Genomic DNA, 144,179 nt, shown 5'->3' on the forward strand with positions numbered 1-144,179 from the left:
CCTGCAGCTGTGGGCTGAGATATAGTCCTCATCATCACTGTCTCCCAGCCTGTGTGTATCAGAAAATTGTTCTTCTATGCCAGACTGGGGCTCTATGTTGTGCAAGTTGGTTACGTGGCAACCAAATTCACAGATGGATTCAACCTGCTCATTCAGCTAAGCCCTCCATGAAGTCACACAGTTGGGGGGAGTTGCATTCAGTCCACCCTCCCAGGCCTCACCATCTGATTTCTTGACATCATAAATGAAGATTCAGTCACTTTCTTGGTGCTGTAGCTTCCTCAGTTTCTCAGCACATTCCCTCTCTTCATGAGACTGGTGAGCAAATTTGTTGACAAAATTCTTCAAAGCCACATCACTGCAGTCAATGAGGTAAGTCATGCACAGGTTGAGGTAGGAGCTGTAGCGCTCCAGGTTATCTCGGGGGTCGATGGCCTCCAGTCCTGGTGGCAGTTCTGGCACCTCTTCAAGTAGGTTATAATCAGCATGTCTGTTACTGAGGAAAGGTGGCAACCATGGCTGCCCAGCAATGGACAGCAAAGGGCCTGGGGAATCCAAGTGCGCTTCAAGGGAGAGGAGAAGGGCCGCTGGCCCTATGGTTGGCTAGAGTCGGAGCTTGGGCAATGCTTCTGCCAAGCATTGTAGAAACAGGAAGCTGTGGAGACCCTCTGGCCCATACTGTTATTATTATTCTATAATCTTTGCCAAGAAAGCTGCTATTTAGGAGGAACAGTGGCACATAGCTGGAATCCCACCCTCTCTGAAGGCCAAAGAAGGAGAATGATAGGTTCAAGGCTGGCCAGGCAACTTAGCAAAATCTTGTCTCAAAATAAAAGGACTGTGAATGTAGCTTAGCAATAGAGCAGCTCCATGTTCAATCCCCAATACCAACAGATGAATAAATAGACAAATAAATAACCATTATTTTTGCTTTAAAACCCAGATCTTTTAGCTAGACTTTCTGCACAATCCTAAGTAAAATAAATGTTTTCCCCCTCTGGGTTTCTATATGACTTTGGATATATCATTACTAAAACCCTTATGTGTGATATTTTCTCCACATCCATCCCATTCCAAATACACTGTCTTGTTATTATCCAGTACATAGTAGAAAACTAATAATTGTTGCCTAAATACCCTGAATTGGCATTGGATTAAGCAGGTAATAATGGCAAACAAGCAGGCAAGAGTTGAGCTAAAATGGGGTCCTGACTTCTCACCCAGGAGCAGCAAAAAAGAAAAGTCACAACTGTGGAGTCCAACTATTACTAGGAGGACAGACAGGAAGGGATGGCTATAGGGGGTACCAAAGAAGCCACAGCATGATGCGGCCAACTAAGGTCCAATTATACTGAGGAACTCGAGCTCAGTCACTGGGTAGATACGTGGCACTAATGGAGTGTTGGGAGCCGAGCTGTGCAAGCTGGAGTTTGATTGCATGTATGGCGTTGAAGTAAGTCCAGCCCAGAAAAAGCAGAGAAACCAAAACAAACTATGTAAACAAGTCGTTCCAGCACTGAGAAGGCTGGGGCCCGGGCTGCCAGGCAAACAGGTTGCTAGGTGGTGGAATTGGAATTGATACTCTTCTTTGGAGGGTATAAACATGCTGCACTGGTTGAGCAGTTCCTTTCCTCCCATCTGGAGAGTAAGGGCTCCACCTGACCCCAGCTTTGTCTTTTCTTTATTTTTCTCATCCTCTCGCCGGTCCTTAACACCAAGACTCTCCCAAGCCACATTGGGTCCTGGCAATGGAGAAGTATCTTTCTCTCCATTCAAGCTCAGTATAGCAGAGTAGGAGTATAGACATTTGGAGTTGTATTTCCTGCTACTCTCCACCACTGTGTGCTAAGGCAATTTGCTAAATCTCCTGAATCATTCATTTCGTCATCTGTAAACTGAAGGTGATAGTGTACCCTATATTATATTTATTGTTCCCATTAAATGAGATAATACCTGTGTGTCATTTAGCATAGTACTTATTACTAGTGAGCACTCAATGTCTGCTATCTTTTCTATGGTATTACTCTGGCCATGACTTTCTTCCATAGGAAGTAGTCTATGCTCTTCAGGGGAACACTACTACGCAATTTATTCTTATCAATTTTAGAAAGTGCCCAGGGACAAGGACTGTATCTTCTACATTCTGAATTCCCTGTGGCACTTAGTTATTCTATATAATCTATGTTTAAGTGCTCATAGTATTAGATAGTTTATGGTAGTAGACACTAATTCTATTTATTAAATGAATTACTAATAAATGAACAGTAAATATAAAGTGTGAAACTCTTTACTAATTCATGTAATGAAAAAAGTTTCCATTTGCAATCTATTATACTACCTGGCCTAGCTTAGTGCTTTGTATTTATTTATTTATTTATTTATTTATTTTATTTAGTCACTTGGATCAAAGTGGTTACGAGATATTCTCTATGTATGTATCTACTTAAGTGATCAGGAAATTCAAGTTAATGATCATCTAGCTAGCAAATCAGAAGAACTAAGCAACCTAAACTGAAATCCTATGATAGGATGATTTGTTGTCATGTCTTCTTTAATTGAAACAGCACTTCAGATATTAACTGTGGTTATAGTAAATTAGTGTGTGAATCACAGGTAAATAGTCAGTTAAGCAATTATAACAAATGGATCAACCTCATTGAGTTTCAATTCCTTGAGAATATTTGAGGTAATTGCCTTTCATTCCTGAGTCTTTTCATTAGAATACTCATGAGTAAAATTTATACCTTTTAAACTAAGGTTGTGACTAAATTATACTTTATTTCAACTTTAGCATCAAATGAAACTGGAAGATTAAATATGTTTGGCACTTTAATTGGAGAGAGAGGGAACCACTGCATCAATGTTCTCTGGCATGGCCACTTGAATTGACTTATCAGCATGTGCTTGAAGAGCACTTACTGAGTCCCTTCTGCAGTCACTTTTGAAGGAATGTTGGCCTCCTCACATTGCATTTCCAATGTCTGAATTCTCTTTAAAGCTATACCAAAAGTGTATCATTGTAAAGGACATTTTCAAGCATTTTTACTTATATAAAATTTTACTTTTTAGACATACAATATTGGAAAGATAAGGCAAATTAATCACTCAGAAAATCTAGAATTTGAGATACACAAGGGGAAAATAGTGCCTGGAAATTAAATTTTTCAGTTAAGAGGTCAGAGCCAAGTCCTGTTCTGACTTCCTCTTCCATCATGCTCAAGGCTGTCTGATAAGGTTTAGGTAAGAGGTAAAAATAAACAGCTATGTAGAAACCATGGGTAATTAGTTCTCATTCATCCAATTAATTTTCTTACAGTTGGCAACGTCACAACTATGCCAAAGACTATGTAACACACATTTTTTTATTTGCTACAATGTATTAAACATCATTAGGTATTAGTTTCCCACAACAATATTATAAAACATGCATTATTATCTCTGTTTTCTAGCTGGGAAACCTCAGCTAGGTTCAGAGAGGTCAAGTAACATGCCTTGCACCGCTCGGATATTAAGAAATACAGGCAGGGCCCAGGGGTTTAGCTCAGCAGCCCAAGTGCCTGCCTGACAAGTGTGAGGTTGTGAGTTCAATCTCTGGTTCCAAAAAAAAAGAAATACAGGCAGTATGGACTCAGGGGAGCTTGATTCTATGCCACTTTGCCTCCTTACTATTAAGACAACAAAAAAACTCATAAAATTTTGCTTGGAATCAGGAATACATTCAAGTTTTATGGAGCCTAGATTTATATAATTTGAGGCAAAGAACTTCTTTAAGAAAGTGAATGCCAAAAATCTTAGTTTGCAGATTTTATAAAAGTAATATGAGCACCTGAAAACATTGTGACAGCCCTCCCCTGGCCATTTGGATCAAGATGGAGCAGAAAACACTTAAGCTTATGTCATAGAAAATCCATTAATGTCCTATAAAATCACTTCTGCTGTGGAATCAACTTTTCAAGGTACCTTTGCCTAGTTGAGAAAGGGACAGAAGATGCTTTTGCAACAGAACAATTCACTTTGATGGCATCAGACACCTCTTCCTTCCCCAAAATATTGTAGTAGGAAACTTGCTGGTAATGAGAGTGTATTGGCCAAGGACTTCACACTTACAGAAGAATGGAGGTGAGAATGTGTCTTTTTCTATCTCAAATTCAAATGAATCAAAATTGTTTGACAGATATAGAAGGTATAGGCCAGATTAGAAAACAGAAAAAAAGCAACAAGATCCCTGGGACATTATTTTTCAGAAAAATGAGAAAAGATTAAGTGATCAGTAGGGAAAAGTGAACCATGAATCTGCATCCATTATTGGATCTGTCCCTAACACAGCCATGCCAACAGTAGGCTCAGGCGCCAGGATAGTACCCGTATGAATAGTTAGAGGTAAAAAGTGGCCATCTGATTATCAAAGAGCACACACATCTGCTCTACCCAGTGAAGCATGACTGTGGCCCTGGGCAGGCAAATACAATATCCCTGGTGTCAGTAATTAGAGCAGGTATCCCAGCTTGAGCCATAGAGAGCTTTTTCGACTTGCTGTAGTCAACAGTAATCCTGAGGTTCAGCTTTAGCAACAGTAAGAATCATCACTAGCAATGGGAAATGGCCCTGGCAGGGCAATCTTCAGACCACTCAGGTTTCAAACGACAGGACAGCACATGTTCACCAACACTGCACCAGCAGCACATTGTAGAATTGCAGCATTAAAGCAGCACTGTGGAATCCTCTAGCATCAAGGGGGCACAAGTTTTGAGTTAGCTAAGAAAAAAAAATAGCTAGAAGGGCAGACATCTGGATGTGGATCAGCACTCACAGGGCCCCTTGGACATGCTCAAGGAGGAAAAAAAGACTTTGGACTTTCTGCTGTCCAGGCTAAATTGGATAGTAAGAGGAAGTATATCTGGCCAGGGTTATATGAGGACATGATTTTCCAGGTCACTCTGAATACGTTGCCTCTGCTGGATCCTTTTATCCCTTGAGGTCTGATTCAGTAATCTGCTTTATCTGTTTCCTTTTCCATAGAAAACCTCATCCTGCATCTTCAAAAACACATTGGACATTTTTACATATATATATCAAACTCAATCTGCCTAAAATCTACCTCAACAAAAAATCTTACAAACTAATAAGAAAAAAAATCCAAATAGGCAACTCATAAAGAAAAATAACTCCACAAATGGCCAATAAACTTGCAAAAAGATGCTCAGTCTCAAGAAATTTATTTATTTATTTATTTTTGGTACCAGGAAAGTCTCAAGAATTTTAAAGAGAAAAATGAAAAATCGATAATAGGTGGTAGAGAGACAGATCTTTTTCAAAGGGGAAGGTGATCAAGAGATGGAGGAAGGGGAAAGAGAGGGAAGGGAAAGGGATATAAAAAGGAATTAAAATGTGTTCTGTATCTGTACCAATTTCCCACAAGAAATGTAAACATTGTGTATTACAAACATAGAGTAAGTCCCCAAATTACAAAAGAGTTCTGTTTCATGGCAACTATTCATAAATAGATTTGTTCATAATCAGATAAAGTGAGTCTTATACAGTAACCTGTGAAAGTTCAAAACTCAAACATTCTTAGATTGTGGACTAACTGTACTAATAAAAAAGTAGTAAATCTACTGTAGTTTAACTAAAAAAAAAGTAAAGACTTTTAAAATAACACTGAAAAGTTACTTTTGCTTGTCATTAATAAAAATTTCCAAAACTCAGGTTTCCACTCTCATAATCCAGATTTAAAGCTATCATAAAATGCAATCACAATGTCTCCAAGCTTATTATCAGCTTAAGTCTTCAGATGCTTTTTAAAAAGTATTAAAGTAGTTCAAATAATGAACTGTCATATCTCATAAACACAAAAATATCCATAATCTCATAGTTTTTTAAACAACTTAATGAAGTGTAATATGCATACAATGAATTATCATACTTTAAATTTAAAATTTGACATTTTGACCATAACCACAATCAAGAAAATGAACCATATGCACTATCTAAAATGCTCCCTTATGCTTTTTAATTTTTCCCCCTCACTTCTCTTTGTCCCTATGCCTTGACCCAAGAAATCAGATTTGCTTTCTGTCACTACAGATTAGTTTTCATTGTGTAGAATTTTTATAAATTCTACTCACCATAATGATTTTGATCTTCACCCATTTGCTACAAGTTCATTACTTTTTATAGTTGCATAGTATATGTTCATTATTCAGTATCTGAAATGGTTGGAATCAGGACTATGTCAAAATTTGGGGTTTTCTTCAGCTTTTGGAATAGTTGCACATACAGAATAAAGTGTTTTAGACTCAAGCTTAAATATGAAATTGATTCATTTCATATGAAGGCAATTTCACATAACATTTTTTAAAGTTTTGTGCATGGAGCAAAGGTTCATGGTATGCAACTTGTGGTATCACGTCAGTGTTCAAAAAGTTTTAGATTTTGAAGCAGTTTAGATTTCAGATTTTCAGACTAAAGCTGCTTAACTTACATTCCATTGTATGTATATCACTTTTTAAATCCCTTCACCTGTTCATCAACATATAGTAGTTTTACCCTATTATAAATACAACTGTTTTTCTGATTTATGTATGAGTCTTTGTAAAGATACATGCTTTCCTCTCTTTTGAGGAAATATCAAGGAGTAGAATAGTTGATTCTTTAAGAAACTACCAAAGTGTTGTCCAAAGTGAGTGTATATTTTACACTTATACTGGTAGTACAGTAGAGTTCCAGTTCTTCCATATGTTCACCAACACCTGACATGGTCAGTTTCTTAAAGAGTAGACATGTTTTGTCCAGGCATGGTAATGCACACTCATAAACACAGCACTCTGGGAAGCCGACGTCATACAGTTATGAGTTTGAGCCCAGCCTGGCCAATTAAGCAGCTTAGTAAGACTATAACTCTCAAAATAAAACAGTAAAGAACAAATAAAGCTGTATCTTAGTCCAAAGGCCTAGGGTTCAATCTCCCATACCAGAAAGGAAAAAAAAGTTCTACTCTTATTTTAGATATTAAATGGTATCTTACTATGGTTTTAGTTTGTATTTCCTTAATGACTAATAATACTAAACATCTTTTCATGTGCCTTTTTACTATCTCTGTATACCCTTTGGAGAAGTGTACCCCACTTCTTTGGCCCACTTCCTCCCTACCAGAATGGTTGATTCATTTTCTTCTTAGTGAGTTGAGGTAGATTCTACGGACTTTCTGTTTATTTTGGAATCATACTTTTCTATTTTTTATGTATAGTATTTTTGGTTGGAAGCTATATATTTTAAATAGTATACCAACTCTAGGATAGTAGCCCCCTCCCCAAAGTTTGTTTTGGTTGTTGTCTAGTAACTCTCCTTGCCTATTCTGTACAGTCTGATTCTTTGCCATATCTGATCACAGAAGTCTCTGCTCAGGTTGTTGGGCGCAGGCGCTCAACATACCATACCCCACCCGGGACTAAGGACCACGCCAGCTTCCGCAATGCGCTACGTCCCTCTTTAAATTAGCCAACCCGTGCGCACCCCGCGCTCTACTCCGTACTCTATGGCAACTCCTGATTGGCCACAGCTGGATATAGTAGCCAGAGCCTGCATCCCATTCCCGCCCTGCTTCCTTGTGGCAGCCTGTGATTGGTCACGGCCAAATATATAAACCAGAGCCCGCGTAAATAAACTAGCAGTTAACTGTCGTCCACAAGAGCATCTCCTGTCTCCTGTTTCATTGGGGCTGCGCCGGTCATCAGGTAACGGACTGATTATCAGCTAATATTTGTACACTGGTTTCTTTAAATGTTTTAAACCAATTCTCCCATTCTGTAAATGGGTTTTATTGGTTATACCTTCCATGCTTCGGACAGGCAGTTTTACCACTCTGACTTGCTGCTTTTAGAGACCCAAACATCAGCCACACCTTCTTAAGTTTTTTCCTGAGCATGGATATTGCCTTAGAGATTTGTGGAAATACTGTAGTTTTCAAAGCCCTCTAGGAATATCTCATTACATAGTGTGATGGTTAATTTTAGGTAGCAAGCTGATTGGGTTAAGGAACATCGAGAGACCTGGCAAAACATTGCTTCTGGATAGGGAGGGCTTTTCTAGCAGAGATAAGCATTTGAGTCAGTAGACTGAATAAAAAAAGACTCACCCTCATCAATCTTGGTAGACATAATCCATTCTGTTTAGAACCTAGATCAACCAAAAAGATGGAAGAAGAGATAACTCAGTCTCTTCTGGAGCTGGAACATCTACCATTTCCTAGTTTTGGGTATTAGAACTCCAGATTCTTAGGCCTTTCGATTCTGAGGCTTAAACAAGTAGCCCCTACCCACCCCCATTTCTCAGGCCTTCCACCTTAGACTAAGAGTTACAGGATCAGCTCCTCTGGTTCTTAGGTCCTAGGTCTCAAACTGATGTATACCACCAATTTCACTGTTTCCCCAGCTCATGGATTTTAATATCAGGGCATACCTCACTCTCTATTGTATGAACCAATTTCTATAATGAATCTCTTTTTTTAAAAATTTTTATTTAAAGAAAGACTAAACAAAACAGAAAATGGGTAAAAATAGTACATATGTTCAGAGAAAAAATAAAGCAGTAAGAAATCACTAGTTGATGTTTATGTACTGTCGTTTTACAAATAGTTATTCAAGATACAAAAGTGGAACATATAAAATGGGAATTCAAACAGTGAGACTTCAAATAGTTCTGTTCAATTATCCAACAAAAACTTAGTAATACAGTTACCAATTCTATACACTTAAACATACATGCAGTTATCCATATCTTCATTTATGTTGAGATTAAACAAACTAAAGCAGGCTAAAATCATCCTGAACAAATAATAATAGTACCGCTGGATTTCACATCATAACACTCCAGGATCAGTACTGAGTACTGTAGTTTGTTTTGTTTTGTTTTGCTTAAAGAAAGACTAAACAAAACAGAAAATGGGTAGAAATAATATATACTTTCAAAGAAAAAATAAACAGTAAGCAAACACTAGTTGATGATTACAGATTGTCCTCTTACAAATAGTTATTCAAGATACTAAAGTGAAGGGGCTGGGGATTTAGCTCAGCAGCATAAGCGCCTGCCTTGCAAGCAGGTGGTAATGAGTTCAATGCCTGGTACTGATAAAAAAACCGAAAAAGACAAAAAAAAAAAAAAAAGATACTAAAGTGGACCATATAAAGTGGGGATTCAAACAGTGAGACTGCAACCAGTTCTGTTCAACTATCCAAAAAAAACTTAGATTACAAAAAAAAACCTTAGATTATGGTTATCAATCCTATACATTGAAACATACATGCAGTTATCCATATCTTCAATTATGCTGAGACTGAACAAACCCAAGTAGGCTAATATCACTCTGAACAAAGAATAACACTATTGCTGGGTTTCATATTATAACACTCCAGAATCAGCACTGGGTACTTTAGTATCTCTTTTTCTTCAAAGTATTTGTTCATTTCATCATGTGTCATAAGATCAGTTCTCATAAACTGTTTATAGGATCTACACATGCATGAGCCTTAACATGTATTTCTATCCTTTCTATATTAGAGGGAGAAATAAAACAAAACAAAATATATCCCTATAAACACATGAAACAAAAAAGACATATAAGACCATTGTATAAGGAGTTCTGCCATAGTTCCTGTGCTGTCTTGTTATCTTCAATAGAACTGGTTCTATCATCAGACATAGTAAATTGAATATATCAGTACATACCAGTATTAATAAAAACACAACTTTGTATATATTATAAAACTTCAAAAACAGGACTTCTGGGAGTAGGACTTCTGGGAGAACATGGCAGACAGATAACCGCAGCCACAGAGGCTCTCTGAGATTGCCAGCTTAGAATCCAGGAATGATACGGTGTGAGGAGTCCTAAGAAAGGGGAGATATACCCTGCTGATCCAAGAATGAACTAAGCTGAGAGAAACGAATTGGAAATGCAATCCCGGTGCTATAACAGGAACAGATAAAAATCTCAGTGCAGAAGCTGGAACCTGTACCTCTGGAAGCTGCGATTTGAACTTCCCGCTGCCGCTGCTGTGTCTGAATCAGCACAGCAGGGAGAGAGATGTGCAAAAGCTCTGAGAGCAGGAATCCGCAAACTGAACCAAATTGAGAGTGGGACTGGCAGGGAGCCCTGTATTGACCTGCAGTGAGTGAGAGAAACAGGGACCCTTTCATAGACTAGGAGACTCCAACAGAGGACATTCTGGGACCGGGAAGACTAGCCAGAACAGTACCCTGCAGTGACTTTATCGCATATTCCCCTCTCAAACAGGATTGGTGGGGAGGGCTTGGCCTGGGTGACTAAGATCCAGTAGGCTAGCCCAAACCAGGTCCCAGCGCCTGGCAGGGCACCCTAGCAGTGAAGCCTTCAATAGGTTGAGCTGGAAGGGTGGGCCCCGCAGAGGCTACCCAGGTCTGTGTCTCCCTAGTACACTGCAGTGGGCAGGAACACCTAGCCGGTGGATTCAAACAAACTGCCACAGACAAAGAGAAAAAAAACTGGGCCTCCTATATACACTTGTATGGAAGGAACAAAAAGTACGAGAAGAGGAAGCAACAAGAAAGTGTCCTCAGCCCACAATCCTAAGAACACTGATCCAGGAAAGGTAAATACAAAGGAGAATGAGGAGAGAAAACATGCAATATCAGACACGGCACGAATAGACATAAAGCAATATCTCTGGAGCCTCATGGACGAGTTCAAAAGTGAAGGATTTAATGAAATAAAGCAAGATATAAGTAGAATAGTTAGAGAAATGCTAAACACCGCCCAAGAAAAAACAGATGGTGGAATGGAAGAACACACAAAAAAAGGGAGAATTGTTTGATGGAAAAAATAGAGAAAACATAGAATATGTGAAGCAGGTTCAAAGAGATTACCAGGAAACTAAAAACTCTATTGAAAGCTGGCATAACAGCTTGAAAGAAACTAAGGATAGATTATCTGAACTGGAGGACAGATTTATAATGTGGGAGCATGAAATGAAAAACTTCTTAAAAATAACAAGGAAACAAACAGCAATAATACAAAGGCTAGAAGATGATAAGAGGATCTATAACTTAAGAATTAAGAACGTAAAAGAAGAAGTAGGGACACAAACAAATGAACTACAAAAGCTATTCACAGAAATAATCCAAGAGAATTTCCCTAATTTAGCAGAAGGTAAAGATACTCAGATATATGAGGCATACAGGACCCCAGCCACCTACAACCCAAACAGAGCTACACCCAGGCATATAATAATCAAAATTCCAGAAATCCAATATAAGAACAGAATATTAAAAGCCGTCAGAGACAAGAAACAGATCACTTACAAGGGAACACCCATCAGAATTACAGCAGACTTCTCGGCACAAACCATCAAATCACGAAGAGCGTGGGGAGAAATAATTCAAGCTTTGAAAGATAATAACCTCCAGCTAAGATTGATATATCCTGCACAATTGTCTCTAGAAATTGATGGAAAAACAAGGTGCTTCCAGGATAAAGAGGAACTAGGGGAATTTGCAACAACCAATTCAACTCTACAGAGAATACTGCAGGATATTCTAAAAAAGAAAAATACCAAGATTCCAGAAATAGTGGCAAAGAGGCAACAATGAATGGAGCAGAAAGCAAAATGAAGAAGACAAACTGATAACTAACAACAGAAAAAGAGCACAACAGAAATGAGGAAGAGAAGGTTGGATGGTATGAACAGCCATTTTGGAGAAAACAAGACATCATAATAGGTAGTGCTGATTAAATATCATCTTCTTTTGAAGTCCCATCAAGCTTTTGTTCTTCTGTCTCCATAGGTCTTAACAGGTTGTATCTTACTGGATTTTATTATATGTGATAATATAAACAAAAACTTTTATAGACAAGGAGATTATACAGAAACCATTGTTCATTTTCTGTTAGTTGATTCTAAATACCCTGTATTACTGTCATTCTCTTGAATGGTTTTACATTGTCTTGATATGTTTGATGCTACAGTATATGAAGTTATACTCAAAGATTTCAAGGAAAGAGACACTGTGATAACTACTTTTATGTTGGGATTATCTTGTGGTGAAACACTATTTTTGCTTAAATGGTTATGTTTTGACCTGCACTGTTTTGTTGTTATGGCCTCTTTTATCTCAATCTCCTTTTTTTATTATTTACTTTTTCATTTTTATCCTTTTCATTAAGGGAAAAATAAATAAAAAATAGCAGGATAAATTATAGTAAGCCACTTTGATTTCCTGTTAACTTGATTTGAAACCCTATATTGCTCTCATCATCTTGTTTTTTGGTTTTTTTTGTGTGTGTGTGTGGGTTTTTTTTTTTTTTTTGTCTTTTCCTTTTTTTATCAGTACCAGGGATTGAACTCACGACTGCCTGCTTGCAAGGCAAGTGCTTATGCCGCTGAGCTAAACCCTAGCCCCTACCATCTTGTTTTCACTGATTTTCCTCTATTCTGTTTTGCTTGATAGTACCAAGTTCAAAAGTATAGGCAACAACTGTGAAGACAATAAGATTCATTATGATGTCCATTCTGGTTCACTATTATCTTCTTTTGAAGTCCTCTAATGTCTCCAGTGTTTTGGTTTTACTGGTTTTGTTCTTTACTGTTTTGTTCAATTTTATTATAACTGATGATATAGGCAATTCTTTTTAAGATAGCAAGAGGCATTATGGTAACCATTGTTGATCACCTTGTATTTTGTTTTTACATTATGTATTATGTCCATCCTTTATTTGACTGACTCTGTTCTGTTATGTCACATTTGGTTTTACTCTCTTCAAAAAAAGTAATAAGAACTGTGGGAGTAATAAAACCCAAAATGTGTAATTGTCATTGTACAAAAGAGAGGAAAAGAAAGTGCTCTAAAGGACATAACTGCATGTATAGTTAAGTGTATAAGATAGATAACCATATTACTGAGTTTTGTTGGATCATTGAACAGAACTGTTTACAGTCTCACTGTTTGAATGTCCACTTTATATGCTTTAATATTGTAACTTGAACAAGTATTTCTAAGATGCCAATATGTAATCTATTAACTAGTGATTTCCTATTGTTTGTTATTTCTGAAATTCTGTATAACTTGTGCCCTTTTTCTGTTTTTTTCTTTTTCTCCTTAAATAAAAATTTTAAGAAACAGGCAGTAATCAAACCAGAATGTGTATCATAGTGGGTCTTGTCATCTTCAGTGTAGTTGCCTATACTCTCAGACTTGATACCATCAATCATATCCATTTTGAATAAAATCTGTCAATACCAAACAGCAATCAAACAGACCAGGTTTAACTAAGATCAGTCATGATATACAGTATAAGTCATACAGGGCTGCAGATTAAGTGTATAAGAAATTAAAGATGATTACTGTGCTATATCCTGATGTTTTGGGAATAGCTATCTGTGCCCTCAAATCTAATGCAAGTAGACAAACTGGGATAGAATAAAACCTTTCTAAGCAAAGTGGTGCAAGTAACGTGGGTTTTAAATCCTGATACACTATTAACGGTATCTTCTGCCATCTTTTTTAAGACTCTCCTTCCCCTTTCACTTCCCCAGGGTACACTGTGCATTTTTGGGTCTCAACAAGACCCTTGGTTTTAAATTGGGGGGCAGGCAACCTGCTATTTACCTAAGTGGTTCTGAACCTTCTCTCTCTTGGGCTTGATCTCTAATTGTATTCCTTTACCTATTAAAGCTTGTATTTCCAACCTATCCCCAAATACTGGTCTAGTTGCCCCTATTCTTCTCAGGTTCTCTGTCACATAGAGCATTGTTTTCTCATATTTGATTTTCAGTCCATGTACTCTTTTTCATGTTAATTATATTTCCTATAAATAGCATCTTAGTGGACCCTGCCTCTTGATCTACTCCAAGTGTGGTTCTTTTTTTTTAATTTAGTGTATTAAGGCCATCTATATTAAAGATCATAACCAACCTTCTCTGCCTCATTTCTGTTATGCTCTTTTTTTTGCCATCAGTTGTCTGCTTATCTTCTTCATTCTGTTTCCTACTCCACTCACTGAGGCCTCTCTGCCACTGTTTCTGGAATCCTAGTACTTTTATCTCTCTCTAGAATGCCCTGCAGTATTCTCTGTAGAGTTGGATTGGTGGTTGCAAATTTCCCAAGTTTCTCTTTGTCTTGGAAGCATCTTGTTTCTCCATTAATTTCTAGAGACAGTTTAGCAGGGTGTATCAATCTGGGTTTGAGGTTATTTTCTTTCAGGGCTTGGAATATTTCACTCCAGGCTCTTCTTGACTTGATGGTTTGTGTCAAGAAGTCTGCCGTTATTCTGATGGGCCTTCCTTTATAGGTAATCTATTTCTTGTCTCTAACAGCTTTTAATATTCTGTTCTTATGTTGAATTTCTGGGATCTTGATTATTATATGTCTGGGTGTAGCTCTGCTTTGGTTGTAGTTGGCTGGAGTTCTATATGCCTCATATTTCAGAATATCATTTCCTTTTCGTATGAGTGGGAAGTTTTCCTTAATTATTTCTGTGAATAGCCTTTGTAGTTCCTTTGTTTGTACCCCTGCTTCTTCATTCACATTCTTTATTCTCAAGTTATAGATCCTCTTGTCATCTTCTAGCCTCTGTATTTTACTGCTTGTTTCCTTAAAAAAAGTTTTCCCTTTCATAATCCCACATTGCAAAATTTTCTCCAGTTTGGATAATCTATCCTTAGTTTCTTTCAAGCAGATTTACCATCTTTCCATAGAGTTTTTAATTTCCTGGTAATCTCTTTGAATCTGCTTCATGTATTCTTTATTTTCTTTATATTCTTCATCAAATGGTTCTCTCCTTTGAGTTCCGCCCTTCTTCCATCTGTGTCTGCTTGAGGGATGCTTAGCATCTCTTTTATTAATCTTCTTATATCTTGCTTTACTTGCCTAAATATTTCCCTTTTGAACTCATCCATGAGGTCCTGAAGATATCTCTTTATGTCCACTGGTGCTGTCTGATATTGCATGTTTGCTGTTCTCATTCTCCTTTGTATTTACCTGTCCTGGCTCAATGTTCTCAGGGTTGGGACCTGGGGACTTTTTGTTGCTGCTTCCTTTTCCCATCTTTTTTGTTTCTTCCAAGAGGCCCCAGCTTCTTTCTTTGTTGGTTACAATTCTTCTGAAGCATGCTGGCTGGGTGACCCTTCCCACTGCAGTTGTGCTAGTGAGTTGCAAACAGAGGCAGCATATGTTGGCCCCTCCCCTCCAGGTCAGTCAAACTTCTGAGGCTTCACTATGTCAGTGTGGGCCACTGCCATAGGGAATTGATTTCGGATAAACTTTTGGGTCTCAACCAGATCGCATGACCCAGGCCTAGCTCACTCCATCAATCCCGTTTGGGAAGGGAACAACTGACTGAAGTCACTGCTGCCCCTTGTACTTGCCAGTCCTGCCCAGTCCCAGAATGTCATCCACCGGAGTCCCCCTTTCTGTGGAATGGCTCCGTTCCCATCACTCACTACAGGTTGATGCAGGTTCCCCACCAGCTCAGCTCTCCATTTGGCTGGCTGACTCCCGACCTCAATGTGACTGCGCCTCCTGTGAGTCAAAGCGGCGGGATCTCTAATGGCTTGGCAAGTCACCCACTGCGGTGGGAGCACTAAACCTTTAGCTGTTCCAATAATAGCACTGGGACTGTATGTTTGATTGGTTCTTCTCACCTTAATTTCTTCTTGGGTTGAGAGAATTCATCTCCCTCTGTTCAGGGCTCCCCACACTGTATTATGTTGAATTCTAAGTTGACTATCTCAGGGAGTCTCTGTAGCCACCATCTTCAAAGGAGCTTCACAATAAACTTCTTTCATGTGTATGTGACTAGTCTACTGATTCTTTTGTCTAGAAAACGCTGACTCATATGATTGTTCATGTTAAGTGTTTAGAGCAGCCTTTTGCTAGCCACAACTGGTATAACTGCTTCAACAAATGCCACTTATGGTTGCTGTCAAATGCCTTGCTGGATCATGCTACTTGCACAAAGTTCTGAGTAAAGTCAAATAAAGACATGTATTGAGAATGGAGCTTTTCCACAAACTGTCTGATAGGTCAAGTACTCAATATTCTTGAGGAATAGAGGCTTTGATGGAAGCATTCTCTTCACCTATTCTGCCTCCTCTGTTCTCACAGCTACCAATCTTGTGAAGCAATTGACTTTCCACCAATCTGGCAACAGGAAGACAGGATTAGAGAAAGTTAAAATAGCACAAATCCCATTGTTCTTGAGATTCAGCCATTTTTCTTAAATAAATAGCACCAGATTGTTGCAAGTCTTTGGTCAATTTCTAGCCTTTTAAGAAAAGTTGATGATGGCAATCTCCCAGTGTCCTTGTGCTTTTATAGGGGAATGGACTTTCAGAAGTCCTTACTCTAACATTCTGCAACTTGAAGTCACAGTTATATAATTTATATGTTGTCTTATAAACTATATGCATGACATATAGAGGCCAGCTTCTGGCTTAGCCAACCAAACTTGTTTCAAACTTCTGTTACTTACATACTTCTAATGCTGGGCACTGTAAGATATATTGTGATAAGATTTCTGGTCTTGCATCTTTGCATTACATGTCAAGGTTGGGGCAGTTGTCCCTGATTTGCTCGTTTTTACCTGAACAATTAAACTTACTGGTTGACGCATATTTCTGTCCCACCTCATGCCTATTTCGCGAGTTCTCAGTTTTCCCCACTTTAGAACCACCTCATCTCATGATTTTACTCTATAAAAATCCCTAGAAACAACAGAGTCCCTCGCAATCCACTCGGGATCTCTTCTGTCTCTCCCTCAGACAGAAGCTTTCTCTTAATGAATATTTCTGCTCTTAACTTTTATTGTTCCCAGAATTTATTCTTCGATTTTAGAGAACACCAACTCATACTGGACATATTAGTAGGTCAGGAGTTTCATTCCCCTACATCAATATTGCTACATGCCAACCACCAACATCCATCTCTCCAGGATCCTGAAATACCCTGATGATCTTTATTGTGGCTTATTAATGGCCTTCTTTGATTGAGGTGTTTAATCTGGATCCAATAAGCTGAGGCTTGTAAAGTCCCACAGAATGAGTACAGCTTTAGGGATTCAGACTCTGAGTGGGTAGAGGTGTGAATAATTTATGGAAAATTAAAATAAGCTGAGCCATAGGCAACAGACTACAATAAAATCAAGTTCAAGAAATAACAAATCTTCTCCAAACATTTGATATACAAACATATTTGAGTATTTTCTCCAAAAAATGAAATTTACATATTTCTCAAAGTTGTTGCAGATTCTCCACCATTTGTACAAATGCAGTCAGACATATTAATGGAACAAATCAAGCAAAGCAGAATTATTATTCACAGACTAGAAGTAAAAATAAACAGAAACCTAGGAACCATGGCAAACTACTTCTCCAAGGCTCAGTAAAACTGTTCACGGTTGATAGGAGTTATGCCCCACATCCCTGAGATGAGAGACGCTGAACACATTCTGCTTTAGTTTTGTACCCTGGGCATCACTGGGATAATAGGGGAGTGAAACTCTCAACCTACTATATGTCTAGTATGAGTTCGTCTTCTCTAGAGTCAAAGAATGAATTTTAGGAACAACAGAGGGTAACAGCAGAATACATTTATTGAGAGAAAAAAAGCTTCTGAGAGAAGGCTCTGTGTTTTCTAGGGACTTTTTTAGAGTAAAGCTAAGAGGTGAGATGGGTCCAAATTGGGAAAACATGGGAACTCGCAAGGTGGGCACAAAGTGGGACAGAACTATGGTCAGCCAATAAGATTAATTGCTCAAGTAAAATTGATTAAATCAGGAACAAATGGGGAAGCAAGTCATGTAGAAGCAGGCATGCTTAAGAGCAGTGACTGTTCCAGTAGGGGGTAGGTATGGTTTCCTCAAGTTGATCCATACTTGTTTAGAGTATCAGTCCTTTATGTTTATACTTTGGGTATGGTTGCATTTATTTTGCCTTTTGTCTTGAGATCTGGCCCACAGCAGGAAGTGTCCGTCTCCTTCAAGGTTGCAAGGTTCTGATCTTCTGTACTGGCTCCTTTGAGGGCCCAGTCCTGTCTGACTGCCTATATTTCTAACTCAGCTGCCTGTAACAATGAGATCACTGAGATCAAGCACTGTAGTACTCTTGTCTTCAGAGGAATAAGGACACAATTCTGATTGTTCTGAACACTAATTCCCTTACTCTGAGGATGTCTAAGAACTACAAGTAGGAATGTATGGGAGAGGGGCAGTTGGGTCAGCCAAAATTATTAGAGATCTGTTCTCCTGCAGGTGTATTCCCACAGAACTAATTCTGGGGGAGAAGTGAGAATTGGTTTAAAAGACTAGTATTCCAGGGAATACATTTTGGCAAATTCTGAATTAAATAATTATTATCTCGGCAAACTAAATAGAATGTTTTATGCCAGCATTTTTGTAATCCTATGTTAGTTGCATGTGGTAGGTTCTATTTTTATAGTTAAGGAGACTGAGAATAAAGAAAGCTGAACAATCTGCCAAAAGTTGAAATGCTTGATTTTCCATACAGGCAGGTCTCATGCCTAACCTTTGTGCTACATAATGTCCATGGTCTCTTTGAGATCTGAATCCTATGGTCTTTCCATCAATTTTGATGTTTCATATCCTGCGATATGTGAAAGGATTGTTCCAAAATCCATTTCTAAGTATCCTGTTCCCTGTTCTTTTTCTTTTTGCCTTGCTACAGAATAACACTCTATCATCTACTTTTCTGCTTTTGAGTCACGAATTCTTAAGTGTCTCCCAAGATACTAGAATTAGAAGATAGGTTTTTATTTATTTTCAGTTGTTTTTTCTTTGGTGTGATGGGTCATTTACTAAAGTAAATGAATTTTTTTCCTCATTCCTAGTTTGATTAGAATTAAATTATTTCAGGTAGATGTGGTGGGGCATACCTGTAACCCCAGCCATTGGAAGGTTGAGGCAAAAAGATCCCAAGTTTGAGACCAGCATGAACAACTTAGTGACACCTTGTCTCAAAATAACACACACACATACACACATGCACACAAGGGGTGGGCATGTATCTCATGGTAGAATGTTCCTGGGTTCAATCCCCATGTAAGAAACAATAATTACTATTGTAAGGGCCCACTGTAAATCCTGGAGTTATTAACTAGCTAAAACTGAAGCACATGTGAAAATCTCTAGGCCGAAAGAAAAAAATGGTACCCAGAAACATAAGTATGTCATTCTTTCATAAAAATGGAGGCTTATTAGCTGCTTGCTCTTTCATTTGAGTTATACTGTATTGTCTTCATCAAGAAAGTATAATGCTTCAATAATTAAATATCTTACATAATTTACATGTCAAATTGTTCCTTTTATATGTAGGTAGCAAATTAAGAGGCTATGTAGAACGTTTTCAAAATAAAAAAAAAAGATTTCAAATAGTCCTGAATATTACTACACCAAAAAACTATTAATACTGACATTATGTATTAGTATTTAATATAGTATTAATATACATAATATGGCATATATTATATATAATATACAGAATATATATTACATCATATATTACATATAATAATATAGCTTCAAGAGCATTTTTATGAGTGCTAGGATTGAGTTTGGTTGCCCCATAGGACACTTGGAAAGATTAAACATTTCTGCAGTTGACATCTGATCTCCGTTTAAAACGGAGTAAACCATTCTAATAAGCAGGCGTTGCATACCAACGAGACACCAATGGGACTGTATATTTTTACTTTTCTAGTACCAAATAAATAAACCTTGTGTACTGTGTAATGAGTCTTCTTTTATCATTTAATATTCACTGGCGCCACAACACTCCAGGTTCTGATATTGCAGGGAGGAAAACCACCGTGTACTCGCAGTAGTTACACTGAGAGATATTTTAGTGTTTCCCCCGCCCCATCATCCAAAACAGAGAATCACGTAACCGATACCCGGGAAATCAGCCATTGGCTAAAAGACAAGCACGTGCAACTTCCACCCAACTCCGAGGTTACACTAGGTCAGCTCCCAGTACCTACTAAAACCTGGGAGCGCTCGCGACACCCGCAGAGGCCGCACTACGTACGCAGCAACAGGCTGAGCGGCGCCCGACTGTGACGCAAGAGACCACGCCCTCCCCGGTAGGCTCCGCCCCCTCGAGCGGAGGACTCGGGCTTTTTTGCCCCTCAGGCTGTGCTGCGGTTCCCTTCGAGCCCGCCTGATCTCCTTTCAGAGCTTCTGAGGGACCTCCCGGCTCTGTGCCCCATCTTGGTGGAGTCAGTTCTCCCGGCCGCAGGCCCTCTCGGAAGCTGGACGCTGCGTGCCACAGCCGCAGTCCTGACTGTGGTGTTGGGTCAGCAGAGACCCAGCGAACCCGGAGAGTGCGACGCCTCACCCGGCGCGGCGAGCCCGGGGCTTAAGCCGAGCCGAGGGAGGATGGCAGCCTCCGGGGTAGAGAAGAGCAGTAAGAAGAAGACCGAGAAGAAACTTGCAGCTCGAGAAGAAGCTAAATTGTTGGCTGGGTTCATGGGCGTCATGAACAACATGCGGAAACAGGTACGGCCTTTGCGGGCGGCGGGCAGGGGGCGGGGGCCGGGACCCAGGCGGCGCGCGGCTAGCACGACCCTCCTTCTGCTGCGGCCTCGCCCGCCTCGCCGTGCTGCAGTCTGCTTATCTATTCGCCCACGGTCACGTTCGAGTAATCACAGTGCCTCCTTGTCCGCGGATGATGTGGTTTCCGAGACAGACTCTGGGGGACTCCTCGTGCTGGCCCGTCCGTGTCGGGTGTTGGTTGTGTAACAGCTCTGCCCTAGTTATCCCTTTGTGAGGCCAGGAGCCTTCCATCGGCCAGGCGTTTTAAGGTGTCTTGAGATCATTGGTACGGCCCCATCCCAAGCCCCCGAAGAGAGAATGTTGCTGGCCTGAAATCCGCTGGTCGTAAATAAGCCACCAGCTTCGCGTTATCCAGGTAGAACTAGTTGAAGACAAGCCTTCTTCTATTCTAATTTAAAGAAGAAACAGTCGTCGATAAATACCATTGCCGTCTCCTGTTAAGAAGATTTCTTTGTTCTGTCTTTGATGTGTGGTGGGTTAGGAAAGTCTGCAGCACGTCAGTGAAAGGTGGGTTATGAGAAGAACGGGTTTTAACGCTGGAGATGGCAGATGGGTTTTATTTATTTTTAAAATTCCGTAACATTGAATGTATCAATAAACAGAAAAGGCGCTTGAGGCCAGGAGTGTAGCTCAGCAGCACATCGCCTACCTGGCAAACGCAAGGTTCCTTTGATTCCCGGTTCCAAAAAAAAAAAATCTCTCTGAACTTTATGATTCCGTGAGCTCTACTTAGTAGAATATGTATATAATAGGAGATGATGTAAGTGTTTCTGTTTTGGTGCCTGGCCCTGGTTTCACAAGAGGACAGAGAATGTATGCAAAACCTAGGTTTTGCCTATTTAGTGGTTCTGCTTAGGAATATACAAAACAGTAAAGGAATTAAAAATTTTTTTTATGAAATTTCGTGAAGCAAATGCTGATAGCGGGGATCTTGTCTTTGATCACCGGTTCCTCGCTTGGTGCACCACGACAGTAGGTTCTATGGGAATGTCTTCATATCTATTCCGGCCTTGGCACTTAAACAGCTGTAAATTACTAAATTATTTTATGTAGCTTAATTTTTTGTGTTTATTTTCAGATTCATATTCTTTCTTGTAACTTTTTGTACTTGTCAGTATCAATGATTCAAATTGCTGGTGATTTAACTAGTGTCTGCCTCTAATGGTGGTTAATAGTTCACCAATACTCAACCTTTTTGAGGTCTCATCATGTCAGTCTCCCATTGGCCTACTATTTTCTTCTTGGACTAAAACGTTGTAAAGCATTACCTCATTCTTTAAATGGATAGGATGCAGCTGGTTTACAGCATCAGATGTTTACTTGAGGAGGGAATTGTCTGAAACTGTATGTTTAGCTCCCTGCCTTTAAAAATTGATTCACATATGTACATTTTTTAGACTTAGTAACATTAATGCAATTACTAAACTATAGTTATTTTAAAACCAAGATTGCGTTACTGAGAAGGGGGGAAGTGGTTTTTGGTGACCTTAATCTGTCTGATTTTGCTTTTATTGCTGGCTTTGAATATGATTTAAATTTTTCTCCAGTAGCACTTTTATCAACTTCTGGAATTCTGCATCTTTCTCACAGTTTCATCTGCAAATGACTTATATTGTTTATGCTTTATTGTTCTGTTTAACATCATAACAAAGGAAAGACATCACCAAGAATGGCAGGGGCAGTAGTAGATGGCAATTGGCAAAAACAGAAGCTGGTCTGAGCCAGAGGAGAAATGTTTACTTGAGGACCAATTTTATGTGTTGTTTTTAATAAATCTTCTGCCTTATGACTTGACAGGGGGGTTCTTTTGAAACATGGTTTCACTATGCATATCAAGCCAAGTCTGGAACTTACTTTGTCCCCTAGGCTGGCCTCACTCAGCAATCCTCCTGCCTCAGCCTCGCCAGTGCTGGGATTACAGGCATTCACCACCACACCCAGTGCTATTTTATGACTATTTTTGCTTCCCCTTATGACTTCATTGCATTGGGGATCACTGTACTCAATGCCTGGATGTCTTGGACTGTCCACATACACTCAGATATTCCTTCAAAATTTGAGAATACTTTGAAATTAGCACCCCTCAGTTCCAGTCTCTGCCCTACTACTGATTTGTTTTGTGATTTCAGATAGCATAATTTAGGTGAATTCATCTCTCCTAGTTGTCTTAGTCCATTTTAGGTTGCTATAATAAAATAGCCAAGGCAGAGCAATTTATAAAGAAAAAAGGTTTATTAGTCTTATTCTGGAAGTTCAAGAGTGAGACTGGCATCTGTTTAGCCTCTGATGAGGACCACATGCTGCTCCATGAAAACTAGAAGGGAATAAAGGGTGCGGAAGAGAACCTTGCTTGTGAGAGAGAGCAAGTAAAAGACTGAGGGAGATGCTGGACTCATTTTATTATAATAAGGTAGGCAGCTTAACTAAACCTCTCTTGTGAAAACTATACTAATCATTCATGAAGGTGGAGTCCCTATAACCTAACTACTTCTCTTTAATTAAAAATAAAAATAATAGGGCTGGGGATTTAGCTCAGCGGCATAAGCACCTGCCTTGGAAGCAGGCAGTCGTGAGTTCGATCCCTGGTACCGGTAAAAAGGAAAAAGACAAAAAAAAATAAATAAATAAAAAAATAAAAATAAAAATAATAGCACAAATTTTTAAAATAAGATTGTAGGAGAGTAACAATGGTTAGTACATTGTGTATTGTTATTTTCAAAATATTTGCTCCTATCGCAAGCATGAAAAATTGATCAAACAGTATAGGCACACATCTTTCTTTTCAGTGAATTAATATCACCCGATTACCTCTTGAACCAAATTTAATTGCCCATGTATGTAACTTGTTGTGGGAACAAACTAACCATGGAAGAAGTGTGGTGAACAGTTCTGTACAGAGGCAAGAAGTAGGTTTCCAGAGCCACTCACGTTAGCTTTTTTGTTTTTGTTTGTTTGTTTAAGGTTAGGGTTTTGACTCAACCTTACACTTGCCACTGATCCCCAGATCCTATATCCCCAGATCCTGACTTTAGCTTTTTGTTTTGATTGTTTGTTTTTGGTTTGTTGTTTGTTTGTTTGAGATAGAGTCTCATTTTGAGGCTGGCCTCAAACTCACAGTAATCTTCCTCCCTCATCCTCCCAAGTGCCAGGATTACAAACGTGCATCACATTGAGCCATCTTTAGGTCTTGTGGAGCTTTTCCCCTACATCCTTTTTGTCACTTCTAGCCTTTTGGAGGCAGGAGGAGGGAGACTGTTACAAAAGTTTACTTAGTAAAAGGTTTACTATGAAATGTAAATGATTGATTTTTATAGCTTAGTGAAACAGGCTTTTAGAAGAAGGGCACCTGGATTTCTTTACTGAATATCCATTATATAGACTTATTCCAAGGCTTCTATCATGATACTATTTCCACATTCTGTATTACCACCATCCCCATGTTGTTCTGTTGCCCCAAGATGCTGTCTCCATACTTCCCTCTATCACTAGGTTCGTAAAGGGATGAAATCGTAATATTCTTTGGATACGTACACGACCATTTCATTCCAATAACTTTGTTCATGCAGTTTTTCATTTTAGGAGAGTGAGCTTTGCTCATTATGCCTGAGTACCACTATAGTTCACAGTATCTTCACATTAAAAGAGTTAAGGTGTGATTAGAATTTTCTTTTGGCTTTTATTTTTGAGTTTTTTGTTTTTTGAGAGTGGATCTCACTGTGTAGTTCAAGTTGGCCTACAACTTCACTTTGTAGTCCAGGTTGGCCTTGAACTGGAAGTGATCCTCCTGCCTGAGCCTCCCACGTGCTGCAATTACAGTGTGTGCCCTCGTACCAGGCAAGATTTAATTAGAATTTAACTGTTGTGTTAAAGCCCATATTGAGAGTTATAAAAGAACTGCAAAGGTGATTGATGATTAGGTAGACTGTGCAGTCATATGGGCTTATTTGTTAGCTAAAATTATTTTGCTTCTGTATACTTAGCCTCCAGGACTGTACACTATAACGTCTTTTGGGTTTCTTGTGATAATCCAAACCTCCAAAGTTAAACTCTCAGTACCAGTAACCCTTCACTTGTGTACCAGTTACTCTGCAAAGTGTTTACATCCTTTGTGTTGTTTAATTCCCGTGACTCCCATTGGCAACTCCCATCACTCAGACCTCCCTAATTCTTTCTTTAAGTATATGTTTTCAGTTGTTACATTCAACATATCTTTATTTATTTATTTGGTACCTGGGACCGAACTCACAGCGGTTGTGTTTGCCACCCAGTCTTGAAGCCAGTCAACTTTGAACTGGAACCTCTCTAAACTGTGAACTAAGTAAACCTTTCCTCCTCTAACTTTGGGTTTTGGGTATTTTGTCTCAGCAAGAAAAAAGTAAGCCAGTTGGTAAATTCGCTGCCTTTCTTTGCTGTTTACTTACTGCCCTGTATCTGTTTGGCTTTCTAACGCATCATTCCTTCAGATGAATACTTGAGAATTCCCTGTGTACTAGGCATTTTGCAAGATTCCAGAAAAGCAATACTAAGCGAAACCTAATAGTGTCTATTCTTATGTAGTTTATAGTCCAAGAGATTGAGACATTAGTCAGGTGATTATAAAACTAAATGTAAAAGTGCAGATTGGTTGGGATTAAGGTACAATGAAGGATGGATGGTTTGGATGATTTGACCATAAGGAAAGTTCCACTGAGGAACTGGTAATTGAGAGCTGACATAAGAGTAGATCGGCTAGGTAAAATGAAGAGGGAAAGGTTTCTCATGTAGAGGGAACAGTATATGCAGAGACCTGCTTTATTATATAAAGACAGTACAATATTAAAGGCCAGTATAACTGGCATAGAACTTAATATGGGGGAAGATGGTACAAGATAAAAAATTGGTAACATAGCAGGTACTTACCCAATGTATTGTTTTGTAAGTCAAGCCTAAGGAGTTTTCCATTATTCTAAATGCTGTATGTATGTGGGGGTGGTTGTAGTACAGGTTTGTGAGAACATTAAATTGAGGACACATAATTTATCGTATTGTTTTATAATAGTCATCTAAAGAGTTAAATACAAAAAAAGTGCAAACAAACAACACCAAACCAAAAACAAAACAAAAAAAAATAAAGTTCAGCGAAGTTCAGCTGAAGACTTAGAGCCCATGACAACTCATCCCAGGAGTCCAACTGGAGGCCTACAGCCCAGGACAGTGACTTATACAAGTCTTATTTCGTGGATATGTGTAGGGAAAGCACCAAGGTCAGCAGTGGAAGCTAGCAAATGTGTGCCAGTAGGATGAAGAATCTGTGCTAGTAGGCTGAGGGATCTGCAGTGGAGTCAGGAAGTGACGCTCAAAGTAAGAACCAGAGCTCCCCTGAAAAGTACCACAGCCATCCTCAGCAACGTGGTCCCAAGTTCCTCCAACGATGAGAACAGCTGATTTCATTTCAGGAAGCCAACCAGCAGGAGAAGCATCTCATTGGGGATTGAGTAGCACACATCTTCCTCTCTGGAGCCAGGAAGCAATGCTCTAAGTAAGGCCCAGAGCTCCCCCCAAAGTGAACTACAGCCATTCTTAGGAACAACAAGGTCCCAAGCTCCTCGGACAACAAGAATAGCCAAGTTCATATCAAGAAAGAAGCTCAGCAGGCTCCTCCAGTAGAACCCATGACAACAGGAAAACCAACAGCACCAAACCACAATATCGTAGAACCAGCAACACCAATCCTCAGGTGGGCTATCCATTCTCAGCACCACACTGGTTCAGTTCAGCTGGCATTACAAGTTCACAGGGGTGGATGATGTTTGTTTTGTTTTGAAAAAGATGGTTTTTCTACTCTAGTGAGTAAATGAGCGCTCTGGGTGGTTGCTGACAGACCAGTAGGCAGTTGTGTGGTGGTCCAGTGAAAGATGATAGTCCTTTGTACTGAAGTGTGATGGCAGCAACCACAGTATCAGTGAACAAATGATATATAATTTATACAAAAGTGGCAAATCTTTTGAATAGGAGATTAAATTATTTGAGGATGAAGTTTTCCACTTATAAAAGAAGTTCAAAAAACTGATGTAAAAAGCTTTTCCCTAGAAGGAGAATTATACATAAGAATTATGTATGATATTAAGGGCAGAGGTAAAAATGCTGACGAAATTGGAAGAGGAGAACTTATTTTTTTATCTTCACTTCATCCAAAAGAAAGCAAATGGGGCTAGGCGTGGTGGTGCATGCATGTAATCCCACCATTTCGGAGCAACACCATGAACTAAAGGCCAACCTGGACTACATAGTGACTTTAAGCCAGTTTGCGCTACAAAGCAAGACCCTATCTCAGAAAACAAATGAGATACCATGAGCTCATACCTCCCCTTCTCCCTCCCCTTCTGCCCACTGAGAGAGAGTAAATCTAAGTCAGAATTGGACATTGCTGTTTTTATTAATGATAAAGTTACTCTGATGAGACTCACATTTTCTTAAGGTCTCCCTCTGCTAAGCAGGACAGTTAAGGTATGTTGTGTGGTGGACTACATCAGCTAGGTTTGGGGCCTAACCCTCTCATTCTCTCTCTCCTCTGTAGGATACATGAATATGTGCATTCCAGAACTTAGATAATGAGGACATGCAGGTAGTGATTAAAAGAGCTACCACCCACATTGCCTTTTCAAGCAAGGAATTTCTCAAGTTCTCACTTTCCAACTTAGTTTCACTAAAGAAGCTGTGCACACAAGGGATCACAAAGTTTTTGCTCTTGAGTCAGTGCAGTACTGTGTCATTTGACTGTAGATCCTTATATAAACATTCTGGGTTGAGAATCTTAAGAGGGCTGAATGGAGGAATTGAGACACCAAAGTTTAACCAAAACCTCCAAAACAAATTACATGGACCAGGTAGCTGTGTTTTATTTCAAGTTTGCCTCATCTTTCGGGTCTTCTATTTTCTTAGTAGCATAAGGAATGCTTTGTTCTATCTTAAATATTTAATGCAGGTGCTCTCCTCTACCAGTAGCTTTGATTTTGTATTTCCTTCACAAAACAAGTGTAGTTAAATTACTTACGTTTTATGCAAGAAAGTTTTGAAATGGGTAGTTGGTGCCGTAACTTTGAAATTACGTTAATGCCATGCCTTGAGAAAGTTTCCATTTCTCATCTCAGAAGGTTTAGCGTCATCCAAGCTCCTATGACATTCTGCACTAAACCAAATGACAGCTTAAAATTCCATACAAATAAAAAAAATTCCGTATTAATATCACAAAGCCTCCCCAGATTTTACCATTTGAGCCTTAGCATTAATCATTAATTTTCCTTGTCTATATTCATTCTCATTTATTTTCTCTCATTCTCGTTCTCTGTTAAAAGCAAAGTAGGGAGGTGAATCTGTCTCATGGAAAGAGGAGCAAGAGATGGAGGGAGGGAGGAGAAAGAGATAAAGAAAAATCATTGTGATACGTTGTTTACTACTACCAAATCCCCAAAATGAAATAAACAGTATGTACTGCAAAAATGTGCTAGTAAAAAACGGCTGGGGGTGGGAGGGAAGTAATCGAATTCCAAATGCGTGCCTTTTCTGGTTTCTTAAACTCCCAGACAGCACTTAAGTGCTTGAGTACAGTCGGGGCAGCTCTTCCAGGGCCCCTGACTGAGCACTCTCTCATTGGAATGGATTTAGTTAGTGTGACAAATCTAAAGCCAGATGTCTCCAATTTCAAGGGGGTTTGTGCCACAGGTTTTCAGTATGTCAAAGGATCCCTAAGTCTTACAATTATCACAGCCTCATTGCCACCGCCACAAGTTGAAAAGGTATAAACAAATTTCCCACCTCTATACTGCACTGCTGTCAGATAGTTACACAGTTTGGCTCACCTCATTGTTCCTAGCCAAAAACAGAACAAAAACTTCTGTTTCTAGGGAAAATGCTTTTCAAAGAAAACATGGGGAAGGAAATTTTATCTTTTGACAAGTTACTAATCTGTATCGCCTATCTATAGTCTTCAGTGTCAGACTAAACTCAGCAGGAAGGATTCAAGCAAGAGACTAATGGAGCACTTTTAACAAGCTTTAGAAGAGAATTTTATCTCTGTGCAGTGATGCTTTTCTAGCATATGACACATTCTTTTTCTTGGGCAAAATGTTAGCAATTTTTTGTGGTGGTAGACTCAGCTACTGAAATACCTAGCATTTTCTTTCTTTCCCTGTTGTCCCTCTTGCACATTTAAAGCTTAATTTCTTTTTTGAACCCTGTGTTCTTAGCAACTGAGTGCTGAATGAGTGAGCTCTGGCTAGTGACAAAACCTTCCCTCCCATTTGAGAGAAGAGTGTTCTGCCTTTGTAGTAAGCAGTTTTGCCGCTCCTGATTGTCCTCTACCTTTGTGTATCCTTATGATCCTATCTTATAGTGAAACTTCTGCATGCGTCCTGCCTCTTACAGTCTTCTCTCTTTTCATCTCCCTTTGCCTCAGCTGGAGAAAAACCCATAGCAATTTCCTTCAAGGCCTGTGATTCCAGAGGGGCCAGTGTGCCCTGCACAGTGTACTCCTCAAAACCTTGCCTTTCTTCAGCATTTTGAGTTTCCAGGCCTTGCAAACTCGGTGGCAGCAGACACATTCCGTTACCTAATTGTGCTCAAATGGGTTATGTCTCTAGTGTCTCCTTTTCTCCTTTCAGGCCACCCCAGCTGACTTGTTAACTTGCTTAAGTTGGATCTTTTTCTTTCTACATCATACAAAGTTTGACATTGCTTAAATAAGAATACCTTCCAGGTTCTGAGATAATTATTTTATTATACTCCAGAATTCTTTTTCTCAGTTCTTCTTTGGTCTGTATTACTGTCCTTGAGTAAACAAAAAAAAATAGTTTGTCTTTCCTTAGTTTTATCATTTAAAGGGCCGATAAACTAAAGTGAGTTTTCTTTTCTTTTCAACAAGATTTGACCTGACTTTTCTTACATTTTCCCTGGAAATCTCCCCTTTCCTTCAGTTTAATTTGGTTGTCTGGGTGAGTTGGTTGGTTTTTTCATTTTCCAGCATAGTCACTCAGATTTGTTTTAAGTCTAATCTGGTTTTCTTTGCTTTTCTAAACAGAAATGATTTCTAGAGAAACATTTTATTTTTCTACATTAAGGCTTTATTGAGGCTTTTCTAGTAATCCAAAAAGGTGATTTACCCCATATAGTAAGGACTCCATTTCGCTTTATCTTTTCAGTGATTTAAATCCCATCATCCATTTTGTGGTTGACTCTGCAGTTTGCCCAAGGGTGTGTAGCCAGCACCAACATGAAATCACATTGGAGGGACTGAGTATAGAACCTTGTGGACAAGCCACAGAAGTCCAAAGGTTAGTCATTCCTCAGTTCCCTCTTGAGATATGATGCAGAATCAAATTTGGGGCTATGGAATGTGCACCTCCTTAATGACAGCATATATCATTAAATGCTGGAATCCCATGTGTTTTCATATGGACCTAGTAGCTGCCTTCGGCAGTCCAGCCCAGCAAGTTGATAAAGAGTAAAAGATTACTGCATCAGTAGATGCCTAAAATGCCCAGCTATTTTGAGGTGAGCCTTTCCTAGAACTAAAAATCTCTTCCTGAAAAGCCTCCAAAGAATGCAAGCACCAAAGTTTCTGTCTTCCTCTATGATCCATTGGGGTGCCTGTGTGAATGGATTTTAGAGGCTCTTCTCCATTTCTGATTCTGAACAAAGAAGAAGCAATCACAGGACACAGATAAGTTAATGATGAAGACAGGCTGGAAGACTACACAGCTTTTACCTGAGCATAAAATTGGGCTTCCTGTTTTTTGTTCCTTAAACTAAACTTTTCCACCTAGACGTGTTTGGTGATCTCTTGCTCATCCTTTTGTCACTGTCCGACATGCAAAGAAAAGGACCAGACCTCCTTGCTAGTGGTTACCTTCCCAGAGGTGGAAGGAGTCCTTTAGGAATGAAGAATCGAATGTTGTCCCTAAATGATTACCTTGATATCATTTTCCAATTATCTGATCCCCTACATTTTAAAAAATTAATGACATTTTAGAGCAAGTTTAGATTTATAGAAAAATTGAACAGAAAGTTTTGTTTTCATTTACTACCTCACTTTGCCCAGTTGTCATTTTTATCCTCCATTATTATACATTTGTTAAAACTGACAAACCTATATTATTACGTAATTTTAACTAAAGTCCACAGTTTATATTAGGTTTATATTTATGTTCTCTATACATGTTGTGAATTTTGACACTTGTTTGATAAATAACCATGATTACGGTATAGTACAAAATAATTCACTGCCCTAAATATTCTGTATTCAACCTTCTCACCACCTTTTTGAAATGATATCCTTATTATTGATTGATGAAAATTCCTTACATTTCTTAGGGTTTTTGTTGTTGTTGGTTTGTTTTCTCTTTTGGCTCAGCCAGTCTCACTGTGTAGTTCAGGCTGGCCTTGAACTTGTAGGAATCCTCCTGCCTCAACCTCCCAAGTGCTGGGATTGATTGTAGGAATGCACCATCATACCCAGCTCTTTCTTGATAGTCATTTTGTTGCAGTTATAATTTGGAATTTTTTTTCTTGTCTTTATGACTTACCAGTCAAGATAGGTTAGTAAGTTGCCTTTTAGTATTTATCTTGTATTTCACCATGTTATTGGCTTTTCATATTCTATACTGATGAATTGATTTGTATTGATTATCTCACTAATTTATTTGGCTAAAATTTTTAGAACAAAGTTGAATGATTCTAGTGATAATGATATGCATATGTTGTTTCATTAGGAAATGAATTTTTAATTTTAATTATGCACCCTTTTGACATTTGTTGAAATTTTTCTACAGAAAGGTTTTTTCTTTTAACGTTTTGATTATAGTTACAGTAGCAGAATCATTGTTGAACTCTCCTTGTATTCCTGGAATAATATTTGATTAAAATAGCCTTCTCAGTTCCATTAGCAAATATTTGGCAAGTTCATAAAGGAAAAAAAAACTTAAAATATGATAGCAACCAGCTGGCAGCTAAAGTAAAAAGATAACAATGAAGCATAATAAGTAGCCTAAAGCAATGTGGTGTAAGATGAACATGTAATCTCAGCACTTGGGAGGCTGAAGCAGAAGGATTGCCACGAGTTCAAGGCCAGCCTCAACTGCACAGTGAAACCTTGTCTCAAAAAAAAAATTATCAGATAAATATGAAGGAATAAACTAAACTCTACTAAAATTTAGTAACTAAATCACTGCCTTAGTCTGTTTGCTGCTATTGAAACAGAATACAAAGACTGGGTAGTTTATAAATAGTAGAAATTTACTTGGTTCATGGTTCTGCAGGCAGGAAGCACAGATCTTTTGTATTGTATTGTCTAAGGGTAGAAGGCAGAAAGGTAGGAGGCATGTATGCAAGATAGGCAATTTAGCCAAACTCATTCTTGTTCTCAGGAACCCACTTTTACAGTAACTAACTCCTTCAATAACAGTATTATATTTGCTGGGACAGAATACCTGACATATGCAGCATAAAGGAGTGGTTTATTTCTGGCTCGCGATTTCAGAAGTCTCAGTTCATAGTTAGCTGGCTCCGGGTCAGGAACGTGGCAGAAGATGTGGTGGGTGAAAGTTTCTCAACCTGCAGCATCTGGGAAACAGACCGGAGTACAAGACGGAGAGGAGAGGGCCAGGGAACAGATACAGTCCCCTAGGTCATGTCCGTGACACCCAGACATACTTAATAGTGTGCTTTACCAGTCTCTTAGGTACCTCTCAAGCCAGTCAAGTTAAAAATCACAATTACTCATCACAAGTCCACCCTTTGTTAACTTGACACCCATGTACCTATCCTTAAACCCCACTTAATGTCCAAATAGAGATAATAAAAAGGTAATAATTCTACCTAACATGATGTAACTTTCCTGCGTACAAACAAAAGCACTGATTCTTTCTATAAAGTTTCAAAAGTCCAAAACCTAAGTCCCTTCTGACTCTTCAGGCAAACTTTTAGCTGTGGGCCTGTGTAACATGAAAAAACAAGTTACGTGTTTCCAGAATACAGTGGCACAGGGTAAGCATTTATATTCCAAAAGGAAGACTAGAAGGATAGAAACAAATCAGACCAAAGCAAGACTGAAACTCAGCAGTGCAGTTACTCAGCCCTCTACTCCATATCTGGCATCTGAGGCACATAGTGGCAAGATGTGAGCTCCAGGGGACAGAGTATTCCTGAACGCATGGCATTTGGCAGCAGAGAACAGAGAAAGAGCTAGAGAAAAAGAGGCCAGAGATCAGACACAATCTCCAAAGAGTACCTGACACATCCAAACATTTAGAAGTGTGCTTTACTAATCTCTTAGATATCGCTCAGGCTAATCAAGTTGGCAGCCAAAGAGTAGCCATCACAAGCAATGAATGCACTCATGAATCGAATCATGTTGTGAAGGTCCCACCTCTTAATGCCATCACAGTAGCAATTAAATTTCAACAGATTTGGAGCAGACATTCAAACCACAGCGCTCATGCAAAATCTGTGAGACTAAAGACTCAAAAAGTTGAAAATTAAAGAAATGCAGATATATAGCAAATATAGAGAGACATGAAAAAAAGAACTGCAAGTTAATTTTGCTTAAGTTTAACCAGTAAACATGTATTACTCAAAGCTTAGGGTATTTTTTTAAGTTTGTCACTCTTCAGCTCACTTTGAACTTTTGCCTGTCATATTCTCCAACTTATCTGAGTGTCTTGTCTTTTCTCACTGTCCAGATATACTTCTTAGCTCATTAGTAGCAGGAGGGAGCCACTTTTCAACTCATCTCTTGTTGAAAGTTATTAGTCAAAGTTGGGATTGGAAATCCCATTTATTCCAGCTATTCCACTTCTAGGCATATTCCCAGAAGAACTGAAAGCATCATACCATAGGGATATATGTGCACCTATGTTTATAGCAGCACAATTTGTAATCGCCAGATCTTGGAAACAACCCAAGTGTCCATCAACTGAGGAATGGATAAAAAAGTTGTGGTATTTCTATACAATGGAGTATTATTCAGCTATAAAGAAGGATCGCATTGAGATATTTATCAATAAATGGGCGCAGCTTGAGACCATACTCATAAGTGAAATAAATCAATCTCGCATGTATGAATACCGAATAGTTTCCCTAATGTAAGTAATGATTCAAATATATAAAAATATGTGATAATCATGATTCCCCATTATGTGGCCTTGAAGCCTTATAAAATTTTCACTTATTAATTAGAAAGACTTTATTCTGGGCTTCTTGATATGGAAATATTTGAAGCTATAGTATATGAAGTTTTATCCAAATATTTTAAGGAAAAAGACAGACACTATGGTAACTACTATTCTTTAAAAAAATTATTTAGCTATTATGTTTATTTTAATTAAGGGAAAAATTAAATACATTAGGATATATAATAGTAACTCTTTTCGATCTCCTATTAACTTGTTTTGAAGTCCTGTAATACTCCCACGATCTTGTTTTGACTGATTAGACTCTGTTCCATTCTGTGCGATAGTAGCAAGTCTAAGGGTATAGGCAACTAATTTGAAGGCAATAAGATTCACAAAGATGCCCATTCTGGTTTGACTATTGTCTCCTTTGGAAGTCCTGTAATGTTCACAATGCCTAAGTTTTATTGGTCTTGTTCTCCACTGTTTTGTCCAACTTTATAATATCTAATGAGATAGACAATTCCTTTTAAGGAAACAAGAGACAACGTTGATAACCATTGTTAAGAACCTTGTACTCTGTTCTACATCATGTGCTATGTCTATCCTTGGTTTTGACTTACAGCTTTGTTTTGCCATATTTGACTTTATTCTCTCCCCCCCCCAAAAAAAGTAATAAGAACTAAGGAGCAATAAAATCCAAAATGTGTAAATTTTGTTGTAAAAAAGAGAGGGAGGAAAAAAAAAAACAGCTCTAACGGATATAACAGCAAGTGTGTTTAGGGGTGTTAAATAGCTGACTATATTAATGTTTTTGGATCATTGAACACAGCTGTTTGCAGTCTCTCTGTTTGAATGTCTACTTTGTATTCTTTGATACTGTGATTTGAGCAACTATTTCCAAGATGATAATATGTAATCTATTAACAGGTGATTTCTTACTGTTATGTTTTTTTTTTGTAGTTCTGTATTATGTGTAACCTTATACTGCTTTGTTTTGTTTTGTGTTTTTCTCTTTTTCCTCTTAAATAAAAAAAAAAAAGAAAGTTATTAGTCAGTTCTAGTACATATAGACAAATAAATTACCATTTGGACACAAATTGCCCCCCCACTTCACCTCCATATATAGCTGCAGATTAATATTACACCAAAAGTAAGTTGATATGTGAAAATTATTTCTCCACATTCTCGAATGTGTTGTAAGTTCATTTAACTTATAAACCATTAATTTCTAGGTGTTTTGGAAATCTTTTTGTTCTGTTTAGATTGAACCCCTTGTTTTCTGTAAGTTGCCATCCATAGATGTAGATTCCTCCCCTATAAGAACTCTATGATGTGGTATGATCTGATTTGCTGCTTTTTTTTTTTTTTTTTTTTAACCAGGAATCAAACAGATGACCTCGTACTTGCCAGGCAGTTGTTTATGCCACTGAGCTAGATCCCCAGCGGCCCCTGATTTGCTTGTTACTCTTACCCATTTTCCCTTTTCAGCTCCTGCAGCTGCCCTTCTACTCTCCTGAGTCCAAGTCTTTTTTAGACAACTTGATGATAATAACGAAATAGTTAGCTTTGTTTTGCTGCTTTATATTTTTTGGTGTGCTATATCACAAAATAATCTGAGTCGCTACTCTGTAGCCTTTCACAAATTTAAAGAAATAAAAGGTTAAAAATTCAACATACTCTAGAGGTTTTACTAGCAAAGTGTGCATATAATTTTTAGCCCTAACCCAGTGATGGTGAACCTTCAAATAAACTGTAAAAGTGATATTTTGTGCATCTTTTAGCTTGCTATTTGGCACCTACTTCCTATCTTACTCTAAGCATTGCCCTCTTAATTGGATTTTGCTCACCAATTAAACAAGTAACAACTATTTAAGTAAAATATTTAAGTGTTTTAGTGAAATACTTAAAATTTGTAAAAGCCATGTCCTGTGAGCCACTAAGCCATTATTCACATGTGTAACAAATAGGTTTTTGTTTGCTTTTTGCTCTTAAGTATGTGGATACCTTCATATTCTCAATACCTAGAAATACATTGTGGGGACCAGTTTCTGCCTGTTTAACCTATACATTGTTACTTTAGCTCCATTAAGAAATTGAAATTTTGATTTTTGAAAAGAGCATTTACTTTTCCTTGAAAATGACCTGTAAAAGTTACAGTAAATCTTAATTTTTAAATAGTTTATTTTCTCCAACATCTTAATTGTTTGTTCTAGCTCTGCCTTCTTCAGCAGCCTACAGTGACATCATTTTGGCTGCGGTCAGAAATCAAAAGTTAAAACTGGCTGTTACCCAGTTTCTATCAGAAGTGTGTTTGAGAGAAGAGTTATTTAAGGAAAGATTGCTGAGGGGACATTTGGTTCATGTACTCTGTATCTGCACTGTTTTATTTCAAGTTAGAGCTATAAAGACCAGTTTCTTTGGAGGTACAATTTGTGCTCTGGATTTTATCAAGGATAGATAATTGGGGAAAATCATGTAAAAATAGATTGCTGTGTTTGAAAAATGTCAAGGCATTGCTATTATGTCACTTACTGTCTCTCAGAAAAACTAACCATGAGAAATATCTTGGGATTTGTGTCAGAAAAGAAAAAAAAACCTGGCTTCCTTGAAGGATTAATAAATGTCTTCTTTCCTGATTGTGAAGAATTACTTTTCCTCTTCAACATTGGGAAGCTCAGTGTCAAATTTTGATGCTATTTGATAGCAGCTCTGTAAGTCCTTTCCGAATATGTCTTATCTAAACATATTCTAGATTTAAGTTGGCAATAGCAATAAGGCATTTGGTAAACACCTGTCTATACATTGCTAAGCTATGGCTAGTAAGCCCCTTATAATTTTATTTATTTTTCTTTTCATTAGAAAACACTGTGTGATGTCATCCTCATGGTCCAGGAGAGAAAAATACCCGCTCATCGAGTTGTCCTTGCTGCAGCCAGTCATTTTTTTAACTTAATGTTCACAAGTAAGTATCTTAAAGTAAAACCTGCCATTATTTTTCTCTGTGAGAACTAAATGAGATATAATATGTCATTTTTCCTAGTCTCTAAAGCACTGTAGAACTTAAGGGTATAGAACACTAACTGGTGAGAGGAAAAAATATCCTTCCATTAGCATTAAGGGCCTGGTGCTTTTGGTTATGAAAATACAGCTTCTACTTGAATATTCATGGTGTTTTTCTTCTTAACCTCAGATGCAAAGGCAGAGGAGAAGATATATTTCAGGACATTTAGCAGGTTATACTAAAAGAAGGTGAAGAATAAAATATAGCTGTTGTCATGGAAAGAACTTTATATTTGGAGTTGAGAACTGAGTCCCAAGTCCTGGTTCTTCTACTTAGTACAGTTTTATGATCTTAATCAAACTAAATAATGCATCTGCTTCCAGTTTTCCTTTTGGTGTTCTGGATCTCCACCAGGATATTTAGGAGGAATGAGAGCCTGGCAGGCAATAGATAACTGCATGATTATCATTGTTCCCATAGGTTTACTCCAGTCATTTTACTCCTAACAACTTAAGAATGCTGCTAAACTATGTTAAGAGTTGGGGAAAACTAAATCTTGACTCCATATTTAACATGCCCTGGAATAGTCTGGTTCCTCAGTTAAACTTGGGATGCCACTGATGCCATTACTGTTTCTCTTCATTTTAGCTAACATGCTTGAATCAAAGTCCTTTGAAGTAGAACTCAAAGATGCTGAACCTGATATTATTGAACAACTTGTGGAATTTGCTTATACTGCTAGGTAAGTTTAGAACAATCATTTCTATTTTAGAAGAGTGGGCTATGATAACAAAGTATTGTAACAAATTGTTATGCTCCAGAGTCTTCAGAACAGAAAACTATACGGATAGAATTGGAGAGTCCTGTACTATGTGAGAGTACCGTTCTACAGTAATTTTTTTAAATAAAACTTTGGGGACATTAACGTTCATTTTAACTTATTTGCAGAATATCTGTGAATAGCAACAACGTTCAGTCTTTGTTAGATGCAGCAAACCAGTATCAGATTGAACCTGTGAAGAAAATGTGTGTTGATTTTTTGAAAGAACAAGTTGATGCTTCTAATTGTCTTGGTAAGAAATACCAGATTTCTCTTTCTCTTTTTAATATCCTCAGTTTTGTTTTTTGTTTTTTGTTTTTTTTTTAAAGCATGGGATTAAGTATCGTTGCTTAATCTTAGTGACATTGTACACTAGAACATTTTCTAGGAATAACATTTAAAAGGAGCTTAAAAAGATATATATTTGTCTGGGCAGTACCAAACCCAGTAAATACTGTATCACCATTTTTCAAATTCCCTTTTAAGTGAGTTTTTATGTATCAAGGGCAAGAAAAACAGATTTCATTTATTGGTAGTATGGTATATGATAAATATCAATATGTATTTTTATTCAAGTACTCATGATATGCTAAAGTCTATTACTGATTTATAAATTGAGGTTGTGAATATACCTGCCTAAGGTTATATAGTACTTCTAGTACATTAAGGAGGAGGGATTGAAATTCACATAATCAAATTATTGAATGTTATACTACTATGCTGCTGTTCCACATTGTCAAATGTGCTGTTTTGTACTGGAAAACATGAAACTCCTTGCTTATAAATTAAGATGGTAATTAAAATGATATAGCTCTTAATTTTGAAGCTATTAATAAAATAATGTTTCATTTGATGGTGGGAGAAGCAAGTAATATATCAGAATTTTCTGGAGTGTAATATTCTTTCCACGGTGACATGATCTTCATTGACAATGAATGAACATTGAGATCTTTGTAATTACATTTTCCTGTCCTTACAAGGCTTAAAGAAAAGGGAAGAAGCTTGGAACACTAGGAAAGCAAGTAGCAAAGGAAAGTAGAATCTAGGAAATAAGAAAGGCATGGGAATATAGTCAAAACTAATTTTTTTTTAACACAAGAGCAAGTTGAGGAACACTGATGACACACAGGCACAGGCTGGGTGAGAGCTCCTGGAGATACCTGAGAACTTTGCAAGCCTCCTGTGTCTCCGCTTTGCATGCACTACTTTGTCCTGTGCGCACTCTCAACTTTAGAGCACAAAGGATAGAAACTTGGAAGGAAAAGGAAAAGGAAGGAAAGGATTTCAGAGAAGAATTAGACAACCAAAAGAATAAAAATGAGACGTTTTAGTATTCAGAAATGGAATTAGACTAGATGGAGCAAAAAGGGGAACGTGTATGCACGTGAACATACTGATAGAATTTTTTAAAGGTAGCCATGGATCTACTAAGTGTCTTAGTGTCATATGTCTTAACCACTTTCTTGTTGCTAGCACACAATACCCAACACCCACAACCTACAAGAAGAGAAGTGTATTTTGTCTCACAGCTTTAGAAGTTTCAGTCTATGTTAAACATGTTTAAATTCAGAGAATAGTGTGGGGGATGTCCTGGGTGGAGGACAGCCCATCATATTCTGGCAGCAGTGAAACAGAACAAGGGCAGGAGCCTGAGAGGGGAGATCCTTCCCCATCACATTCCCAGTGACTATGTCCCCAGCCAGGTCCTGCCTCGTAACAGCACGTCAGCTGTAATGGCCCCATCGTCTGGTCCTCTTTCAGAAGTCTCTTCTGTGAGCACATGAGGCTCTTGAGGGCCAGTCCCTTTTCTCACCTAGGTAACAGAGACAATCTGGGAAGAGACGCCATCTCTCTGGGCTGTAGTCTGGGGTTTCATTGGTCAATAAGCTTTTTATTTTAGATATTTAATTTTCCCTTTGTAAATATTCTCTCACAATGCATATAAAGGAAGCAGTTATTTTAAAGAAAGTTTTGAAAAGTATATAAAGTTTTGAGTTAGGTATATTTTCCTAACTCCCTAGGACTCTAAATTTCATAATGAACTGATAGATTTGCAAAGAAAAGTGGATAAAAAACAGGAAGTAGATGTGATGGGATAAAGTAGTGTATCCCTGGGATGAATTTCTGCTATGCCCATTTTAGTCTTTGGACTTCTGAGAACATTTTGGTGTTTTGTCCCTGGATACGTCCTGTCATCATTGTTTACACTTGGCAAGGGAGATGGTAGCTCAGCAACCAGGAAAGGAGTATGATCCTGTGGCTTAGCTTAGGATAAAGATTGCAGCTCAGGCAGTTGAGCCAAGTGCAGCATGTCAGTAACTCCGTAGAGCTGCTTCTACCTGCTTCCTGTGTAGCCCCAGTCATGGTTACTACTAGCCAGTTGGAAAACTCTTGTCTTTAATTTTCACCACCTTTCAGTTTTCCCCAAAATTCCCAACAATCTGACTTCCACAACTGCTAATGGAACGCATAGAAGCAAATTGAATTAAGCAAAAAGACTAATACAAGATTCAAGGAAATCCAGTAGTTGGGGAAACCACACACACAAAAGCCAAAATGAATTGGCTTCCTTGGGCTAATGTAAGAAATGGCCTGCTGAGTGAGGGTTTAGCTGAGTGGCGAAAGCACCTGCTTGGCAAGCACAAGGTCATGAGTTCGATGCCCAATACCAAAAAAATAAAAGAAGAAAAGAAGAAATGGCCTGCTTTATTGATAGAGAACTTAAAAATAGAAAATGATGTATCTATGATTTTCACTTTTTTACATTTAATCAAATGGAGAAATAGTACATTTCTATTATAGTAGTTTCTATTATAATAGTTCTAAAATTCAAATGAAAGATCCAACAGAGGAAAATTCCTCAAAATACAAAGCAAAAATGAAAAAAAAAAAAGCCATTTAGTGAAATAATAAAAGATAAGAGAAGCAGATACAGGCATCCTGAAGTGAAGTCAGACTTTTAGAAAGAACAGCTGAAGGAAAAGCAGGAATCAAAGATTAACAGAAGAAAACTTATTTAGGCTTAAAAAAAATGTTAGCTTCCAGACTTCATTATGAGTCTGCTAAGTAAACTAAGATTTTCTTCCCTTAAAAATCTTTGTATAGCCTGTTTTTTTAGATAAATAAAATGTTCTCATCCCCCCCACCACAAAAAAACCTCAGTGATATTTTTAATCTCCAGCTATTAAAAATTTATAGTTGGGGTAATAAAAGTCTTTTGGAATTAGATGGTGATGATGACAGCAAAGTATTGTGAATGTGCTAAATGTTATGAGTGGTAACTTGTGTGTTACATATATTTTAGCACAATAAAAAATCAAAATATTAGACTATAACAAAAAGGTCATAAATTATTTTCATCTCTTTACATATACCCCTTTTCAATGTGACTTTAGTTTCTCCCATCAAGAGAGAAACTAGAGACTGGGGTAGAGCACTTTCCTTGCATCTGCGAGGCATAGGTTCAGTGCCTAGCACTGGGAAAGGGGAAAAAAAAAAAGAGTTGGAGTCTGTTATTCCCACCTTGTACTAGGGGTGTGGCTGTGTAATTTGTTTTTTTGCCTGTGGGGCATTAGCAAATTTAATCTGAGCACCAGATTGAAAAAGGATTTTGGCCTTTTTCATTCTTCTTAGGAACCCTTCTACAGTAATGAAAGAAGATTAGAGACCATTTGGGACAGCTGACATGCAAGAGATCAACCAGATAGTTGAACAAGCCAGTCTAGACCATGCAGCTCCAGTCAGACAACCAGCTGAAAACAGAGATTACCCAAACTAGCCCAGATCAGAAGAACCACTATTTGACACATAGTTGCAAAAAATAATACATTTTTTAATCAGCAGAACATAATAGCACAAGGTTTGTAAATAATAGGGAAGAAGAAAATAATTATTTTCTAAAGCAGCCTTCATTTGGGATATTGTAAGGAAACATTGTATAATCACCTGTTTCCCTTTTAAGAAAAATATTGGAGGAAATATTAAAGCCAAGTAAGGTAAAGAGCTCAAGATTAAGATGCACTGATCAGATTTTCCCAAGATAAAGCAAATTAAATTGACCTTACTGGTTTAAACAGAAAGGAAGTATATTTAAAGCCTAATGGATAACTCCATAGAATTGCCCTGAAATCTCAGAAATCAGACTTAAAAACAATATAAATACTTGAATCACATTTCACAGAATGTTTTAGGCAGTGGCCAGAGAACTCAAATTGTTGTACAAATCCCTTGGAATGTTTATAAATATTGATCACCAGCAACAGAAAATGTGGAGGAACTAAAAAAGAAGAGACACAGACCCAACCTCCTATTTACAGTGCACAAAATTTAAAATTAACCACATAAAGATACTCACTTCCTCTTACCCTTTTTTAGCACTTGAAAATTTAGCCAAAGAACTATTTTTAGAAAAGTACAAAAAAGGATGTTGAAAATACAGGCTAGTGGAAAAATATACTACACAATAAATAAGTTTTGGAATGTAACCAAAACATTTATTAAAAGTACATTTATAGTCTTAAAATGTTTTTCAAATAAATGCATTTATTTTTATTGTTTCGTGATTAAGGATTCTGCTCAAAGAGGTGGGGGGAATAAACACTTAATGATTAATTTTTAAATTAAAATTTTTATTTGTACTTTTTTTTGTTTTGGTTTGCTTTGTTTTTTTTGGTACCAGGAATCAAATTTACAACTTTGCGCTTACTAAGCAGGCTCTGTGCCGCTGAGCTAGATCTGTGGCCCTATTTGTACATGTTTGTAAAAATATTCTTCAAAGCATAAAATGAAGAAAAAGTAAAACTAATAGATTCTAGACGTGGTCAAAAGATAAAAGCTAATTATTTTAAAGAGCATTATAAAATAGCCACATACTTAATCTGCCAAGAAAAATCAAAAAACATCAAACATGGCAACTAAAGATAGGAAAGGAAAGGATAATACCTGAAATTGTCTTCAAAAGTAGGCAAACTGACACCAGTTACCTTAAAGAATTGGAAATGTAAAAGATGTGTTCCCAAATAATGCTCTAGGCTTGATGATATTACAGATTAATTCTGCAAAGCTTCCAAGGAATAGATTGTTTATCTTACTGTACATAAATTGTTGTAACTCAGTAGAGAACATAGAAAACTTCCCATACCTTTCATTCAGCTAGGGTAGGATTACAGTAATACCAGCATTGAAAAAAGAATTTGTGTGTATGCATGTACAGACACAATAAAATTTCAGATAATTTGATTTGGAAGCATTTAAATATTTGTAAAATGCTTTTTACAAATCAAATTAAATTCCATAGTGAATTGTTTTTTAAAAAAGAATCCTTTCCTCTGTGATGCTGGAGTAATAGGAGATTGTGTGTGTGGCAAGGACTGTAAGGGCACTCTGCTTTCTCCTAACTTTTGCTGTGAAACTGTTACTGTGGATGAATGGTTTCCAGGTTCTTGTGGGCAACAAACAAAGAACTCTGTGTTACACACAACAGTATGGGACAAGCAGCAAAGTTTAATAAAGTTTAAAGGGCAGAGAGTGAGTAAGCTCCTGCCTGCAGAGCAGAAAAACAGCTTGTCTAAAGGAAAGTGGCCCAGACAAGAAGGATTCTAGGTGCTAAGTGTGCCACCTGTATAGACTGAATGTCTCCTGGTCTGGAATTTTAGGAATTTCCAAAGTGGAGCCCAAGGGTCTTTGTTCTCCTTTCTGCCTCCCTTAGGACAAAGGTTAGAGGGGATTGGCTCTGGAGCTTTGCCCAGATTCAGGCCAGTGGTCCCAAAGCCCCAATTTAACTGTCTATATTATTCCTTCCAGAGAAACCTGGACCTCAGAATCCTTTAAGGTTTGCAGAGAACAGAATGTCTGTCTTCTATAACTACTTCTGGCTGAGATGGGGTGCTGGCCCTACCTATAAGGAGACCAAGGAACTCTTGCCATGCTTAATCTTAGGGGTAAAGGATTTATACTCTGCTTCCAAGGATTTACTGATAAGCTGTAGATGTGGAGGCAGGTTTTGGTCCTTAGTTTAGCAAGTTATTGGTGGTTTAACAGCTATTCAACAACAACAACAAAAGTTGGACTAAGCAATTAAATTATATGTAGTTCAAATAGTAAGACTATGAGAAACGTTAAATAAAAGGCCTATTCTAGGAAGTAACCAGGATGCCCAGTTCTAGATTTTTGGCCAGGATACAGATGACTCAGATCATTCCTGGCAGATCTTAGAAATATGATTGCTTAGCTTTTGTGTTGTATCTCTCACTATTTAAGGCTGATTGACAGGAGAGTTAAATTCTTCTTGTGGAAACAAACATTCCTCCTTTATAGCAGCTAAGAGAGCTAGTCCTCTACAGTGTTGTGTAGCCACCACTGCTAATGAATCTAGATTTTGGAGGATGGCAGTAGTCTGGTCGAGTTCACTGGGGCTACTGGTAATAAACATTTGAGAGCTTTCAGTGATACAAAGCCAACTGGGGCATATGTACCATAGATTTACTTACATCACTGATGGACTATCAGATTGTTAGATAACTGTTGGTAATAGGAGAGGGCTATGGTTAGATTCAAGGTTTTGTGTAAGTAACAACTGCCCATTATCTCTTCTAGAGGCAGTTTTTGAGCTAAGAGGATCCCAAGAAAAACAAAAGAGGTCATTTTATAACTTGAGGCAAAGACCTCAAGTGTGAGTGGTGGCAAGAAAGTAGCAAAACTAGCTATATAACACATGTAGGGAGAGGGATCCTAATTTGAATATGAATACTTTGCCCTTTTACTTAGATGGATCAAAACAATTTACTTATCTGTATCAGCACATTGTTTAGTGTTTCTGAAAAGAACCTGGGGGTCACCTACTGTTTCAAGGGTCCTCAAGGTTTTGTGTGGTCTTCTGGTGCCTCAGCTTGTGTTCTACTTTGAAGAGGTGAATGTATCAAGTACTGAAGGATCCCTAGGAATAGAAAAAGAAGGCATCTTTGAGATCAAGAACAGAGAACCAATTATTACTGTCTTCTGGGACCTGTGCAAAGAATATTCATGAATCTGCTACTAAGGGGTAACTAGGTACCACTGCCTCTTTGATGATTCTGAGATCTTGTACTAAGTGACAGTCTCCCGATGACTTGACTGTCAGTAAGATGGTTGAATTGTATAGGGAATAACATGGAATTAGCAATCCTATAGTCAAAAATTTGTCAATAATGGGTTTACCTCTTGTCTGGCTTCTCTTTTAAGCTAATTCCACCTTCTATGAGGATATAGATCAGGACCCTTCAGCTGATTGTGGCCTTGACAGATCTTCCCAGGATGCCATCATGCTGTATATGAGGATGCTGTATATGAGGAGCTCCTGGCAGAGGAATATGGCAGAGTAGATCTAGGTTGGCCAGATCCCTGGCAACTAGGACATAGATTGCCAGAAGTTTAAATGACAGAGTGGCCCTAAGTAGAAACAGTACATCTCTTCCAGTGACAGGGTTGGGGCACTTTGCTATTATTAGGAAGGCAGTTTAGAAAAAGAAATTTCCCAACCAGCCCTTCAGAGTGGATAAAGCAAGCTGACCATTTAACTCCTTCAAGGCCTACAACAACTGAGGAACAGGATGATAACTCATCCAAATCGAGATTAGAATTAAGACGCCCCAGTATTGCAAAGAAAGGTAATTTGTTTGCCTACTACATCCAGTTACCCAAGCTCCTTGCAAGATGATGGGAATGTCCTTGTGCAGGGGCTAACCAGGCTGACTTCAGCATTGTCAGTCACTGTCCAGGCACTTTTTCCTGGCCACCATGGTACCTCCTCTGATGCCAAGGGTCTTCATCTTTGTTCAGACATGTCCAGCAAAGACTTAGTGGCTTTCTGGGGCGCTCTTTTGCTCAGTGCTCTGATCACTTACACTTGAAGCACTCAAGCTTTCATGTATCACTCTTTGGATTAGTATTTCAGTTCCTCATGGTGCTATGTGCTCATGAGCTTTACCCATTAGGGGTAGCATGCTTTTTTTTTTACCTTACTGAACTCCCATTTGTCCTCTTACTTCATCAGGTTCATTAAAAAGACTATGTAATCTGGATTAACCAATTGACTTATCCCAGTTTATAGGCTCTGTTGGAGTTGCTGGACTTTCCTTCTAATATCTGGAGCTAACTGGCTAATAAATACTGTTCCAGGGTAATTTGGCCCTCTCTAAACTCCACATTTAAATTATTGTGTTTATGGTGTGCTTCTTGAAGCTAGTGCTAGCAAGCAGCTGGATTTTCATCAGAGCCCTGACTGGCAATCTTGAGCTTATGATTCACAGGCTTGGGCATGCCCTGGTACATAGCTACTAAGATGAACTGGAGGTACAACTTTCATTTGATTTCTCCTCCCCTAGTGTTATAATCTCACCCGGGCCCTTTTTGGGACCCAGATAATGTATCACTTGGCTGCTTGCCACCAAGCATAGCTGCAGAGACCTCATCAGTAGCATATCTTGCAGCTCTTACAATCTTTCTATTATGCAGGATGAACTGGACATGTTTCCAGAACAGATCAGAAGCTATTGTTAGGGTATGGAGTCTTTCAGCAGACTTTTGGGGTCCTCAAAAGATGGCCAGTTTCTCTTTGCATTGTCAAATATCCATGATTGAAAAAGGGACTTGAACTTGGACGGTACACCTGCCACTTCCCAAAGGAGTAGAATGGTAGCAAGCTTAGATGTTGAGTTCTCTCACTCTGGACTTTTATGGTAGGCAGATCCAGACCTAGTAAGAGGTGGGTTCAGAAGGTCATCTTTATCTGCTGGGGGCACTGACTATGCATGGTGGTATGGAGGTAGCCTGAAAGGATAGTGATAGGGTTGCTGACAAGAGGAAGTCCTCATCAGCATCAGCTTTCAAGGAAAGATTAATTCTGTGGGAAAGATGAAGCTTTTGGTAGAGGCCCATGAAGGCTTGGCCACAGGTACCTCTGACCATGTTCTCCGTCTCTTCTAGGGAGTCAGGTGGAATGGATGAGATCTACCCCATTATATATTCATGGGCAAGATGAATAGGAATTTGGTCAGGGGAACCTTATAAGTCATTTCCTGATTTTGCAAACTAGTTCAGCCCCAGGACATGCTGATAAAGACAGACTCCTTGATATTAGGTCGTGAGTACCTTATACAACATCTCCTGGGTCAATCCCCACATGGAAGCCTTACAGGGCATCCTCTGAGTCAGTCTCTGACCTGTTCAGCCACAGAGTGACCTCTGGAAAAGTTGAACTCCTTGGGATTCATTTACTAGACATCTCTAGCCTCTAGTTTGGGCAGTAACACCACTTTCTTTGGACTTTTCAGGCTTCTTCTTTGGCTACAACTATCTCCCAGACAGGGAGCCCATATCTGGAATTCTCCAATTATAAAATCACTTGATGTCAGAGTATATCTAAGGGAGAGTATTAAGCACTTCCCCGCTGCAAAACCTCCATGAAACCCTGATAAACTTTTTGCACAGGCAACTCTTGAGGACCCTGGCTGACAGAGATGAGTGCCTTGGGCAACCATTCTTTAACCACAACCCATTATATGGGAAAACAAAACAGGTGGAGCTTGCTTACTTGCAGAAAGGCTGAGGAGAGTCTAGAGGGTAAGGAATTGGTAGGTGGCAGTCTTAAGAACTGGTGATAGGTCATGTCCTTTCAGAAAAAGAATCAAGCTTGGAAGGCTATCCAAACTGCTATTTGTCTAAGAGGTGGGATTTTGATTCCACTTCTGCCAGTAACCCAGGCAAGACATAGCTTTAAAATTTGAGATTCTGAGGCCGGGCATGGTGACACACCCCTGTAATCTTAGCACTCAGGAGGCTGAGGCAGGAGGACAGCCTGAAATGCATAATGAAGCTCTGTCTCAAGGAGACCAAAAAATAAATTAATAAATAATAGTAATAACTCTAAAACTTGAGATTCTGTGTAGTGCCCTCACCCCTCCATAGTCCTTGCCTTTGTGTCCATCTCCCTCCATTTTTGCTAGCTCATGCCACAGAAAGGCACAAGTTCCGTAGAAAATTAAAGCTTCACAACGGCATCATATAGCCACAGGTTATACATAATTTTAGACAGAAAAATAAACTTGAAGCCAAAGTTATCCTAATAATGGAACTAAGTAGGATGGAGGGAGGAAGAGAGCTAGTATCAAAGTAACAACCCCAGAGGCCCCAGAAGTAGCCTCAGGCAGGGATTGAGAAGCAGCCCTAGGAGCCTGGAAGATTGTAGATAGCTGAGAAAGGCTGAAGCAGCACTCTGCCTACAGACCTGTGAGACTCTTACTGGCTGTGAAAAGTTGGAGGCCTCATGCTTCCCCTGTCCCCAACATATGGGGTGGGTGCACTGGCCTCTTCTACTGTCCAGTTCTCTGCCCCTCCCTGATAACTAGTGTTGGAAAAAAATTAGGATTTGAGACAAGGAGAAAAAATAGCCTTTTGGCTGAGTTTGCTAGAGTCAAAGTCTGCCTGGTACCATGCCTCTCTTTTACTTCCTGACTGGTTCGCTAAGATGTTACCATAGGTAATGGGTTTCTGGACAGGTTTCATATTCTGTGTCCAATAATGAAGAACTATGTGGTATGGGGAAAAGCAACAAAGTTTAATAAAGTTTAAAGGGCAGAGTTAACACTCAGGCAGTTCTCATGTTGATGGAAAGGAAAAAGGTCCAGAAAATGATCCAGATAAAAAGGAAAAAAGTGCTATAGACATTGAATGCGTGATTGGTCTAGCACTCAGGCATCCAAGCATAAAATTTTAGGAAAATACAAGGCAGGCCCAGGGGTCTTTGTTACTCTTTATTTCTTCCTCCCTTAGGACAAAGGTTGAAGGGGCTTGACTCTGGGGCTTTGCCCAGGTGCAGGTGAGTGGAAGGGATATAGTCCTATATTCCCAATCATACTATCTATATTAAACTGAAAACCACTCTCAAAACATAAAGCCCATTAGTTAAAATAATATTTTGTTTACTCAAAAATCCCATGTTTCAATGTAAGAAATTTTGTAATTTGCTAAGAAGCTGTAGGGAAAACAAATACTCCAAAGACATAGCGACAGATGCTGAAGGCATTTTTAAGACTTTATTACCTGTTTTGGTTTTTTTCCCCCCTAATGATACTGGGGATTGAATTCAGGCCTTCACGCTGAGCTACATATGCAGCCCTTTGTTTATCTTTTGAAAATGAGTCTCAGTAAGTTGCCCATTTGGCCTTGATCTTGTGTTCCTTCTACCCCAACCCCCAGAGTGCTGGAATTGGCAGCCATACATTATGATACTTGGCTCGTTATCTATTGTTGATGATTTTTTTAAAATAATACAAATTTGAAACATAAAAAAATCACCTTATTCTTAGAAAAATGGCCTGCTACAAGGTCACATACAAAAGTAGTGTTTTTATGTAGAAGAAGGGTTGCTACTGTTTTTCTGTAAAAAGCTAGATGTAAATATTTAGGCTTTGGAGGCCTTATATGATCCTTGTCTTACCTTACCCATCCTCTTTTTTCCTCTTCCTTTGTTCCATTTTCCCTTGCTGGTTTTTTATTTCATTTTTGTTTTTAATAACTGTCGATGTCCGCTCCCGGCCGGCAGGAAGGACACACGACAAAGTCTGGCAGTGGACAACCTTTTCTTTTATTTTCCTTCTCCGTACAGCCTGCCCTGGGATCGCTCCCAGCCGAAGCCTCCTCTGGTCCGCTCCCCGCGGCTCCTTCCGGGCTTCGCTCCGAAGCCTCTACCGGTCCGCTCTCCGCGGCTCCTTCTGGGCTTCTACTTCCGGGCTTCTTCTTCCCCCCCAGGGGTGGCACCAGTATATATACGGATACAGTGTCCAATCATGTTAAAGTAAGCAAGGCAAGCTGATTGGCTAACATCATCAGTTGCCAGGCAGACTATATTGTTGAGCGGGTTGCTTATGCGGTAAGCAGGAAACTAACGTGCTCGATGGGAGGGGTAATCTACCTCAGGCTTTACTCTTTACTACAGGCCTCACGTCCGCCAAGTGAGGCGACCGGGCTCGGGGCTGCGGCTCCCAACATCTCCCCCTTTTTTATTTTTTATGAATGTGCGCATCGTAGCCCTTTCTGGACTGGGTGCAGAGGCTTATGCCCTATGCGTAGGCCCACCGTAGGTCCTTGGCTTAGACCCTGGTCGGCCGTCCCATGGTCTGCCAAGGCCCTGAGGCCCTCGTCCTTTTTCTAGGGCCAGGCACAAACTGGACGGAACCTGGATGCACACAAGCTTGCACTCATTTCCTCTCCGTAAAGAAATCCCCTCGGAGAGAAATTTAGACCTGGGCAGCATCTAACAGTCCAGCGGCTTACGTGCAGAATGGGGTAGGGCCTGGCTTAGGTTGAGTCGCACCGGGGGAGTACGCTCTTACCCGTCATTGACTCTCCTACCCAGCTATGTCATAATTTTTTAGAGGAGGAGTGTGGGAAGCTCACCACCCCTAGACTCGGTCGTAGGCTAGGCGAGCGAGCCATGCATATGCCTGAGGATCTTCTTGTCCATTTTGGGCTACCGCTATTTCTATTCATCTTGTTGGTTGGTCTGTGATGGATCTCCGGTAGGGCAGGTCTGATCTTCAGTCGAGGGCTTTGTCGCCCGTGTCAGTCTCTCCGGTACCCACAGTGGTTCTTGTCCCGATTCCTGTGGAAAAACACAAACCGCGCCTCGGTTCCAGCTGACCACTGGATCCGGGCCCATCTATTGTCCTGTCAGGACATCTTTCCACTTCACCCACTCTTTATGGTTGGGGGAAGGGTTGCAGTGCTCCACGGCTGGGGAGCAATTATCATTATTTAAATTTAAAAAATTGTGTGTGAATAGTGCCATGGATAATCGTGCCTTTGGGGCCAGGCCTTGGCCTACTCCCCCTTTTTGTTTTTGTAAAATTTCTTTGAGGCTTCTATGAGCCCTCTCAATGATTCCTTGACCTTGGGGATTGTATGGGATACCATGTTTTAATTGAACCTCCATCATTTTGCAGAACTCATTGAAGGCTTTGCCTATATAGGCTGGTCCATTATCAGTTTTTAATATTTTTGGTTTGCCCCATGCGGCCCAAGCCGCCAGGCAATGATTGATCACATTAGACACTTTTTCACCTGTTTCTGCTGTTGCAAATATGACGTGAGAACAGGTGTCTGTGGAAACATGAACATATTTAAGAGTCCCAAACTCCTGTATATGTGTGATGTCCATCTGCCAAACATCACCAGGGATCAAACCTCGAGGGTTTACTCCCATCGGTATGGCAGGTTTGTATGTGGCACAGGAGTCACATAGTCGCACGATATCTCGTGCATCTGCTCTGGAAACATGGAAATGGTTTGCTAGTGTCCTGGCATTGACATGAAACTTATCATGGAAGGCACGGGCTCGCTCGATTGGTGTTAGTAAGGTAAAAATCCATAACGGGCGAGTGGCAGTATCAGCAGCCGCATTCCCCTGTGCCATGGGCCCCGGCAGGGATGTATGTGCTCTTATGTGGGTGGTGAAGACCTTATGGTGTCTGTTCTGAAGCAATGTCTGGATAGACAGGAACAGCCCAGCCACTGTGGAAGTGGATCTAATTAAACCGGCAGTCTCAAGCACTTGCATAGCATTGACCACATACCTAGAATCGGAGACAATATTAATGGCTTCTGAGAACCGTTCAAGAATCATTTTAACGATCTGCAGTTCTACCACCTGAGGCTGATCAGGTTCAAATTGTATGGTAACCGGGGGCTTGCCTAGGATCACATAGGCGCCTATCCCCATCTTGGAGCCATCTGTGTATATTGTAGTTGCTGGGACTAATGGCTCAGAGGCAGTAACCTTTGGAAAAATTATAGGGTGCTGAGTGACAAATGACAAGATAGGGTCTTTAGGGTATTGATTGTTTATATCCCCATGGAAAACACATCTCAGAATGGCCCATGTATCTATGCAGGCAGCCAGGGTCTTGATCTGGCTGGCGGTATAGGGTACTCGGATGGCTTGTGGTCCTGAGCCAAAATGTTGGACAGCTCTATCATGCGCTTCAAGGGCCAATGAAGCGACTGCCTCCGGGTAATGCTCTATGACTTTTGCAGGTGAGACCTTAGGGTGTATCCACAGTAATGGTCCTTTCTGCCAAATCACCGCTGTGGGCTGTAGACTAGTCTGTAGCAAACAGACATCAAAGGGTCGCCCTGGTTCAATTTTGTGTAAGGTAGCCCCACCTAAGGCTTTTTTTACTCTCTGTAAGGCAGCTCTTGCCTCAGGAGTGAGCCTCCTGTGGGAGGCTATATCTGGGTCTCCCTTCAGAAGGTCGAACAGGGGTTTGAGATCTGAATTTGGTATATGTAAATATGGCCTAATCCAATTAATGTCTCCCAATAGTTTTTGCATGTCATTTAGGGTCCTAACGCCATCCGTCCTAATGGTGACCTTCTGTATAAGTCTGGAGGCGACACTGAGGTCCACACCTGCTGACCCAGGGGTGGCCCTTGTTGAAGGCTGCCATCCTGAGCTGTCCTGTCTCTGGGGCGGGGGCCCGCCTGTGAAGGGGGCCCCCTCTGGCCGTTTTTTGGCCCTCTAACATCTCGTCCACAAATATGGTTGCCCTGAGCATTAAAGACCGACCTACACTCCTCAGCTTTGTGTGATCCCCTCTTGCATCGCCCACAAACATATGGTTCTTCATTCCTAGGGCGAGGCCTAGCATCTGCATTGTTTGGGCAATGACGTTTAATGTGTCCTGGCTCCCCGCAGGCAAAACACCCTTTAGCCTTACATTCCCCTTCTAACCCGCGAGGTCCCCTCTGCTGTACAGCCGCGGCCAGGAGAGCAGCCACTCCCGAGTTGGAGAGCGGCCCCCCTATCTCTCTACATATCCTAATCCAGGCGTTGAGGTCCTTGTTCTTATGAGGAGCTATCGCTGCCTTGCACTCCTTTGTACATTGCTCAAAAATCAGCTGCCTTACCAGCGGTCGAGCCACTCCCGGATCAGAAAATATCTTATCGGCAGCATCTTGCATTCGGGCCACAAAGTCAACAAATGGCTCTGTGGTACCCTGAATTACTGGGAAAGAACCCTGCGACTCCTTATCGAGCGACTTAGGCTCCTGACAGCTGGTCTCTTTGGCCTCCTTGCCATTCAACTTTCCCTCGTCCTCGGAGTCAGACGACTCCGAGGCTAGAGCCCCGTCCTTCTCCTTAGCATCTTTGTTCCCCTTGACGGGCCCCTCTCGGGAGCTCCCTGACTGGGCCTGCTCAAATACCCTGCGTACTTTTGTAAGCTCTTGAGAGCTTTCTCCACAACCACCCTCGCTCTTAATGTTACTACCTAGCATGTTTCCCATTTTTTAATATGTTACTCACCGCGTGAGGCCCAAGGAATCCGCCACTTACGCGTGAGCCTGAGGGGAGTCTAAAAGCCCTGTAGGTGCGCGCCACCCAGAGCCCAGGCTTATCCCCAACTCACCTGTCTCGCAGCTCTGTACTGGAGCGTTGTCCGCTGTCACGTCTCGGGGGTGATCAGTCCCCGTGCGGACCTCCAAATGTCGATGTCCGCTCCCGGCCGGCAGGAAGGACACACGACAAAGTCTGGCAGTGGACAACCTTTTCTTTTATTTTTCTTCTCCGTACAGCCTGCCCTGGGATCGCTCCCAGCCGAAGCCTCCTCTGGTCCGCTCCCCGCGGCTCCTTCCGGGCTTCGCTCCGAAGCCTCTACCGGTCCGCTCTCCGCGGCTCCTTCTGGGCTTCTACTTCCGGGCTTCTTCTTCCCCCCCAGGGGTGGCACCAGTATATATACGGATACAGTGTCCAATCATGTTAAAGTAAGCAAGGCAAGCTGATTGGCTAACATCATCAGTTGCCAGGCAGACTATATTGTTGAGCGGGTTGCTTACGCGGTAAGCAGGAAACTAACGTGCTCGATGGGAGGGGTAATCTACCTCAGGCTTTACTCTTTACTACAGGCCTCACGTCCGCCAAGTGAGGCGACCGGGCTCGGGGCTGCGGCTCCCAACAAATAACCATTTAAAAATAGTTGAAAAAAGCCTTTTCTTCTGACCCTAGGAATACTGAAGGCTGAAATTTTGGCCCATGGATAGAGCTTTGCAGACTCTTGATGTGGAACATAAATAGCCAATTATGAGCAAAACTTCCTCCCAAACATGAAGTAAAAGAACTAGGAAAAGGATTTAGACAAGGTCTCACTAAGTCACCTAGGCTAGTTTCAAACTTGTGATCTTCCTGCTTCAGCCTCACAAAGTGCTGGGATTTCAGACGTGCACCACTATACTTTCACATGTCATGTTCTTAAACAGAGCTTCTCTGCATTGCAGAAGTCAACTGTTCCCAGTGTCATCCAAAAGTTCTGTGCAATCCTAATTAAAATTACTTCAGAATTTTAAAAGCTAATGCTTATTTCAGAATTTATTTGCAAGAGAAAATCTTAAACAGTACTCAGGAGTAGTTTAAAAAACACTGTAGGAGGCCTGTCCTACACAGTAGTAAAACTAGCCAAACTTAAGTCCAGTATTGGCATGAGAACAGATAAATTGTTGGAACAGAAAAGGACTCTCAGATTTACAAAATACAAATTTTCTGAAGTCATGCTTTATCTTTAATGTATATTTGGTTTTTCTAAAAGCAATTTTGTGTTTTTTCTTTTTCTGTGTTTAGGTATAAGTGTGCTTGCAGAGTGTCTGGATTGTCCTGAATTGAAAGCAACAGCAGATGACTTTATTCATCAGCATTTTACTGAAGTTTACAAAACCGATGAATTTCTACAACTTGATGTCAAGCGAGTAACACATCTTCTTAACCAGGACACATTGACTGTGAGAGCAGAGGATCAGGTAACTAAATTTCTCTCTCTCATTTTTTTTTTTTAAGTAAACATTTCTTTATTAATTCCTTATACCTGTTGTTTGGCTACATGGGAAGAAAAAGAATCATATTTAATGATAATGATATTATAATTGTCTTTATAGTTAGTACTATTTCAAAGGCAATTTTCAAGGAAAAAATAAGTGTGCTTATAAGGGTCAGCTGTTTGAGAGATGTGCTGCTTTGTAGAGATAAAACTGTTGGGTGCCATGTTAAGCATAACGATACCTCCCCAAAAGATGTCCACATCCTACTTCCCAAAACCTGTGTTAGCATATGTAGTACGGAGGACTTTGAGAGTGTGAGTAAGGATCTTGGGATGAGGAGATTATTCCTATGAGTCTAGTGTAATCACGGAGTCCTAAAATGTGGAAAACTGAAGCATCCTGAGAGTTAATCAGCTGCTGCTGGCTTTGAAGGTAAAGGGAGACCACAAATCAAGGAACTCAACAGCTGCAAAATGCTGCAAAAGAAAAGTCATTTGTCCTACAACTATAGCACTTCCAGGCAACTTTGCTGACACTTTGGTTTTAGCAAACTCATTTGATATTCTAACCTCCATAGTTATCAGACAAATAGCCACAAGTATAAGCTGACTGCAGGCATTTGTGAACTGGTAGAGGAACCACTTCGATATATAGACTCAGTTCTTATTTTTGAGCTCCACATCCCACTCTGTATTATAAACTCTTCAAGTTTGTGGTAATTTGTTATAGCAGCGATAGAAAAATAGTATACTAACCGGAGAATCCTGTGCTTTGAGTTGCTTTTGTTGTAAAAATAAAAGGTTTGTCCTAAGTCAGTGATAGCAAACCTTTTAGAGCTTTCAGTGGTACAACAGCTCCCTGGGGCAGGCATGCCATAGGTTCCCCCCATCCCTTAGGCTATGTTCTTTTGCCCGATCTTGACTCAGTATCAGAGTGCAAACTGACAGGTTATACTGGGTGATCTAAGTCAAAATAAAAACCTCAGTTCTATACATCATACTTGGTGACATGTGCCAAAATTCCCAGCTACCCGAGAGACTGACGTGGAGCCAATCACTTGAACCTGGGAATTTCATGAACAGCATGGGCCATGTAACAAGACCCTATATCAAATCCTAAAATTCAGTTCTGTGATCAAAATTAACTGACTCATAAAAGAGAAGAAAATTAACTTTAGACTGGAGAAGCCTGTCAAACACTACCTATAGTATCTCAAGTCAAGGTTAACATCATCAATGATAGTATTGATTGCATGCACACTCGCACTGAAATGGCACTTCACCTTAGGGTCATCCTCCCAAAAACACCATAGCACTAGTCTAATGAGTAAAACAGCAGACATCTGACCAGAACTAAAAACGGTCAAGGTCGTCAAAAACAAGGTAAGTCTGAGAAACTGTCACAGCCTAGAAAAGCCTAAAGATGATTTAGTAAGTAATTGTAATGAGATATCCTTAATGGAATTGTGAGAAAGAAATTCAAAAAAATATGGACTTTAGTTAACAATATTGGTTCATTAGTTCTAAAAATTGTATTACACGGATGTAACCTGTATCCAGAATATATGAGAACTCTTTGCACTATCTTTGCAACTTTTCGGTAAATCTCAAACTATTCTAAAATGAAATCCTATCTTTTAAAAAGACCATTTTCCATAGAAATTTAACTCATTAAAAAATCAAAATTTAGGCCTTACTAAGCACCTCAAAATTAAATTTAGCTAGTTCAAACATGTATGGTGGATATGTGTATATCAAGAAATAAATTTGTTTTCAGGGTGTTAAAATTAATGATTTATAAAGTAAATTATGTTGATGAATTTGGACTTGTTCAGTGCAAATAAATGAATTGTAGAATATTATTTGGGAAGCCATAGATTCTATAATCTGTTAAATTTACAAATTTTATATCTTAAAGCTTTTAGAAAATCTGTCAGCATCACAATATAGGAAGATAAGGCTGAAGTAAAAGCATGAATGACCTTCATATCTCCTAAAGTGGGCGGCTTCTTGGAAAACCTGTTTTAAATAAACATATATTGAAACTATCATTAATCAGTAGAATTTTTTCAGTAGTGTATGTACTTCCAAAACAGAAGCTATATTTTGTTTTAAAACTCTTAAATTTAACATTTTCCCCATCATTATACTATGCAGTAGTACTTACTTCTTGAAAACATGTCACCTACTTGACCCACTGGAGCAGTTTGTAAGTTGCTCCAAGTATAGGCAGCCTGTTTCAGGCTGAAAGCTGTATCTGGTAAAATATGGGAATAAGTGGTTGTCTCTGTATGAGACTTTTTTTTCCCCTTCAATGTGAGAATAAACATAGGTAATTGGAATGTTTCTGCCATCTAAGAACTTTACTATGCTGTTTTTCCCCCTTAGGTTTATGATGCTGCAGTCAGGTGGTTGAAATACGATGAACCTAATCGCCAGCCATTTATGGTTGATATCCTTGCTAAAGTCAGGTTTCCACTTATATCAAAGAATTTCTTAAGTAAAACGGTACAAGCTGAACCACTTATTCAAGACAATCCTGAATGCCTTAAGATGGTGATAAGTAAGTTGCCTTAATATGCATATATAACCTGATCGTGTAGCCAGTTCTCATGGGTTTAAAACCCATTAAAATGGGTGAGACTCAGCCAGGAAGAATTTGCCCCTTCAGATAGTTAATCCCTAAGGCTTCTCAGTCCCCAGCAGGAGTCTTAGCCCTTTTTTTTTTAATAGGATTTTATGTGGTACAAGGTGAAAATCACTTAGGCTTTTTCTACTTTTGTATATAATATTTTTCATACACTTTGTTCTAGTGTTTCTTTTTTTATTTTAGTTAACAAATAGTATACCGTCATCATATTTTCTTTCTTAAACAGCTTTTCTCTTTTTGCCAGGATCTCATTATTATTCTGTTTTTTCATTTGCCTTAATTTTCTTGACTTAACAGGCAAAGTCTCAAGCCCTCAACACCTTTGTAAAATGCCACTTAGTAAATTGTCTGGGCAGTTAAGCAGCTTGCTTTTATTTCCTGGAAACATCCAGGTTAGAGCCTTTCCTCTGCTTATTCCAATACGGACTGTTTATTCTCTAGGCGTGAGGCTCAGTTCTTGTCCCACAGTTTCCCTTCACATATCCTAGAAATCGTTTCACTCCTGAATCCCAAGTTTTTTCCTTTTGATAATTCTATTTGATGGAATATGTCTTCTAAAAGTTTCCTGATAAAAAGTATATGATTGGCAAACATTTGGAGACTATTATAAGTTTATTTCATTGTAAAACATTGAAAAAGAGTTAAACCTGATGTAAAATTATGTTGAAAATCACTTTCATTTAGCATTTCCATGCATTGCTTCATAATCTTCAGGCTTCTAGTAGTGCTTATGAGCAGTCTAGCATCAATCTGATCTTTTTATCTTTTTTTATTTTTTGTAATTAATGTTTTTTCTTTAATCCCATATTTACTTAAGAAAGTTTGTAATAAATGCGTTTTTTGTCGTGTTAGAGCATTCTCAGCCACATATTTCTTAGTTCTTTATTACTGATACTGCAATTCTTTAATCATTAATTTTGTGTGTGTGTGTGTGTGTGTGTGTTCTGTTTCCATCTTTGTTTCATAGTCCTATTAGAGATAGCCTTGATTTTCTTTTTAACCTTTTTATTTCAGCTGTTTTAAATTTCTTTGTGTTTCTACTTATTCTCTAATTTCTTCATAGCTCTTTATTTTGCTATACCTGGGACTGAACCTACGACCTATTGTATGCTAGACAATGCTAGACAAGCGCTCTGCCACTGAGATGCATCACTATCCCACTTTTTTGGGGCTCTAGGAGGGCTTTTTTATTTTTAGAAAGATCTCAGTCTACCCCAAGCTGGCCTTGAACTCACTATCTTCCTACTTCAGCCTCCAAAGTGCTGGGATTATTGGCTTACATCACCAAGCCAGTAATACTTATTCTCTAATTTCTCATTAATGACTGTAATATCTTAGCATTAAAGTAATCTTTATATTGCCTTTGAAGTTTTCTTATGTTTTCTGTGTTACCTTCAAATTTCTTCTCCTAATTTTATTGTTTGAAGTTTTTCTTACATGTTTGGTTTTATCTGTTAGGCATGCAAGAGTAAAGTTACTACAGAACTGACAGAGCAGGCATCTCAGTTCTTGATCTTAACTGCCTTTTAACTGGGAACCCCAGTACATCTATCTATAGATATTTTCTTCAAGAATTATAAACTGGGTGCAGGTTTTGGGAGCTGGATTAGATTTTTTCATTTTGTTTTGCCTTTTTTTTTTTTTTTTCACTTAACCCGTTTTCAGTTTCACTCTCCTTGTTGTTCCCTGAGTCTGGAACGTGTGATGTAAAGGCTATTCCTTCTTTCCCCTCACAGGGTGAGATGTGGAGGGTACTCAGTGGCAAGGAAGGAGACCCAGCAGTTCAGCTGTTGATTATGCAGAATCTCAGTATTGTATTGTTTTCATCTCCACCCACCCTCTTCTGGAGAAATGTTATCTTTATGATTTTTTCCAGGTTTCTTTTTAATGGTGTCACCTTATACAACCATTTAGGTATTCTCTATTTACTAGCTGTCAGCATTGTATTTTGGGGTAACAGCTTCTTAGTGTTTTCAAGAGTAGTTTGTGTTTCTTCTGTCCTTGGTATTTAGAATAGCTTTTAAGATAAGGAATTTTAAGAAGGTGTTAAAATGGCAAGTCCAGTCTCATGTTTTTATATCAAGTCTGAACTGGTCTTTTTCCTTTATGGTGTCTGGTTTTAGTGATGTGGTTGGATAGATCTGTCCTATGCCCAAGATTTTTTGTGTGTGTGCTAATTACCTAAATTTTCTTCTTACACATTTATGAGTTTCTTCTTTTTTCCCCACCATAAGCCTTATACCTTACTGAAATTTATTTGATGTGAAATAATTTTTCTTTTCTAAATGTTGGGTAGGATGGTCCATTGCCATTATTGAATAAATTACATTTTCCCATTGAGGTAAAATGTGATAAATATCCACATATCTATGTATCTATCTCCACTTACCCATCTGTCTATATATACACATACATGCGAACAGTTTCTCTTTAATCTAGTACCATTCTTTATTATTGTAGTTTATTTAAATTGTATATCTGAAGGATTTGTAATTTCTTACATTTTCTGCATTCTTAAATTTATTTTAAATACTTTTGTTGTTGGTATTGTGATTGTCTTTTTCCTTTTATCTTTTAGCCTCATTATTCTTGGTGTTTTTATTTTCCTACTCATGTTCTCAGTGCTTTCATTGATTATTGTTTCTGTTTTTGTGGTTCTGAGGATCTAATACAGAGTATTTCACAAACTAGACAAGCACCCTGCTGCCGAACAGCAACCCAGGCTCTTTCATTTCTTTAAACACTTTAAACATAGGTATTTTATGTTCTGTATTGACGAATCAGTATTTGAAGTCTCTAAAGAACATAGCTTTTTGTGGGTTCTATTGATTTATTCCCAATGGCTTAATTCCTTGTATGTTTTTTAATTTTGAATCATATACTCGAATTTGATTGATCTCAATCACCAGGAATATTCGGAGGCTTGGACTATATTTCTACACATCTCTATTTGAAAGCAGAATAGCATTTGTTCTTGCCAAATACCCCAGGGTAAAACAATTGAGGACTACTTCGAATTTTTCTTGTCTATGGTTTTCTAGACTTGCAGGTAGGATAAGTGCAAACCTCAAACTTGCATGAAGGCAAGGCTCTCATCATAAATTCTACCTCCATCTGGAGCTAAGGTTGAACAGCCAAGTTACTGTTTTTTTCTTCACCATAAAGCAGATATTTTTCTCTTAGCTCATCTTTCACTAAAAGTGTAACTACCAACCCAAGCAGCCCAGCTTTAGGCAGAGATCCCATTTCCAACTCCTTATCTTGAGCAGATCCAAGATCTTTTTGTGCCTTCACAGGACAGAAAAAATAATATCTAGATTTCTAGGATTACTTACAGCCTTCAGGAGGGCTCCAGGATCTCTTAATGCTTACTTACATTCTGATGTTTGGTTTCCTCCTCGTTTTTGGCCTGTAATCTCTTGGCATCTTAACCGTGTCCTCAAAAGGATGCTTGTCTTATTCTTTTCAACATTTATAGTTGTTTCATACCAAGAAGGTATTTTCTGAAAGTCTGATCTGTATTCTTAGAAGTGTAAGCTGAGATTGTTCTTAAACAGGCATGAAATAAGTAATTTTCTAGTATAATGAGTATGATGCACTAAGTTAAATATACTTATGCTAATTCTCACAGTCTCCTGAATTTCCATTCATTGTTCAGTCATCCATAAATGGGGCAGCATGATAGATTTCAGTGTACATACAATAAGTAAGAAAAGCTCTCGGAAGAAGTTGGAATGTGCATTGAACTCTTTATTTTGCCTTCTCATTATAGTATAATAGGATTCTAGTACAAAGTTAAGAAAATACAACATATACAATATACAAATATACATAATATATAAAAGAGTAATGAGCAGGCTCATTCCTGCCTAAAATATCCTCAAGAACAGTAATAAACTTGAGGTTATTAGGTTATTTATCCCTTGATTTGAAAGTCTAATCCATTAGACTCCTCTCACAGCCCCTACTTAATAGTTTCTCTTTTTACACAAAAAATAGGCAAGCTAACCGAATGTTGCCAAATTAGAAAAATATTGATATATCCTTATAATGAAATAATTCTATAGTTAAGTAAGACATTTTACAATATTCAACAATATGGAAGATTTTCGTAAGTTGCAAAACAGTACATGACATATTTTTGTTAAAATGAAAAAATGTTTTAAAGACTAAGAGTGTTTGAACCTTGTTAAGGTTGCTGGGGGGAAAAAGACAATGTGAGTAAACATCCTTGATATTTAAAAAAAGAAAAAAATACACACGTCGACTTAGACCAAAGCCTGGTGTCTTAAAAACCAAGGTGTAGTTAATGTTAAGCAGTGCACAGGTGGCTATTCACCCTTTTAACCTTGCAGAGGTTGTACGTCAGGTATTTTTGCTTAATATATGAGTTTATATCAGATCTCCTGTGACCTCTGAAGAACTAAATGCAAGGAAATGAAAGAAGTCAGCACCAAGAAAATGCCTTTACATTAGACTGTCCATGTTTTGGATTCATACATGCTAATATCAGACTTTGCATTTTCACCTCATTTGCATACTGTGCATTATTTTTTTAATCTTTACAGCTTTCCTGGGTAGAAAAAAGTACACTGTTTTATTTACAGGAGCTTTTTTTTTCCTTTTTAATGAGGAAAATGACTTGTTCTATATCTCTTTGATAAAGTACAGACCAACCCGGGGCCTGGGCCTGGGTAACTGGGCAAAAGCCTCGAGCCTTCTTTTTTCAGCTCTTCAGTTACCTTCTTACCATCAGACTTAGGTTCCTTTTCAGAGAGGAAGCAGAACAAAAGATAACAGAAAAATAGAATAAAAGAACTCAAAATAATTTATATCTAAAAGAAAAGAAGTTACAAAATCAGGCACATTTAAAGCCTCCACAATGAGCCAGGCCAAATTCTTGCCCAGAATGTACACATAATGCTTGATGCTGGAAGGAATAACTCTCAGAGGAATAATTCTAAGGAACATGAACTCTGAGTAAGGTACCAGTGTGTCCCTAGTCCACTCCTAAAAGGGAAACAAAAACCTTTTACTAAAGGAATGCAGCTTATGCTTCCTTTGGGGTCAGCACAGTTGCCCCTATTCAACTACTTTCACCCAGAGGCCTGGTGACTTGGGACAGTTTCCTTGCATCTCTCCCCTTCACTCCTGTCTCTTGTTGGGAGTGTTTTGTTTATCGACCACACAGGCTACCTTCAGTGCGGTAGCTGTCAAGCCCCAGAGTTTCACATTCCGAAGGTGTGGGCTAGCGTCCAAGTCTTGGGGAGTTCCAGATCTCTCCAGGTGATGCCAGTGCTGCTGGCCATGGGGCCACACTGAGAAACATCCATAGGCTAAATCTAGCTATGGGTAAAAGTTTTTCATGTCTGTGATGGATTATAAAACAAAAACAAAATGAACAAATAAGTAAAAACAAAATTTTAAATTCAGAATATTTCACCAAAACCAAATGTGCCCTGAAAAGCTTATTTACTGCCCTTTACCAAAACACTTTGCCAGCCTAACCTAGAATATGGAGCCCTAACTTCGATCCTCCTGAGATTCCAGCTATTCTTATGCCTGAAGTGCTTTTTTTCCCTTAAACTCTGCAAGGAAAGGAAACGCTGAATATTGATGATTTTCCTTCCTTCACAACCTTTTTCATACTATTCCCCTCCTCCCTCAAGACCTAATGCAGCCTCATGTACAAAAAGTGACTTGCATGTATTAAGAATTTTTATTTTTAAATTAATAATAGTGTACATTATACTGTTTATACACAATTCAAAAGATGTAAATCAGTACGTAGCAAAAAGCAAATCTTTCTGATACCCCTCTTCTCTGCCCCCTTGTTCTTTTATGCTGGCGGTACTGTTATCCTTTGTATCCTTCTTGAGACTATGTATACACATGGCATAAAATGAGTAATGAAATACTGTAAAATTGTGCAGTTTAACGCAAATGATACTACATACTGTGTATTCTACATTTTGGTTGTGAGTTTTGTTTTGCTTATTTCTTTTACACTATTTCCTGGGGGATCATTTTATGAGTACTTACTTTTTCCATGACAGTCATATGTAATATTCTCTCGTGTAGCTAAAGAGTATCATAATGTTTTAACCACTTTCCTAACAGTGAATATTAGGTTGACAGACTCCTAGCAGAGGAAATTTCTAGGTTCAAGGTGTGTACATTTGTAATTTTGGTAAATCTCATGTTGCTCCCAAATGGTTGTACCTATCCAAACCCGCACCAACAGTGCAGGAATGTGCCACACACCCTCGTACCCTGTATTCAAGACAGTTTTTGATTTTGGCCAATCTGATCAGTGAAAAAAGTATGGTTTTAATTTGTGATTTTCTTAAATTGAGTAGTCAATCATGTTTTCATATGTTAGAAGTTCTTTTATAGTTCTTTTTCTGTGAACTGTATTCAGGTATTTTATAAAATTTTCTTTTTAGTTGATGGTTTTAATTTTAATAAAATGTCTATACTTTTAATTTGTATTTTCCTAATTTGTTACTGCCTTCATTTTTTTTTTTTTTTTGGTGGTACCATAGATCCAAATCCCTAGCTCTGTGCCATAATTTAAATTTTTAAAAAGTAAATTAGGGAGCTGGGGGTTTAGCTCAGCGACGTAAGCGCCTGCCTTACAAGCCGGCAGTCGTGAGTTCAATCCCTGGTACCGATAAAAACGAAAAAGACCAAAAAAAAAAAAAAAGTAAATTAGAATTTTATATAGTTGTCTGAATATTTTTTTCTTGGCTCTTTTTGGGGGGTCATTTACAGGCTTTCCCAGTGTAAGCCTGTTTTACATGAACTATCCTGTTTTTAGCATTTTTGTGTTTTATTGTCTATTCCAATTTGTATTGACTTTAAATTTAAAATAAAATTTGATGTCAAGATAAATTTTTTCCAGTAGGTAGTTGTGTAACATTGATAGACAATCCATTTTTCCCACACTGGCTTAAAATAATACCTTAAACAGTTTTTTTACTAAGTGGCTTTTTGCCAAATCAAGAAAGTGCTCCCAAAAAAAAGATACGTTCTCAATTCTCATTGCATTTGAAAGTCACCTAAGACCGTGCTTCTCGAAGTTTTAGGTACATCTTATTTTGGGATTTAGTTAAGTTTACAAACTTACTGATTCAATGGGTATAGAATAGGATCTCGGTCTAACATTGCTAATAAACTCTCAAGCAACTGAAGTTGCTGCTCTTTGAAATACATTTTAAATGGCAAGTATTTAAGAAGCTCTTTAAAATACTGTGCTGGGTCAGGCATGGGGTCACACTCCTGTAATCCTAGTATTCAGGAGCTGTGGCAGGTGGGTCTTGCAAGTTCAAGATCAGCGTGGGCTACAAAATGAGCCCAAGGCCAGCCTGAACTGCATAGTGAGACCCTGTCTCAAAAGATTTTTTTTTTTTTAAAAAGGTACTGTACTAGGCTGAGGATGTGGCTTAGTGGTAGAGCTCTTGCCTTGCATGTGCAAGGCCCTGGGTTTGGTCCCCAGCTCCATAAAAAAGAAGAGAAAAGAAAAAAAAATTGAAATTTGCCAGGCAAGGTGCCACATCCATATAATCCCAGCACTCAAGAGACTGTGGGAGATGGATTGCTGCAAGTTTGAGGCTAGCCTGGGCTACAAAGTGAGTTCAGCCTGAACTGTATACTGAAACCTTGTCTTAAAAAGATTAAAAATATAAAATACTATACAAATGCCTGGGCCTCACCACTGGGTGCTTTAATTGTTCTGTGGTAGGGCCCAGGCATAGTTGCAGAGGTTTCCCAAGTGATTCTAATGTGCAGTTAAGATTAATAACCGCTGGGAGAAACAGGTGTGGTAACATACACTTGTAATCCCAGCACTTAGGAGGCTCAGGCAGGAGGAGCACCACGAGTTCAAGGTCAGACTGTACTACATAGTGAGCTCAAGACCAGCCTGAACTACATAGTGAGACCCTGTCTCAAAAAAAGCAAGTTTGGGGGGGACTCATTGGGTTAGGTGATCTAGATTTCACTAATGATGAATTTTGGTAGCTATTGCTTGAGGAACCAGGTGATTCACTGTGTGTAATAAGTGGGTGGGACAGTCTTTAAAAAAAGATGGTACTTGTTATACATAATGAATAGGTTAGGAGTCAAGTACTTAAACATTTCTTCTGCGTCTTTCCCCTTGCTTTTCTCAAACACTTTGAGATTATGAAACAGAGATACAGAAATAAATGCACTGTTTTGTCTGGGGATTACTTTTTCAAAAAGTTACATTGGTGCCTATGGTTCTTGAAGAGTTCCTATGTATTTTCATGTAGGTGGAATGAGGTACCATCTACTGTCTCCAGAGGACCGAGAAGAACTTGTAGATGGCACAAGGCCTCGAAGAAAGAAGCATGATTATCGCATTGCTCTATTTGGAGGTTCCCAGCCACAGTCTTGTAGATATTTTAACCCAAAGGTAAGTGATTTTTACTCTTGTTATATTTTTGAGCACAGCACTACCTGCCCCAACGAGTAAGAACTCAAACCTTTAGAAATGTTAGTTAATGCTATTCTTTCATATACTTCATGAGATACATAGTTGCCATCTTTATTTTACTGATGAGGATTAAGACTTGAATTTCAAATGTTCCTGTAATTTCTCTGGAATGCTGTCCATGAACAGCTAACAAAGAAAGCAGGAAACTAGTTCTATTATGTCTCTGATAGCAAGTCAAACTCTGCTTTCATTTTTAGTGAAATCTGGTAAGCAAGATGTGTTTTCTATCTTCAGTAGTTACATTTTAATATACAATATACATAATCATTCTAGAAAATTTAAGAAAACCAGAAATCATAAAAAAGATACAATTTTATCTTTAATCCCACCATGTAGAAACAATCACCAATTTCTAGTGTTCTTTGCAATATATACTATGCCAGTTGGGACAGTAGAGACTGAACCCATAGATTTAGGAACACAATTTTTTTTTTTTAAAAGATCACTACTTATAGCCTTAAAAGAACCCACTCACATTTCTGCTTTTTTTCTTAGCCCTGTGTATTTTGGTTGGAGGAAATGATAACTGTATTTTTTGATACTACATGTATTGCTGGGGCAGAGTAAATAATCACAATCCTAAAAATTAACATACAAGATTTGCAAGATGGTAGCCATAACTCACGCTGAAGCCAAGCATACAGTGGTCTCTTTCATCATTTTGTAAGCCCACTTTTTATTGATAGTAGATATTTGATAAGGTTAAGGTATGTTATTGACCTAAGAATACTTGCATCTTTCTATGAGATATGCATTGTTGGAGGTATTTTATATAGTAATATAGTGGTGATATACAAGGCATTTATAAAAAGATACATGGTGAGGTCAGGGGTACAGAGACAAAAGACGTATCTGAATCCATATTATCAATTCCAGTGAAGGCAAAGCATTGTCTTTCCAACAACAGAAGCATCCAAATGTAGTTAGCCTGTTGGTAGATAACTAACTAGTTCCCTCAATGTGTGATAAATCAAGGATTCAGGATTAGTGAGTATTGCTGTCAACATCTGTTCTAGCCAGTATACTCTGTTAATTTCTATAGCTACTGACTTAGCTTTTGTTAGTGCTACTAGTGATCAGTATTCTTCCTAATAAGGCTGTTGAACAAGCATTGGATTGACTGGAGAGGGAGGACTCAGATATAGTTCTTATATTCAAGATTTTTCTGTACTTGACACTGATAAAAATTCATGTAGGACACAAATGTATTTCATGAGGCCCACTTATACTGCCCTTTCTCAGGTCTCCTTGTCAGCATTCTTAGCTATTTCCAGTCTGTACTCATCTGAGTAAACCATTAGTAATGCCCCCAAATTGACAAAAACTGACTTGAGGCTTTTTTTCCTTAAAAGTAGAATAGACCAAAAAAACAAACTGCTTATAAATCTGCCAAAACAAAATACTTTCCTTCTGTATTGTCCTTTAGGAAGATTCCTAGAAATGCTGTAACACATTAGCAGTTCATTATTGACTAGTCTTGCATAAAAATGGAGCAAGCTCAGGTCTCTCAAATTTGTTGACTGAGATACAGGGTTTACCTCCATCAAGGCATAGTTCTGATTGAAGGAGAAGACTGTAAATCCGGTGAAGGGCTACTAGGTAAAAGTTGTGATTCACCGATTTGGGTATTTTAGGCTGCAACTACTCAGTTCTGGTGCCATAGAAAGAAAGCAGCCACAAACGGTACACAAATAAATAGGTATGACTGCATTCCAGTTACCATTTGTGAAAACAAATGATCAGCTGGGTTTGGCCTTCAGGTCATAGTTTGCCAACCTCTACACCCATAAACAAATGCTCGACACTGTACCCTGGACTAGTTTCTTTTCTGTCTCTACTAAACAGACAGGATCTTTCCCATGTTCTGGTCTGCAGAACTAATCAGCATTATGAACATCAACGAGAGACCACCCTGTCTCTTATCTTTGGGAAGCTGAGCTGGTCAGGGTCTCAGCAGCTTATAGTGTGAAGCTTGAGATTCAATAGATCCTTGAGATCAGACCATGACATTTTCTCTGCCAGCTGTCAAGAAGTTCCCTCTAATGGTCTTCAGATTGTAGACAGTAACAGAGAAACACGAACTAATGTGCTTAAAAGGTTGACACATCTACATACCTGTTTCACACCAACTAGCAGTAAGCTTGTTGAAATGTAAGTGACTGAGTTTTTCAGAATCATTGCAAGTCAAGAACAGAAAAATTATAAACATTTTTTCTCCAACAAAAACTGAAATTATAATAGCTTAAATTACAATTCTGCAAACCACAGCTTTTGGTTGTCTATAATAGCCTAACTGTGGCATTGATTTTTGGCAGTGAAAAAGCAGTGAAACCAAACTTTGGTAGAAGATGTCTTATTTTAAAGTAAAGTAGATGGCTTTCTGTGCACGGATGGACCACAAGAATTTTTATTTTAGGTAGGAGGCAGGGAATATTATTTGTAGAGTAAGGCAAATGAAGGAAGACAGCACTTTGTTGTAGTCTATAGTTCTAATACTTTCCCTGGTTTTCTTTTTTTATTGAACAGTTGAGAAGATATGCACAACCGTGGAAATGAGACTGTAACTTCAGATTCTTATTTGATGTCTTACTTTGCTCTTACACATGACCTATTATTAACTGCTCCTTTGTACAATCAACCACAAATTTTTGGACTTAACAGTGGAGAAATTAAAATAATTGAAGAATTAACAACTGATAAAAATATACACATTCTATTAAATGCATTCCCCAAAGCTAACACTGTTAGAATCTTGTTACAGTATTTATTAAATGTTTTTTATCAGAGGCATGCCAGCTCCTTTCTCCTATAAAAATTTATCTCGAAAAACTTCTGCCATTTAGTAGTATTTGTATATAACATTTCAGTAAAGGTTAGTCCTTGGCACAAACCTGTAATCTCAACATTGAGAAGCTGGCGGATTACAAGTTGAAGCCCATTCTGGACAGTTTAGCAATTTAGTGAGATCCTGCTTGAAAATTAAAAGTGAAATAAAGACTGGGAACATAATTCAGTATAAAGACCCTAGATTCAATCCCCAGTTCCCTCAATCCTGTATTAAAATAGGGAAACTAATTTAATCATAAATTATTATTTATCTAATGTTACTTCAAGTGAGCATTATTACTCAGGTAGACTGTTTAGTAAGTACTGTATATGAGTTAATTTACTTTAAAACTTTTGAACTTAGTATGTTCAGAAATATTCAGATGTATTTTATTCTCCTTAAGTTGGACCCATTTGTGTAGATCCTTTACTAGTCAAAAGTGGTAATCACTTTCAGTGAATTAATCTCCTTCAAAGAGAAAGGTTTAATTAGTAGAACTTTACTGAGCTATCCAGAATAAAGACTCTGTCCTTATAAGGTACTAATTTGTATTTGTTGATAACTAAAAATGATAGCAAAAAAATCTTTTTTCTGAATATTGATAGAAAAAGTAGACTTGGATTACTATATTGGTTTGAAGTGCTGTTTTTCTTGTTGTCTTTTGTAAGGCCTACCACTTCTACTTTTTCCCATCTTGTACTTGCATTTAGTGCTTAGTGATTACTTGGAAGAACTATCTGTATTCAGTCTGGCTATCTCTGTTAGTATTGGTTTCTTTGTAGCGTGGTAATATCATATGATATTTTTGTTTAAATAAAAGTTGACTTAACTGACCAGTTTTTATTTGGACTCTGGCTAGTGAAATGATGGGCTGAGGGCTTAGAACTTCATAAGAATCTTGAGTTGCTACTTTCTTATGGTGAAGACAAGGGGAGACTGTGCCCTAAAGAAAAAGAGACTCTGCGTATTCGCTGGCAAAAATGAACAAGGAGTGAAACCAGCAGGATGGGGATCAGTCTGTAAATTACCAAAACAAAAAAACACATGGTGCCATCTTTCCTGGAACCATCAGGATCGTGTTTTCCCCAGTGCATTTTCTTACCCAGAACTGTGAAATAGATTCATTACTGAGGTCAGGGCTCCTTACTAGTACTTAAGTTCCTGAGGATATATGATCCCATAGAGCATTGTACAGCATTTCACAGGAAATTTTATCTTTTGGGGTTATAGAACTGTAAGTATAATTGGATCCTAAAATTTTCAAAGAATTAGAAATGATTTTCAACTCAGGACACACTTTCTTGTTGGAAACATTTAATGCTCTGTCTCACAGTATTATAGCCATCTTTGCTCTTAAACAGGTCCTTACTAAAGAGGTGACAGCCCTACTGTAAGATCAGGATAGAAATCAGCAGTTGTATTTTTAAAGTTATGATTTTAAAAGATCATGCCTGAGACTGGAGATTTAGCTCAGTGGCTTAAGCACCTGCCTGGCAAGCGTGAGGTCAAGAGTTTGATCCCTGGTATTATTAAAAAAAAAAAAAGATCATGCCTAGTCGATAGTGGTGGTGCACACCTGTAATCCCAGCACTCAGAGGCTAATGCAGGAGGATGGCTGCTAATTAGACACCAATCTGGGCTACATAGTGAGCTCAAGGCCAGCCTAAACTACAGAGTGAGACCTTGTCTCAAAATAGACAAAAAAAAAAGATCATGCTAGCCTAGCATGATGTTGCAGACCTGCAAACCTAGCACTCTGGGAGGCTGAGGCAGGAGGATCACTTCAAGTTTGAAGTTAGCCTGGGGTACATAGTGAATTCAAGCCCGGCCTAAACTGTAAGAAAGAACCTGTCTCAAAAAAAAATTCAAGTCCAGCCTAGGCATCTTAGTGACTTAGCCAGACCTGGTCTAAAAATAAAATATAAACAATGAAAAAGGGCTGAGGATGTAGCTCAATGCAAAGACCTTAATCCATTGTACCAAGGAGGGAAAATTCGTGTCCATAAAAGTGTAACCTTAAGGGAATGTAGTATTCTATGTATTTTTTTAAGATGAGACTGGTATGAATATCATTGTTATATAGTGGTTCTAAAATGCTCTTTACAATCAGTGAAAAAAGCACTGATAATATTTAAGGGAAAAACATACTGATGTTTTGAACCTTTTATGTATTATAGGAACTTCAAAAATATTGGAAATAATATTAAAGATTAAATGGAGTTCTTCCCTTCCTAAAAAAAAAAGAACTTTTTTGGGGTAATACCAAATGATACACTTAACACCAAAAACAAAAGGAACATCATATGAGTGAATAGGTACTTATTTTTGTTGGAGAGCCATAAGAGACACATAAACTTCTCTCTTTCAGATGGCAATAATTGACTTTCTGGGTGAGTTTTTGGAGCCAGCTTCTAACTGTACCTCATACAGATATTCAAAACAGTCTCTGGCGTCTGGTGACTCTTAATTCTTGAAGTTTTTCAGTCTTCTCTGGGTACGTTAGTGTCCATCTTGCAAGAATTTAACTTGACAGTATCCTTCTCTTTAATTTACTGTCCTTCTGTGTATACTAGAGTTTTCATAAACTGTAATTGAGATTATGGATGGCTTCTGGTAAAATAGGGGAAACCTATCAAAAGGAAAGAAGTCTTAAACTTCCAGAAAAGGAAGACAAGACTCTCAGTCCACTTAATTCTTGATTCATCAGTATCTGCATGTATATGTGTGTGTACGTATATGGGTGATATAGTGACACTTAAAAAGACCCTTCTACTCAGATCTTTTCTAGGCTTTCTAGTTTTCCTATTTTCGTATCTTCTCAGCACCTAAGCATAGAAACTTATGTGAAATGCTTGATGAAACTTAACTGATCTAACTTCTATTTTGGGGATAACAATTTTATGCTCCCTGCCCCTATACATCTCCCCAAGAGTGACTCGTACTATCTGTCCCTCTTGTTGCTATACAAACTTCATGTTACTCTAGCTTATTCTGTACCTAGAAATGCAGAGAATGGAAAATAACCCTGATCTGCAGACTTCAGATTAGAACTGGTTCCTTCGGTAGGGTAAGCCCCAGCCTTTATACTCACTTAACTGACAAGCCTAACTTCATACTGATTTTTCCCCTAATTTCCTTGTTACCTCAACTACCCATACTATCTACTAAGTCATGTAACTAACAATCAAAAAGTATAAACATCAAATCTCCTTCTTAGTCCTCTATTTAGGGTGACAGGTAGATTGGGGGAATTAAGTAGACTTCCCAAAAGGTCTAGCAGTACACATACTTACAGAAAGACTCACAAAGATAAACTCTCTCTTCATGCATACTACAGCCACAGCCAGGTATGTTCAAACACAGCTGTATTTTTTTCTTAAACATTTGTATTAGTATGTTTGCAATTCATAGTAAAGAATGCATCCTGGGGATGGCGTATCTGATCTTGGCCCTTTTTTACTTCCCCTGCCCCTTCCATCTTCCTCACCTGCATCTTCAGATCTCCTTCCTATTCTTTCAAAGAACTGACTCTTTGATTTGTTATCTTTTATGTTTTTAACTCTACAATTATTTTTTGTATTTTTTTAAACTCAATCTCATTAATTCCATTCTAGTCTTCATAATTGCTTTTCTTTGGACTACTCTTGTTTTGCTGGGACCGTAGAGTGTATCGCCAGGTTATTTATTTGAATTGCTAAATTCTTTTAATGCATTTATTCACTTCTTTTTTTGTCTTTTTGTCTTTTTCATTTTTATTGGTACCAGGGACCGAACTCACGACTGCCTGCTTGCAAGGCAGGCGCTTATGCCGCTGAGCTAACTCCCTGGTCCCTAATTTATTCACTCCTTTTAGAACTGTTTTAATTGTGTCCTATAGGTTTTGGCATGGCATACTTCCACTGTCATTTGATTCTAGCAACTTTTATTTTTCCTTGATTTCTTCTATGATCTATAGATTTTTCATAATGTACTGTTCAATCTCCTTGTGTTTGTGTAATTTCTGTGATTTCTTTCATTGCTGATTTCAAGATTCATTTCACTCCTACTAAGTAATATTCAGGAGATTATCTCGTTCTTTGTATTTAAGCATGCTTTATGGGATAAGGTATAGTCTATTTTAGGAAAAAAAAAAAAAAACCATACACCGCTTAGAAAAATGTGTATTCTGTTGTTTGGGGAAATACTGTGTAGATATCTGTTAAGTTCACAAATTTGCATGTTATCCTTGCACAGAAGGCAATTCCGTTTAACTCTATTTCCTTAATTTTTTGCCTTGTTGGCCTAAAAGTAGAGTGCTGAAATCTCCTACTGTGATTGTATTGGTGTATATGTATCCTTTTAAATCCTACGTTTTATGAAGTTGAGTGCACCAACATTCAGTGCATACTTAGAATTCTTATCTCTTTCTGTTGAATTGTTCCCTTTACCAGTATGGCTTATCTTTTTTTTTTTTTTTTTTTTGGTACTGGGAATCAAACTCAGGACTTGTGCTTGCCCAGCGGGTACTTGTGCCCCTGAACTATATGCCTGGCCTTGTCTTTGTCTCTTCTGGTCAGTTTTGGCTGGAAATCTGCTGGACCTGAAAATAAGAAAGCTATTCCTGCTTGTTTGGGGGCTCTAGTTAAATGGAATAATGTTCTTCATCCTTTCATATTCAGCCTATGCACTTCTCTTTGGATCTAGTGTGTCTCTATAGGCAGTACATGGTTACATTTTTGTTTTTTATCCAATCTGCCAGTATGTGTCTTTGGCTTGAAGAATACTGAGAGTTACTACTATGAGATATATTGGATTCTACCATTGTATTGTGTTTCAAGTGTTGATTCCTTTTTTCGCTTTTAGTGACTCTCCCAGTTAGATTTATTCTTTCCTTTGGACTCTTTAGTACTGATGGCCACCCTACCTCTACCTAGGATTCCCTTACATATTTTCTGCAGTGCTGGTTTAGTGGTCATGTATTTCTTCAGAAGTTCTTTATTGTGGAGAGTAATCACTTCTTAATCAACTTTGACTATTAATTTTGCATGATATTAAAATCTGAGTTGACAGTTATTTTCTTTCTTTTTTTTTTTTTCCTTTTGATACTTAGGGATCAAACTCCCAACCTTGCACTTGCCCAGCAAGTACTTGTGCTGCTGAGCTATATCCACTGCCCGTATTTCCTTTTAATGCTTAGAAAACTTTAAGTTCTCCTGACATTTAAGGCTTGTGCCAAGAAAAACTACTACAATTCTGATAGGCTTGCTTTTCTCTCACAGCTTTTAGTTTTCTCTTTATTTGTTGAATTTTTGAAATTTTGATTTTAATCTGTCATGGATATGTTCTTTTCTGGCCATGGCTATTTGAGGTTCTATATGCCTCATTAGAATTCTCTTCCTAAATTTGGAAAGTTTTCTGCTATGATTTCAGTGAACAGAATTTTTATACTTTTTGAATTATCTTTTAATTTTTCCCTTATTCGTATAATTTTGAGGTTGTTTTTTTGAGTCATTGATTAATTGTTGGATCTAGCTTGCTTAGTACCTTGTTTTTAGGTATCATTAAATTATGATCTATGACACTCACCCATCTTCAGTTCCTAACATTGTCTTCATATTTATTAAATCTGTTACCCATGCTTTCCTTTGAATTTTTCATTTCCTTTATCTCTGATTGCTTTCTTTTCATATTTCTAATTATTTTACAAAGTGATCATTCATTGTTTTATATTGCTTACTCAATTATTGTTTGTTTCTTTAAGTTTGTCAGACATTTTATTGGTAAAATCCTTTATCTGTTTAAATTCTCTGAGCTTGTTAAACAGTCTGCATTTGCTTATATGTTCCTCCTCCTCTTTTTTTGTTTTTGTGTTTGTTTTTGGTACCAGAAATTGAACTCAGGACCTTGGCCTTGCCAAGCAGGCACGTAGGCTGCTGAACTATATCCCTGGCCCGTTTGTACTTTTATCACTTCAGACATTTTGACTGTTTGGCTTTGAGTTCTTTGCTTACAGATTCCTCTGCTGCAGGGTCCATGAGATAAGCTATTGGGGACTCGAGGGTTTTAGAGGCAATTCTGTTGCCTCGATTTCTCATGTTTGTATTGTTTTGTGTTGCTAGTTAAAGATCAGTGTAGGGAAACTCACTAGTGTGGAGGTGTCTTTATTTTGATTCTATCTCCCTATCATGTGTTGTTGAGTTTATGTTTTAGATTACCGTTTATGTCCCTCTTCATCCAATTCAGCATACTTCAGTCTTCTCTGAGGGCTTGATCCCCAACACCAATCTGAGAGAAGAAAACAAACCCCAGTAGTGTTGGTGGCACAAACATAAACCAGATAATGGCATATGATAAAACTCAATTAAAAGAAACAGCTATGCCACCTTTAATAATAAAAATGAAATCAGCAATAACAGAAACACAAATCATAGGAACCAGTAATAGCTACTGCTATACCATCCTTAACAATAGAAGAGATAATACAGACAGGAAAAATACTGGCATACAGTAAATATCTTCTAAATGCAAGAATCATACCACTATTAACAATAGAGTTCAGCAATAATAGCATAAACTCAATAGCTAAAAATGAAACTCAGTAAGTATAATAACAATTTTGAATAAAGTAAGAAACAGAAGTGAAAGCAGTAAAGTTTGACAAAAGCAAGATGAGAGAAAGGTAAAATTAAAATCCTATTTAAGAATAAAAGTTAATTAGATAGGGGCTGGGGATTTAGCTCAGTGGCATAAGCACCTGCCTTGCAAGCAGGCGGTCGTGAGTTCGATCCCCGGTACCGATAAAAATGAAAAAGACAAAAAAAAAAAAAAAAGAAAAAAAAGTTAATTAGATAAAAGTAATAACAAAACAAAAAGGAAAAAAACAAAGGGCAAAAGTAGGAGGGGAAAGTCAGAAAACAAAAGAGAAATGAGTCCAAAATACTCATGCTTTTGTGTGGGTGAGGGATTTTTTTCCACGACATGTGGTATGGCAGTCTTGGAGACGGTTAGGGCATAGTGATTAGCCACCAGGGCCCATTTCACTATAATACGCACTTTTTGCTGAATGAATTCTGAGTCCTGCTTTTCACCTTTCTTGGAGTTGCCAGTCATTGATGTGGTGTCTGATTCAGGGCTGTATTCACCCCTGGGGCTCTTAGTTTGTGTCCTCCTGTGTGCTCCTGCTCACTGCTGTCTCTGACTAGCTTTACGGCCTGTGGACTCCTGAGGTGACCTCCCGTTACTCCTCTCTGTCCATACACACATCTCAGCAGGATTTAGTCACTGTCCAGTACAAGGCATATGTTGGCGTATGATCTGATTAGTTGGCAAATGGGAAAAGCAAGCAGATCACTGTACTCTGTTGGAGGTAGGCAGCAAAAGCCAAATTATCCACTGGACTTTATGTCAACACCTTCAAACCCAGCGCCGTCTGCAACTACATAAACAGCCTGGCTTCTCATCAGAGGATGGGGCTACCTGCTGCTTAAACTGCTCAGGGGATCTCTGACTGTCTTTAATAGCCATCTCCCACCCAGTTACTTATAGAGTGACCCCAGAAACCCTAAAGTATAGTTGTTCTATGACTTATGATTCCCATAGTAACTCAATCTTAAACAATAAATCCCTTCCCCAACTGACCCCTGATTATATCAGCCCAAGAATGGCAGAAGCTGCAGGGAGTTTCTTCTCCAATTCTAGCCTGCAGGCAGGAGTAACTTGAGGAACAAAAATTCCATTCTATACTTGCAGCTTACAGTATTGTGCATTTTTCTTGGGGCCAGCACTGCCAGGCCAGGCTGCTGTTTTTCCCTGGGGCTGCTGACTGGCCCTGAGCATGCCTTTGTTAGTGGAGAGGACTCCCGTTCCATGGGAGCCAGGGTTAGCGTTCTAGGCTGCTTCCTTTCCTCTGCATTGCCTTCAGTTTCTCCAGTTTCTCTGTGGTTTCCAGTTTTCCTGGCAGTTCTTCTTGATTCCCAGAGTTCTGTTTCTTTGTTTTCTTTTTTACTTCCCAAAGGTGTGTCCCAGGTGTCTCCATTCCAGGTGCTGGGGAGATGTTTGCTGGCAGCCTTTACTCCACCATGTTTACTCTCCCACACAAGTGTGCTTAAATAATGCTAAATATAAAGCATTACACTTCAGCTGACAGGAAATACATTTTGCATTCTTGGTAGAAATGCTTGCAAAGAACATTTCACTTATCTGCCTAGAAGGTGAATTGCATTAAGTCCCCAACTTACAAATGAGTTTTATTCAGGAAAAATATTCCTAAATCAAATTTCTTAGTAGTAATCCAACAGAGTGAGTCTTACACAGTATACCTGGAAGGGTTCACAGCTCGAATGTTTGTAAGTCAGGAGCTTACTGTGTTAGGCACAAAATTATATGTAATTAATAGTTATCAAGCTTAATGTTTGATATATACTACAATAGCCATGATTATGAAAACTGTCATTAAATATTTTAAAAATTGAAGGCCTGGACCAGGGATTTAGCTCAGCGGCATAAGCACCTGCCCGCCAAGTTCGAGATCGTAAATTCAATTCCCAGTAACCCCACCACCACCACCAAAAAAATGAAGGCCTGGCAACTGTAGTTCCAGCACACAGGAAGCTGAAGTAGGAAGATCTGTCGAGCTCAAGAGTTTAAGATCAGTCTGGGACCAGTTTGGGGCCTTAACTAATTCTAGAGACATTGGAACCCAACTTGATCTCTTTTCCTCTTCCTCTCTCGCACTCACAGGCTAGTCCTTTTTTCCCTGGTACTAATAGTTCCAAGAAAGCAATTTATTTTAGCTCTTAGGTTTAGCGTATAACTGAGCCATGTGTAAAAGGTACATATGAAAAGATATTTATCCCTACTCTAAGCTTTGAGAAGTACTAGGAAGTTAAAACTGTTCTTTTATCAAACTCTGTAGAATTATTTCATTCTTTGAAACCCTCATCCTGATGTCTAAATATTTAAGCATTTGGATTAAAAAAATACACATACATTTGTTTCTCTTTTTTTAGTCCCAGTTCCTACATAAGCAGTTAATTTAATTTGAAGATCAGTAGATCTTGAAAATCTTTCACAAGTATGTGTAACCAATTTTTTCTTGCTAAGATTAAGAAAGAACATGGAAAGATACGGAAAATGCCAGGCATAGTGGCACTTGCCTATAATCCTAGCTAGCTAGGAATAGGAAGATTAAAAGTAGGAATCCTAGCTAGGATAGGAAGATTGAGAGTTTGAGACCATCCTGTGCAATTTAGCAAGATTCTGTCTAAAAATAAAAAGGACTGCAACTGTAACTCAGTAGTAGAGCAATTGCCTAGCTTGGGCAAACCACTGGATTGAATCCCCAATACCTGAGAGAAAAAAAAAGTTTCTACATAGCTTTCTACTAAAAATTATCCAATAATTTAGGTGTAAGAATGACAGGATTTGAAATGCATTCAGTTAATTTAGTTTATTAATGAAGTTGAGTTTTGTTGTTTTGTTTTGTTTTGTTTTGTTTTGTTTTTGAGATATAGCCTTACTATGTCATGTGGGCTATGTAGACCGGGCTAGCCTTGAACTCACAGTGATTCTTCTGTTTCAGCATTTACCACTGCATCCAGCTAAATTGTATTTCTCTGCCAAGTAAATTTGACCAGATAGTAATTATAAGTGGATTTGTAGACTATGTAAGAGAATAATTTAGTTTACCTTTGAGGGATTATTCCCTGTAGAATAAGGCCATTATTTCTCTCATTCTGTGGTATACTGTTTCCCTAAGAATAAGTGAAAATATTTTCCCCTTGTTTTACAGTGTCCATTGAGTAAAACTGAACCTTAGGGAAAATGTTGTGTTCATCTTATAATTGTGTTTGCCTGACAATACATATGCATCCTAGGAGGCGTAAATCCTAGTTTGAGATTTTTGTTGTTCTGTTTGGTTTTAGTAGTTTTTGGTTTGTTTTGACCTGAGTCAGGATGTTTATCTTCACAAAAGGTCCCTACATAGGAGCCCTTGTTTCTGAACAAACCATCCCCCATGTTCTTACGATACATTAATCAAATCCAACAAATACCTGATACCCTGGATAGTCACATGATACAGGTCAGTCAGATTTATCTAGAGGGAATCCAGTGTTAAAATTGCACATAGTCCTTTGCTCAGTGAGATTAAGAGTTGTTTGGATGCTGGAGATTTAGCTCAGCAGCATAAGCGCCTGCCTGGTAAGCAGGCAGTCGTGAGTTCGATCCCTGGTACCAATAAAAAGGAAAAAGACAAAAAAAAAAAAAAAAAAAAAAAGAGTTGTTTGGAATCCTGTCTGATCTTGATTAATTTTAGCTATTTTTAGAAAATGGCAGAAACCCTAGCTTCCTTTCTCAGAAAGCCAGCAGTCTGTATCTTTAGGTCTTTTCCACATACATATATGTGAAAATTGAGCAAAAGCACCCTGAATTGCTGTCAAATGTAAGAAACAGTGATGCTGTAAACAGCTCTTATTGTAAAGTACTGGTAGAGTCTTCTAATCACTAGAGAGAGAATACCCTGACTACTTAGAACTCCTTACTCAGCTACTTCAGTTTTAAGAATCTGGTTGACTACACTAGACCAAGTAAATATTTATAGAAAAGTAGAATCTCTAACAAGCTCACAAAATACCTTCTGCCTCTAGGTATCAGTAAGTTAATGGCAGTTTGGACTTCATAATATCCATTTTTTTATATTAGTCTATACATCTGGCAGGAAAGAGATGGAGATACATTTGAAAAAGTAAGCTTTAAGAAATGACTTTAGAGTTAGATTTTTAACATACACGCACATATTTTTTGATCATTGCATATTGGTTATATAGATTAATGTGTTCCATTTGGGCAGATGTACACGTACACATAATATATATTATTCCCTCAACCCCTTTATCCATCTTCTTTCCCAGTTTCATATGTTTTGAGGGAGTTTGAATAAGTATAAATTATTTTGATCATGTTCACAACCCGTATGTAGAGTTTTATTATTTACCTTCAATAATGGAATACAAAACAGCATAATAATAGTATAGCCAAATATATTTATTTCAAAGCTGGGAAGGACCCCAAGCAACCATGTACCTTTCTCTTGCTCTGTACCCCAACTAAACAACATTCTGAAGAAATCACAGATTACATTGGCTCATAGTCTCAAGCCGAACATTAGTATATGAATTTCAGCAACTTAAAACGTTTTTGTATCTTGTATTTCCTCAACAATATCTATGGTTTGTCTTTTTCACTTACATCATTCCATTAATGGAAGCTTCCTGCCTTTTCCTGTTTCAGGATTATAGCTGGACAGACATCCGCTGTCCATTTGAAAAGCGAAGAGATGCAGCATGTGTGTTTTGGGACAATGTAGTATACATTTTGGGTGGCTCCCAGCTGTTCCCCATAAAACGAATGGACTGCTACAACGTAGTGAAGGACAGCTGGTACTCCAAGCTGGGCCCTCCAACACCTCGAGACAGCCTTGCTGCCTGTGCTGCGGAAGGCAAAATTTATACATCTGGAGGCTCAGAAGTAGGTAAGGACTTCTTGATATTTTTTGTTTAAGAGGAGTTACTTAAATCTAAATATTTTAGCTTTTGTATTTTTTTTAAAAATTGGTATTCACATACTTTTTGGTATTTTAAATACATGTTTGTCACATTTTAGAACCCATTTCCTTGAAGGCTTACTTTAATCCTTTAAATCAAGAATTTGCAAGGATGCCAGCTTCCTAATATTCTTAATTGCCCTTTTTTTAATTGCAATAAAGCATTAGTTGACAGTATCTGATATTTCAAGATTTTGACCTAATGTGAGTATGTGTACAAAAACTTTTCTCATTAATGGCTTTTTAGTATTTAGTAATCTTTTTCTAAATGATTAATTTTTCTAAATGAATATTCTAGGTCTAGACTAGACACATAATAGCTTTTATATGCTTTCATCTTTTCAAGTAATTTCTTTAGCTAAATAATGGGCTTATAAAGAAAACTAGGAAGACCAAGGAAATTTAAGGTATGGAATTTAAATTTTAAGGGTTTTTTTTCCTTGCTATTTTGATATTAATCCAGAAAATTTTTAACTTGTGGTCAGTATATTTACCTGTTTTAAATTTTACCCCCCACCACCACCACATGTCAAATGTATACCGGAAAAGCTGTGATTTCTTAACTGTTACTTAAAATGCTCTCTTTAAAAGCGTTATTCATGTAATGTCATCATACAGCATGTTTCAAAAACAGTCCTAACAATGAGAGAAAGTAACTGTTAGGTAACGTCATTTCTTCAGCATTTACTCTACTAAGTCAAGTTTTTGCTTAGTGGATTTTTTTCCTTTTAATCTACAGAATCCACCAAAAAAATAAATAAATAAAAGAAAAACTTGTGTAAATATTTTAATACTAAATTTATTGAGACATCATGAAAATAATACAAGTTACGTTTGACCTGTATAGTTACAAGAGGTGTTATAAGTGGTGGCCATAGCTTCCAGACATTTATTAGTACAACAGACTACTTAAGTGTGTATACATTTTTTTAGCAGTCTGTATATACTGTGTGTTTTCTAGTGTCTGTCCATCACCCTTAATGTTTAACAAGCTAAGATTGTTTAACAAACTATTGCTGGGCATGGCCATTTTTCTTTCTATGTGTTATTCTCTGATCTTTACTTTTCATAGAACTTAGTTGTAATAAAGAAATACAAAGGGAGCTGTGTTGTAATTATTTCTGTATCATCTGGCATTACCCCTAAAACAGTGGGAGATAAGAAATAGGTTAAGGTCTCACTGTTTTCTTAGGAAAGAAAAAAAAAAAACACTTAATAGTATTATCTCCAGAATTCTTTGTCAAGTTCTTATAATATACAAAAGTTTCAAAACATGATGAGTGTGTATTTTTCCTTTAAAATGTACAATCAGGGTTAGGGATTTAGCTCAGTGGCGTAAGTGCCTGCCTGGCAAGTTTAAGGTCGTGAGTTCTATCACCAGTACAAAAAATGAAATACATAAAATAAAATAAAATGTACAATCAGTATATACCTTACATTTGATACTTTGAAAGTATACTCAGGAATGGACTAGCATGACTTCAGGGCTTACGCATACAATCTCTGAGAGTAATCAAGAAGTACAATATAATTTAGTTAATGATGCAGGATATAATGATAGAATAGTAAATAAACCTTAAGAGTATGATCAGGTACGTTTTATGAAATTTCATAGTTTATGAAATTGAAAATTTATTTTAAGGTGAATTTACCATCTGTAAGTAGCTATGTTTCCCATCCTATATAAATATTTAAAAGTTAAGATAAATCTCAACATAATGTACTAGCCTTGAAGACTTATGTAATGTTCCTTATTTCCTTTAGAAATAAACCAGTTTTCTTCTGACATTTAATTACCAATAAATAAATCTTTCCAATAGATCCATTTTTTATGTTCTTCTGGGTCTGTCAAGCAGGGTTATTAGCTTTTTCTTGACCTATTCCTACATTTTTGTTGTGTTGAATATAAAAATGATTCAACAAGCCTAAATTTTCACTTTCATTATATATGTCTACCCTGCAGTCCTTTTCTTCCCATACCACACAAACACAGTTAAAACACAGCAATACCCTTCTGTTTTTCAGGAAACTCAGCTCTGTATTTATTTGAGTGCTATGACACAAGAACAGAAAGCTGGCACACGAAGCCCAGCATGCTGACACAGCGCTGCAGCCACGGAATGGTGGAAGCCAATGGCCTGATCTATGTTTGTGGTGGGAGCTTAGGGAACAATGTTTCTGGGAGAGTGCTTAATTCCTGTGAAGTTTATGATCCTGCCACAGAAACGTACGTATCAATTTAAAACCTATTTCACAGTAATTCTGTAAGCTGAGTTGAAGATATGAAAAGGCTGAGGAAACCCATTAGAAGAATTCAGTTCTTACATTAAGACTGTACAAACAAACAGTGTTGCCCAAGCCTTGAATGCCTTGACCCTTCTCTTGCACCTAAGAAATGACTTGACCCATGGAAGGCCTTCTTTCTGGTCCTTTGTGTAAACACCCATGAAAGAGATATATCTGATTAATTCATCAAACTCATAAATACTTTGGTTTGAGAGGTTAGGAAATACAAGGGAGAAGGACATTATAATCAGTTACAAATTTACCCTTAAGTGGAAATATTATGTACTGACTATGGTACTAATAAGCCATATTGCCAGATACATCTTTTTGGTTCATACTTCCTAAAGAAAATATTTGAATTAATGTGTATTAAATTATTCCTAAATGAGAAGCAAATAACTACTTTTAAAAGACAAAATGCTAAGGAATAAAATAGTTCATTTTTCTAACCTGTAGTTTATAATGAGGGGATCCATTGAATGTAACCAAAGGAGTTTTACTATTCAATGAATAATGGAAATGACAGTAAATACAGTGACATTAAACACTGTTAGAAAATAAATAAATACAGTTTATTGACGTACCCAAGGGCTTTGATAATAAAGATCACTTGTTCATTTGGTTGGATTGCCCATTGTTGTTGTTTATCAGAACAAACTGTTGAGTAAATATGTTCCAGGTAGATGTTATACCAGAGTTGCACCAAAACTTGTGCTTCATATTTTATATGTAAAAACTATTGCCATACTACCAAGCATAGATATCTTCCATTCTGTTGCTTTTTTAATTAAGAAGTTAATTATATATAACATGATTAATCATATACTTTAATCTATTTGTGCTTCCTGCTTTTAAATAAAGATTTGAGGAAGCATAATCAATAACCTTTTTCCCTCAAATTAAAGTACAATTGCAGTTTTTTTTCTCATTTTTTGCTCAACATGTTACTAATACAAGGAATAGAAGGGAAAGCAACTTGCCTGGAAATTTATCATTTGTGTTAAGAATAGTGATCTGATAAGATCAAATACACTGCTTTCCAGTGGTTTACAAAGTACAGGTTGTACTCGCCAGAGTGGAAGTGCTTACTGTTTTCCCTCCATTATGAACTTATACCTTCCTATAAACCTAATGCTCAAAACATGTTACAGCACACTAGTTGGAAATTTGTAATCTGATTCATACTACTGCCTAATTGTTTTTCCATTTCATTTTTTTTCATTTCATTTTTATCGGTACCAGGGATCGAACTCATGACCGCCTGCTTGCAAGGCAGGTGTTTACACCACTGAGCTAAATCCCCAGCCCCCCCCCCAATTTCTAAAAAACCTTTTAAAATGGAATCCAGAGGCATATAAACTCTGTACTTCTAAATTTTGAGATCTTTATTTGGGCAATATCAGTATAAATCACTGTGCTCTCATTCATAGGGAAAAAGTAGAAAGAAATTCTGTAACCTCATTATTTTTTAAAAGTAAGTGCATACCAGGGTGAGGATATAGCTCAGTGGCAGAGCAGTAGGAATAGAAGAGCTCTCAGTTCATTACCCAGCACCACAAAAATTAAAGTGAACAGACAAAAGATTAGACGGATTTTCAGTTTGAGGAATATGTAAAAATTATAAGGTTTAGCATTTCTTTTGTTTGTATTGAGCTTTCATGTGAAATCTGAAATCTTTGTTTTCTTCATTGCCCTTCAATTTTTATTTTGTGTATATAATTAGCCAAGTCTCAAAATAGTGTTGTACACTACAATTTTCTTTCTAAAATATTTAAATCACATCTAAGTTTTTTTATAAGAACTTTTTTTTCAATTTTGTCATTTCTCTTAAGTGTTTTGTAACTAGAATATGTTTAATTGAAAGCCATTGAAATTAACCTAGGGCAACAGTATGATACAGTGTGAGCAGTCAAAATTTTAAGAAAACCTTCTAAACACTAAACTTCAAGTGGAAGAACAGGGGTGGTGCACAGTATTCTCCATATGAGTTATAGAAGGAAGAGGATATTTGCAGCTTCTGTACTGTTAGGAGATTTAGATATACACAAAACATGTTCTCATTTTGTATCATTGACCCATTTGGAGAAGAAGGCAATGGATAAATTAAGTTTCTCCAACACATGAATAACAGCTGACTCTGTAAAGCTCACTGTGTGGCAGGCAGTGGAAACCTCGTATTCACTGACTTTCCCACTTCTATCTATATGGTGGTCATTTCACCTGGACAATCAGAAGTTGTGCTGCCCACCTTACAAGGTGCTTCAGAAATGAGAGTGGTGGCTGTGGAGCCATTTAAAAGAGTTGTTAAGATTTCAGATTGAATCATTGTGCCCTAGGTATGTTTTATAAGATCATATGTATGAAAAGGAAAATTGTTTTGAAGAGATAAATTACTGTCTTACAAAGTTATAGCAAAGTTCCCTTTTGTTGTCGTTGCTTGGAGTCTTTTGGTATATGTTGTGAGAGCACAAAACTCAGGCACTAGGACATTTTCATAATGACTGATACCAGTCAGGGAAGTACTCAGAAGGAGAATTGAAAAAATAGCCAAACACAGTTGTTTGTGTTATTTATGTGTATAGTGATACTACCTATGAAATTAGTAACCTTCAACAAATCCACTGTATTTTTAATCTCAGTTTCATTACTGATGATTGTGGGCAATGCAACAGGATGTTATTGAACTGGACAAACTTAATAGAACTTTTAAAATCAAAGCTGGTGAAAGTTCTAAGTATTGCTTTAAAGATGGAAATGCTGACTGCCTAAGGCCCATTATAACTTTGTGTTGTACCTACATATACATAAATATATGTTAAAAGCCACATAAGGTCAAGCCTGGAGAGACACACCTATAATTTTCGCACTCTGGGAGGCTGAGATAAAAAGATTGCAAGTTAGGCCAAGCATGGTGGCACATGCCTGTAATCCTAGAACTGGAGAGGCAGAGGCAGGAGGATCGTCACAAGTTCAAGACTAGCCTGGGGTATAAAGTGAGCTCACGGACAGCCTGAACTGCATAGCAACCCCCTGTCTAAAAAAGATTGCAAGATTGAGCGTAGTGTGGGCAACTTGTCTCTGTCTCAAAGTTACAAATAAGACAAAGTGGGAATGCAGGGCAAAGGCCCTGGGTTACATTTGTTTTAAAAAGTGACAGAATTAGTGCTTTAGTTGGGCGTGGTGACGCACACTTGTAATCTCCGCACTTGGCTGAGGCAGGAGAATCACTGCAAGTTTGAGGCCAGCCTTATAAGTTCAAGGCCAACCTGAACTGCCTCCTGAAACCTGTCTCAAAAAAAAAAAAAAATCAGTGTTTTATGTTCTGTTATGTATCTTCTCTTTCTTTTGTTGCCATTTTAAAAATTACTACAAACTGTAGGAAATGGATGCCTTTGAAAGGTGTGTTAATAATCTCCAGATAGGCTCTATTTCTCATATTCTATCAGAATTCAAAAAAATAAAATCCCAGTTTATCCCATTTATAAAAAAACTGCCCCATAAGCCAGGCATGGTGGCTCACGCCTGTAATCCCAACATCGAGAGGCTGAGGCAGGAAGATCATTGCAAGTTCAAGACCAGCCTGGGCTACAAAGTAAGCTCAAAGCCAACCTGAACTGCATAGGGAGACCCTGCCTCAGAAAGACCAAAAAAAAAAAAAAAAAAACACTGCCCATAATCACTGTCAAATATTTTGTGTATACATATATTTATATACATAGAAGCAAATTAGCATTTATTTATATTAGAATTACAGACCTCTCATTAGAATAAGTCACTTCCTATAAATAAGCACATTAAACTCTTCCTTCCTTCCTTTCTTTCTTTTTTTTTCAGATGGACTGAGCTCTGTCCAATGATTGAGGCCCGGAAGAATCATGGGCTGGTATTTGTAAAAGACAAGATATTTGCTGTGGGTGGTCAGAATGGTTTAGGTATATTTTGTTAATTCACTGTTCAATTTTCCTATGATATTCCTCATCTTAAATTACTGAAGTGTTTCTTAAAAATCTAACAGGCTGGGAATATAGCTCAGTGGAATAAGTACCTGCCTGGCAAGCGTGAGGTCATGAGTTCCATCCCCAGTACCAAAAAAAAAATCTAAGTATACAGCCATTATCACTTACATCATTATGTCTAATTTTGTAGTTTCCAGAAACAGTGAAACTTTGCAACCCTTTAAAACAACTGGAGATATAGCTCAGTAGTAGAGCACTTGCCTAGAGTGCATGAGGCCCTGGGTTAGATCTCTAATACTGTAACAGTGAAAACAAAAAAATTTTAGAAACTTCAAACAGAAGCTTTAGACCTTATATCTGGGTTCTAAATAAATTTTCCTAAACATTGCGTGAAAAAAAATCAATAGTTGTTATGAAATTTGACTTTCCCGTTTTCTTAATGATAGCCTGAAGAATCTTACCTAATTATACTGAATGATGGGCAGCCTAAACTAAATCCTGGGGTAGTCATGGCTTCATTTTAGTCTATATGTTCAAGTTTTAAGGATAATAAAGAAGTAACTTCTTTCCTATCTATCCTCATCCATTGCCATTTTCCATAAATGACTAAGAGAAGGAAAAAGACATTTGAATAGTTATCATCAAAGTTAGTCTGAGAAAAAAATCAGTAGTTTACTTTTTAGATTTCTCCAAGATGGATAGAACATTTTCAGTTTTATAGAAACCCTATCAATGTGCTTTAAAATTTTTAGATTAAGTTTCTATTGTGTTAAAGTGAAAAGAATTTAAGAAGTAGATATTGAGGGCATTTATTATAAAATTCTTGTAAACTTTGGGTATGAAAATTTTATTTTGAAAGTAAAATGTTGAAAAATCTACAAAAATGCTTAGACAGTCTTAGAACTGTTCATATAGTTTTTCACATTATTCATGTTGTTTTATTCTTTTGAAGGTGGTCTGGACAATGTGGAATATTATGATATTAAATTAAATGAATGGAAGATGGTGTCACCAATGCCATGGAAGGGTGTGACTGTGAAGTGTGCAGCTGTTGGCTCTGTCGTTTATGTCTTGGCTGGTTTTCAAGGTGTAGGCCGATTAGGACACATCCTCGAATATAATACTGAAACAGACAAATGGGTGGCCAATTCCAAAGTCCGGGCTTTCCCAGTCACAAGTTGTTTGATTTGTGTTGTTGATACTTGTGGAGCAAATGAAGAGACCCTGGAAACATGAAAAATGAATGGACTTCAAGATTCATCAAGACTCAAAAATATGGTCACCAGAGCTTTGTTCTGAGTTTAGTTTGCAAAGTTGTGGTTGTTTTGATGAATGAAATTTTAAGTGAGTGAAGTAAGAACCCTATCAAATAACCTTTCTCCTCTCCCGCCTACTGGAGATTGAATGCAGGGTTGTTCTACCACTGATGTACGTCTCCAGCTCTTTTATCTTGAGAAGCAGTTCCTCTGCATTGCCCAGACTGCCCTCCAACTTGGAATCCTCCTTCCTCAGCCTCATAAGTAGATGGGGTATAGTTGTGCACCACCACACCTGGCTAAATTATATGAATTTCCTTAACTCTTCAACCATCTTTTAGCTGTCCACATAATCAGAAACATATCTACCAAGAAAATTTGAGAAATTATAACCATTTGTTGGGAATATTAATTTCTTGAATGAATTTTACATTTGTAATTAATTATGGCAGAGTGGGGGATGCTTATCACTGAAGCAACCTCATCATTGCTCTAGATTCTATTTTCATATATCATGTAAGTACTGTGTAGCTGTCTCTGTTCTTGTTTGGTCCACAACTAAGAAACATGATTGTATAAATTCTAAGTCAAGATAGGCAGCTCTGATGGAGCACTTTTCTGTCACATAGTTTTACTTGACTTAATTCATTTCACTTACTGCCAAATATATTCCATTTCAAAGAAAGTGTAACAGTAAGCAGGGTGTACATGTACTTCCCTGCAAAACTGCATAAACAGATTGTGAGATTCAACAATGTGTTCAACTCCTCATAAAATATATTCAATTCAACTCAGTGTATTTCATCTTTTTAACATAAGATGTTAATCTTTGTGCCTATCATTATTTTGTTTTTACCCAATGTTTTACAAAGTATTCTACATCTTCAGACACACTGTTAAATAAAATTGTCATAAGAGTGATTAGCAGAAGATAAACTGTTTAAAACAGACTTCTAGATCATTAGAAAAACAGTGACAGCTTTATCACAGTATCATTGTTGATGCTGAACTTATGATTAAAAAGATACATGATTTCTTTTTCCATAGGGGAACACATCAAGATATTTAATTCAGTTGTTTGTAACAGTTTTGTAATAATTTAAGTGTATGTCCTCACCTATTCATTGCTTGTATGTGGTCTGTGATTTGGCAACTCAACTACAATTTCTTGCGCAGTCATGTTTTACACTTGCATTATGTATGAAATGAGCCATGTGAAACTGTCATAATTGTTTTTATCGGATAATAAATATTTTTTTCTTAAAATAACTGCTCAGTTTTATTCTTCATTTTCTTTTTTTAATCGGTACCAGGGATCAAACTCATGACCACACACTTGTAAGGCAGGCACTTATGCCGCTGAGCTAAATCCCCGGCCCTTGTTTTTCATTCTCAATGTATTTGGTAGCTGTTTTTTTGAAACACTGTACCTATTTTAATTTTGTTTCCTTTATATAGAAGTTACAGTTAAAATCTAAGAACATTTAAATTAAAAAGCATTCTAAATTTAAGAGAAGGCCTAATGCCACAACTTCTCAAACTCTTTAATGAAATTGAAAGGGAAGTAAAGTTCTCAAATTCATTTCTGGAATCAAGCATTACCTTGATATCAAAATCAAAGAAGGAGCTAACCAAAAAAGAGAACTACAGGCCAATCTCACTAGTGAACACAGATGTAGAAGTACTGAATAAGATACAAGCAAATAGTGCAGTGCATCATCAAGGACATACACCCGTGACTAAGTAGGATTCATCTCAGAGGTGCAGGGATGGTTCAACAAATGCAAATCAAATATCTTAACAGAGCCAAGGACAAGTACCATATGATCATCTCAATAGATGTAGGAAAAGCTTATTACAAAGTCCAGCACCCATTCATGATAAAAGCCCTAGAGAAAGTTAGGGTAGTCTTTATCTCAATCTGATATAAGCCATCTATGATAAACCAACAGCCAACATCATACTAAATGGACAAAAACAGAAAGCTTTTCTCTGAAATCAGAAAGACAAGGATGTCCATCGTCTCCACTCTTACTTAACATAGACCTGGAAACTTCAGCCAGAGCAATTAGACAAGAGAAAGAGGAATAGGAAAGGAAGAAGTTAAATTATTATTTGTAGGTGACATGATACTTTACATAGAAGACCCCCAAAAACACCATCAAAAAACTTCTAGATTTAATAACCAAATTTAGTAACAGCTGGATAGAAAGTCATCAAAAAGCAATAGCATTCTTGTATACAAGTAACTCAGAGAAATCAGGGAAACAAACCCTTTCACAATGGCATCCAAAAAATGAAATACCTAGGAATCTAATGAAGTGAAAGACCTTTACACTGGAAACTATATTACTCTGAGAAAAGGAGATTGAAGATAGCAGAAAATGGAAAAATAGCCTTTGTTCTTGGTAGGAAAAACTAATATAGTGAAAAGGGCCATATTTCAAAATTATTATATAGATTTAATGCAATCCCAATCAAAATTCCAACAACGTATCTCACAGAATCAGAGAAAATGACCCTAAAACTCATTTTCTAAAATTTATTTGGCACCAGAAGAGACTTAGAATAGAAAAACAATGCTGGGCAATAAAGGCAAGGCAGGGAGCATCACAAGCCCTGACTTGAAATAATCGTACAGAGTTACTATGATAAAAAAAAAAACAGCATAATGCTGGCAAAAAAAAAAATATGGACCTATGGATAAATGGAACAGATTAGAAGATGCAGTCACAACTCCAAACACGTAGCTACCTTATCTTTGACGAAGGAGCCAAACAATTTTGGAAGAAAGACAACTTCTTTAATAAATGATGCTGCAAAAAGTGGCTTTCCATATGCTGAAGATTAAAACTAGACCCGTATCTTTCACAAAGCACTAAACTAAAATAAAAATGGATCCAAGATCTAAATACTGAAACACTAAATCTCCTGGAAGATAAAGTTGGTAGAACCCTTGAAAAATGGTGTAGGCAAAGACTTTACAAACAAAAACATTGCACAGAAACTATCACAAAGAATCAACAACTGGAATCTCATTAAAAAAAGATTTTGCACAGCCAAAGAAACAACAGAGTTAAGAGACAAACCACGGTATGGGAAAAAATTTTTGTCAGTTCCTTAGACAAAAGACTAATAACTAGAATATATAAGGAACTCAAATCAGACCCCCTAAAATTTAATGACCCAATCCAAAATAAAGGCATCTGAGATGAATAGACACTTCTTTGCCAGTAGAAATGGCAAATAAGTATACAAACTAATGTTCAGCATCACTGGTCACTTAGATGAAAAAACAATGGTGAGATTTCCAGAAAGAATGGCTATCATCAAGAAATCAATAACAAATGCTGGTGTGGCTCAAAACAACAGCACAGTTCAGAAGGCCAGAGGTCCAGTACGGCTATATTAAAGCGTCAGTAGTAGAATCAGCTTCTGCTTAAGACAGAAACCACTTGTCCCTTGCCCCTAGCTTCTGGTGTGGCTGCTAGCAGATCTTTGGCATTCCTTAGCTTCTCACTGCATCCTTTCAGCCTCTGCTTCCATCTCCATCTGGCCTTCTGTCTTCTTGTGATATTTTAATAACAGTCATTGGTTTTAATGCCCCCCAATTCAATAAGACTTTACTTGAACCACTTCTATCTCTAGATTTCACTATTCTCAACATTTTTATACAGGGTTTTGAATTTTGTACTTTTTAAAAATGTGACTAAATTTGTCGAGGGTAAAATAACCACTTAATCATATTAAAATATGATTATATTAATAATTTAGCATAATTGCCCATGTAGAATATATGGCATCCAAGATACTTTAAATATACTAGCTATTCTCTAGGCTACGTCAACTAACTTGAACATGTATAAACTGGTTTAGTGTAGGTTACAATGAAATTTTTCCCCTAGTAATCTGTATCATAATTCTGCCCTAAAACTATTCACAATTATCATTCCCTAGATAATTGGTACATTTTCACTCATTTTTTTGGTAAAATATTCCTTTTCTGTAAAATGTTGTACTTTCCTTTTTACAGAAAATTTGGTGTGTTAATGTTAAATCTTTTGCAGTGACACTGTTTTTTCAGACAAGGTCTCTCTGTTTAATCAGGCTGTCCTTGAACTCATGGTAGTCTTCCTGCCTCAGCCCCTGAGTGTTGGGATTACAGGCATACACTACCATGCCCTACAATGACAATTTTAATGGCACAATTCAGTTTATACTTTTTTTTTTTGTACCAGGCATCAATTTATACTTTTTTTTTTGTACCATGACCTCGTGCTTGTCAGGCAGGTGCTTGTGCTGCTGAGCTAAATCCTTGACCCCAGTATATAATTTAGATAACCACAATTTGAACATGAAAGCTTAGCATTTTGAAAAAAAAGTGTTGTTATGAAAAACCATGATTAATGACAGTCACAGGCTTTGGCTTGGCTTTCAAAAACTTTACATGTCTCATTAAAAATGTTACAATGAACTATTTAGATGTGGCAATATTATTAACAGAATCAAAAGTACCATTTAATAAAATAACAATCTATATTCTCTTACATATGAATAGCCCCCAAAATTTGGGTTTTGCTACATATGTGATGGTAAAAGGACATTCATGTAGGAAATTTTGTTTTTTAAGATTGATACTATTAACACATGCCTAACGTTTAAGAAAATCTAATCTCCAAACTAATTCTTACCACACCTCGGTAAGTTGGTAATATAAAAAAACATTTTACAGGTTGTATCATTCAACACTTGATAAAGTGCCCATTAAAGTGCTTATTTGAAATACTTTCCTTTCTCTTGACAGATGCCTCAAAAGATTTTTTAGAACTTCACTTCCATTTTCTAATTTTCCTCCTCTTCAAGATAATTCAAACTGATTCAGGACAAGTCAAAATGAGAACTAGCATGTGCTAGGATATTGTCTAAATTGTTATCTCTACCAACTGGAAAGTTATTTGCTTTCTAGAACTTTATGCCTTCTCTCATAATCAAGATGTAAAATGAGATTTAAGATCGTTTATTAAAGAGTTATAAGAGATACTCATACTATGGTTAATTTCTAAGAACACTTTCTATTTTATTCTTTTACATAGCACCAGAACAGTGTTTTATATTATACTCTGTGGTTATTTTGTTTTCTTTAACATTTTTATACTCTTGGTATGTCTGTTTCCTCTAACTTGTTTTTCTCTGCTGCAGGTACCAAGGTAAAGAAGATACTTAGATTTTGGTATCTGTCCTCAAATACGTTTCCCTCTGCATTTACATTTTCTTTTGGAAAATATGTTAAGGTTATAGATTTATTAGAGTAAAAACATTGCCATTAATCCCCCCTAAAGTCCTCCCGCTTCTCTCGAACATATTCCATTGTTCTTTCCACTTTTTGATGTGTTTCATGAATGTTTTTTGTAGCTGTCTTGATGTCCTTGATTGAAAACATTCCCAGCAATTTGTGTCTAATAAAAATATATGGTGTGTCCTCATTTATCTTATTCAGTGGAGCTTGTTCTGTCCTATGCATTTATGTTTAAAATGTGATAAATTTTGTGTACAGGATGAGTTTATAATAATTAGTAAACATGTAGGGCTGGAGTTGTAGCTCAGTGATGAGTATGTACTAAGCATGCACAAGCCCCAGATTCGATCCTAGCACAAAAACGAAAAAAATCAGTGTTATGGCTTGTATTTAGGTATCCCCTCAAAGCCTCATGCAGTCATAAATGGGACTTTTCAAAGGTAGCTAAATCTAGAGTGTGTGATGCTGTGATTAAGTGTATGATGATGAGATTAAGGGTATGGGATTACTAAATTTGTCCACTAATTGGTTTGGCATAGCTCCGGATGTGGATAATGGGAAGGCCCACCCTGAATATGAGTGCCACCTGCCATTAGGGTTTACAGACTGGATAGAATATAAAGGACAGAAGGAGGGTTGCAGTGGTCACTTCCTGCTTCACTACTTTGTGGCTTGCTGCCTTGCTGCTTTTTGCCTTCTTTCTGCCATGAACTATTTCTCCTCTGCCATGCCTCCCTGTGTTGGAGGCAGGCAACTATGAACTGAAACCTCTACCAACTGTGAGCTACAATAATCTTTAATTTTGGGTGTTGGGTATTTTGTCTCAACAATGAGAAAAGTTACTAAGACAGTGAACATAATATGAATTAATGGCTATTTTTGTTAGGATCCATAAGAGATTCATATATATATATACAGAAGGTCACCTTCATAGATGTTTTTTGAGCTAAGTTCTAATCATACCTTATACAGATATTCAGACAATCCAACCTCGTACATCTGGTAGATCTTAAGTTTTGAGACATTTCAGCCTTCTCTGGATACTTCAATGTCCACCTTGCAGAAATTTAATTTGACCTTTTCCCTCTAAGTAATTTACTATCTTCCATGTACATTCAATCTTCATAAACTGTAGTTAAGATTATGGATACCCCATAGTATAATTTTTAAATGGTGTTTTTGTTTTGTCCTTTTCAGATGATTTTCAAGAGAAAAATGAGGCAGAATTTTTTTTACTTTGTCATCTTCAAACTTGAAGTTTCCTTTCTACAATCCCAGTCTCCTGATTTCCACATATGACACTCACCAAACTGATCATTTCCAAATTCTGCAAGCCACAGTCTTAAGCATGTGTTATCTCACACAGTGCCCTACCTAGAAAATCCCAATGCTGGCTTTGTCTACCTCCTCAGTCACCAAGCTCCATACTAGCCCTCACATAAACTTCAGTCACCACTGAGATTATTTGAGGTTTTTAATCCCAACAAAGTCCTTACACATAATGGCATTTGTAAATGAGATAAGAAATTCGTGGCTACAGAAAAATTGGCTAATACAATGAGATAATAAACATATTAAAGATAATAGGAACCGAATTCCACACTATCAAGGGAGTTACAAATATAGGAGAAAGATAAATCCCATTGTGTTGGATCAAAATTAGTATATATTTCCTAGCAATGTCCATGAAAGGGCCTGGGAGTAAAGACACAATAACAAGAAACACGTGAGACTCAGATCTTATTACCTTATCACCAAAAGGAACCAGCTTCTTAATGAAATGGCTGAATCCATGACTAAAGCTAGGAAAGGGTAAAATGAGACTAGGAATGGTTTTGGTCAGAAAGTAAAGAAATGAAGACTAATAATATTTTAACAGCATTTTGTCTTTTTTAAAAAGAGCAGGGCTCCAAGAGGCCAAATGAAGGAAGTAAGCATCGAAATAAATAATAGCATTGGATTATAACCCAATTGGGGATCATGAGTCCATATCAATAGGGATATATACAAGTGAATGAACTAAAAGTATGATGAATCAGATTTTTATATACACTGACAGTACCTCCCCACAAAATTTGTAATAAGACATACAAAGAGGATGTCTTACTTTTCTTTCATTGCTAAGACAAAACATCCAACACCAAAAGTTAAGAGAGGAAAGGTTTATTTAGTTCGGTTTGTAGAAGCTGCAGTCCATAATCAGCTGGCTTTAAGGCAGAGTGGCACATGGTACAGAGGAACAGCAAAAGCAACAAGAGAGAGAGAGAGAGAGGAGAGAGAGAGAGAGAGGAAAAAGAGGTCTTTCTGTCCCCTATAGTCTTATATACTGTATGCAGGCTACCCACCCTAGAGCAGATGTAGCATTCACATCCTTAATCCCAGCATTGGATATGAATCAATCACAAACTCTAGAAGCCTGTCTTTGTAACACATGAGGCTTTGGGGGGGACATCTAGACACAAATCATAACACAAGAAAATAATTTTATGTTGGGCTTTTTTCAAACACCAATTGAGTGATCAAAGTGAACATCAGAGGAAATTGAACAAATTTAAATTGTGCATAACCTGATAGATCCATTGTGAAGACACAGCATCATTTTTGTGATGATTGTTCCATAGGAATAAGTCAAAGCATAAGAGAACATGAAACAGCTTCACTGAGAAACTTCTACAACTGTTCTCTAATCTTTAATAGTGTTAAGGTCATGAAAATCAAGAGAGAATGAAGTGTTCCAGAGTGAAAGAGACTAAAAAAAAAGTTTAAACAATGATTCTGAACTGCATCCTTTTATGTAAAAGGACAATATTGGTATATATGAAGTTTAAGGATTAGATAATAGTAATAGATTAATATCAATGTCCTAAATTTGATTTTGTCATGGTTAAGTAGGAGAATATATCTTGTTTATATCAAATGTACAATACAAGAGGTGTACAAATGTACAATACAAGAGGCCTGACAAAACCAGGCATGGTGGCACACAACTATAATCCCAGAAGTTAGGAGGCTGAGGCAGGGGGATTGCCATGAGTTTGAGGCCAGCCTGGGCTACAAAGTGAGCTCAAGTCCAGCCTGAACTGCTAGTCAGACTCTGACTCAAAAAGACCAAAATAAATAAAGATATGACTAATACTGTGAATGTATAATTTTTTAAAAATTATTACAGTAAAAGATACATTGCCATTAAGCCCCCTCAAAATACTCCCCTACTTTAAACACACATATCCCATCATTCTTGCCACTTTCTGAAAGCAGTATCTAGGTAATGCATTAATTCTGTAACACAGTCTCAAAGGGTTGCCAGGTGAGGGGGAAAGTTGTGACAAAATTAATTCCACTGATTTTTTTAAAGTACTTTTAAAAGTCTTCATAATTGGGTTTATTGCTTCTATAGAACCCACTGTCTTCAAAATCTAAATTACTTCAGTGATGGCTCAGCTCTAGTCCAATCATCCTAAAACCACCAGAAACAAACATGTGATTCAGCAGTCAGATTTATTCATTACAACCAAGGAAACAGTACATCAGAAACATGTGGTGCTGTACTGTACAAAATAAAAGGCAGTTGTAGGATTTGGGGACAAAGTGGAGATCAGATGAAACTTTGATAGGCTTAAAGCAAAGCAAATGTGTATAAAGGCATCGACATCAGATCTAGACTGAAAGACACATGGTCTTGTTCCCTGGAAACGGCAAAGTTAAGAATATCTGGAATGTTGTTTTAGAAACACTTGACCTGAAGCTGGGCACCAGGGTAAACATTGAGGCTGCTTTTCTGTGTTGTCAGCTCAAGGCAAAAATGAGATGCGTTATTCTGATTCAATTTCTAATAGTACCATTTATGTGGACTTTAAAAGATAAATTTCCCAGCAGCTAGCAAGGCAGTACCCACTCAGGAGTTATGATGATCTTTCTTAGTCACATGTCCTGAATGGAAACGTTTTCAATTCATGTCACAACTGGCTTTCTCCAACTCATTTTATGCTGATGAATGGCTGATCAGTTTCACCCGATTAGCAAGCGTTTTTCTTTCTCTGAAAAAAATGAAGCAGTCTTTCAAATCATAGCCAATCCTCCCTCCAGGGCCTTGCTTAAGTTCTACATTTGTTTCCTCTCAGGACCGCAAGCGTTTCTGAAATGCAAGGCCTTGGACCCAGGTCGAACGCGCCTCCCTTTTTTCAGGTACTCTTTCAAGCATACCGCTTTCACAGGCCACACCCTCGCGTCGAGAGACTTTCTCTTCTTCAATACTATTGGGTAAAATCCACCCAAAGGGCGGGACAAAGAGGGAAAGTTTTCCGGCGCACGATGATAGCGTCACCAGAGCCGGCGGGTACCTTCCGTTGCTTGGGGCTTCGCTCCTAGCTGGGGCTCCTCACTATCTGGCCTGAAGACTCCTCCGTCGGCCACAAAGTGGTCGAGCCATCGCAATGGCTATTTGTCAGTTCTTCCTTCAAGGTCGTTGCCGCTTTGGAGACCGCTGCTGGAATGAACATCCAGGTGCTAGGGGTACTGGCGGGGGACGACAGCAACAGTCCTCAGGTGACGCGCCATCCCGGTCCTCCGCCATCGCTGGGAAAGGCTTGGCTTGGGGACTTGACCAACAGGGACCAGGCGTCCGGCATGGGTCTTGAAGCCGAGCTCATGCAGGGCGAGTGGGTCCCCGCTTCACCCACTACTTGCTCTTGTCGGAACTTTTCACCCGAGAATTGGGCAGGTTGGGGTCTGTTGAGCAGATGAGGACTGGGATTTTGTCCTAGGTGCTAGTGCCAAACTGTAAGTCAGAAGGAAAAAAAAAAATATATATATATATATATATATATATATATATGAACTTCCTTATTAATGAGTAGCAGTGCTTGCAAGAATTCTGTGGGGCGACCGAGAGAACTTGATTTTCCACCTTTCTGTGCACTTACTTTTTTTTTTGTTTTGTTTTGCTTTTTATTTACCGTTGTGAATCAGATTTTAAGAGATGATGATGATGATGATGATGATGATTTGTGGTGAGACAAGCCACTTGGGTCAGAGTCGTACTCTTCGTTTTGGAGAAATTGCAAAATTCTTTGAAAATCTGGTGAAAGCTATGAAGCCATATTGTTAGGCAGAACGTTAGTGATTACCACTCAAGACAAGTGCCTGCGGGCTACTTGAGAAACAAGACCTGATTTTCCTTTTTGCTTCACTTTCATCATCATTAGCTGTAGATAAAATCCACACAAGCTTGTAATTTCAACCTTTGGCTCAAGGGAATGTAACATCCTCTGAGGATGTTGATAAGGTGCAGTTTCCATAAAAGTGTTTGGTGTGAGGAGTGTGAGGAGTTGGAAAAACCTCAGTCTCAAACCAAATACAGACATCCACTTAAAACTAATCAGGGACCTACTCTTTTCTCAAGTGAGTAAACACAGCCTGTTTTATTTGTAAAAGACCAGTGACCTCGGGAAAGAAAGAATGTTTTAAAGACCCCAGTAAATCATATAAATGTAACTGCAATTGTATTTTTGGTGTTTGCCCATCTTAATCCTTGAAGATGTCTTCATTCTTTCACTTTGTGGAAATCTACCATTTTGCAGTAACCTGTCTATACTCTGTATGACAGCCTGCATGTCTTTTGTCTGAAACCTTTTGTCAAACGCACAACAATTAAGCTGTTACTAGGTTCTTGCAGTGTTAGGACCTTGCCCTGTTCGGACCCAGCTTCCCAGTAACATCTCTGATGCTTCATCTTTGTTTGCTGATTTCATCAAGTGCTAAATGACATCTCCCATTGCCTCTATTTTTGGATTAAGATCATGAGCTTTTCTTTGTCTTGTGTTTATGCTATGCTGCAGTGTTCACAGACTTGGAATTGTTCCAAAATATTTGAGACTTTTTGCTTCAGATAAAGTATCCTTATTTGCAATGTAATGAGTATTTCATGCCTGTATGTTTGTGAAGCGTGTTTTCCCCTAGGTTTTGGCATTCTGTTTAGAGTCTCTGTTGTCTCTTCCTCCACTTCAGGAGTAACACCGCTTTTAGTCAGAAGATCCCATACTGTTAATAGCTCTGCTTACTTTACTGAATATGCAATCCTGTTTTGAGAGTTGTTTTCTGTATAGAATATCAGTTAAGTCTGGTTAATATGCTAATGGATTCTAAGACAGCTATAATATTTTGGTATGTGTTAGGTGGTATATTTCAGTGTATATACTTTGGAAAATGAGTGTTGGGCCACCTTCCATACAGATATTGGCAGAATACAAACTAAAATGTCATCTAATGAGAGGTATTCTATGTCAGCCATTAGTTATAAAAACATGGAGGGCCATGTTTTTATACTCCATGACTACTCATTAGACCTCTTTTGTAAAAAGACAGGAAAGTGTTTGAAGATATTTTCTCTGCAGGCTTTCTTTGGTTTATATTGCCAGTGCAAGTTAGATTCAGATGTAATGGCATTCATGAATAAAATGGAACCTCCTCATTTGGGTGACTTTGTGTCTCTTGAGCTACCTGCTGACTGGGCAGATAATCAAATAACCCAAATGTTCAGAATTCAGGCAAAAAGGCATCTCTACTCCTTCTTACTCAAGGTTCTCAGCAGATGTTAACTGCCTCACTGGCACGTGTTTGTCGTTTCAGGAGCTATTGGGTGAATTTTAGAGCTCCCAGCCTTTCTCTTTTAAGGACCTAAAAACAAATCAAAACGGACTTAGGTAGTTTTTCAGATGATCCTGAGAAATATATATATATAAGCCTTATGACATCTACATAGTCTTAGAAGGATGTCAGTGTTATTTTGGGACAGCCTCTTACAAATTAAAAGCCTGGAGTAACTTCAAGATGTTATGCTGAAGATGTACATATTCAAGATCAATGACAGCAAACCTTTTATAGACAAAAGTGCGCAGTCTGCAACCCAAAACTCAGTTGTTACAAAGTGCCAACACTGCAATTAAACCTGAAGTTTTAGTTTAGGGAAAAAAAATATATTAACATCTTTTATCCTTAAAACACATGTGCCATAGATACACCACCATTGCTCTAGGCTATAGATTTTGTATAGAACCTGAAACAGTGCCTGTAGACCTTCCCAAGTGGGATTATAATGACCCTGATGACTTGGAACTGCAGACATTTTGTAAATTGCATTCTAGAAATCTTAAAGGCCAATAAAGTCAAACCTGTAAATCACCAAGCTGGCCCAAATGAAAACCCAGCTACATTTCTTGAATGATTTAAGAAGGCTATGTAAAAGCATACTATAAGTGACACTCCTGTGATGGCCAAGTCCTCTGTAAGACACATGTCTTACCCAGCAACTCCAAATATTAGGAGAACTGGGAACTGAAATTTCCACTGATGACCTACTAAATGCTGCTCACTCTGATTTTTATATTCATGATATAGAGGAGAAACAAAGGAACAGGGGAGTTAGGACTTAACAAGACCAATAGGAGAAAAAGATGCAGGGCTTCTCACCTCATCACAGGGCAACCAAATGCTACCTGCTGGTTTCTTCCCTGAAGAAATCAAAATAACTCATAAGTGTCATACCGCTGATAGATGAACCACTGAGAGAGAAACTGCCCTAATGCTGTACATCTTCCAAAGTCACCTTGCCCTAAATGTGGCAAACAGGGCACTAGAGAGCCTGCTGCCCCAAGAATCGAAGGACCCTGATCCAGAACCCTAGCTATTGTCTCTGGAATAAAGAGACTAAAGACTCCAGTTAGCCCCCAGCCCAATCATTATCATCAATGGAATGCAGTCTCAGGTAACGTTGGATGTTGCAGGTTAGACAAAAGCACTGTCTTCAACGGTCCTCACATTTTGTTCTTTCCTCCTGTTCCACACTGCTGGCTTCTGATTTTTGTCTCATAGGCACCAGTGGGCCTCTGGTGACCAAACAATTTATTTCTCCTCTGGAATAAATTATGAATAATTTTTTCTCTATCTGTGGCTTCTTAGCGATGCCTGAGTGTCTACTCACTTTATTTGGCTGAAACATATTAACAAAGATGGGGCCTCAAATTATCTTTGACTCACTTAGCAGCACCACAGTTATGGCAATGATTGGCTCTCCCAGCAATGCTGATAATGATTTATCCTTATTGACCTTCCTGTTAATCCTAAGTATGGACCACCAACATGCCTAGGAATCTTATAACTGCTGCCCCAGTAATAACTAAGCTAAAAGGTCCTCATGCCTCCCCACACTGTAAATAGTATTTCTTCAACTTGAAGTGCAACAGGGTACAACCTTTATAAGTAAATTCCTTCACCATGGACTTTTAGTGCTTTGTCCTTGTAATACTCCAGGTTTTGGCATCAAGAAGCTCGATAATACAAGATCCTTGTGCTGTAAGTGAGGCAATTATTCCTATACATCCAGTTATTACCCTGATGTGTCTTGGCAATCCCTGGGCTACATTATCTAACTGCTTTGAGAAGCATTCTGCCAGAATTTGAAAGGACCCTAATGTCCTTAAGTAAGGATCCCTAAAACCACACCCTGCTTCTCACATATAACCTGAAAAGTCTGTTAGATTGTGGCAGTCCAAAAGCATGTATTTTAAGGAACAAGGTCAAATTCCTTCAAATACCAGTGATTTTCAGTCTTCTTTCTTTCTTAAAGATGCTTTGTTTTGCATCCTTGTGACCCCTGAGTCGCAATTCCTTGTTGCCTTGAGTAGATTGATGGTCTGGGTTAGAACAAACAGTTTACCTGGACTGCCCTTGCCCAAGAATTCAGGGACAGTCTCCATATTTTTGAACAAGCTTTGACTAGAGATTTAGATGATTTAATCTTAACAAATGGGACTATTTACAATATGTGGATGATTTTATCTTCTCTAACAGAGGCTCAAGATTGCTTGGTTCACACTTAAAATTTCCTGCTTGATAGAGGATATCAAAATCTAAAGTCTCAAGGTCTAAGGCTCAATTTCTGGTCCAAAAGGTCCACTACCTACGATTTGTTTTGACCTCAATGTACAAAGTTCTTTTGGGCCGGGGTTTTAGCTCAGTGGTGTAAGTGCCTGCTTGGCAAATACAAGGTCATGAATTTGATCCCTGGTACCATCAAATAAATAAATAAAGTTATTTCAGCAGAGTATATGCAGGCCATCAAAGCCTTCCAACTTTGTACTTTCCTAGGTTTGACTGTGGGATTCCTGAATATAGCCAATTGACTAAACCCTTGTATGAGTTTCTAGAAGGAAATAATGACCGTACTGTCCTGGGAATAAGAATAACAACACATTTATGATAAACTAAAACCCTTGCTCCTTAAAACTCATGTTTTGGTACTGCTACAGCCTAACAGACTTTTCAGGTTGTATGTAACTGAGAAGTAGAGTGTGCTTTTAGGGATCCTTACCCAGGGCTGAATCCTTAGGACCTATTCAAATCCTGGCAGAATATTTTTCAAAGCAGTTTGATACAGTAGCCCAGGGGTTGCCAAGATATATCAGAGTAATATCTGTTTCTGTTCTTTTGGTAAAGAAATCCCTTGGGATTGCCCCTGTATGTCTACAGTCCTCATCAAGTGACTTCCCTGTTAGAGTTTAAAAGACCTTATTGGCTCACAGTCTCTCATCTTTTAGGTTGTCAGGCTCTACTACTTGGTAATCCTAAAGTTGTTCCTCCATAGGCATTCTGCACTCAGTCCTACTACTTCACCTCCTACTTCTGAGCTCAATCCATCTGACCAGGAAGGAAGTAATTCTGAGAGTTATCCATGATTGTTTTGATATTGTTAATCTGCCTTATACTAACTGATCAGGCTACAAAACCAACCTCTTGATAACTCAGGTGTAATCTGATGTACAGAGGGCAGATCATATATAAGAAATGGCAGAAGACAAGCTGGCTGTGCAATTGTTTCACTTACAGATCTTATTGAGGATGGGGTCCTGCCTCCAGGGATAGCAGCATGGCTGACTGAATTAATTGCTTTGACTTGTGCCTTACAGCTAAATAAAAACAAATGAATCACAATATGTAGTTTCCAAATATTCCAGTGCTACATGCTTATGCTGCTATTTGGAAAGAAAGGAATACCTTAATACAAAAGCAGTCCTGTATAAAATATGAACCGTATTCTTACTAGAAGCTGTCCACTTGCCTTTTGAAACAGCTGCAGCCCATTGTAAGGGCCATCTGTTAGGAACTCAAAAGGAGGCATTAGGAAACCAAAGAGCAGATGTACCTGCTAGAAATCTCCTGGATCTCTATTACATCTAATCTCCCACGCTAGGACCTCCTGCCTACACTCGAAGAGGTCACTGTACTCAGAAGTGGAATAGATGTATCAAATCAGGAAATCACTGCCTCCCTCAGTTGGTGCAAAGGAAAACTATTAAGGAATTAATCATTCCTGTCTTTTAAACTGAGACCAACTATACCAGATGTGCAAACAGGTCCTTCGTGGCAAAGGGCTTGATAAGACTATTGAACAAGTCTCTGAAGCCTGTGCTTTATACACTCTTAATAATTCACAAGAATGTAAGCCTCTCTTCCTTAGTAGCTGCAGCTTAAAGACTGAGACATCACCCAGGTGAGAACTGATGGATTGATTTGACCCAGTTACCTCCTAGCTAAGGGTTTTTAATATCCACTAGTTTATACTGATACCTTTTCCAACTAAGCCTAAAAGGGCTACAGAAATGTCTGACATCTCCAAGAGTATCCCTAGATTTTGACTTCTGTGTCCCTTCAAAATGACAAGGGCCCCTTCTAACTTCCCAGGTGACACAGCTAGTGCCTAAGGCCCTGGGAATTACGTATTATCCATTTGTCTTAGAGGCCTCAATCCTCAGGCAAGGCAAGATGGGCTAAATAAACATTAAAATTTGTCATAAAGAAGTTATGTCAATAACCCCACATTTATGGAAAGTAATTCTGTCAATAGCACATATAAGAACCAACATAGCCCCTAATGCCATCATAGCCTTGGACCGTTTGAAGTGCTATATGGTCAACCTTTCTTATGTACTGACCTCCTACTAAATGTAGAGATTTAATCTTTTGGCCACTACATCTCTGCTAAATGCAGAGTCTGTCAAAAAATGTATACACACTTCAGAAAAATTTGTATAAATATTTTAATACTAAATTTTTGAGACATCATGAAATTAATACAAGTTGCCTTTGGCCTCCACAATTAAAAGAGGTGCTCAAACTGGTGGCCACTAGCTTCCACACATTTATTAGTATGGCAAACCGCTGCTTGGGTCACCCTGGTGATTGAGATTATGGTACATGTATTTTCAATTTCTTCTCTGTGGGCCAGTAGCGTAGTAGGTTTTCTGTAATATATGACATCATCTAGGGTTCCCTGTATGAAGGTAACACCATCTACTGAAAAATCATCTACTATTTTTCTTTTCCTAAAGTGTATATACAGTTTTTTAAAAACTGTGTTTTCCAGCATGCAGTACAAGAATTTGGATTACAGCTGTTGCCACAACTGTCTCAAAAGCCAACCTGGAACATTAGTTCTCATTAAAATATATAAGGAGAGTCCAAAAGGTCAATAATGTCTTTACATATATGTGCATATATGTATAGATGTATTTTTAAAATTTTTGTTCGAACATAGTTAAAGTACATAATGATTATATTCATTATAGGAAGTTGGGTACATGTTGTACTCTACCATAAAGGAGAAATCTGAGATATTTATAGGAAAGTGAATGCATGTGTTTTTGTTTGTTTGTGTTTTGGTGGGGTATCAGAAATGGAATTTAGGACCTGCTTGCCAAGCAGATGTTGCACCACTGAGCTAAATCCCAGCCCCAAACAGATGCATCGTGAGATTTTTAATGTTAAGTGAAGTAAATCAGACATCCTAAATAACAGTTTCCCTTACATGAGTAACTCAAAGTGTAAATAATTTAAAGGTCAGATTAGAAGATAACAGGAAGTAAAGAGATAGCTCTTTTGCAAATGGAAACAGGACCAAGGAATGGAGGGAGAGTGGATGGAGGGGTGGGAAAGTGAAATAAATGAAGGTGTGTTATGTATAGGACGCAGCTTCCCAATGATTTTCTTTATCCATTCATCTGTTGGTCCAGTATTTGCTGTTATGAATTATGCTTTATGTTATGCTTTATGCTACTATAAACATGGGGATGCGTGTATTACTGTAATATGATATCCGTTTTTTTGTACCGGGGATTGAACTCATGACCTTGTGCTTGCCAGGCAGGCGCTTACGTGGTTGAGCTAAATCCCCAGTCTGTAATATGATATCTTTAACTCTTTTAAGAAGATATACAGGAAGGGAATAGCTGGGTCAAATGGAATTTCTATGTTTAGTTTTTTGAGGAATTGTCATACTGATTTCCATAGTGGTTGTACTAGTTTACATTCTGATCTGTATAGGAAGGTTCCTTTTCCCCAACATCCTCACCAGTATTTATTCTTTTTTTTTTTTTTTTTTTTTTTTTTTTTTTTTTTTTTTTTTTTTTGAGACAGGGTCTCATTATGTAGTCCAGGCGGGCCTTGAGCTCATAGCAGTCCTTCTGCCTCTGCCTCCCAAGTGCCGGGATCCAGCATGCACCACCACACCTGGTTTATTTGATTTCTTTATGACAGACATTCTTTCTGGAATAAGATTGGAATTGCATTGTTTTAATTTGCATTCTTCTAAAGCCCAAAGATATTAAACATTTTTTATATACTTATTGGCCATTTGTACTTCTGAGAAGTATCTGTTTCAATTCCCCATTTTTCACAGGGTCTTTGGTTTTGGGGTGGTCCAATTTTTTTTTTTTTTAGAGCAGAATATGTTTACTGAGAGAAAGAAAGCTTTTATCTCAAAGACAGAAGGGGTTTGAGCAGGTTGTCCAGGTGGTCTAATTTTTTGAGATCTTTAATTATTATAGATAATAGCAGGTAAAAAAATTCCCGTTGTTGTCGATTATCTCTTCAGTCTGTTGATTGTTTGGCTCCCCTGATATGAACTTGACTGTTATCATTGGAGGAGCTCAGGACTTTGTTGCTGAGAATGACGGTGGTTCACTTTGGTGGAGCTTTAGTCCCTACTTTGAGCATCGCTTCCTGACTCCGGAGGGGAAGATGTGTGCTGTTTAATTTCCAGGAGGTTTGTCACACTGGCTTCCTGATATATCCTTAGCTGTTCTCATCAGAGGAGCTTGGAATCTCATTGTCACTGAGGATGACTGTGGTACTTTTCTGGGGAGCTCTTGTTCTTACTTTGAGCATTGCTTACTGGCACAGATCCTTCACCCTGCTGGCACAGACTTTCTAGCTTCCCCCACTGACCTTTGGGCCTTCCCAGCACATACCCATGGGGTAGACTTGCATAGGTCATTGTTGTAGCCTCTAGGTTTTCAGCTGAACTCGTGCAAGTTTTTGCCATGGGGAGCCTGGCCCTCAGCTGGACTTTCCAGGTCTTTAGTTTTGTAGACAGATTTCCTATACTTTCTTTGTATTTGAGTCCTTTGTATTTGACTCCTTGGATGACCATTATAATTATTGCTATAAATTATGTATCCAGTATGTAATTGTTCTCCTTGCAACCCCTAACTACAACAGCTGAATATGCCTGGAATGGTTTCTGCATCCTCTATTCTGTTCTACCTACCCATGTATCTGTTTTTGTCCCAGTGCCAAACTGTTTTTGTCCCTGTAGCTTTGTAATATAACCTGAAATCTAGAATTGTGTTGTCTCCTGTTTTGATCTCATTGCTCAAGATTGCTTTTGCTATTCTGGGTCTCCTGTGGTTCCCTTCTAGTTCCATATAAATTTTAGGATTGTTTTCTCTAATTCTTTGAGAAATGCTGTTGATATTTTTAATTAGAATTGCTTTAAATCTGTACATCAGTTTTGGGAATATGGCCATTTTGACAATATTTGTTCCACATATCTGGGAACAGAGCATATCTTTTCATTTTCAGATGGCTTCTTTGATCTCCTTTTTCAGAATGCTGTGCAGTTTTCATTATAGAAGTCTTTCACTTCCTATATTAGGTTAATTCCTGTACATTGTATTTAATTAACCTCGAAGCTATTGTAAATGGTACTGTTTTCCTAATTTTTTTTCTTGGTGTTTTGTTACTGGTATACAGGAACACTGTTAATTTTTGTGTGTTGATTTTTAATTTCTACTACACTACTAAGTTTGATTATTCTAGGAGTCTTTCAGTGGGATTTTTTTGGGTCTTCTATGTAAACAATTCTGTCATCTGCTAATAAGAATGCTGTGACTTCCTCCCTCCCTCCTCTACATATCCCTTTTGTTAGTTTGTTTTCTCTTTGACTGTTTCCAACACTATATTGAACAGCAGTGGTGTTAGTGGGCATCCCTGACCATAAAAGCGCTTTCAGGTTTTTTACTGATATGGTGTTGGCAATAGGTTTGTGTTAAACAGCTTTTGTAAGATTAAGGTCCTTCTATATTCACTTTCTTCAGGTTTTTTTAAAATCAGGAATAGATATTGGATTTTGTCGTCTTTTTGTGTTTATGGAGATAAACATGATTTTAGTCTTTGTTTTATTCTTTCAAAGAAATAGTTCTTCGATTCCTTCTTTGTATTTTTCATTAATTTCATTAATTTCTGCTCTGATCTTTAATTTCCTTGTTTGTGCTAAGCTTAGGATTTGTATTGTTCTTGTTTACGTAGAACATAATGATATATCAAGTTATTTATTTAGACTTTTTTCTGATGTGAGCATTTCACAGTGATAAACTTCAGTCTTTGGATTATTTTCATTATAAACCATAGTTTCTGGTATGTAATTTTGGCATTACTGTTTAATTGTAGGAACTAATTTCTTTCTCGATTTCTTCTGTGACCCATTGATTAAGAGTATATTGTTTAATTTCCATGTGTTGCATAATTTCTGTGAGTTTTTTTGCCATTGATTTCAAGTTTCATTGCCCAAAGATCTGAAAAATATGCCTGGAATAATTTTGATTCTTTTATACATAAGCATGCTTTATCAACCTCTATATGGCCTAATTTCAAGAAAGTTATGTGTCTTACTGAGAAGAACACATTCTGTTGTGTGGAATACATCTAGAGTCCATTTGTTCAAAGGTGTGGCTCAACTCAGTTCGTTTTTGGTTTTTTAGTTTGTTTTTGACTTGTTGATCTACTTGTGATAATGTGATATTGAAGTCCCCCTTTATAATTGTGTTGATATTTACCTGATTTTTATGTTAATTAGTGTTTGTTTATGAAGTTGCATGTGCAAGTGTTCAGTACATACATAATTATTCTTTACCTCTTCAGTTGTTCCTTTAACCAATATATACTAACAGTGTTTACCTCTTTTGATCAATCTTGGCTTGAAGTTTACTTTATTTGAAAATAAAATAGCTATTCCTATTTATTTTCTGGATCTTGTTACATGGAATATTGTTTTCCATCCTTTATTAGTCTGTGTGTTTCTTTTTTGTTTTGTCTTTTTCCTTTTTATCGGTACCAGGGATCGAACTCAGGACTGCCTGCTTGCAAGGCAGGTGCTTATGCCGCTGAGCTAAATCCCCAGCCCCCCATCTTTTTTGGATTAAATGTGTTTCTTATATATAGCTCTGGGTTTTGTTTTTTGATTGAGTCTGTCACTCTGTGTCTTTTCATTGAGAACTGAGACCATTTCACATTCCGAGTTATTACTGAATGATACTTATTCCTGTGATTACATCATTTTCTTATTGCTGACCACACACACACCCCAACTGCTCACACTACTGATGTATTCATTCCACTAGACTTTTTAGCATTGTTTGGTATTGTTGGTTTCTCTCTTTAGAATATCCTTGAGAATTTCTTGGAGTGCTAGTTTGGTGGTCATGAATCTTAAGGGTGCCCTTGTCTTGGAAAAAACTTATTTCTCTGTCAATTTTGAAAGATAGTTTTAGTCTGGGTTGGATGTCATTTTCTTTTAGGGCTTGAAACAGTTTACCCCTGCCCTTGAAGGTTTGCGTTGAGAGGTTTGCTGTGATTCCAATGACTACTTTTATAAATAAATTGTTGCTTTCTTTTTCTAACACCTTTTAAGAGTCTATTCTTGTGTAGGACTTCTGAGATTTTGATTATGATGTATCATGGAGAAATTCCTTTCTGATTATTTTGGGGTTCTGTATGACTTGCTTAGCTGTATGTTAAATCCTTTCTCCTATGTTGAACATTTTCTGCTATGATTTCTGAAAGTTTTTATGCCCTTATGCCATCCTTCGCTCTTTTACTAAGTTCAGTTAATCTTAGGTTAGTCTTCTTCGCATCATATAACAGCTGTTGGATCCATTTTCCACAATCTCTTGCTGTTTTCAGTGTATCTCTAGTATGTGGGCACCTGCATCAGCCCTGTCTTCTAAGTTCTGACACTGTGAGCTCACTTCTGCCCATACTTTCAGTATAATTTTTTTAACTCCTAGATTTCTGTTTGGTTCCTTTTCATGGACTCTACTATATTAAACTGATCATTCGTGTTTTGTATTATTTTATTAAGTCCATTATCTGTTTAATTGTATCTTTGAGCTCACTGAGCACCTTTGTGATCTGCAGGGAGTTTGTTGTTGGTTGGTTGGCTGATTGGTTGTTCTGTTTTCTCTCCTCTTTTATCATTTTGTACAATTCAGGTGTTTGGCTTTTGATTTCCTCCTAATCAGTGTCCCATGTACTTGCTTTGTAAGAGTTTTAAATTTTTGCAGGCATTTTGTTGCCTTTTCATATTTCTTTTTATTTTGCTTTTTTTCTTAAGGGTTGACCATCAATAAAATTGGAAAGTCTTTGTGCTAGCATGGAGATCTCTTTAGTTAATGCCTACTTCCAGTGGTGCACTCTGGGCCTGGCTAAATGTAAGCCTTTGTCTCTCCCAAGAGTTGACCATCTCCATTAATTTGAGGATGGGAAGGTGCACTTAAAACTGGCCCAGGACACAGTTTACCAGAAACCAACTGCAATAATGTTGATGACCTAAAGACAAACCAGATTGTGGCATTCAGTAAAAACCAGTTAATAGCAGGAACTATGCCACCATTGGCAATAGCAAAAAAATCCGCAATAGTAATGGAGTCAAAGATAAACTAGATATGTATATACCATAAGAACCAATAAAAGCTACCTCTGTTATACCACCCTTAACAATAGAAAAGAGATCTTCAGTAATCATATAGATGAAGTAATCATAGGTGCAAATATTGACATGCAGTAGGTATCCACTAAACATAACTATACCACCATTAATAATAATAATAGAAAAGAATTCAACAGTAATAGCACATAACTAAATAAAGGTTAATAGAGCTTAGTAGTAATAGTAATGATAATGGAGGTGGCAAGGAAGGGGGAAAGTAAAGAAGTAAAACTTGAAAAATAAAGTAAATTTTAAAAGGAGAGAAATGTGAGATAAATAATCCAGTTAATGAGTTTATAAAAATAGAATTAAATAAAAGTAACAGAAAAAAAAATAAGAAAAAGAAATTTTAAAACATTAGGAAAAAAAACCCCAAATCCCAAAATACCAATGAAAAAAAAGAGATACAAGTCCAAAAATTCCCTCTGTGTATTTAAATAAGTGGTTTCTTTCTAGAGTCTGCGGTAATGGAATGTACCATCATATTGGGATGAGAGGATCATGAGCCACTACTAAATCCTATTTTGTTTTCACACTCATTTTTGTGTGTGAATCCTGAGTCCTGCCTTGCCTTTCCTCTGGGTGTAGTTAGTCTGGGTGATGCTACCTGCCTTTCCTCTGGGTATAGTTAAAGTCTGGGTGATGCTATCTGCCTTTCCTCTGGGTGTAGTTAGTGTGGGTGATGCTATCTGCCTTTCCTCTGGGTGTAGTTAGTTTGGGTGATGCTATCTGCCTAGGGCTTTATTTGCACCAGCTACTCCCAATTAGGGCTTCCTTTGAGTTCTTAAGTCACTTCATTTTCCACCTAGCTTTCTGGCCCTAACCCTTGCTTCAGGGGCCCTTCTGCCTACACACCCCAGTATGTGGCAGCCATTCACATTGAAACTTATCCCTGCTCACATCAGCACATAAAGAAAGCAAACAGACCACTGAACTCTAAATTGGATATAGGCAGTGATGCAGGGTGATTGAGGTGTCCACTGGACTTAATACCAGCACTTTCAGATCCAGCTTTCTCCAAAGCCACACAACCATCCTGGCTTCACACCATAGAGGACAAGATCCCTGCATCCTTCCAGGTGTGAGCGTAAACTTCTCAGAGAGTCTGTGCCTCGCCCATGTCTTCTCTCCATCTCTTGTGGCCATCTCCCACCCAGTGACTGGTAGGGTGACCTCAGAAACCCCGAAGTGTGGTTGTTTTGTGGCTTCTGATTCCCAGGGTAGCTCAGTCTTATCCAAAGTGGTTTCTTGTTAATTACTCAAGTGTGGTGGGCATTACAATATATTTCTTCTGCAATTCTAGACTGCTATGTGGAAGGAGTTATGTTCAGCATAAAGCCCCACAGTGTTTTTACAATTCTCAGTAGCCATGAGCTTTGGCTTACCTTTGTTTGTGGAAACAGCTTTCCCTCCTTTAGGAGCCAAGGTTCATGTTCTAGACTGTTTCCTTCCTTTCTCTGCATCATGTTCAGTTTCTGTGTAGTTTCTAGTTTTCTTGTCAGCTTTTACTTTTAATTCCTAGAGATCTGCTTCTTTTTTCTTACTAAATTGTTTTCCAGGTTTTTCAGGTCCAGGTCCCAGTTGGGATGCATTTTGCTGCTCGTCTTTACAATACCATTTTTGTTCTCCATAAGGTCAGCAATTAATTTCTCTGTAGAAGGATACTTTTGTGGCACTTTTCTCTTCTTGAACAGCTATCAAGGTATCAGGAATTGCGGATCCAGTTCACCATTCCCAAGTGAAACCTTGGGAGGGACAAGCCCCTTCTGAGACCACATCATCCTGGAAAAGCCAAACTCTGGGAGATTTGAAATTTCGATTCACAAGAATTTCAGTTAAGTAAATACTACACCATCCTACTTACCTTCCAGCTGAGGGTTGCATGTTCTTTGACTATTCTTCTGTTCATCAGAATCTTTATTATAACTATACTTCTGTTCATCTGTGCTTCCAGGGATATGGGCTCAACTTGTGATGTCTGTAACACATTTCCTATATAGCTCTATGAGGAATTCATTTGCTGTTCCCCTTCTTTAATTGTTTTATCTTTTGTTTCTGAGGGACTTAGTGGAAAAGGTTCATAAACACTGTGTGATTTTTATTTTTCTGATCTTTTATTTGGACCATGTATAATAAATAATCTCCTAAACTTCATTTCTTCCTGTTTCTGTCTCTACTTCCAGATGATCCTGTGTCCTCTTGGGCCAGCTTTAGGACTCCTTGACTGGCACTCTAGGCCGGAAAGTCAGCAGGCATGGCGACCCTAACTCCCTCTCCTCAGTACTGTCTCTCAGCAAGTAGCCAGAATGAAATAATTTTAGGGTCCCACCTTTAGAGGAGGGAAGTGTTAGGCAGAAAGTCATGAGCAGGCCTGGAGACAGTCAGCTGGGGACTACTTTAATACCAAAGAGGAGATTTTTTTTTTTCCTTCACCATTTTAATCATTAACTATAGATAAAATCCACACAAGCTCATTGTTTCAAACTTTAGCTCAAGAGAATATAACATCCTTTAGCATGCTGATAAGATCTAGGATATATATAAAGTCTAGACCATGGGTTAGGGGTTAGAAAAACTTCAAAGTCTCAAAACAAACCAAACTGAAACATTTACCTAAGAACTAAACAGGGATCTACTTCACTGTGAAATAGCTAAACACAACCCATTCTATTTGTAAAAGAACACTGACCTCAGAGGAAGACAGAAATGTTTCTTGAAAGACCCAGTTAATCATATAAATTTAACATTCAGTGCAACTGCCAAGTTTTGGTTCCTACACCATCATGCTTGAAACTAAATTCTCTCTCTGGCTCTCTGGAAATCTGTTTTGCAATGAGCTCTCCTTTACTTTAGATGATAGCCTGTATATGTCTGAATCTTTTATCAAATACACAAAGAATCAAGATGTGTTACCTGTTGCTTACACTGTCTAGACCTCACTGTGTTGATGCATTCCGGGTAATAATGTTGCAGGAAAATACACATGTTCTTAAAATTGGTGGAACTTTGAGAGGATATGGTGCCCAGTTGAGAATTCTGTGGGTTGTGGTGGAAGGGTATCTAGGGGCCACAGATCTCAACGTCCATGAATCTAGGACATTGCCAAAGCATTTGTCTTCAAGAAAAGAACAAGTCAGACATAAAAGGAATGGCAAGACACAAGGATTTAAAGATCAGGTGGATAATTAGGTTTTATTTTCTTAGGCTTCTGGGATTCTGTCCCTTTCCTTTATCTCTTTGAGGACTATTCATCTGACCCTTGAACTGCATGGTGGTCTCATACCTAAACTTGTAGAAGATGGACCCTTTGTGCAGCTCCAATTGCTGAAGCAAAATATTCCAAACCAAAAATTAGGACTCAGCCAGGTGTGGTGGCACACAACTGTAATCCCAGCACTTGGAAGGCTGAGGCAAGAAGATCACTGTAAGTTCAAGGCCAGCCTGGACTACATAGCAAGACCCTGACTTAAAAAAAAAAAAAAAAAAAAAATTAGGGACTCAGAGCATGACACCTACAAATATGTTTCCAGGGACAACAAAACAAAATATTTGACCTTTTTGGTTTTTTTTTTTTTTTTTTGGTACTGGGGATCAAACTCACGACTATGCACTTGCAAAGCAGGTGCTTATGCCACTGAGCTAAATCCCCAGCCCTTATTTGATAATTTTGAACACAATATTTGACAGTCCTTAGAAAGTTGCTCAAATGTCATTATTAGAAGTTAAATATCAAATGGATATTTTGATATATGGATGAAAAGATTGTAAATAAAACTTCATAGATGAAAAGTGTTAGCTCCCAGAAATGAATGCTTCTAGAATTACAAAGTCAAAAAATATGAAGGCCAAATGCAACATACCGAAGGAGAAAGTGAGTTTCTACAGTTGTAAGATACCCCAAGGATTTGGAACTTTAGAAAAATAAGACCCATTGACTCCTATTTCAGGGTTCTGGTCCAGCAGTCTTCTCCTTTTGCTCTTTAGATTATCAAATAGTTTAAAGTTGGTGATAAACTTTCATAACTGAGCATATCTCAGAAACAAGATAAATTACCTTTGATCTTAGTCTCAACTAAGAAATGAAAAGTTTGAAGATAATACAGAGACAGAAGTGTCCTTTTGGCTCATTTTGATATTTTTGAAGTACTAGAAATGTACTCAGACCTCATGTGCTTTGTTCACATATCAATCATCTCTGTAATCTGTCCATGAAAAATAACATGTGAATGTTATCAGAGGGAAGACTACAGCAAATAGACTTAAACATCTACTCAAGGACTGAAGGCAGAATTTAATCTTTTACTTATTATTTAATTCATTGTCCTTTTTTTCTTTAGTATTTACTGCTATACAAGGGCTTGTTTGTGGAAAAAAGAATAACATCTTTTTATCCTAAAAATTTATAATTATTTAAAAGTATTCTCTATCCATTCTACTATCAAGCAGTTGTTTTGTTAGTAAACTTAGGTCAGCCATACTAATATTTTTATTTTCCCATGGATTAATGGTCCTCAAAATCTACCTAAACAAAAATGCAATTAGATATTATGTGATTTGTTGATGCTGTCTCTAAGGATTTAAAGTAGAAATAAAAAGATTGTCATTTAAAGTGAGTAGAAATGTGCTTTGTTAAGCCTTGAATATAATTTCTAGACTTAACAATATAATTAATTTCAAGATTTAAAGGAAATTATCAGTAAAATTGTTCTTTTACTTTATTATTTTAGGTAGTAATAGGGGTGAAGGAAATGCATCCAGCCAGAAATACTCCAGCATCATCCAGCCATCCAGTTTCTCCAAATCCACACCATGGGGAGGCAGTAGAGATCAAGAAAAGCCATCTTTCACTTCTTTTGATTCTAAAGCCTCAACTACCAGGAATACAGGTTTTGGATTATCTCAGAACCCATTTGCTTCATCCAGCTCTGAAGATCAGAAAGATGAAAAGAAGCTTCTGTAAGGAAAATCACTACCCATTTGCTTTTTTTCCAACAGCACCTATAGTATTTCTTAAAAAATAAGTAATTATTAAAAACTCAGAGTAAGTAAAACCAAAAATCTCAGATCCAACTACTGTTTTGTTATATATCATTCTAGACTTTATTTCACTTAAAAATGTATCTTTCCAATATTAGTAACATGCCTTCTCAAGCCCCCCCCTTACTATAGATTATACTGTGTTTTTAATAACTAAGTTTAGTAGTGCTTAGATTCACTACAAATCATGAGTTCTTTACAAATTATCAGATAAGTCAGAGCAGCTTGTGGACTTGAAGATCACTGATTGTGTCACTTATTCTTCTAAAACTTTTTGGGAGAGGGGATTTTTTTTGAGACAGGCTTTGCTATGTAGCCCAGGCTGACCTTGAGCTCAGCACCATCCTCTTGCTGGGATTACAGGTGTGTGCTACCAAACCCAGCTATTTTTCTAAAACTTTTACTTCATTTACCTATTCAGGCTGGTTTCATTTGATTTCCTTTATTATTGTATAGTACAGTCATGACGTTTCTTAAAAACATTTGTAGTAAAATTTACAACTTCCACCAAAACAGTTGAGTGACTATCACTTCCTTACTTCATGGCTTTCAAGCTAGAATTTCAATATGTGCGTTAGTCTTTTGGTTCCCATAGATAAAAAGTGAAACATCTAAGGATGAATAAGTAATCATGTATAGGCAGGTGAACCAGTGGTAAACATTTTGAACCCAATATTTTTCCACCTATATAGTTTCCACCTATATGAGGCAAATTTATAAAGAAGCAAGTAGAATAGAGGCCACCAGGGTGTTGGGGATAGGGATAGGGTGTTGTTATTTAAAGATACAGAGACTATTGCAGGTAATGATAGAAAAGTTCTAGAAATAATGATGATCACAGCACAGCACTGTGAATGTTCTTATTACCCCGGATTTATACCTTTATAAATGGCTAACATGATAATTTTATAATATGTATATTTTACTACAATAAAAATTTTGAAAATAAACATTTTGAGCTCTGTATTGTATGTAATTGATTTTTTAAGTTGGCTTTTTTAAGTTGAGGTGTTTTTGTTTTTGGTGGTGCTAGGGTTCAAACTCCAGGGCCTTGCATATGTAAGCCCTGATTTAAAAAAACAAAGTAAAAGAAAAAAATCTTTTTCATATTCATTGTGATTCTAAATTTAATAATACTGTTCTCTATAGCTATTATTTTATTTATTGTGATATTCTGGATGAAGAAAAACTTCACTGTAAATCTGAATCTATTATCTGTTCTTGGTCTTAATACAAAGTAACTATTACAGACATGGATCTGTTTCCCATATTGAAAAATGTAAGAATTAGGTAAAATGATTCCTTATGTCCTATAACCCTCTTTTAAATTTTGATTCTCTATCAGTTAAATTGTACTTTTTGTTGTTTGCAATTAGGTGATTATTAATATTTATGATAACTTAAAAAAATTAAAGTCAGTATTGTGCTTATTACACTTTGGTTCTTTAAAAAATGTAAGGTATTTATGATAATTATTAAGTATAATGGTTAATAGTTCAATTATTAATTTGTCTGGTATTGTTTTTACCACAAAATATGCTTTGTATTTCTATAAGCTCCTATTTTAAAGGTTCTTCAGAAAAATATAACTGAAAAAAATCTAAAATTACGTATGTTCTAAAATTTAAAATTTCAGTCAATGAAAATTATAAGCAATTTTTAGCTAGCAGGTTAAAAAAATTCTGACTTATTTTTTGTTTTGTTTTATTTTCCAGCGAAGGAATCATAAAAGATATGGAGATTTGGGAATCATCAGGGCAGTGGAAGTTTTCTGTTTATTCACCAGTGAAAAAGAAGCCTAGTATTTCAGGTAACAGGGAAATAGTTTTTGAGTGTTTTGTTTTGTTTTGCTTTATTTTGTTTTGCTTTTTGTTTCTGTGCTGCTGGAGACTGACCCCAAAGTATCATACTTGCAAAGAAAGTGTTCTACTGCTGAACTACTATTCCCAGTCCCAAAACTGAGTTTTTAAAATATATTCAAAAACTATTACTTTCTAAAACCAATACCATGCTAAATAAAGAAATAAACTACAAACTTAGATGCAGTTAGGATTCTTGTATGTTAATTAAAGCATTCAAGTATTCTAGCAATACTTTATAATTCAGAGAGTACAGTTCCTTTAAGATACATATGTAGTTTGCAGCAAGTGTGGTGGTGCATGCTTGTGATTCTAGCATTGATGGAGACTGAGGCAAAAAGAAAGTTCAAGTCCCAGACCTTTTCTCAAAATAAAAAATACAAATGCGAAGGATGTAGCTCCCTAGTACAACTTACACACCCAACATGTATATATTCCTCATGAGAGATTAACAAAATCAAGACCTACCACAATTCCATAACCCAGGAAGAAGATCTGCTTTCTTGGTTCACTATATATGAAACCTTAGAACTTTCTTTTTTTTTTTTTTTTTTTTGTCTTTTTCATTTTTATCGGTACTGGGGATCGAACTCAAGACTGCCTGCTTGCAAGGCAGGTGCTTATGCCGCTGAGCTAAAACCCCAGCCCCCAAAACCTTAGAACTTTCTAAATGCCTGCAGTGAAGTGTCACATCCTGCCTACTTTAAGGCTTTGGCTACCTGGTTCTGTTTGTTCTTTCTTCCCTTTTTTTCCTTCTGAGAATAGCTATCTTCCTTGAAATATATTGAGACCTATGCTAGAGATAATATTTGAAGACAAGGAGCCTTACCTGGACTACATGGATGGAATTTCTTCAAAATACCTCTTTTCTTTCCCATTTTTTTCTTACCATGCTCCTTGAACTCTGGGGCTGAAAGCTCAACCATCAGGCTTTTCCAAGCCCTTTGTAGGTGCTCCTGGGCCTTTGTCTTGTCGAGGAAGCAACTGACCTCAAACACCAGAGGTAGGGAGAAAAGACATAATGCCAATGGTGGTGATATTGTCTATCAAGATAGTAATAAAGTACTGTCTTAGCTATTTTTTCTCATCACTAAGAAAAAAACGCAACACTCGGGGCTGGGGATTTAGCTCAGTGGCATAAGCACCTGCCTTGCAAGCAGGCCGACGTGAGTTCAATCCTCGGTACCGACAAAAAAGTTTAAAAAAAAAAGAAAAAAAGAAGAAAACCCAACACTCAAAGTTAGAGGAGGAAAGGTTTGTTTAGCTCACAGTTTGTGGAGGTTTCACTTAAATTGACTGGCTCCAAGGCAGGGTGGCATTGGAGATGGGCATTGCAGAGGAGAACCAGTTCATGACAGGCAGAATGCAAAAGAACAACAAAAAAGCAAGCAGCAGGTGAAGATTGCAACCCTCTTTGTGTTCCTTACATTCTCTCTTCAGACTACACACCCTAAGGTGAATGCTACCTACTCTTGGGTAAGTGCTACTCAAGTGAGTGCTTACCTTAAAGTAGGTAGCACTCATCTGAGTGAGTGAGCTTTCCCATTATCCACACCAACTGTGCCAAACCAATCTGGCACTAATTTATTAATCACACACTCTTGATCCCAGCATTCCACACTTATTTGCAGCATCTATTCTCTAGATCCAATCAACTCTGAGAAGTGGCACCCATGACCACATAATATTTTGGGGGTGGGCATCTAGGCAAAGCCATGAAAGTATTGCCTGTATTTAGTTTAAATAGTAATTCTTAATTAGTATTTAAGTCTTACTGGGTTCAGAATTGAACCTAATGCCTAATGTTCTAAAGCAGTGGTTCCCAAAGTGTTGAATGTTGATTTGATCCATGCATAGGGTTGCCATATATAAAGCCTAAGACATTCAGTTACATTTGAATTTCAGGTAAAAATATCTTAAATATATGTATATCCCATGTAACATTTGGGACATACTATACTAAGAAAATATTTGTGCTTGGAATTCAAATTTAACTTGGCATGCTGTATTTTTTTTTTATTTTATTTAAGGAGAAAAAGAAAGAAAAACAGAACAAGGTTACAAGTTATACAGAATTTCAGAAAGAATAAACAGTAGGAAATTACTAGTTAATAAATTACATATTGTTATCTCAGAAATAGTTGTTAAAGTTACAAAATTACAGCATATAAAGTAGACTTTCAAACAGTGAGACTGCAAACAGTTTTGTTCAATGATCCAACAAAACTCAGAAATATGGTTATCTATCTTATACACTTAAATATATATACAGTTATATCTTTTAGAGCACCTTCTTTTCCTTTCTTTTGTACAATGACAATTACACATTTTGGGTTTTATTACTCCCACAGTTCTTATTACCTTTTTTTGAAAAGAGTAATCAATGTGACATAACAGAACAGAATCAGTCAAATCAAAAGGATGGACATAATAGATAATGTAAAAACAAAATACAAGGTGATAACAATGGTTACCATACTGCCTTTTGCTATCTTAAAAAGAATTGCCTGTATCAACAGTTATAATAAATTTGAGCAAAACAGTAAAGAATAAAACCAAAACATTGGAGACATTACACAACTTTAAAAGAAGATAATAGTCAACCAGAATGGGCATCATAATGAATCTTATTGTCTTCACAGTTGTTGCCTATACTTTCGAACTTGGTACTATGAAGCAAAGCAGAATAGGGGAAAACCAGTCAAAACAAGATGGTGAGGGCAATACAGGGTTTCAAATCAAGTTAACAGGAAATCAAAGTGGGTTACTATAATATATCCTGCTACTTTTTATTTATTTTTCCCTAAATTAAAAAGATAAAAATAAAAAAGTAAATAATTAAAAAAAGGAGATTGAGATAAAAGAGGGCATAACAACAAAACAGCACAGGTCAAAGCATAACCATTTAAGCAAAATAGTGTTTCACCACAAGATATCCTGACATAAAAGTAGTTACCATAGTGTCTCTTTCCTTGAAATCTTTGAGTATAACTTCGTATACTGTAGCACCAAACATATCAGGACAATGTAAAACCATTCAAGAGAATTGACAGTATAACAGAGTATTTAGAACCAACTATCAGAAAATGAACAGTGGTTTCTGTATAATCTCCTTGTCTATAAAAGTTTTTGCTTATATTATCACATATAATAAAATCCAATAAGATACAACCTGTTAAGACCAATGGAGACCGAAGAATAAAAGCTTGATGGGACTACAAAACAAGATGATATTAAGTCAGCACTAGCTATTATAATATCTTTTCTCCAAAATAGCTGTTCCTACCATCCAATCTTCTCTGCCTCATTTCTGTTGACATCTTTTTCTGTCATTTGTTGTCAGTTTGTCTTCTTCATTTCGCTTTCTGTTCCATTCATTGTGGCCTCTCTGCCACTGTTTCTGAAATCTTGGTATTTTCCTTCTTTAGAATATCCTGCAGTATTCTCTGTAGAGTTGAATTGGTTGTTGCAAATTCCCCTAGTTCCTCTTTATCCTGGAAGCACCTTGTTTTCCCATCCATTTCTAAGGACAGTTGTGCAGGATATATCAATCTTGGCTGGAAGTTATTATCTTTCAAAGCTTGAATTATTTCCCCCCATACTCTTTGTGATTTGATGGTTTGTGCTGAGAAGTCTGCTGTAATTCTGATGGGTGTTCCCTTGTAAGTGATCTGTTTCTTGTCTCTGATGGTTTTTAATATTCTGTTCTTATATTGGATTTCTGGAATTTTGATTATTATATGCCTGGGTGTAGCTCTGGGTTGTAGGTGGCTGGGGTCCTGTATGCCTCATACATCTGAGTATCTTTACCTTTTGCTAAATTAGGGAAATTCTCTTGGATTATTTCTGTGAATAGCTTTTGTAGTCTATTTGTGTCCCTACTTCTTCTTTTATGTTCTTAATTCTTAAGTTATAGATCCTCTTATCATCTTCTAGCCTTTATATTATTGCTGTTTGTTTTCTTGTTATTTTTAAGAAGTTTTTCATTTCATGCTCCCACATTACAAATCTGCCCTCCAGTTCAGATAATCTATCCTTAGTTTCTTTCAAGCTGTTATGCCAGCTTTCGATAGAGTTTTTAGTTTCCTGGTAATCTCTTTGAACCTGCTTCACGTATTCTATGTTTTCTCTATTTTCTCCATCAAACAATTCTCCCCTTTTTTTCTGTTCTTCCATTCTACCATCTGATTTTCTTGGGCGGCGCTTAGCATTTCGTAGCATAACTATTCCACTTATATCTTGCTTTATTTCATTAAATACTTCTCTTTTGAACTCGTCTATGAGGCTCCAGAGATATCACTTTATGTCTATTGGTGCTGTGTCTGATATTGCATGTTTTCTTTCCTCATTCTCCTTTGCATTCACCTTTCCTGGATCAGTGTTCTCAGGATTGGGGACTGAGGACCCTTTCTTGTTTCTTTTTCCCATACTTTTTGTTCCTTGCATACAAGCGAATATAGGAGGCCCAGTTTTTTTTTCTCTTTGTCTGTTACAGTTTGTTTGAATTGTGCCAGCTAGGTGTTCCCGCCCACTGCAGTATACTAGGGAGACACAGACCTGGGCAGCCTCTGCTGGGCCCGCCCCTCCAGATCAACCTACCAAAGGCTTTACTGCTAGGGTGCACCTCCAGGCGCTGGGACCTGGTTTGGGCTAGCCTACTGGGTCTTAAGAGTCAGCAGCGTCACCCAGGCCAGGCACTCCCCACCAATCCCGCTTGAGAGAGGAATATGTGACTAAAGTTACTTTAGTGTCCTGTTCAGGCAAGTCTGCCCGGTCCCAGTATGTCCTTTGCTGAAGCCTCCTACTCTATGGGAGGGTCCCTGTTCCCCTCACTCACTGCAGGTCAATGCAGGGCTCCCTGCCAGTCCCGCTCTCAACTCCATTCGCCAATTCCCACTCTCAGAGTTTTCCGCGTCTCTCTCCCTGCTGTGCCGATTTGGACGCAACAGCGGCAGCAGGAAATTCAAATCACGGCTTCCAATGGCGCAGGATCCAGCTTCCGCACTGAGAATTTAACAGTTCCTGTTATAGCACCGGGATTGCGTTTCCAGTTGGTTTATCTTAGCTTAGTTTGTTCCTGCGTCGGCAGGGTACATCTCCCCTTACTTAGGACTCCTCCCACCACCCCATTCCTGGATTCTAAGTGGGGTATCTCAGAGAGCCTCCGTAGCTGCTGCTATCTACCCGCCATGTTCTCCTGGAAGTCCGGCATGCTGTATTTTTATTTGCTAAATCTATCAACCTTATCCCTAAGACACCTTAGTGGCTGTGTAAGTTTAAAAATATTTCATAATACTAAGATATTAATTACCATTTTCACATTTGTAGTATTGATATAAAAGCATTAATAAATATTGATATTCATCTTAGCATGAATTACTGCAGAGGCAATAAAGTACTAGTAGAAGATAGATTAATTGTAATGAAGAAAAATTTTAAGTACCACTTTAGCCAGAATGTCCTTGATGAAGAGGTGAAAGCCAAACATAGTGGCATATACCTATGATCCCAGCACTTAAAGAAATTGAGGCAGGAGCATCACAAGTTTGAGCAATACCTGGCAACTTAGTGATACCTTGTCTCAAAATAAGAAGTAAAATGAGTGGCGGTGTAGCTCAGAAGTAGAACACCCCTCGCTAGGTTCAATCCCTGTACCATAACATTTTTTAAAAAGTAAAAAGTGCTGGGGACATAGGTCAGAGGCTTAAGCACGAGCCTGGCACGCACAAGGTCTTGAGTTTGATTCGTGGTACCAAAAAAATAAATAAAAAGGAAAAAATATTTTTATAATATTGACCCTTGAGAATACATTTTGAATATTCTGTGTAACAAAATAGTAAGCATATGTAAAGGGTTTCTGCCCGTACCCAACTGTGATGTTTATCTTGGGGAAAAAACCTTGTATGGTCAGCACTTTTTTCACAGTTTTTATTGCAAAGCATGATAGCTCTGGTTATTCACACTTAGGCATCTGATGGATATGTTGAATGAAGTGGGCCTCTCATTTCAGAGAAAACAACCAACAGTGTTCATTACCAATGATAAAATTCATGCTTTCAAACAAAATTAAAATTATGGAAAAGTCTTTTGTGTCACTGCAAGTCTGATGGCTTCTCAGTGCTCTAAAATTTCTTCTAATGAGATGGATGACAACATTAACAAATGTGAATTTTTTTGTATTACATAGTGGTATTTGCCAACATTTTGAAGTTCTACATTTTCATTGAGCTAATGTTTTCCAAATGATCAATGTTTGCTGCTACAAAATTATACATGGCTAAAAGTCCATTTTAAGTATTAAATAAACTAGTTCCAGTGGATTTTTTTTTTTTTTTTTTTGTCTTTTTCCTTTTTATCAGTACCAGGGATCGAACTCATAACTGCCTGCTTGCAAGGCAGGCGCTTATGCCGCTGAGCTAAATCCCCAGCCCCCTCCAGTGGATTTTAATATAATATTACAAAAAACCCTCATTAGCAGTTTTTGTTTTTGTATTGGAAATTGAACCTAGAGAGTGCTAAGCTATAACCCCAGCCCTGTTTCTAAGTTGAAGAGGCTGGCCCCAGCTTGCTATCTTTCTGCTTCAGCCTTCAAATAACTGAGATTACAGGCTTGTACCACCACATGCAGATCCTCATTAGCTTTTGAATCTACTTTGTAGCTAACCTTTAAGAAACTGTAGTTTTAGTGTGACATCAAAGAATTAATATCCACAGTTACCTGAAAAGGTTTTTTATATCTTCCAACATACTTGTGTAAATATAGATTTTTTTATATATATATATATACTTCAACATGTTGAAACCATATTCAACATACTGCAACAGGACGAATGCAGAAATTTTTTTTTGGTCTCTTTGAGGGAGGGTCTCACTAGGCAGTTCAGGCTGGCCTTGAGCTTGTTTTGTAGACCAGGCTGATCTCAAACTCACAACAGTGTTCCTGCCTCAGCTTCCCGAGTGCTAGGATTACAGGCATCCCCCATAATGCCCAGCTGAATGCAGAAATATATGTAAGAACCTAGCGGTCTTTCATTATACCAAACATTAAGTATTTACAGACATTTAACAACATTATTCATCTCATAAATGTTTTGTGTTTTGTTTTGGATAATAAATGCATGCGTAAATTCAGTTGGGACTTTGGGGACTTTGTTGCTGTGCTGTGCTGTGCTGTGCTGAGCTATGTTTTGTTGTGCTGTGCTGGATCAAACCTGAAGCCTTGTAAATGCTAGGCAGATGATCTACTGCTGAGCTATATCCTCCGCCTCTGATTTCTTATTTTAAATTAATTAATAAATGCTTTCTAAATTTCTCAGTTTTCCTTTTCAAATGTGGTAATTATCAATATGTGTAACTCATGTAAACAGTAGCTTTTGGGAGTCCTTTATTAAAATGGAAATGGGTTCTGAGACCAAAACGTTTGAGTACCCTTCTCCTTAAGCATCCATTTTAAATAATGAATTAATTTTTCTTATACAGCTAGAATGATGTTCCTTTTGTATCGCCCCTCAAGTTACTCTTTGATAGTTATTCAGATAATTTTCTGAGTTCTTTGATGAGGCGCCCTGGTTGAGCATGGCCAGTAGGAATAGAGAGTAACTAGAGGACCAGTGTTCTGTGGATAGAGTAGTTGTTCATCCTAGGAGGCAATCTATTTTTATTGTTTATGTTGCTATTGACAATTTTCCCCTTAGAAAAGCTGAATCATTCTAATTCCCTCACCAGAAATTTAGGAAAATAGGAAAATTTTATTTATTGAATAATAATTTTTTTCTTAATGATTTGTGTTTGTATATTAAGAATATTAGCTATTCTATCATATATGTTACAATTATGGTTTCTGTAGTTTACTATTTGTTTATTGTAGAATATTTTTAAGACTGAAATTTGAATGCATATGTAGCCAGCTCTTTCTTTTTTGGTATTTCGTCTACTTCACTTATCTTTAGAAAATTCTTACACATTCAAAGATCATAAAAGTATACTTCATTCTAATTTCCTACTTTAATAGATATTAAATAGTGTGAGCTTTGAATTTTTCTCATGATAATGAAAATTGCCTGATAATCAGTACGTTTTCTTTTTTTTTTTTTTCCAGTACATGTTTTCTTGTGTAGCACCCCTAGGGTTCCTATTAAAATTACTGGTATTTATTTTAAAATTCCAATTGATTCCTCATTTCAGGTTTTACAGATATTTCACCAGAAGAGTTGAGGCTTGAATACCATAACTTCTTAACCAGCAATAACTTACAGAGTTATGTAAGTTTGTTTCCTATTCATCTACCTCAATGACAAACAGGCTCTCAATCACTGTTTTCTGTGTTTGCTTGTGTTTTGGCAAAGTTGATAAAGACTGTAATTAGTTTTCAGGACAGGGCACTTTTTCTAAATTATTTTCTTTGATAGTTGATTACCTAAAATGGTGATACACATTTTGCTGTAATAATTAAGAATATCATTTTTTAAATATAAGAATCAGTCCATTAATCAAATCCTTTCGTCATTTGATAGATGTTTATCAAGCATCTTTTAGGTGCAGATCATATAGTGTATAGCCTATAAGTAAACAGGCTCAGAATTCAGTGGCACAGTGCCAACCTGGCAAGCACAAGGTCATGAGTTAAGATTCTAAATACCCAAAAAAGAAAAGAAAGAAAAATCTAAATAAATTGGGTCAGTAGTTGATAACATAGAGTAAGTTAGAGACCTGAAGCAAATCATAGTATTTTTTTATTGTCTAACAGTCATGGTCGTACATGTCAACTAGTTCACATAGTCACCTTCCATCCAAATATGCTGCCAGGTATTTGTGATTAACCTGTTGATACAAGGAGTTGGTGAGATGAGTGTGGTACCTCACTCCTATAATCCCAGTCCTCTAGGAGATTTAGGCAGAATTGAAAGTTCAAGCCCAGCCTGGGCAATTTAGTAAGCCTTTCTCTCTGAAAAATTAAAAAGAGATTAGGACCTAGCTTGGTGCAAAGGTCCTGGGTTCAATCCCAAGTCTCCCCCTTCCCCCATACACACACCAGGAAAAGGAGCTGGTGAACAGAGAGAAGTGACTAGATTGGGAACAGTTTTGGCAAGTTTTGTAAGGCGTGAGCTTTATAAAATGTGAAACTTTTTTATTTTGGCAAATATGTGAAATTGTTATTGATGAGATTAATTTAAACATTCATTATTAAATTATTATTTTCTGTCTTTTTTTCTTCAGCTAAATTCTGTCCAACAGCTTATAAATCAATGGAGGAATAGAATAAATGAACTGAAGAATCTAAATACCTCAACTAAAATAGCTTTGGTGAGTAGTGGAGTGTTTTCTTCAAGAAAGTGTCATATTTATTACTCTTTTGCAGGGAATATATCACTTTTGATTTGGGAAGCAAACCAAAAATTCTGCCAAGAATTAATGGTAAGGGTGGGGCATAGTGGCACACACTTGTAATCCCAGCACACGGGAGGCTGAGACAAGAGGGTTACTGCAAGTGGACCAGCCTGAGCTGCAAAGTGAGTTCAAGGCCGGCCTGAACTGCATAGTGAAACCCTGTCTCAAAAAGACAAAAAAAAACCTTAATGATAAACCAGGTGCAGTGACACACGCCTATAATCCCAGCGCTCAGGCAGTTGAAGCAGGAGAATCACAAGTTTAAAACCATCCTCGGCTATAGTTCAAGGACAGCCTGAAATATATAGTGAAGCCCTGCCTCAAAAAACAAAACAAATAAACGGGAGAAATTATATCTGGTTTCGTTAGCAAAGTCTTAGGGGGAAGGAGTCAGTGAAAAGTTCCTTGAAAGAAGGATTAAAATTTCAGTAAAGATAAAAGAACATAAAATATATTTAGAGAATAGGAAATGTTCAGTGGGTTTTAATTGTAAGCTTTTAATAATGTAACAGTGAATCTGCTTAAGTTTAAGCATTAAAAGGCTGGGGATATAGCTCTGCAGCATAGCTCCTGCCTGGCAAGCTCAAGGTCCTGAGTTAGATTCCTGGCAGTGGAGAAAAAAAAAAAAAAGAGCATAGTAGGTATCTTCTAAAGGTCCTTTTTACCTGTGTTTAGATTTGTTTTTGTTTTTGTTTGTCTTTTTCCTTTTTTTTTATCGGTACCGGGGATCGAACTCACGACTGCCTGCTTGCGAGGCAGGCGCTTATGCTGCTGAGCTAAATCCCCAGTCCCCTGTTTAGATTTCTTGAGGAGTGTAGATCAAACTTTACAACATAGACACTGAAATATATTGTTAAAGATACTTTTCTAGGCGAGGCATGGGGGGACATGCCTGTAATCTCAGCACTTAGGAGGCTGAGGCAGGGGGATCAGTTCAAGGCCAGCCTGAGCTACATAGTGACTTCAAGGCAAGCCTGAACTGCATAGTGAGACTCTGTCTTAAAACAAAACAAAAAGGTGCTTGAGAATTATTCATCAAGTACTTTACTGTTTGCATATTTTTTTTTCAAAGCTCTCCGATTTAAAGGATGAAACAAATCATGCAGCACCTACATTTGGATTTGGAAGTAGACAAGCAGGAACATTCGGGTCACCAGGTAAGTGATAAAACAATGCAAGACTTCACTAGTTCAGAAAAGTAGGATTTTGTAAGTTTCAAATTACAGAGCTTAAATCACCATTTTAAATCACCCTTGCAAATTCTGCCATCTTTCATTTTGGAGCATCAGAAAGAGGCTCCAAAACGAAAGTTTGAAAGAGCAGTGGCTCAAACTTTAGAAGTACATTTTAGGAATGTTTTCTCATGAGCTTCATAGGAATATACAGCTCTAATAGCAGGACATTTGATTATCACTACGGCTGTCAAGTGACAGTTCAGGTGAAACAGGGGGACAACCAAAAGTGAAAGACCACTCCCTGGTCCCTGAGATTTCTCATGGGTAACGGGAAATCACAGGTAGCAGAAAGGACAAGACAATGGAGGTCAGTGAATTTGTCCTGACGTCTCAATTTCATTTTTCTCTTCCAAAAATTTCTTCCAAACATGGCAGAAATAAGAAAAGGAGGACAAATGGAGCTATGTACTCTGACTATAATAGATTATTGTTTCTTTTTCCGTTTATTTAAGGTTTTCCAGTGAGTGACAGCAAAAGTGCTCGTGCTCCGAATTTTAGCTTTAAAATGAACCCTGGAATCGCCACTGCCGCTGCTGGAGGCCCTTCCGTGTTTGGGGCCGCTCCAGCCTTTGGGGCTGGACCCTCTGCTAGTTCTGCCAGTTCTACTTCGGCTCCGAATTTTGGATTTGGGAAACCTGAAATCACTTCTGCCGCCTCATTTTCATTTAAAAGCCCTGCAGCCTCCAGTTTTGGATCACCTGGATTTTCAGGATTTCCATCTGCTGTGGGAGCAGGGCCTTTTGGAGCTCCAGTGGCCCCAGCTTTTGGAAGTGGCAGCTCTGTGACGGGTTTTGGTAGTTCTGGCTCACATTCTCACACTGCTTTCTCTAAGCCAGCTAATGACACCTTTAGAGCCACCGCTCTCCCAGCCTCCAGTGTCGTCGCGACAACAGATAGTATGTTATTCACACCCAAGGATCAACTAACAGCGGAAGAACTGGAACAATTTCAATCCAAGAAATTTATTCTGGGAAAAATTCCATTAAAACCACCACCTATGGAGCTTCTAAATATCTAAAGGAGCAATTTTAACTATAGAAAAGAATAAAGAAATTGAGGGTCTTTTTGGATTCTTTTTTTTGCGGTGTTAAGGATCATCCCTGACTCTACCACTAAGCTATGCCAGCCTCGAGAATGGCTTTTGAAATTGTCTTTCGTGGTTTATATAAAAGAAGATACAGTTAGAAACAGAGATGTAGATGGATGTGTGTATGTGTGTGTGTGTGTGTATAGAAGCGTTCAATAACATTTGAGACTATTGAAAGTTTAGCTCTTTGAGCCTAATTACATAAGCATAATAAAATACAACTTCAAGAGAATTTTTGAACTGTAATTACTGATGGAACTAAAATAATTTGTATGTATTGGATAAAATAATTTTCTTATTGTATATCACTTTACTGTTTTGAAACTAAAAAATTTGTACTGAATAAATTATTTCTTCATTTTATGTCATTTTATTGTGTCACCTTTTAAAGCTGGGGTGGGGCAGGGTTACAGCTCAGCAACACAGCAGCTGCCTGGCAGGCACAAGAGTATGAGTTCAGTTTCCAGGACCAAAAACCAAAAACGGTGTGTATGAGATTGATGATTGAACCAAGGGTCTTGTAATGCTAGTTGAGTTTTCTACCACTAAGCTCCATCCCCAGCCCCTGACTTTTTTTTAATGTAAAAAAAATTTTTAACCTCATAAAAGATATGTACTCCCACTTATTTTAACATATATTCAAATGATTCAGTCTGCAGAGGGCCTAAATTGTGTTACACTTTTTGAAAAACTGTGTGATTCCAAATAAAGTTCCAGAACCCTAACATTTGGAACAGAAATACATTTGAAATCCTCCCTGTTGCAGAAATGATAAACGGACTATAAGTTTCCTTTTCTTTGTCCTGAAGCTGTAAAGTTTTCATTATTGTTACTTAACAGTTGTTTTACTTTTTTTTTTTTTTTTTTGTCTTTTTCTTTTTTATCGGTACTGGGGATCGAACTCACGACCACACACTTGCAAGGCAGGCGCTTATACCGCTGAGCTAAATCCCCAGCCCCAAAAGATTGAGACATTCCTTTTATTTTATTTATTTATTTATTTATTTATTTTGTCTTTTTTTCGGTACGGGGGATCGAACTCACGACTACCTGCTTGCAAGGCAGGTGCTTATGCCACTGAGCTAAATCTCCAGCCCCGTTACTTAATAGTTGAATCAGCATTTTCTTGCTTCTGTACTGTACTACATATAGATGTCTTAATCCATTCCTGTTGCTGTAACAAAATACCTGAGACTGGGTAGTTTTTTTTTTTTGTTTGTTTGTTTTTGTCTTTTTCCTTTTTATTGGTACTGGGGATCGAACTCACAACTGCCTGCTTGCAAGGCAGGTGCTTATGCCGCTGAGCTAAATCCCCAGCCCCAAGACTGGGTAGTTTATAAATAACAGTTTATTTATCATAGTTGTGGAGGCTGGAAATCCAAGATTTTTTTTTTTTTAAAGAAAAGAGCTTATTTGGGCTGGTTTTAGAGATTGTAATACAATTCATTGGCTCCAAGGCAGAAACTGCATGGAGAAAGGATCTGGAGAAGTTAAGCTGCTCATCATGGTGATCAGGAAAGAGAGATGGATACAGAGAGGGAGCTGTATCCACCCAGGCTACACTCACAGCGACCCACTTTGGAAGTCCAAGATTTAGGTGCCAGCAGTGTTACTGATGGAGATCTGCTCTCTTCCCTCCACGATGTGACCTTTGATCCTGAATTCTCACATGGCGGAGGGTGAAGTGGCCAAAAAGTGATGTGTTCTTACATAACAGGGAAAAAATCCACTCTCAAGCTATACAGATACACACACACACACATGGCTTTTTGTAATACCTCATTGATTCCAAGCGCCCTTACTTCCCATTTGAAATTCCCAGTGTCCTTGAAGCTTTCAGAAGATGCGTTTTCAGATGTGCCTGATTGTAAGAATCACTGAAGTGTTTGTTTACCTGGGTAATATATCCAGATTATGGGGCTTTTTCCTTGAGCTGGGCTTAGAAGTATGTTAAGTATTCCAACTGATTTTTTAGATAAGTTTATGAAATTCATCCAGCCGAACTTTACTACTTTGTAATATTTGATTGGGAATCTTTCATGTGCAAACATCCAAAAATGTTAATTTAGTGGAATTTAATGTCAGATAGTGCAAAATTGTCAAAAATCAGAAGCAAATGTTACAGATTATTTAAAAGTGTGAGAAACCAAAACAGTGAAGTCCACAGTGTCCTTATTGTAGTAGCACATGGGCAGTTAAGTTTCAACATAAATTTTGGGAGACACATTCTGTTCTAACAATCCAGCTATGCAGGCAGAGGTGTCAGGAGTCAAGACTAGGAACTCCCAGAATGTGGCTTACGAGCAGCAGAAAATCAAAAATGTGTGAGAGTAGGGGCTGGGGGTTTAGCTCAGCGGCATAAGCACCTGCCTTGCAAGCAGGCAGTCCATGAGTTCGATCCCCGGTACCAATAAAAATGTGAGGTGGTCGGGCATAGAGGCAGTCTGATCTTCCAGATGCCAAGGACTTAAAGGAAAAAGGCAGCATGAGCGTATACCACATCTGGGTTTTTCCAGTGAGCAAGAGACAGTTTCAGAAAATCTGGACTATGAGGCTTTCACCCTCCAAAGCAAAAATGGTTCCTTTTACAACTACTGCATTAATTGTCTTGCCCAAACCCAAGTGGCAGAATTGCAAGTAATATTGCAATCAACTGATTTAACTTGCTCAGTTGTCTGACCATAAATGAGAAGGGGAGAGATGTAACGCCTGAGAGTTGATTAGAAGGGAGAGAGTAAACTGACAGGAAAGAGAACCATGTAAAGTAGACCAATAGAGACAGTGCTTAGCATAGGGAGGTCCGGGGTTTAAGCCCCAGAACCAAAAAATAAAAATTATTTAAAAGGCACAAAATGAATTAGCTTTACCGCATTACAAAATAATGTAACAAGCCATTAAACAATGGTTAATTGCAGTAGATTCATACAATACAGTACTATGCATCCTTTCTTAGTTACCTAAAAGAGTAGGGATTAGCTTGATAAAGTTTTCATTCTGTAATCAGTGGGCAAAAGCTTGGAGTAAAAATAACATGCAGTACCACGTTATCCAATTTAGAGGGGAAATGTATACTCATGGGGGAAGGTACTAAAATTTTTTTTAAGGCTCAAGTGTTAATGTGCCAGGTAAGTGGCTATGTTCCAAATAACACCCTATTACATTTATTAGCTAATTTTATGCTCACAACCATATAATCTGAGTGCTATTTAATGATCTGTGTTTTCTAAATGAGAAGACCAAGACCTGGAAATGTTAAATGATACCTCCAAGGTCAATTAGCAAATCATTGAATTAGGATTCAAACACTGGATTTAGAAGTCCATGCCAAACGCTATACTAGATACTAAATTATGAGTACATCTTTCTTAGTTTATTAGTATGCTCTACAATATACATATATTAGCCTTGTGATGTTTCCCACAATATTCCTTCATAGGTATTATGTGTGGAATGAAGCATAACATTTTCAGATGACAAGGACAGTTTCAGCAAGACAATCTCTTTCTCCATTCATTCATTGTCATGCCTGGCTTGCTTTTCCTTTTATTACTCGAGTGTGAGGTCGTGAGTTTAATCCCTGGTACCAAAAAAAAAAAAAAAAAAAAAAAAGATGTAACATGCCAGGTGTTTTGGTTACTTTTCTCTTACTGCTGAGGCAAAATACCTGACGCCCAAAGTTAGAGAAGGGAGTGTTTATTTCTTACAGATTGTTGGTTTCCATCCATACTCAGTTACTCCAAGCTGCAGGGTCACATGGCAGGGCCACCATTTATAGGTACGCAAACAACAAGCACCAACAGCAAAAGAGAGAGACACACCTTCTTCCCACCATTGCTGCCTCTGTCCCTGAGCAGGTGTAGGACTCACACCACCAGTCCAAGCACAAGACAACAAACCAATCACAAACACTAGATTCATGATTGCATGAGACTTGGAGGGGCGCACTGACATAAACCATGACACTAGGCATGGTGCCACATACCTATAATCTCAGCACTGGAAAGACTGAGGTAGGAGGATTACTATCAGTTCACAGCCAGCATGAACTACATAGTGAGACCCTGTCTCAAACAAAACCAAAAATAACAAAACCAAAAACTGGAAGCCTTCAAAAGGTGTGGGACTATTTTAAGAAAGCTTTAAAGTATGAACAGATTAATGAAGACATTTTCTTTCCCTCAAATGTTAGTTTTAAATTATTACAGAAGAAGCCAGGCATCGTGGCGCACTCCTGTAACCCCAGTACTTGAGAGGCGGAGGTAGGAGGATCATTGCAAGTTTGAGACCAACCTGGTCTACAAAGTGAGACCAACGTCAGCCTGAACTGCATAGTGAGGCCCTGTCTCAGAAAGAAAAAAATTATTATAGAAGAAATTTAGAAAGTTCAACCTCATTAGTACTAATGAAATGCAAATTAAAATAATGGTATATCACTTCATGCCCATTAACCTAGCAACAATGAAAATCTAACTAGTACTGATGAAGATGTAATGTTGTGATGAAGATGTAGTAACTTATGTGTGTGTGTGTTGGTGTAAGCAGAGAGAAGTCCGGCAACATCTAGTAACAGTGAAGGTGCACATCCTCTGCAACCTACAGTTCACTCCTCTGCATGATGTTCACTCTTCAAAGTGTGACTCCAGGGCCAGCACCATCTGTGTCCCCTGGAAGCTTAATACAAACACAGAATGTCAGGTATCTCCCCAAACTTACTGAATCAGAGTATGCATTTTAATAAAAGCCATCATATGATTGTACGCACATTTATAAGAAACGTCTTCATGTAAGAACAGTGAGACATGTACAGAGTATTATTGATAGTAGCCAAGCATGGCAGCAGCTAGAAGTCCATTCAAAGATAGCAAACGGTGGCACAGTGGGATATGTCTGTACTGGCAAATCAAGTTAGATGTACAAACAGCCACCCAAAGCAGAGTGATACGTACGTATGCATCTAAAGTATAAAATGCAAAATAAGTTGTATTATTTTTGGACACTGAAACGTAAGAATAGCAGCATGGGAATAAACTCCAAATTCAGAATAGGACTTACAGATAGGGGCTTCGTAAGTGACTTTCTTTAAAGGTGAAAGTTTATATGACAATAATAAAATTTAATAGTGAATAACTAGTATATAAAGTCATTTATATTATCTTCCATGATTTTTCCATGTGCTTGAAATAAGCTTAAAATTTTTAAAGATTTAATTTAAAGGGGGAAATCCAACAAGAAAATGCCATTTTCCCCACACCCCTAAGTAGCTTCCAGACTTCTGAAGTGATTGCTGTGAATAACCGGTTTGCCAAATTATATACAAATCTTTTTTCTTTTTTTGTCTTTTTCCTTTTTATCGGTACCAGGGATCGAACTCACAACTGCCTGCTTGCAAGGCAGGTGCTTATGCCGCTGGACTAAATCCCCAGCCCCTATACAAATCTTTTGAATTAAATACACCACACTAGCTGTGCATGGGGGCACACACCTGTAAATCCCAGCAGGCAGGAAGCTGAGGCAGGAGGATTACTGCAAGTCCGAGGCCTACATAGTGAGACTTTGCCTCAAAAAATAAGTAAATACAATAAAAGAGGGAGAAAAGAGAAAGAGAGAGAGAGAGACTAGCCACACTGAGGAAGAACAGGACTAAAACAGCTCTAGGGAAGATCTGACTGTAGATGCAGAAAAGAAAAATTTTTGTCACAGAACAATGAAATGTTAAGGACATGCATTCAAATATATGTGGGCCAAAATAGAAATTATACTTGACTCACTATTTTGTGTAAAAGTGTGTGTTTTGCTAGTTACACTAGACAAGATAATCTAGAATCAGTATAGCAAGTGGTAATCTTGAGGCTCTTTTCTTGGTCCCAAATCCTCACCAGCTGGGAGTCTCGTCTGGTTTCCTTGGTTGTTTGTACTGTAAACTGGCACTCAGCCTGACAAGCACTGGAACGCGGACCACAAGAACCGCCCGCCTCTGGGGTCTTTTGACACTGTCAGTCTTTTCTCATTTGGAAACCTATTAGGAACTATTTGTGGCTCTTAACTCACATCTCTTCCCCGCCCAAAACAGAACACAAACACAAACAGAAAACATGACATGAATTCTCTCTCATTTCAGAAGCTCAACTTAGAGACGTTTCACATAATGCAGAGATTAGTCTTGTACGGGAAAAGTGGTTTTTAAAAAAGTGATTTGATTTACTGAGTCATTACTGATCAAATTAAGGGCCCATCAAATGTGCAATGCTGCACTATGGGTTCATCCCTACTAAGCCCTAATCGGTGCTGGCCCTGCTCTCAACCTCCCGCAAACAGCGTCAGGTCTCTCAAAGAGTTCGAGAAAGAGGATGGCGATCAAAGCAAGAACCTCTGTGTACAAATTCAAACAGTTACTTATGCAAAGATGCTGAAGGGCCACTCAAAAGGAACAGGGGTGGGTAAAGTTCATGGAGTCACCAGCGACCAGCTGTCCTAAGTTCCCACAGGAAATGAGTTTCAGTTGTTCTAATACAGAAGCGAAACCATAATAGGAAGAGAAGTGAGCTTCTATTTATTTATTTTGTGGTGCTGGGGACTGAACCCAGGGCTACACACACGCACACACACACACACACACACACACGCACGCACGCACGCACGCACACACATGCACACGCACACACGTGTTTTCTAAGCAAATGCTGTCCCACTGAGCTATGCTGTAGCCCAGAAATGAGTATCTCAACAGAAGTAAGATGAAACTTTAAGATAGCATTACCTTAGAGTTGGAAAAGCTCTTAATCTCCTTGAATACAGGAAAAGCAAAACTCAATAGGAGAGAGGAAACTATTTCCAGTGACTCAGTTGCCTCCCACGTATTGGGAGTCTAGCTTAGATTCCACCGTCCGTCACTACAGCAGTTCTTTTGTAAACTTGCTAACTTTGCTTAGTCCCCTCTCCCTCCAAGTGCTTGCCTGCCACCTGCCTGTCCCCATGCTGGGAGGCTGTCGCCTCTGCCTAGCACACTTATGATGCTCATGCTGGGTGACACCAACAGTTGTCCTTCACCTGCTCATCCACGGGTCTCCCACTTCAAGTCTCCCACAAAAGTTCACACAGTGTGTAGCATCTCCCTGCTGAGAAGAACTGAAGGCGTAAAGCTCCCAGTCTCATTTTCCAAAGCCAATGTCCACGTCTATCTGCATGTTGGATGCACTGCACGGCTGCCCTCCACTGCCAAATGTCACTGCATCTTCAGCCGGTTCCAAGTTGTCTCCCAACCCTTGTCCCATTGAAACCATCCTTGCTGAGATCTTAGCAAGGCCCCTTTTCAGACTAGAACATCCCTGCACCAGCTCCTGACCCTGCATTTCCTCAGGGAATCAGGGAAGGAAAAGAGTCTCTTTCCCTGGATTCTCAACAAAAGTCTTGCTATCTCCCCCTGGCTCTAATTAGGGCAGTGGCTCCACCCTAGATCAGTCATGTTCCAGGGGGAATATGATTTTCTGATCAGCTTGGGGCTGAAGCACTGAGAGTGGGAGAAGAGGGTTTCTCTTGAGAGAAACTCAGCTCTATTTGGTGGGTTTTTGGGGGTTTTTTTGCTTCTTTGTTTTGTTTGTTTGTTTGTTTGTTGGTACTGGTGATCAAACTTGTGACCTCACACTGTGCAGCTGAGCTATATCCCCCCCTTCATTCTTTTTTATTGTTGTTTTGTTTATAATACCGGGATCAAACTCACAACCTTGCACTTGCCAGGCAAGCGCTTGTGCTGCTAAACAGTATCCCTGCCCCGCCTCCCCACCCCGTTTCTGCTTTAAAAAGAAGGGATAAGCTGAGAGAGGCAGTACATGCCTGCGATCTCAACATTCTGGAGCCAAAAAGAAGAGGATTGCAAGTTTGAGGATAGCCTGGCTTATATCGCCAAACTCTGTCTCAAACAAACAAAAAGATGAAGAATGGGCCCACAGAGGAATAATAAACATCTTCCAGTCATCTACAAGTCAGTGTGTGCTTCCTGGTGTTACCACACTTCTTAACAGTCTTCCCCACAGCTGACGATATTCTATATTGGGACTTTTAAAAGTTGCAAGTGAAGGGATCCAGCTCCATTAGTCTGATCAACGAAAAGAAGTGGGGATGATATTTACTGGTCACATATTAGCAAAATCCAGGGTTGATGCAGATTCATGCAAAGCTAGATACACAGTGCTATTTCAGAATGTGCCCCCAAAATTATTTTGCAGGAAACTTGCTCCTTGCTATGTCTACAGGGGATACAAAGAGGGAGAGTGTTTATGAATCAAGGGCCACTGCAAAGTAATTAGGTCATGGGGGCAAGCCCTAGGAAGGGATTAATGTAATTCTCATGGGACTTTGGTCAGTTCCTGCAAGAGTCAGTTGTTATAAAAAGAGCACTTCTGCTCCTGAGACTCTGAGGGCTTCCTGTCTTGCCATGTGATCTTCCCTTCTGCAGTGGCTGTTTACCTTTTGGCTTCTCTACCATCTTGTCACACACATGGAGAGATGAGAGGATCAGCAGAAGCTAAACAGATGGACCATGCAGACTTGAATGTCCAGCTTCCAGAACTTGTGCTAAATGAATCACTTCTTTATGCATTGCCCAACCTCAAACAGCAACAGAAAACATAGAGGTAGCTCTTCCCACCTTCCTTTATCTTCTTTCAATTCTGCTACCACTAAGTTGGCTTTCTTCTTACACAGGCTGATGATGGCAAATATGAGCACCAAACACTCATGGCTCACTTTTACAGATAGAAACTCATAGAAACCCGAATAGATCCAACTAAAATTCCAGAGAAGATCCTACCTTGCCCTCTAGATCATGTGTCCATCTCTGACTGTGGTCAAAGTAACTCTGAAGGACAAGCTCAGGTGACGACCCTAACTTTGGAGATAGGGAAGGTGGAAGGTAATATCTTCACCAAATCCAGTCCCAGAATGAAAAAGGTGAGGCCCTAAATATAGATAGATAGATAGATAGATAGATAGATAGATAGATAGATAGAAAAACAGAGATAATAGATTCTACTGAGACCTTTCCAATGGATATTTGCCATTCTCTTATTTCATCCAGCAGTTCTGAACATTCATTCCACTTGAGTCTCTACAGCCCTCCTACAGAAAGCAGACCTTGTTCCCAGCCTCCCTTGCAGCTAGAGCACAGGTATGTAGACCGGACATTGCCAGTCAGATATAATGGGGAATGAATGGGTTGAAAGCTAGTGAAACAACAAAAGAGTCAGGCTGCAGAATCCATTCTGGCCAGGATGAGTGGCTGACCAGGCTGACCAGGTTAGAAGGCCCGCAAGAATGACATGGTGTAAGTTATAGTCACTTCATTTTACTTTCAAATAACAAAACAAGCAGTAAAAAGGAGACAAGTATGTGGAAATGACTTCCCACTGTCTCCTTGGTGACTCATGGAGCTGTAACCAAAGTTTGAAAGTCCAAGGAGTCCATGAGAAAGAAATGTCAAGACAGAGATGTTAAAACCAAGGGCTCAGTGACATTATATATACTGTTTTGGTAGAAGGAGAGAGAGAACCACATCAGCATACTTAAGCATTTCCCCAGGAGCCGCCATGCCATGCCATCCATTGGTACAATCACACTATAGCCTGCAAGCAAGCCCCTGGAAAGCACGCCAAATGGCAGCTGTGCTCTGTCCTGTCACCTCTGTGCAAGGATTCACCATGTCATCCATGTGTTTTTTCTTTTTATGAAGTCCCAGACCTACTCAAGATTTTAGTGCAACAGACCCAGCCATACCCACCAGAATGAGCAGCTGTGGCAACCGCCCAAGTGAGGGAAGCAGAAGTGCCTGTAGCGTGTCCCAAACTGGCCTTGTTATCTCATACCCCCATAGCAGAAGCAGCAGTGGCATTTCCACCAAATGAGGATGTTGACATTGTTCTCATCTGTGCGGTTGCCAAACCTCATCCATGGTTCTCCAAGAGCTGCTAGTAAGAATCCTCAAACACATCCTTTGATGCAACCCTTTTCACTCTACTGTTAAGAGGCAAGTTCATTGCTAGCACCCAAGACCTGGGCTGACAGACCCTCCTTGTTAAACTTTTATGTTGACACTCATGCTCTGATGCCTCTGGGCATTCTGCTTGGCACAAGTCTGGACATGAGACTGGCAAAGTCGGGGCAAGAAGGTAAAGGGAGCCTTCTCCCCGCCTCACTGTGAGTCTATTCGATTTGGCTACCATTGCAATAAACGAGTTCCATATTTCTTCTAAACGCAAGGTGACTTTTTTTCTGGGTAGGGTATTGTTGTAGAGGGACTCAACACTCAGCAAATATATCTACACTAGAAAAGAGAAAGCAGTGCTCCTTTTGCTTCTTAGACAGGTTCCTGGGAAGACCTGTGGGGCTCTGCAATAATTAGAGTCTGAAGGCAATGCTTCTTTAATTATTTTCACCTGCTCAGAATAAAGAGCACCTCCCTTTCATTGGGTCTTTAAAAACCAGTTTCTTTCCCTATCCCTGCCTACCTGCTCCACTGTTTATCAATTAATTTTCCCCTCATGTATTCTGATCTTTAAACTGTGCTGAGGTATAATTTATACACAGCTAACCAGTGTGTAGAACATGATGAGTTTTGATCGGTATACACACCCATGAGACAATAATTTTACTCAGCATACAAGATACTCTGTTCTCCAACACATCCTCAGGAGCCCTGTGGCCAAGGATTTCCTCCCATCAGCCATGGGCAACCACTGATCTTCTTTCTGTCCTTAGAAATTGTACTGCATGTTCTAGAAACTTTGTATAAAAGGAATCCTTTAGCCACCATCACCATGTCATATTTTTTGCCCAGCTGCTTTCACCAGAAATATTTGTTATGAAAATCACCCAGTGGTGGGCATGGCTTCCCCAAAGAAAGTCAGGAGAGGTAACCGTGCAATGTCCACTTCATCCAGCCCAGAACACAGGGCTTGGGTAGGCAGCACTGGCCTACAAAAGAGCAGAGCTGAATGACCAGAGAGAATTCTCTTAGGAGAGCAGGAGGAAGGAAGCAGTCCAGTCTTCTACAGTAACACTGTGCCTTTTATACCCCGGACATTTGCATGTTTACGGTGTGATCATTTATTCAATGTCTGTCTCATCTCCTTTCTCCAGCGCTCAGCACTGGGTCCTATAAATCTCCAGGCAATCTGACCACAGCCTGGCGTGAAACACAGCCAAGAGAAGACAATTAACTAATAATTTGTTGGATGAAAGGAGAGTCCTCACTGCACAAAGTGGGTCTCCCTTTGTTGTCAGGTAGATTTAGTGGAATCCGGGCTATAAAACTATGAACAGGACTGGGAATTTAGCGGCACAAATGCTTGCCTGGCAAGCTCGAAGTCATGAGTTCAATCTCTGTTACCAAAAACAACAACAACAATACTATAAACAAATCTGAAAAACAGAAGAAGCATATCTTTATTTTATTAAATTAAATAACACTGCTAGCTGTAAAATCCACTAGAGAACATGCTACTAATTCATTGCTGCTTGATACAAAATTCAATTTCTTTTTTATCCTTATTATTGAGATATAATTTATATGCAATAAAATAAACCTTTTCCCAGTAGGTTCAATGAATTTTGAGTTTTATATAACTATGTAACACCACCACTGTCAAGATATAGAACATTCCCATTACCCAAGAACTTCTCTTGTGCCTCTTAGCAAGCAATCCCCCACCCTTAATGCAAAGCTAATCTGCTTTCTGCCACTATAGTTGAATATTGCAGCTAGGTGTGGTGGCGCACACCTGTAATCCCAGCTGAGGCAGGAGGATTGCAGCCATTTCGAGGCCATCCTGGGCTACTGAATGAGACCCTGTCTGAAAACAAAGCAAAATAAAACAAAACATAAATGTGGCTTGTTTAGAAATTCACATTCTGTACCTGGTTTCTTTCACTCAGTGTAATGTTTTTGAGATTCATACATGCTATTACATATATCCTATGTAATAGAGTTGCTGAGCAACATCCCCACGTTTGTTCACCCATAAACGTATTGACAGACTCTTCCTACTTTCGACTATTGTAAACAAAGCTGCTGTAACATTCACATACAGGTTTGGTGTAGACATATGCTTTAATTTCTCTCCAGCAAACTCTTTGAAATGGAATGGCTAGGTCATATGGTCAGTGCATATGCTTGACATTTTATTTATTTAGGGAAAATATTTTATTAAGACGTATTGATGGGGTTCAGTATACTTCATACATGCACAGCATGAACTTGATCAAATTCAACCACGTTTTGCCACCTCCATGCTTACCATTTAAATTGTCAGATTTAGCAAAAAAAAAAAAAAAAAAAAAACACAGTTACATGTGAATTTCAGGTAAACAATGAATACTTTTCTGGTCTCAGTATGTCCGGAATGTTGTATTTAAGTTACACAAAATATTTTTCATTGTTTATCTGAAATTCACATTTAACTGACCATCCTGTATTTTTTTCTGGCAACCCTATTTTATTTTAGGTACCAGGAATCAAACTCACGTTTCCCAGGACAGGTGCTTACGTCGCTAAGATAAATTCCCAGCCCTGGCGACCCTATTTTAATTACTCCAAGAAAATCACCAAGCTTGATTATACTTGCCTCCATCATATTTATTTAATATGAAGTTTTTAATAATTTAAAACAATACAGAGGGATACATAAGTAAACGTGAATGTTCTTGTTATAGTTGCACGACTCTGTGAACAAACTAAAAACCATTTCACTGAACACTCCAGAGGGTGAATTGTATGGTATATGAAATGTATCTCAACATTTAAAAAGTGAGTACACCCCTGTAAGACATAGCCTTTCTGGCTCTCACCACACCTGAGTTGTCGGCCTCAAGACTGCCCTGAACACAGGATGGGAAAGAAGTGGGTGTCCCTTTTCAGAGAAGGCTTAGAAACCGCTTCACTCGTTAACCAAGGCTGTCTGCAGGAAGCAGAGACCACAAAGCACGCTCCTGCTTTCAAAGAATGTGCTATTCAGCTCAGAGCACAGAGGAAAGTCATAAAGAGTGTTATCAAGGATCAAAAGAAAAGTCCCAGACAATAAGCTCTTGAGTCTCTTGAAGCTGATAGATCTCTGGTGTCTCGCACGCCAGGGAAGGCTTCCTGGCAGATACAAGCTCTGAGCCAGGCACTGAGCAAGAAAGATTTTACTAAGAAATGGAAATGGTTTCCTTTCCCACTCAAAGAGGCTGTTATGAGCAAAGATGTGAGGGCCCGTTTGGAGGCAGAGAGAAGGTAGCCAATTCATAGTGGCAGGGAACAGGGGCAAAGTGGTGATTGGTGGCCTGTGATAAAGTCTGTCCTGACATGAGGTCTTAGGCTCCGTTGCTAGGTAAGCAGTGGGGAGGCGTGGCAGAGCTGGAGTGTGACAGTGCTTTCTGAAGTTTGTCAGAAGTGTGCAGGGTGGATTGCAGGGAAAAAGCTGTAAAAATTCAATGGTATCGCCCAGTGAGTGGCATGCGCACTCAAACCCCTGTACAGGAAGAGAAAATGGAAGAAGACACTGTCCATGGAGCTGAGGGCGAGGCAGGAATCTGAGAAACCTTTAACCTTCCAACCAGAAAGACTGGGAATGCCCATTATCCTGCCTTGATCATTCTGCGATGCGTAAACCTATCAAAACACCATATTGTGCCCCATAAATCCGCACAGTGACATGTCAATTAAAAACAACACAAAACAATGTGCTCCCTTCATGCCCTTTCTTTCCTCGCTTTGAAATGTTATCTCTGAGGTGATCCCTGTTAGGGGCACCCTTCTCTCGCACGTGCGGGCTGCCCATCAGCTTTGGCCACCTGCGCGCTGGCATCCAGGCCTCCTGGGTGCCGGAGTGAACCTGGAACTACATTTCCCAGAATCCCCTTCTCCGTGAGGGCCAGCGTTCCAGTACTCCTACCAGAGACCCTTGCTCAAGTCAACCCGGGGAAGAGAGCAAGAAGCGTTTTTCCCAAGAGCAGTTTCCCCAGACAGGTAGGAGACCCAGGGTTTAAAGCAGTCCCTTCATAGCTTGTGGGCAGCTCTCAGGCTGGCTCCTCAGCCAGGATCTCCAGCAGCAGTGACCTCTGCTCTGAAACTGACATCCCGTCACCAGGACCCTCCTTGTGTCCCCACTAAATCAACTCAACAGAGACCCACCTCCGGCTCTTTGAAGGCAGTTTAGTTCATCCCACTGCGTGAACATGTCGGAATTTATTTAATATCTTCTTTATTGGTAGACAAGGGTTTTTCTAGAAGTTTCATTACACAATGTCAGGTGGCCTTCTTGAACCACACACTTAAACAGTTCTGTCTTCACTAACCTCATCAAGCACATGACTGCTGATTTGTGCTTTTTGTGTTTTTAAGGAACTTTCCATCACGCCACCAATATGTCACATTGTTAGATTCCTGTCATCCCCAAGGAGAGGAAGGGGAGGGAACTCTGGAGGTTACAGTGTACCACCAGACATAGTTCACCACATGTAATCCAGCTGATAACAAGAGGGTCTCTTTGAACCTTCTTCTCGTTTAAAAACAACTTAAAATTTCTGTGGAAGCCTCACTTGCTTTCCAAACTTTCTTGGCCACCTGGGGTGCTGGGCGCCCCCTCCTCCTAGTTAATGCTACTTAGTGAACTCCTTACCACTGTAACAGTGCACTAGAACTGGCAAAAACAAAATCAAGGAACAAAAAACCTTGACGTCTCTGATTTTCTTTTTTCTTTCACCATTGTCTGAGGGCTGCTATGACCCAAGTGAGAGAAGTTTCTGCACAAACCCTCCATTCTCCAACCCCTGGACTGCCTGGCTTCACAGTGTTTTCGAGTCCCCTAGATTTGTGGTGAATGGTCCTACCTCTCCAATGCTACTTTTATCCACCATTGTGATACTGTCGTCCAGAAGCCATGCGATGTGCCCTTTCTGCTTCTGATACTCGATTAAATTATCAATCAATCCTCCTCCCCTTCTTTCCCCTGCAAACCTCTCTGGGCTAATTTCATTTTTTAGCCCTGGAGCTCAGTGCTAACACCAACCAGGTCCCCAGTTAAGGCCCAGGCTATATTTCCTTCACCCTTGCCTTGTTGCTGATAAAAGGCTTTCCTTGACCTTGCAGAAAAATTATTTTTCCAATTTTTTTTTCTCTTCTGTCTTTATATCCCCAATGTGCTATGACAAAATACCACCAGCCTCATTTCTCCAGCTCCTGCAGTGGAAGCCCTTCCTGGCAGGATCCCCACCCCTTCTTCCAAAAACATTCCCAATGCCACAGGGTTCCTAGTGAAACTTCTAGCCCACTTTAGAATATTGTCTCTCAATGTACAATAGTTGCTGGTGCAGAACCAGCATGTTCTGTTTGTAAAATAGAGAACTTACCATAACTTCATTATTTCCAGGGCTTTAAAAACACCACACTGAGGGGCTGGGGATTTAGCTCAGCGGCATAAGCACATGCCTTACAAGCAGGCGGTTGTGAGTTCGATCCCTGGTACCCATAAAAAAAAAATGAAAAAGACAAAAAAAGAAAAAAAGAAACCACCCAAAAAAAAAATTTAAAAATGGGGCTGGGGATTTAGCTCAGTGGCATAAGCGCCTGCCTTGTAAGCGGGCAGTCCTGAGTTCAATCCCCGGTACCGATAAAAAGGAAAAAGAAAAAAAAAAAAAAAAAACCACACTGTTGACATGCTATAAAAGTTATAGGCTT

The 144,179-nt window shown here is 38.2% G+C and overlaps 2 protein-coding genes across 10 annotated transcripts; both read left to right on the plus strand.

Annotated features, from left to right (window-relative positions):
• The first annotated feature begins 20,067 nt into the window (after positions 1–20,067).
• Positions 20,068–88,743, plus strand: Klhl7 (kelch like family member 7). 3 transcript variants are annotated; one of them, XM_063239389.1, is made up of 12 exons: positions 20,068–20,539; positions 29,773–29,904; positions 36,601–36,703; positions 37,391–37,484; positions 37,691–37,815; positions 54,208–54,383; positions 56,789–56,963; positions 65,345–65,487; positions 79,664–79,904; positions 82,002–82,203; positions 86,097–86,194; positions 87,171–88,743. In XM_063239389.1, the coding sequence occupies exons 3-12, from the start codon at positions 36,625–36,627 to the stop codon at positions 87,452–87,454; spliced, it is 1,617 nt and encodes a 538-aa protein (XP_063095459.1). In that variant the 5' UTR covers positions 20,068–20,539; positions 29,773–29,904; positions 36,601–36,624; the 3' UTR covers positions 87,455–88,743. The 3 variants fall into 3 exon arrangements, with proteins under 3 accessions (XP_063095459.1, XP_003467874.2, XP_063095464.1); XM_003467826.5 differs by lacking the exon at positions 29,773–29,904 and having other exon boundaries at positions 20,069–20,539; XM_063239394.1 differs by lacking the exons at positions 20,068–20,539; positions 29,773–29,904 and adding an exon at positions 20,591–21,103.
• An 8,336-nt stretch (positions 88,744–97,079) lies between these two features.
• Nup42 (nucleoporin 42) lies at positions 97,080–128,836 on the plus strand. Of its 7 annotated transcripts, none has more exons than XM_063239398.1 (8): positions 97,080–97,315; positions 111,563–111,707; positions 114,600–114,824; positions 116,621–116,715; positions 124,949–125,025; positions 125,981–126,067; positions 127,224–127,308; positions 127,839–128,836. In XM_063239398.1, exons 1-8 carry the CDS (start codon positions 97,204–97,206, stop codon positions 128,402–128,404), a joined length of 1,392 nt encoding a protein of 463 aa, XP_063095468.1. In that variant the 5' UTR covers positions 97,080–97,203; the 3' UTR covers positions 128,405–128,836. The 7 variants fall into 7 exon arrangements, with proteins under 7 accessions (XP_063095468.1, XP_063095472.1, XP_013005903.1 ...); XM_063239402.1 differs by having other exon boundaries at positions 97,080–97,273; XM_013150449.3 differs by lacking the exon at positions 111,563–111,707 and having other exon boundaries at positions 97,081–97,273; positions 114,596–114,824.
• The last annotated feature ends 15,343 nt before the right edge of the window (positions 128,837–144,179 follow it).

The sequence above is a fragment of the Cavia porcellus genome, unplaced genomic scaffold, assembly GCF_034190915.1.
Source record: "Cavia porcellus strain 051 isolate PalLab524CR breed Dunkin Hartley unplaced genomic scaffold, mCavPor4.1 scaffold_2, whole genome shotgun sequence".
Taxonomy (NCBI): domain Eukaryota; kingdom Metazoa; phylum Chordata; class Mammalia; order Rodentia; family Caviidae; genus Cavia; species Cavia porcellus.

Excerpts from the sequence above, each read along its gene's own strand:
- Nup42 (XM_063239398.1), top strand. The coding sequence starts at position 97,204 with ATGGCTATTTGTCAGTTCTTCCTTCAAGGTCGTTGCCGCTTTGGAGAC. Across the intron at positions 97,316-111,562 it reads ACGACAGCAACAGTCCTCAG|CTATCAAGGTATCAGGAATT; the intron begins GTGACGCGCCAT and ends CTTCTTGAACAG. Across the intron at positions 116,716-124,948 it reads AAAGAAGCCTAGTATTTCAG|GTTTTACAGATATTTCACCA; the intron begins GTAACAGGGAAA and ends TCCTCATTTCAG.
- Klhl7 (XM_003467826.5), top strand. The coding sequence starts at position 20,420 with ATGGCAGCCTCCGGGGTAGAGAAGAGCAGTAAGAAGAAGACCGAGAAG. Across the intron at positions 36,704-37,390 it reads TTTTAACTTAATGTTCACAA|CTAACATGCTTGAATCAAAG; the intron begins GTAAGTATCTTA and ends TCTTCATTTTAG. Across the intron at positions 79,905-82,001 it reads ATCTGGAGGCTCAGAAGTAG|GAAACTCAGCTCTGTATTTA; the intron begins GTAAGGACTTCT and ends TCTGTTTTTCAG.